A 121896-nucleotide genomic window follows, 5' to 3' on the forward strand; every position below is an offset into this window, starting at 1 on the left:
TCTTTAAGAGGGCCTTATGTCTTCCCTGCCCAGCCTGGAGGGCATGGTCTGTGCCCAGGCCTGGGGTCCCAGCCTTGTGCTTGCTGCCCCCTCTGTGGGCTGGGAACCCCTATTGGGGACTGCAGAATCACAGGTCCTGCTGCCAAGGTGCCTCTAGCCAGGCACCTGCATCCATGTCACACACGCGCACACACACACACACACACACACACACACACACCAGATTCCTACAGTCACACAGGCACAAACTCACAAAGACACATACATACCCAGACACACTAAGATACCGACCCCTCTCCTCCAGAAGGAGGGGTTATATAAATGCCATAATCACACAGACACAGGATCACCCAGAGATGCTGGCACACACCCTTAGTCCACAGACACACAAGCACACACACAGCCCCAGAGAGAACCCCACACAGACCTCCCCACAGCCATCCCACAGAGTGACACCAGTAACACTCCAGTCACACACAAAGATCCTCACCCTCACATCGACACCCTCCCTAGAGATGCAGACATACGCTGACCCACAGAGACACAACCAGACACGGTTATGCGAACTCCCAGCATCACCTGCTGAGCCCAGTTATGCATACACACAAGGCCACACAAAGTCACACAATGACACACAGTCTTACAGACCTTTTGAGCATACACAGATGCTCTCAAAATCATCCATAGATGTGGCACACACAAAGTCACACAAAGACATACAGATGGCATACACAGGGACACACAGATACACAAGAGCAGCCCTGATCACACACAGTTAGTTAGATCACACACTGACACTCAGAGACATACACAGGCACCCCCAGATCACACATGGAGACGCTCAGGCCGGCCCTCAGCTGCATACAAGGTCCCGTAGACACACACTCACACGTGCCCCAGCAGCGCAGCCCCTACCAGGCGAGGACAAGCAGGCAGCAGGGCTTCCGGTGGCAAGCGCTCATCTGGAGGCAAGGAAAGAGCTGGGGAAACATTTCATTTGCAGCCGGCTGGAGACCCACCCCACCCGTCCTGGAAACCTGGCCCTGGCTCCTGAATGGGGCCTCTGTATGCTGCCACCGCCCAGCCGACCAGGGTGTGGGTACTGGGAGGGGGGGGGGGCCAGCCACACCATGTCCCTGGCCAAGCATCAGGGGCCACCCAGCCACCCAGTTCCTGGGCCACACCAGGGCCCAGGCTGGATTCCTTCAGACTGGAGGAGCCCACTTCACCCTCATCCCCTCCACATCCAGAGGCCACTTCCCAAAGCCAGCCTGCAAAGGGAAGTCAGAGGAACCAGGCAGGGCCCCAGCTGGCCCTGGATCTCCAAGTGTCCCCTGTCTCAGGCCCACATATGTCCCCAGGCCAGGCAGCTGCCAGTCCCACGCCACAGGGCCACTCACTGCGGCACCAAGGTGAGGCACCACAGGATGTGCCCGTACCTCTGTGTGTGTGACAGTGTAGCCGGGCCCCCTGTGCTGCCTAGGGGTGGGGGTGGGGCCACCATAGGCCCTTGCCTCAGGTCATCACACACTCACTGTCACACACAGTGTCACCGTCACACCTTCCATCACCCAGCCACACACAGCCGCCACTGTCTCATCGTCAGCCACACTGTCACACCTTCAACCAGCAACACTGCCTGTCACACCCTCAGCCCGCGCTGTCGCCCACAGAAATACCGTCACAGCCTCAATGATGCTGGTCACACATGCCTTCAACCACACCGTCTCCCACCTCGTCACACTGACCCTGACACGCTGCCCCCCACCCTGTGTCAGCATCACGTTGACCAGCAGGGGCGCACTTGCATACTCTGTCCGGGTGGGTGCCCCTGCAGCTGTGCTAGCCACGTGGCCACACAGAGTCACTGCCCTGCTCGGTCACAAGGAGGGGAAGCCAGTCTGATCACTTCGGCCCCAGGGTGTGGCACGCGGCTGCCCCCGGAGCAATGTTTGAACCCAACCAGTTACTCCAATAACTTGACAACACACCCTGATTGTCATGGAGCAGGTCACCAGAAGGTACAGGCCACTCACTTTGGAATTGCTTACAGGTATTCTTACAGCCACTCTCCTCTACCCACTGCAGTTGGAGCCTGGGAGCAGGGGGCTAATGGACACGCAGCTGTAGGCGGTGGGTGCCAGCCCCCCACCTTATGAATATTCATCGGCTGGGGCTCTCCTGAAACCTGTGAGGAGTCAGAGGTCCCAGGCAGCTGGGCACCCCCCCTTCCATGCCAGGAGGCCCTCAGGTGAGGGGGGGCTCAGCCGAGCCCCAGCAGTTCTTGGAACCCACACCCAATTATACACGTGAACACATATAAGTTTGTGAAGCTGGACCCCTAGACACATAAACAAGCATCACACAAACTCACAACCACACCCCACAACAGGGCCATCCACCATCACACACACATGTGCATGTGCACGCACACACACACTTGGCATACAAACACAGGCACACAGACTATCACATGAATGCACAAACACATAATCACGCCCACACCACAGACACTTGCACCATACACACACACACACCAGGCATACAGACATGGACACACACTGTCACATGAATTCATAAGCACACACTCACACCCAACCCACAGACACCCACCACACACACACACACACACACACTCCAGGCATGCAAACACAAGGGCACACTGTCACAAGACTGCTATCACACCCAAACTACACAGACACCATCACACATAGGTATGAAAACACACACACAGATACACAGGATCTCACTCTGCCCACCCTGACGTTTTACAGAAGGGGAAACTGAGGCACTGAGTGGCTGAAGTCCCCTTAAAGTAGGATGGCCCCTCCTGACTCCAGGCAGAGGCTACCTCCGGGCGCCCCCTGCTGGCCCGGCCCCTTCACGAGAGCGCGGTACGGGCACGCGCCTGACGTAACCATGGCATCCTCTTGGCACGAGCGGCCCGCGCGCAGGGAGGGCGGGGCGGGCGCGTTGCCATGGCGCCGGCGGGCCGCGTGAATGGGGCATTGTTCGCCCCGGCGCCCGGGCCGGGCTGTCCCGGACCCACCCGGACCCACTCGAGCCGGCAGAGACTGGGAGAGACAGAGATGGGGAGAGACAGAAACAGAGCTGTAGATGGGGAAAGACACTTAGAAGCCGAGTGAGAGACAGAGATGGAGAAAGAGATGGGAGAGACCTGCAAGAGAAACGCACAGATAAGGAAGGGCAGAGGGAACGGGCAAAGGAAGGCAGAGCCGGAGATCGAGACGGAAGATGAAGGGCTCGAGTGGGAGACAGGACCAGTCGCCGGTACCCATGGAGCACATTCTGCCCGGCAACCAGGGCACGTAGACAAAGTCGGAGATGCTAAGAGGTGGGAAGAGACAGAGAGATCCAGAGAGGACGAGGGTCAGAGATAGGGAAGGAATGAAGGAAATACTTTGAGCGAGTCTGGTCCCACCCACCTGGGTCCCCTCTCTACTCCCCTTTGGACCACAGGCCTTCCCTGGTCAGACCCTCTCAGAAGGCACACCTCTGTTCTACATGTCTTCACACTCCAACCGACAAGACATCATTGCCACAGGGACCAAGTCAGGGACACTGCCCCAGATGCTCCGAGACACCCTCATGGGCACAGTGACACCCACAGATATACACACAGACTCCCAGTGACCCAATCATGGTCCCAGCCAGACACACCCGTATGACAGAGGATAGTACCCCACACTGCCAGAATGACACTCAGAGTTACAGATGTAGCCCCATCAATGTACATCACATGAGAACCCTGCCAGTCTCAGTAACACCTGACCACACACCACCACGCAGGCTCACATGCCATGGGATCACTGTCTGGGATGCGCCCACACCAGACACACAGCGCACCCTCACATATGCACTCATTGACGCCTTCACAGACACACATGCCTTATCAAGGCACACATCTCTTCTCAATCTGACCCCCTGACTGGGTGCCCTGTCCCCTGGTCCAGACTGCTATCAGTGGGAATGCTGGGTCCCGATCTCCATGCTTGAGAGACTTGGTCACCAGGTAAGATTGGGGGTGGGGGGGAAGGAGGTGAAGCCTGTCCCTGTACACCCTCAAGGGCTGGGTCCATCTGGGCCAGGGTGGTCCCCTAACTCCTGCCTGGGTCAGCTTGGCCCAAGTCTGAGCCAAGGGTGTCCCCTGGTGGCCATGTATATTCTCTGCACCCATCAGGTTGGGGTGGGAGGTGGTGTGGACTAAAGGGAGCCCACTGGCCCTGTCCAAATAGAAGGGCAAAGAGGACAGGCCAGACAGGACAGGCCAGACTCAACACACAGAACTCAGAGATGGGAAATCAGGCTCCAGAAGCAGGAACTTAGATCCAGAATTCATAGCCTGGAATCCACACTCCGGAATTCAAAACCAGATCTCAGAATCAAATCTGAATCTAGATTCCCAAATACCAAGATCTAGAATCCAGATCCAAGAACTCAGGACTCAGAATCTAAAGTCCAGGTCCATGGGACTTCCCTGGTGGCTCAGTGGTAAAAAGTCCGCCTGCCAGTGCAGGAGACACAGGTTTGATCCCCAATCCGGGAAGATCCCCTATACCACAGGGCAACTACACGCGTCCGCCACAACTACTGAGCCTGTGCTCTGGAGCCCGGGAGCTACAACTGCTGAGGCCACATGCCCTAGAGCCCATGCTCCACAACAAGAGAAGCCACTTCTGTGAGAAGCCCGCAAACCGCAGCTAGAGGGTGGCCCCTCTCTCCGCAACTAGAGAAAAGCCTGTGCAGCGATGAAGACTCAGCACAGCTAGAAATAATACATAGATAGATAAAACCACTTTTAAAAATTAAAAACTAAAAGTCCAGGTCCAAGGGTCCACAATCTAGAATCCGGAAATCTAGATCCTGTCCTCCAGAATCTAGAGTCAAGGGCCCAGTGGGAAATTACCTGGCAGACCAGTGGTTGGGATGTGGTGATCTCCCTGCCAGGGCCCTGGGATCAGTCCCTGGTTGGGGAACTAAAATCACATAATCCGCCAAAAACCAACAAAAAAAGAGAATAATCGAGGACCCAGAATCCAGATCCAAGAACACAGGGCGTCCCTTGGAGCCAGCTCCCTGCCTTCTTCAATCCCCCACACTAGAGCATTGGCAGCAGGGGCTTTGAGGACAGGAACACACTGAAGGGGCAGGAGAGGAGCGCTGTGGCGACCACACAGAGCGTCTCCCAGCTGCTGCCCCTGTGCATTTTCAAACATGCACACACACCACTTCAATAGGATCTTCTACACAGACCCACATGCCCAGACATGTGGCCTCTGACCATCAGGTGTACAGCGCCACACACCCTCAGCTATACATGCACAACCACACACACACACCATAACACACATTACATCACACATTCACCCTGACTCACACCATCACCCAGAGACACCCAGAACTGCCACACACTCCTGCCGGTACCTGAACACACACCCATCTGTGTACCTACACGATCTTAGTGCTGCCCCCAAGCCCTGTCCAACCCCCTAAGCTCAGACACACAACCACCACACACAGAGACACACAAAAAGCCAGGACTCCCAGCCCTGCACACAGATACACTCACAGAATTGTGGAGGCTGGCATGCACACACACACACACACACACACACACACATACACACAAACTCTCCCAGGCACAGAGAAGCCTGTGCCTTGGCAGCCATGCAGCCCCTGGGAACAGGACCCCCGGGACAGGGCTCACCGTGCACCCCCGTGCCCACCCCAGCCCTCCCCCGCCTGGCCGGCTGGCGGGCTTTAATACAGATGCCAAACTCATAATTGTAACTGAGGGTGACAGGGTCACCTTGAGCCCCAGATGCTCGCGCGGTGACAGATGGCGTTGGCAAACCTGATTATCGGCCCCCGTGCCAGCGCCTGTGGCACCTGCATCCCCCGCCCCTCCCCACTCCCCCAGCACTCATTACCCACCCATTACTGGGCCTGGGGGGTGGGGGTGGGGGCCGGCTGGCATTGCCCAGGAGGGGGCAGGGACTCCAGGGGCCCCCCCGGCACCAAGGTTCCCAGCTGGCTCCCCGGCTGGCAGGAGGTGGGCACAGCTGAAGCAGGGCAGGGAGGGGGAAACAGCCACCTCGTGCCTGCCAGAGGGAGGGGTGCTCACAGTGCCAGGGCCAAGCTGCCCACTCGGACCCTGCTTGGGGTTGGCACAGAACCCTGGAGGGAGGAGGGAGAGCATGCCCCTCTCTGTGGGCCTCGAGTGACCCTCCCCCCACTCAGGGCCCTTGGAGCAGGGCCTTGGGAGCTGCCCGCCTGGCCTGTTCCCACCCCCCTGTGCAGGCCTGTGGGGTCAGAGGTCATAGGCTCCCACGCCCCACAGGCCCATCTGTTTCCTCGGGTCCCCTCCTCCTGCTCCCCTCACCTAGGGCCTTCCTTCCTGAGGCAGGAAGAGGGCTGAGAGGGGCCTGGCCGGCCCCCCACCCCGCGCTCCAGGGGGCATTTGGAGGGAACCCCGACAGCGCCACATGTCCCCGCGTCTGTGCCAGACGGGTCCATCTGCTAGGGCCCTGGTTCCAGCCGCCCAAATCCAGGCTGCCCTCATCCGCTGCAGAGCCTGCGCCCAGCTGAGGAAGGGGCACCCCAGATGCCCACGCTCTAGTCCGGGGCCACCCATTCCCAGGAAACCTGACTGGAGGGACACACACACACATACACACACATATCTACACACACATACCATCTACACACACATCTACATAGACACTACACACACACCACACATGTACACACACCATCTACACACACATCTACACATCCAAATCTATCTACACACAAAGACACACATCTACACACATGTATCTACACACATCTACACACACTCGTATCTACACACACATACACACAGATCTACACACACATATGTGTGTTTAGTTGCTAAGTCTTGTCCGATTCTTTTGCAACCCCATGGACTGTAAGCTACCAGGCTCCTCTGTCCATGGGATTTTCCAGGCAAGAGTACTAGAGTGTGTTGCCGTTTCCTTCTCCAGGGGAATCTTCCCCACTCAGGGATTAAACCCACATCCCCTGCATTGGCAGGCGGATTCTTCACCGCTCAGCTACCAGGGAAGCCCCCCCCACACACATATACACACACACAACTAGATTCAGTCAACCTTTCTGGTTCCTGTAGATGCCACACTGAGCATGAAGCTGCATGGAGACTCGGGGTTGGCGGGGAATGGCAGGAGGGGCAGCTGGGGGCAGATGGGTCCTGTCTCTGACTCAGGGAGCCCAGGTTTCCCCCAGAAGCTCCATCTGTCTCCTGGCCTTGGTTTCTCGGGAACCCTAGGACCGGGTCAGCTCTGTGCCTCCCAGTCTGGGCTAGGCCATCTGTCCTCCCTGCAGCTGGGAGTATCTCTGACTCATTCTATGAGAGGAGGTCCAGCTCAGTGATTTAAAACAGGAACCACCAGGCCTTGGGTTTGAATGCTGCCTCTGCCACATACTGCTGTGTGACTCTGAGGAAGTGATTTTGTCTCTTGGGGCCTCGGTTTCCTTTTCCATAAAATGAGACGCTACTGGGACTCCTCTGGTGGCCCAGCGGTTAAGACACTGCACCTCCACTGCAGGGAGTGTGAGTTCAATACCTGGTCAGAGAACTAATATCCTAAAAGTAGCCTAAAAGTAAAGAAAAAGAAATAAAAGGATGCTACTAACCCCAATATCATGGGGCTACTCTGAGGATGCCATGAGTTGTGAAAGTAGTGAAAATGTTAGCCACTCAGTCGTGTCCAGCTCTTTGTGACTCCATGTACTCTAGCCCACCAGCCTCCTCTGTTCATAGAATTCTCCAGGCAAAAATACTGGAGTGAGTAGCCATTCTCTTCTCCAGGGGATCTTCCCGACCCAAGGATTGGACCCAGGTCTCCTGCATTACAGGCAGATTCTTTGCCATCTGAGGCACAAGTTAGTGCCTGTCAAACACTTAAGAGCAGGGCCTGGCAAACAGTGACCGCTCAATAAATGTTTTCTTTGACCCCCACAGCTGGGGCTGGGCCTGGCGTCCCCAAGAGCAGGGAGGACTCTGGACATCCGACTGGCTGCCTCTGCATCCCTGGTTGCTGGACCCAGTGTGCATGGTCCAGGCCAGCGCCTCTCTCAGCCTGTCTTCCTGCATCTCTCCAAGGTGCGTCTATCTGTGATGCTCAGCTCATGCCTTTGGGCTGCACTGATACTTCTCATCCCAGGTGGCGCTAGTGACAAAGAACCTGCCTGTTTCACTTGGACTTTCCACTTTCATGCATTGGAGAAGGAAATGGCAACCCATTCCAGTGTTCTTGCCTGGAGAATCCCAGGGACGGGGGAGCCTGGTGGGCTGCCGTCTATGGGGTCGCACAGAGTCGGACACGACTGACGCGACTTAGCACGCATGCACAACACCCCTGAACTAGCACAGTGGATGTCTTCACCTGCTGCCTGGAGGATGGGCTACTGGCTCACCATGGGTGCCAAGTGCTTGCGAGCAGCACACAGCTGTTGGAGAGAATAAGCAGGGCAGATGCCAAGGTAGGGATATAGAAGGAGCAACAGTAGCCAGACAGAGGTGATTGCGAAGGTGGACAGCCATGCAGCCCCGCCCAGAGAGTGTCGGGGGCCGGAGGCAGAGAGATAAGTCAAGAGCAGTGGAGTCTGGAGCCAGGGACTCCATCCTACCTTACCTGGGTTGAATATTGACTCTGGCATCTGCTGGCTGGGTGAGTTGGGGCAACTTACTCAACCTCTCTGGGCTGCAGTTTCCTCACCTGCAAAATCATCAACGTTCAACTGGGCAGGGGGGAACTGCTCTAGGCCTTTCAAAACAGAGAATTAATGCAGATCAGGGCTGTTTTCCAAAAGCAGGAGATGATGAGGCGGCCTGAGGACTGGCACTTGTAGGAAACTGCTGCCGCCTCTGGGGTGAGGGACAGTGGGAAGGGTGGTATTCCAGGATCCCTGGGTAGGCGAGGTGGATTAAACAGAAAACCCTTAGCTCACTGCCTGATACATAGTTGGTACTCAATAAATGCTAGTTCTTCCTGTGAGCCTTTCCAACTTAGTGGATCCAGAACTTGCTTCCAGAACATGGTCCTTCTCTGCTTAACCCTTGCACCCCACCATCCCCTCTGCCCACCTCTGTATCTCTGCAACCCTTCCCCGCTCTCTCTGCCCCAGCCACCTGGGCCTCCTCACTGTTCTTTTTTTTTTTTTTTTAATATTTATTTGGCTGCACCAGATCTTAGTTGTGGCATGTGGATCTCAGGTATGACATGTATTAACAGGATCTAGCCCCCTGTCCAGGGATCAAACCCGGGCCACCTGCACTGGGGGCACAGAGTCTCAGCCACTGGACCACCAGGGAATCCCCTCTTTTCTGTTCTTTTAACTGAAGTATGTGTGTGTGTGTGCTCAGTCGCTTCAGTTGTGTCTGACTGTTTGCAACCCCACAGACTGTAGCCCGCCAGGCTCCTTTGTTCATGGGATTCTCCAGGCAAGAATACTGGAGTGGGTTGCCAAGCAGTCCTCCAGGAGATCTTCCTGACCCAGAGACCCAACCCATGTCTCTATGTCTCCTGCGTTGCAGGCAGGTTCTCAAGCACTGGTGCCACCTGGGAAGCCCCTAATTGAAGTAGAGTTGTTATACAGTGTTGTGCTAATTTCTGCTCTACAGCAAAGTGACTCAGTTATACATATATACACATTCTTTTGTATATTCTTTTCTATTATGGTTTATTCCAGGAGATTGGATATTCCTGTGCTATACAGCAGGACCTTGTTGTCTATCCATTCTAAGTGTAACAATTTGCGTCTAGTAATCCGAGTTGGACACGACTGAGCAACTTCACTTTCACTTTTCACTTTCCTGCACTGGAGAAGGAAATGGCAGCCCACTCCAGTGTTCTTGCCTGGAGAATCCCAGGGACGGGGTAGCCTGGTGGGCTGCTGTCTATGGGGTCACACAGAGTTGGACACGACTGAAGCGATTTAGCAGCAGCAGCAGTAATCCCAAACTCCCACTCTGCCCCTCCCTAACCCCTTTCCCCACTGGCAGCCACAATTTGGTTCCCTGTGTCTGTGACTCTGTTTCTGGTTTGTAGATAGGTTCATTTGTGCTGTATTTTAGATTCCACACTTTCTCTTTCTGACTTCACTCACTTAGAATGATAATCTCTAGTTGCATCCATTGCGTTATTTCGTTCCTTTTTACGGCTGAGTAGTACTCCATTGTATAGAGGTACCATGTCTTTATCCACTTATCTGTTGACGGACATTTAGGCGGTTTCCATGTCTTGGCCATTGTGAATGGTGCTGCTGCAGGCATAGGAGTGCACGCATCTTTTTGAATTCGTTTGGTTTGGGTCCAGGCCCAGGAGTGGGCCTGCTGGATCACACGGTAGTTCTGCTCCTTGCTGTTCTTTCAGCGTACCAAACTTGTGCATGTGTGCGTGCTATGTCGCTTCAGTCATGTCCAACTATTTGTGGCCCTACGGACTGCAGCCCACTGGGTTTCTCTGTTCATAGGATTCTCCATGCAAGAATACTGGAATGGGTTGCCATGCCCTTCTCCAGGGGATATTCCCAACCCAGGGACCAAACCTGACTCTCTTACATCTTGGCAGGCGGATTCTTTACCACTAGCGCCACCTGGAAACCCCACAGCAAACTTATGCCTGCCTCCAAACCGTTGCCTCTGCCGTGCCCTCTACCTGGATCTCTCTCCCATCCATCCTTCCCAGAGCTCATTCCAACTCACGCTTCCCCCCTCAGAAGCACATCCAAGACAAATTTCACCCTCCTGATGGCCTCTCTTGGCACTCTCATCTCTCTTAAAGATTTATTGTTACGTCTCTTTAGGGGATGGCTAATGTTCCTCTCTCTCCCAGCATATCTACCTCCTGAAAACAGAGACTCTCTCCCTCTTGCTTACATCTATAGCCCCAGGCGGTGCATCGTAACAAAATCGAACACCGAACCCTAACACTCTGCCCAGCCCATGCTACTCACCTTTGAGGAACTCACTCCTTCCCACCATGCTGCGAGGCTGGAAGCATTATTATCCCCATTTACAGATGAGGACACTGAGGCTCAAAGAAGTCCTTTGCTTGCCTGAGTCTATACAGCTGCTGAGGGGACTGCTTTGCTTGCCTGAGTCTACACAGCTGCTGAGGGGCCTGCTAGCCCTTAGGGCATCCTTGTGTGCCCCTGGGAGAGCTGCAGCTCTGGGAGAGGGTACACAGCTGGATCCCAGGCCAAGGGTCCCCTCCACTGGGTGCCGTATGGGACAATGGAGATGGCTGGTCCAGAGCTGGGGGATCACCACTGAGTTGCCTGGATTCAGTGAAGGTTTGCTGAATGGATAGCAGGCCAAGGGGTCTTGGGACACGCTGGTAGGCATGGTCCTCCCAAACTAGAGAAAGAAACGGCAACCCACTCCAGTATTCTTGCCTGGAAAATCCCATTGCCTAGATGGAAGCCTGGCAGGCTACAGTCCGTAGGGTTGCAAGAGTTGGGCACTGCCTAGCCGGAAGCCTGGCAGGCTACAGTCCGTAGGGTTGCAAGAGTTGGGCACAACTTAATGACTAAACCACCACCAGGCATGGTCCCAGACAGTTTGCATGAGTTCTCAACTATCTTTTTTAAAAATATTTATTTATTTGGTTGGGCCAGGTCTTCATTGCGGCATGTAGACCTTTTTTTAGTTGCAGCCCACAAACTCTTAGTTGTGGTATGTGGGATCTAGTTCCCTGACCAGGGATCAAACCTGGGCCCTCCGCACTGGGAGTGCAGAGTCCTAGCCACTGCACCACCAAAGAAGTCTCAGTTCTCAATTATTATTAACTGTCTTTTGCAAAGGTGGGAACTGAGGCACAAAGGAAAGCCAATTTGCTCTGGGTCACACAAAATTCAGCAGCTAAGACAGAAGTTGAGCTGAAGTACACCTAGCTTCAAAGCTTGGGCCATAAATGACACTTGGTAGGAATTACCAGAACCTTTATGGAGCACCAACTGAATGCAGCTGACAGTGCTCCCTGTACCCTCTTGTTCAGGCTGCCCAATAGCCCTTAGAAGGCAAGTACTACTATTACTTATTCATTTATCCAACAAACACTGTGTGCCTGGCTCTGCTGTGCTAGAGCAGGGATGGGGCTACAGAAGTGATAAAGGCAGGACTTCCCTGATGGTTCAGTGGCTGAGACTCCATGCTGCCAATGCAGAGGGCCCTGGGATCGATCCCCGGTCAGGGAACTAGACACCACATGCCACGACTAAAAAATCCTTCATGCCCTCTGGCCACGAGAGGGAAAAACAGACTCAGGGGACAGGCTGGCCATAAGCAGAAGCTGGAGCCAAGATGGTGGCAATTGCACTGGCCCAGGTGGGAGAGAAAACTAAAGATTAGAGACATTCAGCTGAAGCATGCAAGGCTGACCCCAGTCTGTCTGTTGCCACTGCCTATCAGGACTGAGACCCAGCCCTCTCCTCCTCCTACCTGTACACTTGCTTGCGTGAGGGGCCAAGCCTTGCATAGCTCTGAGGCCACTTCCCGTGGATCCAGTGGAGGAGACACAGTGGCAGCCACATCCTGCTCATGCTGCAGCCTGCCTGTCCCTAGCTACCCAGTTTGGTGCAGTCCAAGAAGGTCTTCTAGCTGCCAAGGGCAAAGGGGGGCACTGGGAAGGCTGAGGCCCCTTGACCCAGAGATGGGGTCTGATTGGCAGCAGCCCTGGACTGAGCTGGAAGATCTTGGGGTCCAGGCTTCCCCAGACCTACGGGCAGCCAGGCCCCGCTGAGCTGGCTGAGGATCATGGGTCTGTCTGTTGGTCAGTCTGGGACCGGGTTCAGGGCCTTAGGCAGCCATCCCTGCTGTCTGGTAATTGGAATCTGGGGTCTCCAGATCCATTTTTTTCTTTTTCTGGCCCTTTTTCAAGGCTTCCAGGATCTGTGCAAGGATCTGTGAGCAAATCGGAGTTTGATCTGCAGGGATCAAACTCAGGCATAGCAGTGAAAGCACCAAGTCCTAACCACCAGCCCACCAGGGGAGTCCTTCCAGGGCCACTTTGAATGATTTGCCCCCGACCTGGGCAGCCTGGGAGGCACCTCTGCAAACCTACAATGGGGAGAAGAGTAAGACCCCTACCTGCTGGGTTCTCACGCCTCCCCCTAGCCTGGCAGGGAATCTGGGGACTGGGCTGGGAGTGTGTAGGCTGTGGAGACCAAGAAGGTTCGGTGTAGAAACAGGGGTTCAAGACACAATGCTGAACTCCCTAAGGGGCTCATTTACCATTGGGGCCCCATTCATCCTTTAGCAAACTCAGACTTTGCAGTTGGGCTTCTTGGGCTTCACTTTTTTTTTTTTTGCAAAACACCTCAAATTTTACTCATGGTACAAAAGTATTTAATAAGCGCTATGTTGGTATAGAAAAACACACAGCCTGTAGCTCATCCTTTAAAACCAGAACAGCCGAGTGAAAAGTCGGTCGAGATTCTTAGTTTTACTTGAAAAATAAAAACAAACAAAAAACTAAGGTACATATTGGCAATTGAACAACTACAAGTTTTCTTCCTAGAGACGTGACATCCATGTTTTCTGGTCAGTGATATTTCTATCAAACACTGTACCAAACACAATGTGCATAACATCGTTAATTGGCTGTACCCCAAGACAAAATGATTTTGGTGTTAAAAAAATATTATTTAATAAAAAAAAAAAAAAAGACAATATACTGAATCTAAGCAGACAGATGACCAGTAAAGTGGTTTGCTATCTCCTGCCTGTGCTGAGCTAGACCATGGAACACAATCTTGGTAGTGTCACTGTGTTGGGTTTTTCTAAAGCTTTTTAGTTTTTTTAACTTAAAAAAATTTATTTTTGGCTGTGCTGGGTCTTTGCTGCTGGGCAGGCTCCTCTCTAGCTGCGGGGGGCAGGGGTCACTCCAGCTGTGGTGCACAGGCTTCTCACTGTGGTGGCTTCTCTTGTTGGGGAGCATGGGCTCTGGAGGACACGGCCTCAGTAGTGGTGGCACACGGGCTTAGTTGCTCCGAGACATGTGGGATCTTCCAGGATCAGGGATGGAACCCGTGTCTCCTGCATAGGCAGGCAGATTCTTTACCACTGAGCCACCGAGGAAGAACTTGGACTTCACTCCTGACATTGAAACTTCCTGACTGTGCAATCTCAAGTCCCTGAAGCTCTCTGGGCCTCAGTTTCCTCTTCTGTAATATGGGGATAACAACAGTCCCTACCTGGGGGAATTCCCTGAAGGTCCAGAGGTTAGGACTCTTGTGTTCTCACTAGCATGGCGGGGGTTCAATCCCTGGTTGGGGAACTAAGATTCTGCAAGCTGGGTGCTGTGGCCAAAACACAAGACAAAAGAAAAAGTCAGTCTCTACTTAGCAGGCTTGTTCTGAAGGCTGGAGATAATTCATATAAGGAGCTTCAAGCAGAGGTTGGTACATGGTAGTACCATGAGTAAGCTATGATGAACACATTGTTGGTTTTTTTTTTTTTTTTTTCCTTTAGCACAAATTAGAGGCCCAGAATGATTCTGAGCCCTGGGGTTGCAGAGGGACAATATGGAAAATGCGTCTTCACTGGCACAGGCTTTTTTTTTTTTTACGTTTATTTATTTGGCTGCAGCAGGTTCTATTTGCAGCATTTGGGATCTAGTTCCCTGACGAGGGATCAAACTCATGCCCTCTGCACTGAGAGCTCAGAAACTTAACCACTGGACCACCAGGGAAGTTCCTGGCACAGACTTTAAATTGAACTACAGCAAACAGGCAACACAGGATAAATAAGATGATTTCCGAGTCTTAACTGTTGAAGAGTGAAAGTGAAAGTTGCTCAGTTGTGAATGACTGTACAGTCCATGGAATTCTCCAGGCCAAAATACTCCAGTGGGTAGCTGTTCCCTTCTCCAGGGGATCTTCCCAACCCAGGGATAGAACCCAGGTCTCCCACATTGCAGGCGGATTTCACCAGCTGAGCCACAAGGGAAGACCCTTAACTGTTAGGAAGAGACTAAAATGGGATGTGCCTCAGAGGGGTCGGGGCCCCCAGGGTGGTCAGGGGAGGTCCCCTTGTGGAGGTGGCATTTTTGCAGAGACCCTAGGTGGGAATAACAGTGGGGAGTGGTGGTTGGAGTGCTCGAGACAGATAAACGATCGGCCGCGTCGTGTTAGTCTTTGGGACCCCGGGGTCGCCTGGCCCTGGCATCTGCTCGCACCCAGGTGAGGAGCTGCAGCCAGGGGGCCATGAGAAGCGGCCGAGCCGGTCCTCCCTGCGACTGTGATGGGGTGCGCTTGCCCTCTGGCGGCAACTCTCGGCATTGTATGCCGTCCGTGCCCTGGACGCCGGCCTCATAGCTCCCCACGTGAAGGTGCACGGGTACCTCCCACTTACCCTTCTACATCCGATCCCCTGAGTGAGCCCCACTCTGCGATCTTCCCTTCCGTTGCCCTCTAGACCGAGCTGATGGCAGCTGCGACCTGCCAGATACTAAGGCTCCAAACTTGGGAGCATCTTTAACCTCTCTCTGACTCCACTCCTTCCTCAATTTGGTATGACGGCAGGTCCCATCCACTTCAGAATCTGTCCAGAATTCGCCCACTTCTCACTGCCTCCTCTGTCCCGCGCCTGGACATGGTCTCCATCACCTCCCACCTGAACTTGAGCAGTCCCTCCGCCCTGGGACCCCAGCTCCCACCTCCTTCCTCCCCCAAATCTGTTCCCCATACAGCCCCCAGAGAGCGCCTGTGAGGACCTGAGGCGGGGCACGCCCTTCCTCTGCTCCTCCTGGTTCAGGGATCCCATCTCACTCAGGAACAGCAAAAAATTCTCCCTGCAGCCCTTCAGGCCTCGCCCTGTCTGCTCCCATCACCTCCCCACACACCCCGAACCCCCACTCCCCACCCCCCATCTCCTACCCTCACCCCATCCCCCACACCCATCTCTCCACACTCTCTCCCCGTTTTCTCACTGCCTCCAGTCACGCGGTGCCGCTCAGTCATGTCTGACTCTTTGCAACCTGGCAGGCTCTTCTGTCCATGGGATTCTACAGGCAAGGATACTGAAATGGGTTGCCATGCCCTCCTCCAGGGGATCTTCCCGACCTAGGAACAGAATCTTGTCTCTTGAGTCTCCTGAAGTGCAGGTGGATTCTTTACGGCACTCCGGACCTCTTTACTATTCTCTAGACTCACCAGGCATAAATCCCATAATCCCATAATCCCACACAGCTGTACAGAGCTGCAACACTCTTCAAAGTTTCAACATGGAAAGAAAGCATTAAAAAAAAATGACGTTAGGAAAATTTCACAAGGTGCTAACCTTTTGAGGAAGGACGTTAATTTACAGGTATTTGCACAGTGAAAAGAGCAGCAGGATTTTCCTGTTGGGGATGGGCATGTAAATAGGCTTGATGAGATGCGGGGCTTCATTTTAGAGTTTAAAAATTCAATGCAAAAAAATGCAAAGACAAAGATAGACAAATACATACACGAAAGCAATGAATACCTTTGTTCTGCCCCTTGTGTTTTTGTTTTGCTTTGCTTTTTTTTTTTTCCTGGCTGCACAGTGCCCCATGAGTAATCTCAGCTCCCCAACCAGGGATTGACCCCCTGTCCCTGCAGTAGAAGCTCAGAGCCTTAACCGCTGGACAGCCAGGTAGTCCTGCCCCTTGTTTTTTAAATGAAGTATTGATATTTTGGGCATTCAAACAAGTATAGATAAAAATAGATAAAATACATTATAGATATAGATAAATATATGGTAATATGTATATAGTATAGGTAATATAAAAATAGAATATATAGGGACGCCCCTGGTGGTCCAGGGGTTTCCCTAGTGGCTCCATGGTAAACAACTCACCTGCCAATGCAGGAGACTCCGGCTCAGGCCCTGGCTCCCAGGTTGGGAAAATCCCCTGGAGAAGGAAATGGCCACCTACTCCAGTACTCTTGCCTGGGAAATCCCATGGACAGAGGTGCCTTGCCAGGCTACAGTCCACGGGGTCACAAAGAGTCAGATGTGACTTATCGACTAAACAACAACAACAGTTGGTGGTCCAGTGGCTAAGACTCCTAGTTTCCAAGACAGGGGGGCTGAGTTTGATTCCTGATCAGGGAACTAAATCCCAGCAGCCACTACTGAAAGATCCCTCATGCCTCAAGGAAGATCAAAGATCCCGTGTGGGGCAGCTAAGACCCAGTGCAGCCAAGTAAATACCTTATATATGGGGGGAGGGGAGAGAAAGAGATAAAAATACACCACTGTACTCATTACCCTGTACTCATTCGTTGGATCACAGAAAAAGCTAGGGAAGTAAAAATATATATATATTTCTGCCTCATTCACGACGCTAACCTTTGACTGTGTGGATCACAACAAAACTGGAAAATTCTTAAAGAGATGGGAATACCAGACCACCTTACCTGTCTCCTGAGAAATCTGTATGCAGGTTAAGAAGCAACAGTCAGAACCTTACATGGAACAACTGATTAGCTCAAAATCGGGAAAGGAATATGTCAAGGCTGTATATTGTCACTCTGCTTATTTAACTTATATGCAGAGTACATCATGCAAAATGCCAAATGCCAGGCTGGATGACTCACAACCTGGAATCAAGATTGTTGGGAGAAGTATCAATAACCTCAGATATGCAGATGACACCACCTTAGTGGCAGAAACGGAAGAGGAACTAAAGAGCCTCTTGATGAGGGTGAAAGAGGAGAGTGAAAAAGCTGGCTTAAAACTCAACATTCAAAAACTAAGATCATGACATTCAGTCCCATCACTTCATGGCAAATAGATGGGGGAAAAGTGGAAACAGTGACAGATTTTATTTTCTTGGGCTCCAAAAGCACTGCAGATGGTGACTACAGCCACAAAATTTAAAAAAAAAACAAAAAAACACTTGCTTCTTGGAAGAAAAGCTATGACAAACTTACACAGCATATTAAAAAGCAGACACATCACCTTGCTGACAAAGATCTGTGTAGTCAGAGCTATGGTTTCTCCAGTAGTCATGGATGGATGTAAGTTGGACCGTAAAGAAGGCTGAGCACCAAAGAATGGATGCTTTCAAACTGTGGTGCTGGGGAAGACTCTTGAGAGTCCCTTGGACAGGAAGGAGATCAAACCAGTCAGTCCAAAAGGAAATCAACCCTGAATATTCAGGACTGATGCTGAAGCTGAAGCTCCAATACGTTGGCCACCTGTTTTGAAGAGCTCACTTAGTGGAAAAGATCCCAGTGTTGGGAAAGGTTGAAGGCAGGAGGAGAAGGGGGAGACAGAGGATGATAAGACGGTTGGAATGGCATCACCAACTCAATAAACATGAATTCGAGCAAACTCCAGGAGACAGTGAAGGACAGGGAAAGCTGACATGCTGCAGTTCATGGGGTCACAAAGCGTGACTTAGTGACTGAACAACTCATCACCCCAATTAAGAAATGAAAGGTTACAAATATGAGAGAAACTGGCTTTACACTTGTCCTTAAACCTTGAATTTGCCAATTTTAATCCCCAGGACTGGTATTCACAGTTTTACTATGTACCTGTCCATTCAGAAAAGATACATAAGATTGTTTTGTATAAAACAATATATACGGTATCTTAATGTATCCTTTTAACCTTCATTTGTCCTCCCCTTCATGTGCCTTCATTTTCACTGCTTAAGAGTATTTCACTGCACATACATACTCCCCAATTTTTTTCTCCATTATCCATTTTTTTAACCATCACAAACCATCTTGCAAAGAATATTCTCAAAAGTGGTTCTTCTGCGCCGGGCTTTTTGCACTTACTCTATCTGCAAGTTTGCTCCTTATCAGTGGTTCAAGCTCCTGGCTGCATGTTAGAGACACTTGTCCAGACTGTGCTGCAAATCAGTTACTATACTGGATTCCCAGCTTACAACTCAGCATGCATGTGTGTGTTCAGTCGTGTCTGACTCTTTGAGACCCCATGGACTGTAGCCTGCCAGGCTCCTCTGTCCTTGGAATTTTCCAGGCAAGGATACTGGAGTGGGTTGCCATTTCCTCCTCCAGGGGATCTTCCCAAACTAGGGATCAACTCCCGTGTCTCTTGCATCTCCTGCATTGGCAGGCAGATTCTTTATCACTAGCACCACCTGGGAAGCCCCTGGTCCCGATTTCCTGGTCTGGTAGCAAATCAGCTCAGAAATCCACACCTGTCTGCCTATCAGCCCCATTCCAGGAACTTTCTTCCTGCTTCATCTCCACTGTAATTATTTGTATGTCTCACCCACAAGGCTGAGGTGTTTGAGGTCAGGGACTGACCCTACTTCATTTTGTACGTCTTCAAAGTTCCAAGGGCTTCCCAGGCAGCGCTAGTGGTAAAGAACCCACCTGCCAATGCAGGAGACACGGGTTCCATCCTTGGGATGGGAAGATCTTGGGATGGGAAGATCTCCTGGAGGAGGAAATGGCTACCCATTTCCACTATTCTTGCCTGGAAAATTCCATGGACACAGGAACCTGGCAGGCAGTCCATGGGGTCAGAGAGTCAGATACAAGTTCCAAGAAGCCAGGGAGGTGTCTGCTGAGTCAAAACCTGAATAACAAGGAATAGCCTACCATGGGGGCTTCCTTACTAGCTCAGACAGTAAAGTATTTGCCTGTAATGCAGGAGACCCGAGTTTTGATCCCTGGGTTGGGAAGATTCCCTGGAGAAGGAAATGGCAACCCACTCCAGTATTCTTGTATGGAGAATTTCATAGAGAAAGGAGGCTGGCAGGCTACAGTCCATGGGGTCTCAAAGAGTCAGATATGACTGAGCGACTAACACACACCATGGGACTTCCCTGGTGGTCCAGTGGTTAAGACACCACACTTCCCCTGCAGGGGACTCAGGTTCAATCATCAGGGAACTAAGAACCTGCATGCCTCAAGGCATGACCAAAAAACAGAAGAAAAAAAAAGAGCCCACCAGGTGTAGATCCTGGGAGACAGTTCTAAGCTTGGCAGCAGGAAAAGTAATGCAAATACCTGAGGCCAGTGCAGTCAGAGACCACTCTGGTACCCCTAATGGGCACTTCTACCTCCTAATGCCCCTTCTACCTCCGAATGGGTCTTCCTGCTTCTCTACATTTTCCTCCATCACTGTTTTTTCTCTTCAGAAGCCAGAGGAGAATCATAAGTCATACTCATTACTGCTCTGCTCAGAGACCTCCTGTCCTTTGGAATAAAACCTCCCCATTGTCCTGGGAATAAAACCAGAAACTCTTGCCCTGGCTTATATGTCCTGCATGGCTGGCCACTACCTAACACTATTCACTTCACCTCCTCCTTCAATCCACTTCATTCACTGGACTTCAGCCACGCTGGTTACCTGTCCCTCAGCAAACCTTGGGGACAGACTTGTTTGAGCACCTCAAAGAAAGTTCCCTGAGTGGGCACATGGGGACACAGTAAGGGCAGTTTACTGAAGCACCATTTCTCCAGTCAAGAAAAATTGGAAACAAATGTCCATCAAAACAGCATGACCGAAAAATTATAGTTTATTCATACTATGGACAATATCGAGCAGATACTTTATTTCATTTTTTAAATTATTTTCTCCATGTGGCATGTGTTCTTAGTTCCTTGACCAGGCATTGAACTTGTGCACCCTGCAGTGAAAGCATAGAGTCCTAATCACTGGGCCACTGGGGAAGTTCTTGAGCAGACTTTTTTTCCCAACCTATTTTAAAAATCACTAAACACAGTAAGAAATACATTTTATATTATGAACCAGAGGTAGCAGACTGTAGTTTCCAAAAAGGCTTCAATAATATGCCCTGGGACTTCCCTGGTAGCCCAGTGGTTAAGAATCTGCCTTGCAATGCAGGGAATGTGGGTTTGGCCCCTGGTCAGGGCAGTAAGATCCCATATGCCATGAACCAACTAAGCCTGAGCATCACAACTACTGAGTTTGAGTGCCACAGTGAATGACGCTGAATGATACAATGAATATCCCACATGGTACAACTAAGGCCAGATGCAGCCAAATACAATAAATAAATAAATACTTGAAAAAATATGTCCTATCCTACATGTTCTACGTACAATCCTTTGTATGCAATTGTGACAATGTGACCCTGAGACTTGTCTGAGTGAAGAGGTCTCTGAACCTACCCTTGAACCTAGACAATGTTGGTGACTGGTGGGACCAACAGAGAGACCACTGGTGGCTGTTCCAGCCAATACCTCAGCTGAATATCCAGCCAGAAGCCACTGTAAGTCATGAATGAATAAAGATGCTTTCTGATGATTCTAGCTGCCAGGTGTTAAGTCACTCAGCTTTCAATTAGTCCCCTTGGGGCTGCAGACAGCATAGAACAGAGACAACCATCCCCACTGTGTCCTGCACCACTGGGGCAGGGCAAATTCCTGATCTACACAATCAATAAGCATAACAAAATAGTTGTTTGGGGAAGATTTGTTACCACTGATGACAACTGCATCGCCAGTATACATACATACATGCATATGTGACAGAAACAAATGGTTTACCAAATAATACTTACCGTTAGTACATGTGATACAACCTGACATTTTAATTTTCTGTATTTTTCATTAATAATAACTGCTATTATACCCATGTCCACAGGAACATTATTCACAATAGACAAAAGGCAGAAGCAGCCCAAATGCCTGTCGGTGGATGAACAGAAAAATACACGGTGGTGAATATCTGCAATGAAATACTACTCAGCCTTAAAAAAGAAGTAAATTCTGACCCTTGAGGACATTATGCTCAGGGAAATAAGCCAGTCACAAAAGGACAAATACCGTATGATTCCACTTACGTGAAGTCCCAAGAGTAGTCACATTCACAGAGACAGAAATTAGAATGTGGATTATTACCAGGAGCTGAGGGAAGTGGAGAATGGAGAGTGAGTTAGTTGCTTAATGGGGAAAGAGTTTCTGTTTTAGGAGATGACAAACTCCTGGAAATGGATGGTGGTAATGGCTGCACAACAATGTGAATGTGCTTAATACCACTGGATGGTAGTGGACCCTAAAATGGTTACGAGAATTTCCTTACTGATCCAACGGTTAAGAGTCCACCTGTCAATGCAGGGGACACAGGTTCAATGCCTAGTCTGGGAAGATCCCACATGCCATAAGGCCACCAAGCCTTTGTGCTACAACTACTGAGCCCGCATGCCCCAGAACTGGTGCTCTGCACAAGAGAAGCCACCACAATGAGAAGCCCAAGCACCCAGCGAGAGAGTAGCCCCAGCTAGCCACAGCTAGAGAAAGCCATCAAGCAGCAACAAAGAAGCAGCATAGCCAAAAAAAGTTACAACAGTAAGTTTTATGTATGTTACGTCATTTTAAAAAATAGATAATTTTTAAAAATTAAATGAAGTTTTCTATGAATCATTCTTCCCTTAACTGTAAACCTAGAGAAAAATGCTGGTTGGAACCCAGTTCCCTGACTTCCCGAATCAATAATGGGCCCTGTGACCCACACAGTGAAAAACACAGCTACTGCTGCTGCTAAGTCGCTTCAGTCGTGTCCGATTCTGTGCGATCCCATAGATGGCAGCCCACCAGGCTCCCCCATCCCTGGGATTCTCCAGGCAAGAATACTGGAGTGGGTTGCCATTTCCTTCTCCAATGCGTGAAACTAAAGTCGCTCAGTTGTGTCCGACTTGTAGCGACCCCATGGACTGCAGCCCACCAGGCTCCTCTGCCCATGGGGTTTTTTACAGGCAAGAAGAGTACTGGAGTGGGGTGCCATTGCCTTCTCTAGAAAAGCACAGCTACACAGTAGAAATCTACCTGGATCCACTTGGAGATATCTGGAAACCAAGAGGCTGATGGAAAAAAGTTGCAAACTAATACATTCAGGATACCACTTATGTAAACTGTTTAAAATATATTGATGCATTAATATTGTTCTCACACACTCTAGATAAGTAATGAATGCATAAAGACTGGTCTTGGAAGAATAAGCTGATTTCAAAGTAACTGTTAGTCCTGAGAAGGGTGATGGGTGCAGGGGATAAAGGGTGGAGGGAAGCCTGGCATCTGTAGGCAGAGGCCTTACAGTCACTGGAAACTTTTGTAATAGGGCTCATTTTATTTAAAGAAATTTAAAAACACACACACACACCCTGAAGCAAGGGAGCCAAAGCATGAGTATTTGTTAAACCTGGGTGATGACACAATGACTGTAATCTCTGTCCTTGTGAAATAAATAACCCATTAGCACTGTAAATAAGAAAGTATAGGGACTTCCCTGGTGGTCCAGTGGTTAAGCCCTTGCCTTCCAGTGCAGAGGTTGTGGGTTTGATCCCTCATCAGTCAGGGGGTTAAGATCCCACATGCCTCGGGGGCCAAAAAACCAAAAATACAAAAAGAAGCAATATTGTTAACAAATTCAATAAAAATTCAAAAAAAGAATGTATAAACCAACTCTAGGATACATAAGAAACTAACACAAGTGATGGTGGAAGGGCTCCAAGGAAGCAGAGGATGAGAGACAGGTGGGAGTAGGACTTCTCACTGAAATCCTTTTTGTTGCCTGTATTTTCATTTTTCTAAATTGCAAAATATAATAAAGCTACAGGAAAGTGTACAACCCACACATATACAATTATATCCAACTGAAGGAATAATTATAACTCAGGCATCACTAAAGCCCGGATCAAGAAATAACACTGAGTACAGTCCACTTAGAGAAAAGCTAACAGAATGGGAATGCCCAGCTCAGTAATCTGTTACGAAGCAAACCCCTCCCACAGCTGCCTCCTGACCACCACCCAGCTGCCTCCTTCTCCCCACCAGAGGTGTGCCATCCTGACTTCCAGAATGGTCACTGTTTGGCTTTTCTTTATCTTTTACCTCTTAAAGAGTGCATCCATAATAACACTAGGATTTTTCAACTTTATATGAAAAGGACAATTTGTGTAAACTTTGTTTCTGTTGTTGAGTTGCTAAGTCATGGCAGACTAAAAGAGCCCTTGGACTGTAGCCTGCCAGGCTCCTCTGTCCATGGGGTTCCCCAGGCAAGAATACTAGAGTGGGTTGCCATGCCCTCCTCCAGGGGAGCTTCCTGACCCAGGGATTGAACCCGAGTCTCTTGCCTTGGCAGGTGAATTCTTTACCACTGAGCCACCGGGGAAGGCCTCACACGATCACAAACATTCCTTTCTGAAAAAGAATCATTTGGGCCCCACTTCCTTTGGTGCATAAGATGTTGATGAGAATCATCCACAAGGCAGCGAGCAGCTGTGAATGGTGTGCGGTATTCTGTTGGCTGAAACATCAACCTTCAGGGATCCACTCGACTGCAGACGGACTCAGGTGCGAACTGTTTTCAGCTTGAGATTAATATATGTGAAATAGATAGTACTGCTATGAACTATGAACATTCTTGTCCAGGCTCCCTGGGCAAATGGCATTTTTAAAAATACTAAAATATACATAACATAAAATTTACATTTTAACCATTTTCAAGTGTACTGCTCAGTGGCATTAACCACATTCACAGCATTGTGAAACCGCCATCACCACCCATCCCAGAACTTTTTCATCATCCCAAACAGAAATTCTATACCTATTGAGCACCTATACTCAATACAGTGTATATCCACTGTACCTATTGAGCAATAACTCCCATTCCCCAGTCCCCTGCCCCTCCCAGGCACGCTCCTACTTGCTGACTCTATGAATCTGACTCCTTTAGGGACCTCATGTAAGTGAAGTCATATAACTTATGTCCTTTTCTGATGGCTCACTATAATGGCTTTCAATTTCATCCATGCTGTAGCATGGGTCAGAATTTCCTTCCTTTTTAAGGTGGAAATCCTTTTTCAAAAATAGTATTTAGTTTCTACACCAGGATTGAACGTTTTAAACATTTTAACATACAAAAACTTAGAAGGCATAAAGTAACTATTTACAATATGATGTAAAGTAAAATTTCTATATAAATACAGTAAATAATATTTACATTCAAATTCAAGTGTTTTAGACAGAAATGTTACTGTTAGTCCCTCAGTCATGTCCAACTCTTTGCAACCCCATAGACTGTAGCCCACCAGGCTCCTCTGTCCATGGAATTCTCCAGGCAAGAATAATACTAGAATGGGTAGCCATTCTCCTCTCTAGGGTATCTTCCCCACCCAGGGATCAAACCCAGGTCTCCTGCATTGCAGGCAGATTGTTTACCATCTGAGCCACCAGGGAAGGCCCACAAAATGTAAACATTTAAATAAATGTTAAGGAAAGTTTTAAGTAATTATTCAAAATTAAAATTTAAATAAATATATTAAAATCAAATGAAAAAGCATCATATAAATAGTTAATGTTATGAACAATGTTTAAATAAGTGTTTATATAAAATTTAAATATTTAGGACTTCCGCGGTGGTGCTCTGAGTAAGAAATTGTCTGCCAACACGGGACACGGTTTGTTCCCTGGTCCCGAAGATTCCACACGCTGAAGGGCAACTGAGTCCCTGGGCCACAAGTACTGAGCCAGCGTGCAGCAACTACGGAAGTCCATGGACCTAGAAAATAGCCAGGGGTTGCTTTCCCCTTGGTTCAGCGGGTAAAGAATCTTCCTGTAATGCACGAGACATAGAAGACACTGGTTCGATCCCTGGGTCAGGAAGATCCCCTGGAGGAGGAAATGGCAATCCCCTCCAATATTACTGCCTGGATTTAAAAAAAAATTAAATATGTTGCATAGATTTAAAAGTTAAAATATAAAATCATACGTAGATTGAACTTAAAACGAAAATATTTCAGTGTTTTAAATATTTAAATGATCGTTTAAATTTAAAACACTTAAATGTTAATATTTAGAATAAATGCTATTTTAACATAAAATTAAATCTTAAATATGAACAAAAAACTAAGAAAAAATTTAAATGCGATTTTAATAAATTAACTCCTACAGGAAAATTTATAATTATACTTGAAGATGTGTAAAAAATAAGACTACTCCCCTCCTCTCCCTGCGCGGAACTGAGGCAGCCAGGAAGCTCCTTGCCTCCTCCCGGCCCCCAGCGGACCTCAAGCGCAGGCAGCGCCTTGGCCAGCCCGGCCTGCTCGCGAGGACCTCGCACGGCCAAGATGGCTGCGCCCATGCGGCAGACTCGCAACCTCCTCGGAAGGGTGACGACCCTGGGCCCAGGCTCCCGCGGCTACCGAGCGCCGCCGCCTCCGCGCCGCTCACGGGACCCCTGGTGGCCCGACCCGGATGACCCACTGACCCCGCGCTGGCAGCTGGGGCCGCGCTACGCAGCTAAGCAGTTCGCGCGGCATGGCGCCGCCTCCGGTGTTGACCCCGGTTGTCTGTGGCCGTCGCGGGAGCAGCTGCTCGAGCTGGAGGCTGAGGAGCGAGAATGGTACCCGAGCCTGGCGGTCATGCAGGAATCGCTGCGGGTGCAGCAGCTGGCGGAAGAGCAGAAGCGACAAGCCAGGTGCGTGTGTGCGGTCGGGCGGGAGCGGGACTGCGGGCCGACAGTGAATTGTGCATCAACAGTGCTTACTCCATCGGGCGGTTTATCGCCGGTTTTGCATGCAGTATTTACGTGCACGCTCACCTGGATGTGAAAAGACTTCTGGCTAAGTTCATTCAGTCATCGGGCAACAAATCTTTACCTAGCGCCTACTATGCGCAAGGCCATGTCCCAGGTGCTGAGGGCATAGTGGGGAACAAAATGAGTTTCAGATGGTGACCCAGAGTCATTAGGAAGATAAAATTGGGTGGAGCCTGCAGGCCTGAGGGCGACTTCGCCTTGGTAGGCCCCAGGCTTCTCTGAGAACTTGACATTTAAAATGTTCAAGCAGAGACCTGTTGGGCTTCCCTTGTGGCTCAGCTGGTAAAGAATCCACCTGCAATGCGGGAGACTTAGGTTCGATCCCTGGGTTGGGAAGATACCCTGGAGAATGAAAAGGCTACCCACTCCAATATTCTGGCCTGGAGAATTCCATGGACCGGATAGTCCGTGGGGTCACAAAGAGTTGGACATGACTGAGCAACTTAAGAGAGAGATGAATGATCAGCGGTAGCCATAGAAAGATCTTAGGGAGAGTGTTCTTGGTAAAGGGAACAGCCGGTGCAGAGGCCCTGAGGTCGGTATATGCTTTATGAAACAGCCTGGACATTAGTGTGGCTGGGGAGGTGTGAGAGGTGATGGAGCATGGGATCAAGGGTACAGATCAGACTTGGGAGGCAGGTCTGAAGGATTTAGAGGTAAGAGTGGAGGCAAGAGCGAAGATATTGATTGTGCCAATTACTGAAGAGAGGGGGCAGTGAAGGCAGGCGAGTGTGTTCCTGGTGTTTACTGTTCTTGTCCTCACAGCAGCTCTAAGAGGAAGAGGGAATCACCCTTATTTGAGAGATAGGAAACTGAGGCCAGAGAGGGTGAAGTCACTTGTCCAATCGCCCAGTGAACGAACAGAGCTGGGAAGTGAACCTATGTCAAGTAAACCCTGTTATCCCAGCTGGCTGACCCTACCTACCATGGGGCTTTCAGTTTCATGTTTCTAATCCTTAAAATGAACAGTGACTCATACCTACCACCTATTGGAGGGAAAGGTCCGATTCATTTCTTGCCTCCACTCCTGTATCAAGAAGTGGGCCTGGCATAGAGTGGGTACTCATTGATGTCTGTAGGATGAAGGAATGTGCTATGGGAATAACACGTGGCACTTGGATGGCTCAGGAGACAGCTCAGGGAAATGCTGGGTTGACTTGGGGTCTGCTCCTAGAGTGACTGGGGCTTACTCAAGGTTAAATACATATTTATTTCCCTGGCGGTTCAGATGGTAAAGAATCTGCAATGCAGGAGACTGGGGTTTGATCCCTGGGTTGGGAAGATCCCCTGGAGAAGAAAATAGCTACTCACTCCAGTATTCTTGCCTGGAGAATTCCATGGATAGAGGAGCCTGGCAGCTAGTCCATGGAGTCTCAAAGAGTCAGACACAACTGAGTGGCTAACACTGTCACGTTCACACTAGTTCCTCTCTCCTGCCTCTTGCTTCACTTCTCAAGGGCTTTTCTTGACAGTTTTAATGACCACCATAAGCCTTCTCAATCTTTCAACTTGAAATATAGGGGAGCTGAAAGAGGCAGGCGCTGGGCAGAGGCTTGGGGCTGGGAGGTGGGTGGATGGGTACTGCTCTGGCTGGGTGGGGCTGCCCTCACCAACCACCCTCCTGCACCGGCAGGGAGCAGCTCATTGAAGAGTGCATGGCCAAGATGCCACAGATGATTGAGAACTGGCGGCGGCAGCAGCAGGCACGCAGGGAGAAGGCACAAGCAGACAAGGAGCGGAGGGCCCGGCTGCAGGCGGAGGCCCAGGAGCGCCTGGGATACCACGTGGACCCGAGGAGTGCCCGCTTCCAGGAGCTGCTGCAGGACTTGGAGAAGCAGCATCGCAAGCGCCTCAAGGAGGAGAAACAAAGAAAGAAGAAGGAGGCACGAGCTGCTGCGATGGCCGCTGCTGCGGCCCAGGATCCAGCAGACTCTGAAACACCCGACTCCTGAGCTGGGTTCTTTCCCAATAAAACTTGCCCCACCCCTGAAGAGCTCTGTCCTCTCTTATCACACCCCTCCCTGGGCACATGGGTTCCTTCTCCAACACCTGGAGCCAGGGAATCCCCTACCCTTCCCTGGCTCTGCTCACTCAGGGGATTCAAGACCATGCTGACCAACTCTGGGGCTTCAGGGGGAAAAAAGGGGGGGCACAATGGGGAAATAATGGAGGAGCAGATGGCAGAGGAGAAGAAGGCTTCTGTTTACCAACATTAATCTCCAGTAATTAGCCAATTACCAGGGGGGAAGTGTAGCCAAAACAGACTGTGGTGATGATGGGGGGGTGGAAAGAGCAGCAGCCCTTCCAAGGCTGGGGCCCACTGCCTGGGAATAACACAGCTTGGTGGTGGGGGCGGGGTACACTAGGAGCCACAATCTGCAGAGGCAGACAGACCCCTCTGCCCCTTTCATGGCATTCCCTCATCTCCTGTGCCCAACTAGCCCCTAGACCCAGACCAGCTGGAGTGGGAAGCCCCAGTAGGGATGAACCACAGGACTGGCTTTTAAAACTTTATTCACTTCAAAACCTTTATCAGAGACAACAGTTCTCTTCTGGGGTGGGGGGCTTGCCTCAAACTCCAGAGCGACTCTGATGTTTCCCCTTCCCCAAGCAGGACAAACCAGAGCTCCCCCCCGCAGCAAAGGGATGCAGGATGGAAGCCTAGGCCAGACCACAGAGGAGTCCTTGGGCCTCTTGAGCATTCACCCCAGATGGAAAGATGTGAGACACTCCTATGGAGGATCAAAAGTTTGGAGCTCCAGCTTCCCCTCACCCTGGAGGAGGGCGGGGGAGGTCTCGGGGGCTCTCTGGGGAGGTGGGGAAGCAAGCAGCCGCCTCTCCATCTGGCTGCAGGGAGCTGGGACACAGGCCAAGAGGGGCCCATCTGTCACCTCCAGTTCTGCCAGCTCCTTAGAGCAGGCTGGGCTGGGCTGGGGGATGGGGAGGGGGGACAGCTGTCTGGCCCAGGTCTTTTCAGGCCAAGATGGGAATGAGGGACCACTTTAGGAGAGTGGGAAGTTGGGTCGGAGTTTCTTTTAGTTTTTGATTTTTTTTTTCCACTTCTTAAATAAACATGAATATATATATATATTTTTTTCTTTTATAAAACTTTTGTGGAGAGGGGGTGGGAGGGTGGGGAGGAGGGGGCGGTGGGCAGCCTGGCCTCCCAGCATCACTCATCATCAAAGTTCTGACTCAGGAGGAAGTTGGCAGCCAAGTTCTCGTTTTTTTCACAAGCGAAGTAGGCCTGGATCACCAGGCTCTCTGGGAAGCCCAGGGCCTTCAACTGTGGGAAGACGGGCAGGTATAAGCAAGAGGTGAGGGCCCTGCCCACCCACGAGGTCACAGTCCTCTTAGCCAGGCCTCTTACCCTCTCTATAGCTTCTTTCTCTTGCGGCGTCACCTGGATGTAGTTCATCTGCGGGGCCTCCTCACCTATGGCGCCCACCTCGCCCTCCACGTCTGAGACGTCCACCAGCTCCCCGGGGGGTTCATTCAACATCTGGATGAACTGCTCCTGATGCCGGCTGATTTGCTGTGGGAGACAGAGGAGGGAAGGGTGACCCACAGCCTTTGTCCCCCCTCCCCCAGGTCCCTATGACAGCCCTTTTCACTCACTCAGCAAACAATTACAGGGTACCTACTCTGGCCAGCCACACAGTGGTGGACACCGGCCCTGTCCTAGAGAAGCTAATGTTCCAGGATGGGGAGATAGGCCTTACGCATGCAAATAAGTTGGCTATATTTACAGTGTAAATACTGACCCTGCCATACATCAGAGTAGACAGACCTTGGGCTGGGAAAGACACTTTAAGCCAGGAGGGAGGGGCCTGTGATCCACAGGATGGAGAAGAAAGTTTCCTTCCACACAGAGCCAACAGCAAGTGCAAAGGCCCAGGGATGGGAGTGTATTTGGAAAACTCCAGAAACAAAAAAAAATCCATATGGCAAAACTATAAACAAGAAAGGGAAGGAGGAAGCAAAAAATGAGATCAGAGGAGGCGGCAAGGTCTAAACCGCTTTCTTCTAGTGCCTTCTGGCATGAGACACCACAGTGGTGAGAATCAACTAGAAAAAGACATCTGTGTACTTTTTAAAAAGGTGAATTCATCTGGGTGTTACATATCTGGGGGGTTTTGATATGCCCCTATTTTTATGTACATTTGACAATTTTCACATCAAAGGAAAAAGCGCTTTTTCAGGAATCTGGATTCTGGTGGAGAATAACCACAGGAAAAGTGCCGAAGCAGAAGCCTGGATAGTGGCCCCCTGGGGACCCAGTAGAAGATGAGGTGGCAGCCACAGAGATGGAGTGCAGGGCTGAGCTGAGTGTTCTGCAGGCAGAGCAAACAGGACAGGTGGGGGATAAGCCCAGCAGGCCCCCAGTGCCTGGGGCTCAAGCAAGCCCAGGTTGGTCCTGGCAGGGTTAGGGAAGGCTGGGGAGAATCTGTTCTGGTCTTGGATATGTAGAAAGCATTTTCATGGAGGTACCAAGTCAGTCATGGAGAACATGGCATCCAGAGGGTCCAGGCTGATCATACAAATTTAAGGGGGGAGGGGGTTCCCTGGTGGCTCAGATAGTAAAGAACCTGCCTGCAATACAGGAAACCCAGGTCCAATCCCTGGATCGGGAAGATTCCCTGGAGAAGGGCATGGTAACCCACTCCAGTATTCTTGCTGAGAGAATTCCGTGGACAGAGGAGGCTGGCGGGCTACGGTCCATAGGACTGCAGAGTCGGACATAACTGAGTGACTCACACACACATACACAGATTAAAGGCCCCAGGATTGACAGCAGATAAAGAATGAAGATGCACAGCCCGGGCCCTCCAGCATCTGGAGGAGGTGAGCAGCAGGCAGCACAGGAGACTGAAACGTCCGGGGTAGAAGCAGCAGATGCCTGAATCAGGAGAGGCAAGCTTCACAGAGGACCCAGAGGACCCTGTCACACTCACGGGTCATTGCTCCTCTGCCTCAGAACCTTCAAGGGCAGGATGGAGCTTTGCTGAGCTTGGTGGTCTCAGAACCAACTAGGGCACAGTAGTCCTGCAACTCTAGGGGCGTTTATGAAGCAACAGCTAAATGTGGAGCCAAGTCAGAGTGCAGGCCCCAGAGGCTGGAGGCAGACACGCACTCCACCAGTTGCCAGGCTGCTCCAAACCTCTGGTGCCTCCCTCTGCAGGAGTGACAACAGCACCTACACCTCACAGGTGGTTGGGAGCATCATGTGAAACCATGAGGTCATCAAGCCACAGGGACCAGCAGGTGACTATCGTGTCAGTCGTGCCTTCCAAGCTCAGACTCCCCTGCCCACCATGCTTGGCTGGGCTCTCTCTGGGGGCTGTGGTACCCACAGGCAAGGGAGATGGGGCCTGCACCGACTCCCTCTGCCCCCAGGCCTGTACCTGTAAGAGCTGGGGGTTCTCCTGGCCCAGCTGCTGGAGCAGGGCTGGCAGCAGCGCAGGGTTCTGCTGAATCACCTGCCGCATGTTCTGGAACTGAGGCTGGTCTCGCAGAAATTCCAAGGGGTTCTCTCCTGCTGGCAGGAGAAAGGGGTGTGGTCAGACACCACCCTGGGCTCCCAGAAGTACGGGGTGGGTGGGATGAGTCAGGTGTCACAACAGCAGGCACACACCTCCCAATCACTCACCTGCTTCTGTGGATGGCTGCTCTGAAACTTGGCTCTCCTGGACAGAACCGTGTTCTGGCTCGGGGCTCCCAGGAATTCCCTGTCAGGTGTCCTTTTTAGTTCCAAGCACAGACTGCCCACTGCCGCCCCTCCTGCATACTCAGCCCTGGTGGGAGACACAGGAGGCCTCCGCTCTGCCCTCCCAGGCCCACCCCACCGCTCTTGTCCCGGCTCCTGCAGGAGTTCTTTCCTGGCTAGAATCCTAACCCAAAGGTTTTGGGGGACAGATTTTGACCACCCTTCAGAGCACCGAAGTCCACATGCTCCCTTGAGAACCCCCCGGGAGGCAGCAGCCCCACCTCACCGTGAGTAGATACTCCACGGCTCGGTGGGGGTTGTTGTAGCTGGCTCTCAGGGCGGCCACGACCCGCTCTCGCTCGTAGCCCATGGACATGATCTCCGTCAGCATTGTCTCATATTCAGAGCCCGTCACTGTGGAGGGAGCAGCAAAGGCTGGGTCACCGAGGAGAAGGAAGGGCAGCTTCCCGGCCCTCCCATGCCCACAGGAGGCCAGCCGATGCCTGGGGCATCCAGCCATTTTCAATTGGGGGACCACCCACCCACCTAGCGTGGAGGCCGCGTCTTCCTCTCGCCCGCTGCTACCTGAAGAGGGAACAGAGCTGCAAATTCAAGAGAGAGAAATCGGACCCTGGCTTCTGGCGGCTTGCCCTCCCCCCAGGTGTGTGGAACCATGACAGTGGGCACTGAAAGGGGCAGGGAAGACAGGGCCCAAACTGGGGCTGCGGCTCCTTGCCTTACCCTGACACAGACTCCGGGGACGTCGTGGGGGCAGATTCCTCCGATGGGCTTTTGTCTTCTCTGGCAGTAGGTGGGGGGTGGGACATGCCTGAGGCAGGGGCTGACGGGAAGGATGTGGAAGACTCCGGGGTGGCAGTGGGTGAGGCCTCTGAAGGTACTGAGGTGCCTGGGCTGGTTTTGGCCTATGACACCCAGAAAAAGGGAGCAGGGATCAGTTCCCCTATCTAGCCCCGACAACCCTCCACAGCTCCGCCCCGCCCTGTCCATGGCTAATCTCTCTTCGGCACAGGCTGTTTGCCAGTTCCCCAGCCAATCCACCCACCCTCCGAACCAGCAGACATCACCCACCTTGGTCACCATGACGACCACGAAGTTCTTCTCGTCAATGCGATAGTCCCTGATGGGGACATCGTCACTCAGGATCTTGCCAGCATAGATGAGTTTCTGTCCAGCCACGGGGAAAGCATCACGACCCTTCTCAGCTTCTATCTTCTCCTTTAGCACCTTCACCTGGAGGAAGGGGTAGATGATCATTGCAAACCCCCCGATTCTCTCTTCTAGTTTGGGGGCAGGCTGCAAGCCCTGATGGCCGAATTGCTAAGCTTCGTAATCAAGCACACTAGACCATTCTACTATTCAACGACATCTTTACTGAACACTGAATGTGTGCCAGGTGCAGTTTTAGGCAGACGACAGAGCACAAAGACTCAACACGTGTCCCTGTTCTCGTAGAGGACACTCACGTGGGAGAATAAAAAAACGAATACATATTTCAAATGATGTAAACATGATGAAATGCAATTCAAAATAAAGGGGAGACCTAAGGTTGCTGACAGTGGTGTTTACTGAGAGAATCTTAAGTTGATAGTGCTATTAATGTATACGTCACAGGTTTAAAGCCTTGTAGTAACTGAGTGGAATAGGTACTATGAGCCTCATTTTGTATTGTTTAAAAGTTACTTACTTATTTGGCTGCATAGGATCTTAGTTTTGGCATTTGGGATCTAGTTCCCTAACCAGGGATTGAACCCAGGCCCCCTGTATTGAAAGTGCAGTCTCAGCCACTGCACCAGGAAGCAAGCTCCATATCCTTATTTTATATTTGAGAAAAATAGAGGCACAGAGATTACCTAACTTGCCCAAACAGCTGGACTGGTCAAAATAATCTGAGTTTGTTTCCTTTTTACAAAAAATGAACTTCAATATCTCCCTCATAGGGGAAATTGTGCAAAAAGTGCCAAATACACGTTTTTTAGGTCCTAAGTCACTTTCCGGTCAAAAACACAGCATCATCTTTAGACCGTGGGCTCTCGAGACTTGAGGCAAATCCGAATTGAAATCAGCTCCGCCACGCCTTGCTGTATGCATATGCGACTATAGCAAAGTTCTTCAAGCTCAAAGTTTCCACATCTGTTAAGTGAGGACACGCAAGAGTGCCCAAATGACAAGCCTACTTTGCAGTTAGTAAAACATCATGAAAACGCTCAGCGACTGGTGAAAAACAAACACGGACCACTGAAACTCAGACCGTTTATTATCATTATCATCATAGTTGCTGTCATCACCCGGCATCTCCTGATCACTACTCCCAGATTTGGCCACCAAGGTCCTGAGGCAAAGCCTACAAAAGTGGGAACTCGGAGGACCCATTCCAGAGAAAGCAGCCCGGCCGGCAATCTGAGCCTGCGGATCCCGCGCCCCGCGAGGGCGCTGACATTGGAGCCAGGACCTGGCGGGAGCCCCGGAGGTGGGGCTTCGCCTGGAGATCGACCCAAGAGCGCCTCCCGAGCCACCAGGGGCAGAGCCGGGGACCATCAGGGTATCTGGGAAAGTCAGGCCTGTAGGGAGAATGGGCAGGGCGCGACCCTGCGCCGTCTTCCCCGCCTCTGTCGTCGGGATCCCGGCCTCCCCGCCCCCACCCCACCCGCTGCACCCGTCGCTCCCGCTCCGGAGCTCCGGCCTGGCTCGCACCGTCTCATCAGGCTCCATGCGGATCTTGAAGGTCTGCTGCTGCAGTGTTTTGAGCGTGATCGTGACGGCCATGGTGGGACCCGAGCGACACGGAGGCCCCGGAATCCTCACACGACATGCAACTCACGCCGCCGCCATCTTAGCGCCCAGCCGCGCCGCACGCCGACAGCTTCCGGGGCAGGCTGTGCGCGCGCCGACCACCACAACACGTGACATGAGCGCGCCCCCTTGGCCATCGCGAGCATGCGCACGAGCGCGGCCTCGAGCAAAGCATGCGCAGACTAAATTCTATTCCGTGAGGGGAGGGGTACTTCTTGCTCTACCATCGAGTGGCTTCTTGCGAGTGACGCCATGCCCGTTAGCGGTGACGTCATAGGCCACAAAATGGCTCCGAGACCCCCAGTTTCACGCCTATGAGTTTGTTGACGTTTAACAAGCAATGTACTTGCTAAATTTTCATTTCTTCCACAAAATCTTAATGTCCTTTTGCTCGTTCCAAATGAGCCTTACTCTGGTCTGGCCACCTGACAGGAAGCCTATCAAGCCCTGAAAGAACTAGAAAGGATACTTGAAAGGTCACCAACAGTTAAACACGGAAATTGACCACGGACGTGGGGACACAATGCCATTCTGTGCCCTCATTAATCCCTAAAGGAAGTGCTGGATTTTCAGAATGAATCTTAACAGCTCCCTCCCTCTCTGCTGCTCCTCCCCTGATCACTTTTCACCCAACTATCTCCATCTGACTCCATCAAATACTCCATCTGAGTACTTGAGGAAGATGTAACGTTCAAGGTACACTAAACACAAAATTCTCTCCTTAAAACTTTCCCCGGATATGCCAATTCTGGAGGCCTCCCAGAAGGGTGGGGCTAGGCCCATGGAACAAAGAGTAGAAAGGTTGGTTAGCCAAAGCTGAAGGTGCTTTGGCAAACAGGATGGAGGTGATGTACTTGTCTTCCATTTAGTGGGTGGACTTTCCACCCTACCCCCATCCTGAACTGACCATTACCTGCCAGCTAACCAGCTCTTCTTACCATTCACATCTGAGAAAACACCAGGCCGTGGCCTGCCGCCTCACTCCTTACCCAGCTATTACCAGGTCCTGTAGCTGGTCAGCTTTCACAAGCCTAGGTCAGACTGGGGTGAGGAATTCTTTCTTCCCTCTCCTGCAGTTAGACATCAGTTCCCAACCACCTGCTGGACATTAATGGCAGCCTTGTGGGGCACAACAAAGTGGGCCTATGCCAATCTTACAGGCCCACAGGCTCTTCTGACACTTTCACTCCCTCCCTTGGGGCCACCTCTTTCCCTTCAAGAGTTCAAACCCTGACTTGGCCAGTGAAGGCCATTGGGGTAGATCACATCTCTGAATCTATTTCCCTGACTATAAAAGGAATTAATAGCTTTTAACACTGGCTAGTAGTCAGAAAATGTGTTTAAAGCTAATTAGATGTGTAGTCTTGCTCCTTTACCAGCAACAGATGTGTCTGTGGTTCAATGTGAAAGAGTTCACATGAATTGGTGGCTAAGGTGTGGGTTCAAACCCCACCTTTTCCTAAATCTGTCTTGAACTCAACTGATACTAGAATGAAAACTCACCAGTTTGATGAAAGGACTCCACGAGCTAATAAATGGAGTGTATTTATAATGGCACTGGAAATGGTTACTCTTTCTCATTCACCTGAGGTTCTGGATAAACAAGGGCTCCTGTAACCTTATGGGGACATTCAGCCAACAATTCTAGTGGCTAAAAAGCAAATCTCACTAAACAATTACCTCTCCCAGGAGACACAGGAGGAAGACACAAAACTTAATTTAATAGAAATTTTGTTTGTAGTTCTTACATTCTCAGCATGAGCTGAGCTAGAACCCGCTGCCCCACTCAGAAGTGGCCCAGTCCTGGGGGCAGGGAGAAAGGGGAAGGGATCAGAGCTAAGGCCTTAGGAGCCCCATTCTTCCTCAGTGCTGGAGGGCTGGGGATGCCACCCTCTTCTCCTCCCCCACCCTCTGGGATCCAGGAAGAATAGATGGAATTTGGGGCCCGGGTCTTCTCCACACCACATCCCACCCTGAGTCCCCAAGCTGGAAGGGAACTTAGGGATCTGGCGTGAAGGGGACAGAAGAAAGCAAAGATGTCAATCAAAACAGATGAAGGCCAGGGGGGAGGGCTTTAGAGAATCAGAGACAAAATGCCAGTAAAAAAAAAAAGTTTAAAAAAGGGGGGGAGGGGGGAGACAAAAACAAAATCCACCCCAAATTGGAACCCGCCTGGAAAAAAATGAAAGTTCTCCAGTCTCATAGAGACATTATTTGGCGCAGCCGGCTCTGCGGCAGGAGCGCTCAGGCCTCAGTCCAGCCCTGGAAGCGGAGGTGGCCCCTACAGCTCATCCTTGGCCTGGCCAGCGGCAGCATCTTCTTCCTCCTCCTCTTCCTTCTCATCTTCATCCTCCTCATCCTCATCCTTGTCCTCGTCATCATCTTTGTCTGCCTCTTCCTCCTCCTTGCCTTTCTTCTCCTCCTCCTCCTCGTGTAGCCTCTGCTCTTCATCCTGCTTGTCCTTCATTTGCTTTTCTGCTGCCTGTGTACAAACCACACACACCCCCCTCAGGCCTAGACTCTCCTGCCAGCCCTGCCCACCCCCAAACCCAGGCTGGACCTTGGTCTCACCTTTGTAACACCCCATGTCTCGTTGCCAAACTCCTCAGCATACGCTTCATCATTGGTGATAAGGAAGTTGTCAAAGATGGTGCCAGATTTGACCTGTATAGGGCCAGAATGGGTGGTCAGAAGGGATACCTGTTGGCCTTGGCCTTGAAAAGGTCTCCTGCCCATGCTCACATAACCACTACACAATACTACAGTCTAACATTGCAGTTGAAAAATAGGCTGCCTAGATTCAAACCTCAGCTCTGCCATTTACTATATATGATCTTGAGCTGGTGACTTCATCTCTTTGCACCTCAGTATCTTCATCTATAAAATGAGATCTCATTCTCTTCTTCAAACTATCTTTCTAGTACATTCTATGTGCCAAGCAGCATACTAGATGCAGAAAGTACATTGACAAACAGGACAAAAATTCGGTCCTTGTGAAGCTAAGTTCTAATGGGGTTATCTACCTGCCTTTCTAGGCTGTTGGATGCAATTAAGTGAGTTACTTCCCACAAAAATACTTGGAAGTAGTACCTGGAACATATTAAGTACAAGCCAAAGCAGGTGCTGTTAAGACCCCGTAATGACAAACCAGGAATTTCTTAAAAGAAGGGGGGGGGGGCACCATTTTGGAGTCTGCCCGCCCTTGTCCCCTTTTCTCCTGGGTTGACCCTGAGCACCTGAGGTCCCCTAGGGAGCCGCCTCTTCCCTCCATGTCTCACCTGCCAAAGATCCAAGCCTAGAACAGCAAAGTTTTCATAGGCGTAGATGTTGCTATCAGGGGAATACTCAGGGTTGTCAATCTCTGGATGGATCCAAACGCCCTTGTACTCTGGGTTGTCGATCTGCCTGGGCTTCCACTCCCCCTGCAGAAGTAAACTGATGGGTGAGCGAAGATCATTGCCTTCCCCATTGTGCACCACCCTCCTCAGAGTGCCAGACTCACCTTGTACTCTGGGTTCTGAATAACAGGTGGTTCCCACTCTCCGTCCATCTCTTCATCCCAATCCTCAGGTTTCTTAGCATCAGGGTCAGGAATGTGCTCAGGCTTGTCCCAATCCTGAGGATACATTAGGAGGTCAGAATAGGAGCAGCTGTCCTCCACACGCTCCATGGTGGGGAGCCCCTGCCCAAGCACCAACCTCAGGCTTGGAGTCTGTGGGGTCATCGATCTTGGCACGATCATCCCAGTCTTCAGGCTTAGCGGCATCAGGATCCTTTATCTTCTTGGGGGGCAAGAAATCCCAGTCGTCCTCCAAGGAGCCTGACTCCACCTGGCTGTTATCAATCTTCACCTCATACGTATTATCAGGCCGCACAATCAGCGTGTACAGGTGGGTGAATTCATCGTCCTAAAGAGAATGAAAGATGAGTGGCCCCGCCCACCAGCCTGGGCTCAAAGCCTCCCCTCACAGCCATTTGTCACCACCCCCAAGGCACACCTTGCAGCGAATATCCTTGTTGATCAGCACATTCTTGCCCTTGTAGTTGAAGATGACATGAACCTTCTTGGTGCCGGGTCCACAGATGTCCGGGCCTTGGTGAGAAGCAGATCTGGTCAGAACTACAGTCTGTCCACCATTACAAGCCCCTGCCCACCCCATTACAAAAAGACAACTTGGTTCTTAAACTCAGGACTGTCAAGCTGAAAAAACAAAATTCAGACCTTCTCTCTAAGGAACTGGGGGAGGACACTTAAAAAAAAAACACACATCAGTACTCCAGAACTCAGAATCTTCACTTGCACAACTAGGAACGAGGAAATGCCTATATAGTAAAACTGCACGAATTAGTGTTAAGTCGATGATAAAAATGCAGTAAGTCGTTCCTAACTATTCCCTCACCTTCCCTATCAAAGAAATGTCTAAAGCATATAAGTGTTTTCTATGCTCTCAAGACCACCGTTCATGGGCGATAAAGAACTCCCCGGGTTTCAAACTCCCTCTTAAGTGACCAGAAATCAGCACCAGGGTGGAGTCCCCTCACCAAACATGATGTTGTATTCGGAGTCCCCGTGCATGTCTGTCTGATCCAAACCAGCTGGAAACAGCTTCACATAGCCGCCCCCACAGTCGATGTTCTGCTCGTGTTTCACCGTGAACTGCACCACCAGCGTCTGACCCTTGTTGCTGAAAGGCTCAAATCTCGCCGACAGAGCGTAGAACCGGGCATCCTGGCTAGTCTGCAGGCCTACCGAGAGACTATAGTCAGATCAGGGCTCAGCACCAACCCCCCGGGGAACCCTAACGATGTAAAATACAGACCAGTCCTCCTTCCTTCACCTCCCCTACTCCTAGGGATACCCAAACTCTGTCCTCCGGGATCTGAATACCCACTCCTAAGTTCTTACCTTTATCTTTCTCCTGGTCACCATAGAACTTGCCGGAACTGAGAACGAATTTGCCAAAATCCGGTTTGTGTTTGGATTCGATCCAGCGCTCGGTCCACCCGTCTAGAGGATCAAAGAGGCAGGTAAGCGCGGCGGTGCTGATCAACTCCCCACCAAACATCTACCAAGAGCCACAAACTGCTGGGAGCAAGGAAAGAGATTCCCCCCCTCCCCCAGACCGTCCCCACCCCAACCTCTAGTTTGACATCTCTGGTGACTTAAAAGATCCTCGGGCAAACCCTAACTCCCGCTTCGGAAAGCCGCTGCTCCCTCCACGCTCCCCAGGGACGCCGAAGGAAGGCTCGCCTTCGGCTCCAGTCCCTGAAGGAAACCGTGTTGGCCCTCTGAGCAGTAATTACAAGCGACACGCAGATATGGGCCGGGGGGCCAGCCGCGTCGTTAGGACGATCTCGAGCGGGACTAGCCGTTACCTCCGTCCAGAAACTGCTCCTTGAAGTAAACGGTGGGATCAGCGGCGGCCAGGCCGAGAAGGCCGAGCAGCAGCGGCACGGGTAGCAGCATGGCGGGCCGAGGGGGCGGTGGCGCGCGGGCCCTTTAAGTCACTCGTCCGGCAGCAGCTCTGCAGTGGGGACGGACGCCGCCGCCGGCCGTGCCTTTTTATACCCCGCCTGCTCTCAAACCAGCCTGGTCCGGCCTCTTGGTCCGCCTCCCTCACTTTATCATTGGTCTGTGGCCATAGCCCTGCCTTTCCATTGGACCCTTCTAGGCTCAGCACGTTAGGCTGTGCCTCGGAACGCTGGGTTCCCAGATGGCCGATTTCTATTGGCCGCACCACTGGCCAATGAAGGTCGACCACGCGTTGTGGGGGACGCCCACCGGTGAAGTCGGGGGGGGCCTCGAGCCCCTCAGTGCAGGTCATGTGACCAGACCTCGGCCCAGCCCCGCCCTCCCCTGCGCGCGGCGTTCGGGATCTAGGCGTTTAAAGAACACGCGCGAGCTGTGGTGCTGCGTGAAACTAGGGTCCAGCTCCATTCTAGACTCCACTCAAGGGTTGCGTGGGCAAGGTTTTCCTAGCGTCTTTCTACTCTGAGTTTGGGGAACCCCACCATTCCCACCTTGTCTTTTCCTTCCCACTCCTCTTCCCGTCCTCCACCCGCCTCCCTGCCCAACCCCGCCTTCCTCCCTCCCACACCTCCCTCCCCCGGGATGGGGCAGAGGGCACCGAGCCCTGGGGCTTCACTTCCTCCCAGCGCCGGAGCCCTGCAGGCCTGGGGGAAGAGTGCCTGTTCTCCGTACGGCCCGCGTAGTGACCTGGCAGCCTGTCAGACTGCTTCTGTGTGAGCTGGGGCAAGTCATTCAGCCTCTTTGAAATCACAGGATCTCTTGAAAGGCCAGGAGGAGCGACCCCGGCCAGCTGCTGTCCGGCGGAAATGCTTTTCAAGCTTTTAGGGATTTTCTGGGACAGAGGGAAGGACCCTTACGGCTCAAAAGATGTGACGATAGGTTGTGTTCCTCTCTTTGCAGCCTGTCCTTTACCTCCCTCCCATCCCCGCCCCCCAGCCGGTAAATGAAAGGGGTCGCCGACTTGTGGTCTCCCGCAAACGGCCTGGTTTTGCAATTAAACGGCTGAATATGAGCGGGCAGGGGGTTCCGTTGGGGAGGAGAAAAAAAAAAGAGACAGATGGTGAGGAAGATAATGTCCAAGAGAGGTGGGCAGGACCCCTGAGACTAGAGCCTTTTGAGGCCACAGGCACATGACCGGCAGTGACTGGCACCAGCTCCATACCCCTAGGCTGCAGGAAGGAGGAAGGAGAACGGGGACTTTCCCAAACTGAGCAAATAGGCTCTGGACTTGGGAAGTAGGAATAAACTGGCGAAGGCGGGGGGTGGGGGTGTTGGGGGGGTGGGGGGGGGAGCGGATTCTGCAAAAGAGTGGGGAGGGGGTACTTCCCCTCCAGTGGTGGGGACTCGGAAAGGGAGGTGTGACGAGTTTTGATGAAGTTGGGGTTCTACTTCTCCAAAACAGTATGGCGTATAACCTAAAGTATTCTTCAGTGATGAAGCCCCCACCCACCAACTCTGGGATGACCACGCTAGGCTTTGCACTGATGTTCCTCCCACCTTCCCTCTCTCCCACCATGTGTCATGGACACAGGGGCTTGGTGCTTCCTTCTGGACAGTAGAATCTGTGCCTGTCCTGTTCACCTCACCATTCCACAGTGTCTCCTATAGCACGAGGCACAGAACAAGCTTAAAACCTACTTGATATTAAAAAAAAAAAGTACCTGATATGTCACAGAAGGAAGGGACAAAGGACTCTTGCTAGAATTAAAAAAGCAAAAATAGAGAAAGTGCTTTTTTGGAGGGCAGTACAGAGTCTTCATATCTGTGCAGAGGCCGGGGGGAGGCTTCTCAAGTTGTGAGCAGGGGCTACTCTCTAGTTGTGGTGGGCAGGCTTCTCCTTGTGCTGGCTTCTCTTGTTGCAGAGCAGGGGCTCTAGGGTGCAAGGGCTTAGTTTTAGTTGCTCTGCAGTATGTGGAATCGTCCCAAACCAGGAGTTGAACCCTGGTCCCTCAACATTGACAGGTGAATTCTTTTTTATTTTTATTTTTTACTGAAGGATAATTGCTTTGCAGAATTTTGTTGTCGTCTGTCAAACCTCAACATGAATCAGCCATAAGTGAAAGCGAAAGAAAGTAAAGTCGCTCAGTCGTGTCCGACTCTTTGCGACCCCGTGGACTGTAGCCTACCAGGCTTCTCTGTCCATGGGATTGTCCAGGCAAGAATACTGGAGTGGGTTACCGTTTCCTTCCTTCTCCAGGGGAATCTTCCCGACCTAGGGATCGAACCTGGGTCTCCCGCATTGGAGTCAGATGCTTTAACCTCTTAGCCACCAGGGAATCAGCCATAGGAATACATATATCCCCTCCCTTTTGAACCGCCCTCCCATCTCCCTCCCCATCCCACCCCTCTAGGTTGATACAGAGTCCCTGTTTGAGTTTCCTGAGCCATACAGCAAATTCCTGTTGGTTATCTATTTTACATATGGTAATGTAAGTTTCCATGTTACTCTTTCCATACATCTTACCCTCTCCCCATGTCCATAAGTGTATTCTCTATGTCTGTTTCTCCATTGCTGCTCTGTAAATAAATTCTTCAGTACCATTTTTCTATATTCTGTATATGTGTGTTAGAATACGATATTTATCTTTCTCTTTCTGACTCACTTCACTCTGTATAATAGGTTCTAGGTTCATCCACCTCATCAGAACTGACTCAGATGCATTCTTTTTATGGCTGAGTAATATTCCATTGGGTATATGTACCACAACTTCTTTATCCATTCATCTGTCGATGGACATCTCGGTTGTTTCCATGTTCTAGCTATTGTAAATAATGCTGCAATGAACAATGGGATACATGTGTCTTTTTCAACCCTAGTTTCCCCAGGTTATATGCCTTAGGAATGGAACTGCTGGGTCATATGGCGGTTTTATTTCTGATTTTTTAAGGAATCTCCATACTGTCTTCCATAGTGGCTGTATCAATTTACTTACATTCCCTCCAACAGTACAGAGCGTTCCCTTTTCTCCACATCCTTTCCAGCATTTATTGTTTGTAGGCTTTTTGATGATGGCCATTCTGACTGGTGTGAGATGATATTGCGTAGTTTTGATAGTTTTGATTTGCATTTTTCTAATAATGAGCAATATTGAGCATCTTCGTGTGATTGTTATTATGTCTTCTTTGGAGAAATGTCTATTTAGATCTTTTCCCCAGTTTTTGATTGGGGCGTTTGTTTTTCTGGTATTGAGTTGGCAGGTGAATTCTTAACCACTGGACCACCAGGGAAGTCCTGGGGGAAGTGCTTTGAAACTAAGATGAGACTTTGAGGAATGCATTCTGAATTTTTGTCAGGACCTCACTATACGTCCAGAATCGGGGGTATTAGTAACCCCATTTTCCAGGCTCAAGTAACAATTATGATGGCTGAATGAGTAAATAGGGCTTCCCAGGTGGCCCAGTGGTGAAGAATTCACCTGTCAGTGCTGGAGATGGGAAGATCTCCTGCAGAAGGAAATGGCAACCCAGTACAGTATTCTTACCTGGAAAATTCCATGGACAGAGGAGCCGGGTGGGCTCCATGGCCGGGGAGGGGGGTCACAAAAAGTTGGACACAACTGAGCCACTAAACAACAAATGAATAAATGCATGCTGCTTAGACTAGCACCTGACTCAGAGTTCACACTCAATACCAGCAAATACTGCATTAAGTACTATTGTACCTAATTCTCAGTTACCTGGGCTCATATCATTTCCATCCAAGGGAGGAAACAGGCACAGAAAGATGAAGTGATTTTGCTGGGTGACAAAAATGGCAGATCTGGGATTAGACTCTACTTGTGCTGCCTAATGGAGTCTCCACTATTGACTATAGCCACGTGTGACTATTGCCTTTTGAAATGTAGCTGCTCTTAACTGAGATGAGCTGTAAGTGTAAAATATACATCAGAATTTAAAGACTTAATATGAAAAAAAGAATGTAAAATATTTCACTAGTATTAAATATTGAAATGAAAATTTGGACATCTCAAGTTCTGTAACTTCCTCAAATTAATACCACCCCCTTTAATTTTGTATTTAAAGTTTTTATTTATTTTTGGCTGTGCTAGGTCTACCTTGTGGCACACAGGCTTTCTCTGGTTTCAACAAGCAGGGGCTACTGTCTAGTTACAGCACCTGGGCTTCTTGTTGAAGTGGCTTCTCTGGCTCAGTAGTTGTGGTACACTGGCTCCAGGGCACATGAGCTTCATTGTGCAGCGCAAAGGATTTAGCTGCTCTTCAGCATGCAGAATATTCCTAACCACTGGACTACCAGGGAAGTCCTGACCCCTTTTGTTTTAAACATCGATAATTAGAAAGGGTAAAATTATATTTGTATCTCAAATTACATTTCTTTGTTTTGGCCAGGCCCGAGGCATGCCAACCAGGAATCAAACCCATGCATTCTGCAGTGGAATTGTGGAGTTCTAACCACTGGAACAGAAGAGGCAATGGCAACCCACTCCAGTACTCTTGCCTGGAAAATCCCATGGACAGAGGAGCCTGGTAGGCTGCAGTCCATGGGGTCGCTAACAGTCACACACAACTGAGCGACTTCACTTTCAGTTTTCACTTTCATGCATTGGAGAAGGAAATGGCAACCCACTCCGGTGTTCTTGCCTGGAGAATCCCAGGGACGGCAGAGCCTGGTGGGCTGCCGTCTATGGGGTCGCACAGAATCGGACACGACTGAAGCAACTTAGCAGCAGCAGCAGCAACCACTGGAAAGTGAAGGGTCTGACTTTTTGCGACCATGTGGACTGTACCTCGCTAGGTTCCTGTCCATAGAATTGTCCAGGCAAGAATACTGGAGTGGTTGCCATTTCCTTCTCCAGGGGCTGTTTCTGATCCAGGAATTGAATCCAGATTTCCTGCATTGCAGACAGATTCTTTACTGTTTGAGCCACCAGGTCAGACTCCCTAGCCATTGGACCACCAGGGAATTCCCAGTATCTTGAATTGCTGATCTGCACTACAAATGATTTTCCCTGACTTTGAACTTCTCAGAGTAGGGGTGTGGGGGAGGGAGGGCAGGCTCTGGAGCGTTTATGATTTCTGACACTATCTCCAGCAATTCCTTGCAGAACCCTTGCGCAAAGCGTATCACCCAGCTTCAGTTTTCAGCAGTGAAATGTAGATTATATCGGTATGTACAGCACACAGTTTGCAGGAGAGTGAAATAAAGACCCCTGAAGCTCGTAGCACTGGCCCGGGGACGGGAGAATGACCATACAAGTTAGCAGCTACTTTGACAATAGCTAGTCTTCTCCCTATTTTTATAGGGTTGGTCCCTCCCCAGTTTCCCTTTGAAAATTTGAAAGTAGTTTACATCAGCAGTTTGACTATGTCTGGAGTCCACCACCCAGAGCCCTCCTGTGGAGTAAGAAAGAATTCTTCCAAGGGCGGACTGTCTCAGGCAGAGAGAGAGAGAAGTCCAAGGTCACACAGCCCACTACAGGTGGAGCTGTGTGAAGTTTAAAACTGCTGTGAGTCTGCCTTTGAGGGTATTAATTTGACCTCTCTGGTGAACCAGACACCACTAGGGGGTCCCTAACCCCTCTGAAGTGCTTGTGACACGTTCAAAATGGCGGCACCCCGAGCCCTGCAACATTGTCCGCCACATTCAAGATGGCGACGCAAGCGCGCCCCACCCCCCAATCCTCGGGGCCGATTCCGGTTCCGGTGGTTCTGGTAGCCGGCAGGGACACGCGGAGCGCACTGGGAGCAACCATGGCGGATGGTCCGGTGGCGGAGGTGCTGCTGCGGCGGCTGGAGGCGGCCGATGGCGGCCTGGACAGCGCGGAACTGGCGACCGAGCTGGGCGTGGAGCACCAGACTGTGGTGGGCGCCGTGAAGAGCCTGCAGGCGCTGGGTCAGGTGAGCCGGGCGAGTGATACTGGGCTTCCTCGCTTTTGCATCTGCAATTCTTTCGCCAGGAGGGCTCTGACTCCTCACCAGATTCTCTCAGTCCTGGTTAGGGGTGATTGTATCCGTGTCCAGTCCAGAGTGCGCAGGCGGGGAGTCAGGAAAGAGTGAAGACCCAGGCACGCGGACGCTCTCATGCAGTAAATGTCCATTGATTAATTTTGAGTGGGTGGGGAGGAGGATGGGGGACGAGAAAGACGCAACCGCTGCCTTCGCGCAGGTTGCGATGTGATGGATATACTCAAGTGACCAGAGTGATGGAGGAAGCACAGGGGTGCTTCAGAGGTGTTAACTGCCACAGCCTTGAGGATCAGGGAGAGCATCCCAAAGATGACAGATGAATCCGGTTTCTGCACTGAGTAAGAAAGCCATGGCACTTTAGGGATCAGTGGGGTGGGAGTGGGGGACAGGTGGTGAGAGAGACGCAGCAGAGCCAGATTTTGCAAGGCCTTCTAGGTCTTTATTTCACAGGGGTTACTAGGGGCCGTGGCAGGAGCTGGAATCAGTCAGATGTGCTTACTGCCTACATCCATCTTGGCGGGGGCAGGATGGGAGGCAAAGGGACAAGGGCAGAAACTGGCATAGCCCTAAACTAGAGGGTAGCTGGACTGGAGAAGGGGTTCAGGTGAAGGAATGAAATTGGGTTCATGGCAAGGTAGGGAGAGCCAGAACGAAGCCCGGCCTTCTGACTTGGACAAGTCAAGGGTGATGGATCCAGAAGGAGAGGATGCTGATGGACTCCTGGGCCACCCAGCAGCCTGGATCCATGAAGCTAGGACTCAGAAAACATAGCTGGACTGTTTTTTCATCAAAATCATATAATGTGCCCTTTCTGGCCTCAGCTCTTTTCTGACTGAGTCAGGTCTTAGTTGCTGCATGTGGAATCTTTCCTCGTGGCCTCCGGACTCTCTGGTTGTAGCCCTTGAGCTTACTTGTTTTGAGACATACGGGATCTTAGTTCTCCGACCAGGGATTGAATTTCAGGGATTGAATCTGTGGTCCCTGCACTGCAAGGCAGATTCTTAATCACTGGAGCACCAGGGAAGTCCCTGACCTAAGCTTTATTTTTCATTCAATCTTTGACGGAACCTTAGATTTACATAAGAGTAAGGGGATATGTGGAGACAGAAATAGTAACCCATCCAGTATTCTTGCCTGGAAATGCCATGGACAGAGGAGCCTGGCGGGCTAAGTCCATGTGGTCGCAAAAGAGTCGGACACAACTTAGTGACTGAACAAACAAACAAGGCGATACGTAAGATGTAACTCTTATTTATTCCCAGGTTGAAGATGGGACAACTTATAAGCATTGGTCAGAATCTTAATCAGTGTCACCAGAAGGAACAGGCAAACCTGAATTAGTAATTAGGCACCCAGGCTGTAGAGCCTGAGGTTGTCAGTGCAAAAAGGGAGTGAAGCTATGGTGTGTGGGATGACAGTACCTTGATTGATGTGAAACTGACATTTGTGTAGGCTACAGAGGATTAAGTAGTGGCAGTTTAATGTGGTTCGTTGTAAGAATGATATTAATTGGTAGTAGTAGTTAGGTTTCTATGGCGCTTGCAGCATACTAAGTGTTCTGCATCCTTTCTTTGTTTTTGTTTGTTTGTTTGTTTGGCCCCAGTGGGCGGCATGCGGGATCTTAGTTCCTGGATTAGGGATTGAATTTGTGCCCCCTTCAGTGGGAGCTTGAACTCTTAACCACTGGACTGCCAGGGAAGTCCTCTGCACCTTTTCTGTTTAGTTACACCTCAGAACAACTCTCTGAGCTAAAGCCCACCACACCTTTTTCTCACGTATAAGAAATTTTGCTCAGGGAGGTTAAGCCGTTTTCAGCAAGGTCAAACAGTAGGTGAGGAGCAGACCTAGAAATTAGAATGACATGGGAGCTTAGGGTTTCTGTGTATAATGTGGATCCCTGGGGGTTTTCTCTGACATCTGAGTACTGAGATGCAAACACATAAATCATTTCATCTAAGACTTTAAAAATCTTTCCAGGGTTCAAAAGTGGTGGTCCAGTGGCTAAGACTCCATGCTCCCAGTTCAGGGCACCTGGGTTCGATCCCTGGTCAAGGACCTAGGTCCCACATGCTGAAACTAAAAGATGCCACATACCACAAGGAACGACTTCCCAGGTGGTACTGGTGGTAAAGAACCCACCTGCCAATGCAGGAGACACAGGAGAGGCAGGTTTGATCCCTGGCTTGGGAAAATCCCCTGGAGGAGGAAATGACAACCCACTCCAGTATTCTTGCCTGGAGAATCCCATTGACAGAGGAGCCTGGTGGCCTACTGTCTGTGGGGTCACAAAGAATTGGCACACACACATGCAGCAAGAAAATGCTGCGTGCAGCAACTAAGACCCAGCACAGTTGAATAAACAAGTACTTTTTTTTTTTTTTTTAAGTGATGGAATTTGTTCTTTTTCAGGCAGGTAATGCCCTTAGTACTCTACCCTGCTCTCAGACGTGTGAATTATTTTTGTCATTATCCTCATGTCACAAAAGATCAACCAAGAGTCAGCAAGGGCAGATCACTTTGCTCGGGAGTGGTACAGCTGGGATGCGAAGCTGCTTTCAGAGGCCGTGCACCCCTAGTGCTGTGGCAAGGGGGTACCTGGATCTGAGCCCTGTCCCTGCCATGCCCCCCTATTTTTCTACAGATCATCGAGACTGAGCTGCGCTCCACTAAGCGCTGGGAGCTCACCACTGAGGGTGAGGAGATTGCCCAGGAGGGCAGCCACGAGGCCCGGGTGTTTCGCAGCATCCCCCCAGAGGGCCTGCCCCAGAGTGAGCTCATGGTAGGAGCCTGAGGGGGCTGGGGCCTCAGGAGCTGTGTTGGGGTGACGGCAGCCCTCGTGCCGTGCCCCCCTCACTGCAGCCTTGTTCCCCCAGCGACTGCCCAGTGGCAAGGTGGGCTTCAGCAAGGCAATGTCCAACAAGTGGATCCGGGTGGACAAGAGTGCTGCTGACGGGCCCCGGGTGTTCCGAGTGGTGAGTCCCTGCTGGAGGGCGGTGGGCCAGGTGGTCGGGCAGGTGGGCCCCTGGCCCTCAGGGTCTCTCACACCCACCCCTGTGGCAGGTGGACAGCGTGGAGGATGAGGTGCAGCGCCGGCTCCAGCTGGTCCGGGGTGGGCAGGCTGAGAAGCTGGGAGAAAAGGAGCGGAGTGAGCTCCGGAAGCGGAAGCTGCTGACTGAAGTGTGAGTGGGTGCCACCCCCAGGCTCACACCTGGGTCACTTGCCTGGCCCTGGAGTTGGGGAGGGGACAGGGAGGCGTTCTGCCCATACTGGGTCGGTGTGCTATTGGGCTCCTCCGCATCCCCCTTTACACTGGAGTGGTCAAGTGCACTTGCCACACTCATGCCTCGACAGGGCCTTTACCTGTGCTCTGCTTCTGCCCAGAAAGATCCTCTCACTGTTCTTCAAGGCAAGTTCTGACATCATATCTCTGTTCACATGTCAGCTTAGAGAGGCCACCACCCTAACACGCTTTCTTCCCTTTGACTTCTATAAAAGTTCCACGCTCCTGGTCTCCAGCCCTTTTGCCCTCCCTGTTTACTTCCTCTACAGTCCTAAGCACTGCCTGAAATTTAAATATTTGTTTATTTACTGGTTTTTGGCTGTGCCCCACAGCATGTGGGATCTCACTTCCCCAACCAAGAGCCAGAGCCATGCCCCCTGCATTGGAAGAATGGAGTCGTAACCACTGGATGGCCAGGGAAGTGCCAGCACTGTCTGGACTTGATTGGGCTCGGGGCTCTGCTGTCACAGGGCTGATGTCTCCTCAAGCAGATGGAGCAGATGGAGCAGTTACAAGAACGCAGACTGGAGTGGGGCTGCCCGGTTCACCTCCCAGCTCTGCCATATGTTAGCTCTGTGATCTTGACTGAGTTACCTGATCTTTCCAGGCCTCTGTTTACGCATATGTGAAGTGGTCTCTTTTCACACATGGTTATGGGATGACTTTATAGAACAGAACCTAGTGTAGAATCAAGCTCTCTAAACTTGATCTGTGGGGGGACTTACCTGGCGGTGCAGTGCTTAAGATTCCCAAGCCTGCAGTGCCGGAGGCATGGGTTTGATCCCTGGTCAGGGAACTTAGATTCCGATGCCATGCAGCAAGGCAAAAAAGTTTTTGTTTTAATTTTTCATTTTTAAAAAGGGCTTCCCTGGTGGCTCAGCTGGTAAAAAATCTGCCTGCAGTGTGGGAGACCTGGGTTCGATCCCAGGGTTATAGGAAGATTCCCCTGGAGAAGGAAATGGCAACCCACTCCAGTACTCTTGTGTGGAAAATCCCATGGACTGAGGAGCCTGGTAGGCTACAGTCCATGGGGTTGCAAAGAGTCGGACATGACTGAGCGACTTCACCTTCCCTGGTGGTCTTTACTTAAGAATCCATGCTTCCACTGTAGGGGGCATGAATTCCATCCCCGGTTGGGTAACTAAGATACCCCATGCCACACGGTACAGCCAGAAAATTAATAAATAGGCTCATTTGACCTATTATTATCACTCATAGCTTTATGGTTAGTGCCTTGAACAGGCCCTGGCACACAGTAGGGTCTCAATAAGTGTTTGTTGAATGAGTACGTGCATGAACATAGGGAGGTAGGTGGGGCTAAACAAGGGTTTCAGGAGACGGTAAGTGTTGGAGAAAATGGCAGCAGAGTTGCTTGGCAGGTGAAGTGGGGGTCAGCATCAGTTGGGGGGTCAAGGGAAACAAAGGAGGTAACAGTGATGTCCCCTGGCCTCAGGACCCTGAAGACTTACTGGGTGAGCAAAGGTAGTGCCTTCAGCACCAGCATCTCCAAGCAGGAAACAGAGCTGAGCCCAGAGATGATCTCCAGGTAGGGGGCAGCCCCAGGGTTGGGGACTGGTTGGGGGAGGGTGGTAGGCAGCCCCCGCCATGCCCACGTACCCTGCACCGTGCCCCTCCATAGCGGCTCCTGGCGGGACCGGCCCTTCAAACCCTACAATTTCTCGGCCCACGGCGTCCTCCCCGACAGCGGCCACCTGCACCCGCTGCTCAAGGTCCGCTCCCAGTTCCGGCAGATCTTCCTGGAGATGGGGTGAGCACGGGCCCAGGGGCGGGGCTAGCCCAGGCCCGGGGCACAGGCAGGGCAGTCAGGCTGCGTCTCCCACCAGGTTCACCGAGATGCCGACTGACAACTACATTGAGAGCTCTTTCTGGAACTTCGACGCACTCTTCCAGCCCCAGCAGCACCCGGCACGCGACCAGCATGACACCTTCTTCCTGCGAGGTGGGTGCACCCTGCTGCCCCATGCCACCCGAGGGGCCAGGCCTGGGCAGAGCCTTTCGGGGTAACCTACCATCTTACAGGATAAACTCCATCCTTCTCAGGGTGGCCAGCAAAGCCTGTGTGAGCTACTGTCGTCAGCTTCTGTGATCTTCCACCTCCCGTCCTCTCACCTCAGGGTCTTTGCTGTGCGTTCTGCCGAGAAGTGTCTGCCGAGATGCTCACATGTCATCTCAGAGGGGCCCCCGCCGACATGCCCTTGTCCCCCCAAGTCCCTTTTCTTTTCTTGGCTGCACCAGGTTTTTTTTTTAATTACTCATTTGGCTGTGTTGGGGCTTAGTTGTGACATGTGGGATCTTCAGTTTTTTTGCAGCATGTTGGATCTAGTTCCCTGACCTGGGATTGAACCCAGGCCCCCTGCACTGGAAGCACAAAGTCTTAGCCACTGGACCACCTGGGAAATCCCTGCATCAGGTCTTAGTTGCAGCACATGGGATCTTCATTGTGGCATGCAGGATATAGTTCCCTGACCAGGGATCGAACCCGGGCCTCCTACATTAGGAGTGTGGAGTCCTAACTACTGGACCACCAGGGAAGTTCCCCTCCCCAGCCAAGCTCTAAAAATCTTCTCACTGCTAGTCTTCAAGTTTAGTTTCCATTTCTTTCTTCCACAGTCCTCAGTGTTCTCTAAATTGCGTGACTTTTCAGAATAGTCATTGTCTCCACACCACCAGGCGAGCAGACAAGGCTGTTGTGTGCCTGTTATCCAGCCAGGAGCAAAATGTCATTATCATCGTCACGGCATCCAGAACTTACCAAGGACATCCATAGTGGCCCAGTGGTTAAAGTTTCCAGACTTCCATTGCAGGGGGTGTGGGTTCAATCCCTGGTCAGGGAAGTTGCAACAGCCAGAAAAACTATCCAAAACGAAACTTACTGGGCTGCCACTCGCCTAATCTGCCTACCAACTACAGGAAGTAGACTGTCAGCCCCTTTTGCAGATGAGGAAGTAGGCCCAGAGAGGAGACATCACTTGCCCAGGGTCACAGCTTGTAAGAGGTGGAGCTGGGAATGGATGTGTGCCTTTTTGGGTATAATAAAATTGTATTTCAGGAAGGGAATTGTAAGAACTTGCATACTCGTGCCATAGGGTCACTGAGCTCCTGTGACTTCTCTGTTAAACCTCTGGATCACAGCCACAAATGAGACAGAAGTCCTTGCCCTGAGACCCTCATGTCTCGTTGGGCAAGATGTACCTTAAATCCTGAGTAAGGAAATGGCAGTCTACTCCAGTGTTCTTGCCTGGAAAATCCCATGGACAGCCTGTGGGGTTAAGAAAAGAATCAGACGTGACTTAGTGACTAAACAACAACAAGCTGTAAACATGGCGATGCAAGATGGCAGTAAATGAGACGGAGGAGCTGACATTGTGTTGGGGGTGTACATGGTCAATTTAAAAACTGCTAGGATTTGGACTTCTTTGGAAGTCTGTTGGTTAAGACTTTGTACACTGTGCAGGGGGCATGAGTTCAATCCCTGGTAGAGGAACTAAGATCGCATATGTTGTACAGCATAACCAAAAATTGTTTTTTAAAGTCTGCTTAAGCAAACAGAAGGAGGTGAGGGAGGAGGCTACATCTGTGGAAGGAAAGTTCCAGGCAAAGGGAATGGCCAGTGCAAAGGCCCTGAGGCTGGCACATGCCCGGTGTGCTTACAGATTGGCAGGGAAGCCCTGTGGCTCGAAGAAGTGATCAGTTAGGAGTGGGAGGAGGGAATTCTCTGGTGGTTCAGTGGTTCGCACTCCATGCTTTCACTGCCATGGACATGGGTTCAATACCCGAGTTGGAGAACTAAGTTCCCACAAGCCCTGCAGCATAGCCAGAAAAAAGGGAGGCAGCAGGACCGGGGAAGGTTCTGGTAGAGGAGGGGTGTGAGTGACTGCCTCAGGTGTTCCCAGGTGCCCTCCAGCAGTTACAGAGGGCAAGCGAGGGAGCTGCCTAAGTCACTGTCTGTGTTCCTTGTGGTGGCTCTTTGAGTAATGCTCATTATTTATTTATTTGGCTGCGCCAGGTTTTAACTGTGGCATGTAGGATTTTTAGTTGCGGCAGGTGGGATTTAGTTCCCTGACCAGGAGTCAAACCCAGGCCCCCTGTGCATTGGGAACTCGGAATCTTAACCATTGGACCACCAAAGGAAGTCCCAAGAAATGCTCCTTGACTGACCAGATGTTGCTCTGTCCTGCCCAGATCCAGCCCAGGCCCAGCAACTCCCAATGGACTATGTCCACCGCGTGAAGCGGACCCACTCTCAGGGCGGCTATGGCTCACAGGGGTAAGTGAGGACCAGGACTTTGGGTGAGTGAGGACCAGGACTTTGGGTGGGGAAGAGGCTGGGGACCGAGAGCTGCATCATGGACTTCCTTGCATGTCCCCCTGAAGGTACAAATACAACTGGAAACTGGACGAGGCTCGGAAAAACCTGCTGCGCACACACACCACAGCAGCCAGCGCCCGTGCCCTCTACCGCCTGGCCCAGAAGGTGTGGCCAGGCTCCGGCAGCATTGGAGGGAGGGGCTGGGCTGTCATACTGACCTCCTCACCCATGCCCGGGCCTGGCCTGCCTGTCACCCCCAGAAGCCCTTCACTCCGGCCAAATACTTCTCCATCGATCGAGTGTTCCGGAATGAGACCCTGGATGCCACTCACCTGGCCGAGTTCCACCAGATTGAGGGCGTCGTGGCTGACCACGGCCTCACGCTGGGCCACCTCATGGGTGTCCTGCGGGAGTTCTTCACTAAGCTGGGTGAGCAGGCGGGCCAGAGTGGACAGTGTTGGTGGGTAACAGGAAGACGCCTTGGTCATCAGCCCGATTCTCCCCCCAACTGTTTGCCTGCCTCCCCACCAGGTATCACCCAGCTGCGTTTCAAGCCGGCTTACAACCCCTACACCGAGCCCAGCATGGAAATATTCAGCTACCACCAAGGTCAGGTGGAACCCAGTACTGGGGCAGGGAGGGAGGTCTCAGGCTGCCCACAGCTCAGCCCCGCTTCCTGTTCCTGAGGACCCCACCTCCTGAGCTCATTGCCATGCCCAGTATCACCCACGCAAGCCGCCCCATCGTTTTCCTGCCTCCACAGGTCTGAAGAAGTGGGTGGAGGTCGGAAACTCTGGGATCTTCCGCCCTGAGATGTTGCTGCCCATGGGGCTCCCTGAGAATGTGTCGGTCATTGCCTGGGGTCTCTCGTTGGAACGGTGAGTACCCAACCCATGTAGGGTGTTGGCTGCCTCACTCCGGTGGCTTGTCAGGCAAGGGGGCCTGTAGACTTGCAGCCCCCTCCATTGATTCATTCATTTGAGAAATCCTTAGTGAGCACCTGCTGTATGCCCATTCTGTGCTGTGATTATAACACACATCTCTGCTGTATGAAGCTGGGGTGCTAATGGACCAAGGAGGATGAGAATTGATAAGATAAATAAGTACATTCAACAAACCAAGCTTAGAGTATGTCCAAAAGCAGTGTCATGGGGCTTCCCTGGTGGCTCAGTGGTAACGAATCCGCCTGCCAGTGCCAGAGATATGGGAGACTCAGATTCAATCCCTGGGTCAGGACGATCCCCTGGAGAAGGAAGTGGCAACGCACTCCAGTATTCTTGCCTGGGAAATCTCACGGGTAGAGGAGCCCGGCGGGCTACAGTCCATGGGGTCACAAAAGGGTCGAACCTGATTGAGCAACCAATCACAACCTCAGAAGTAATGTTTGAGCAGAAACACAGCAGGGAGAGCTAAGATGTCAGGGAGGGCCTCGGAGGAGGTGACATCTGAGCAACGAATGGAGGTGGCTGAATTGGTAAGCTATAAAGATATCTGAGGAAGGATGGTCCAGGCAGAGGGAATAACCAGTGCAAAGGCTCTGAGGCTGGAGCAGGCCTGCTGTATATGGAGAACATTGAGGAGGCCATTGTGACTGGTGGGAGGAGGGAGTGAGTGAAGGGGGAGAGTGGGAAGAGATAGGGGTGAGGGAGGTGACAGGGCAGATGGTGTGGGGCCTTTTGAGCCCAAGGGAGGGCTGGGGCTTTTACTTCTGGGAAGGTAGCAAGAGAGGTTGTGATCAGAAGAGAGCATGACCTGACCTTGTATTAAACCCTGTCCCCGCCCCCCTCCAAGCCCGACGATGATCAAATATGGCATCAACAATATCCGGGAGCTGGTGGGCCACAAGGTGAACCTTCAGATGGTGTACGACAGTCCCCTGTGCCGCCTGGACGCTGAACGGGGGCCCCCTTCGACTCAAGAGGCTGTGTGACATGAGCTGCCCCCCATAGGCCACCTTCCCCAAGACCTTGCTGCCCCCTTGCATCCCTGCCGGTGACCCCCTTGTATTTACGAGGCCTCTGTGAGGCCCATCCCCCTGCCCCAGTATCTCCTCTTCCTGACCAGCCCCAGGGTCCTGGGGTCAGGGGAGTGGATAGCAGGTTCATTCTGTTGTCCACCTGTGAGGGTGGGCCTTGGGGAGCCCTGCAGGCCAGCTGTTGGCTAATAAAGTGGGCACATGCCCTCATCTGGTGCCTTTCCTTAGGGGTGGAAGGTGCTGGAGCCCCGGGTGTAAGACATGATGAGTTGGAGGTCTTGGATCTTGGGGACCTCCTTGGCCAGCCTGAGCCATATCCCTGTCAGGGAAGACTGGCTCCATCAAGCATTCACCAGTTTGCTTCCTGGTGCCAGGTCTCTTCTAGGTGAAGGGAATAACCCCTACCCGCTGTGGAAGCGGGGGAGGCCAGGGAGGTGTTGGGTCCCTGGGAGCCAGGATTCCCACCAATTGGGAGTCAGGCATTGGTGGGATGGGGTGGATAGCCTTATTTATTTATTTTTGGCTGTGCTGGGTCTTCATTGTGGCCTGAGGGTTTAGTTGCCCCAGGGCATGTAGGATCCCTGACCAGGGATTGAACCTAGGTCCCCTGCATTGGAAGGCAGATTCTTAACCACTAGACCACAAGGGAAGTCCCAAGGTGAGCCTTTAAAACTGCTTTTTTTTGTTATTGTTAAAGAGCAGTTTAGTTTTAGGTTCATAGCAAAATTAAGTGACAGATACAGAGATTTCTCAAACTCCCTGCGTTGATGCATCATAATCACCCACGGTCCATAGTTGACATTTTGGTTGACTCCCCATGTTGTATGTGGCTTTGGATAAATGTATGACGACATGTGGGCTTCCCTGGTGGCTTATCGGTAAAGAATCCATTTTCTTGCCAATGCAGGAATGCAGGTTCAATCCTTGGGTCGGGAAGATCCCCTGGAGGAGGAAATGGCAACCCACTCCAGTATTCTTGCCTGGAGAAATCTGCAGAGGAGCCTTGCAGGCTACAGTCCAGAGGGTCACAGGGTCAGACACGATAGTGACTGAGCACAAACGCGTGATGACCTATATTATATCCTAATGTTTCATAAATTTCACTGCCCTAAAAGTCCCCTGTGCTACACGAATTCATCCCTTTGTCCTCCCCCTAAAAAGCTACTCTTAAAAAATCTTACAAGGATTTCAAATGAGCCCAGAATAGAAACATGAGTGAATAGGATAAAGTTCCAGGAGCCTACCACTCACACTGACTAGTGAGCACACCTGTTTCTCTGAAAATATTTCAAAGCAAACCCCAGGACTTCCTGGTGGTCCAGGGGTTAAGACTTAAAGCTTCCAGTGCAGGAGGTGCAGGTTAGATCCCTAGTTAGGGAACTAAGATCCTATGTGCAACTAGGCCTGGAAATCCCAGCAATCTCGTCACCCACCCCAGAGCAGTGCACTTTGGCAAACATGGGTGGTTTTTTTATGTAACCATGAGGTCACTTTTATGCCCAGTGCAGTTAGCAGTCAGCTGGGTTCTTTTTGGTCTCAGGGCCTGTGGGCACCAGTCTTAAAAGGGCTCCTCACTCAAATCTTTTATTTCAAAGAAAATAATCCAATCATACAGAAAAATATTTCTTCATTCAATAAAGGTGCATCTCTTTAAGTGCCAGCAGTGGGCAAAGTTGTTTCAGGTCCCTGCCTTTAAGAGCTGACACTTACCTGTGGATGAACAGATAAATATAGAAATAGAGGGAAAAGTAGAAGCCATGTAAAAAGTAAAGGTTAGTGAGGATGAAACATATATAATACAAAGCATAATAAACACCCAAGAATCTACCCCTAGTTCTTTTGAATCTGAACGGATATTTGCACTGGATCTTTCACTTAGATGTCTGTGACTAATGTTTTGAAGACCCTTATGAGCTTGTCCTAGTTTCTTTTGCCCCCCCACCTCACTAAGATTGCCCCCTCCTGAATCTTGTATTTATCACTCTCTTTGCTTTTAAACTTTTGCTATTTACATGTTACTTTAACAAGACATGGTTTCATTTTGCATGTTTTCAAAAAAGTTACACAAACTGTGCACCATAAAAATCATCCTGCACCTTCCTTGTTGCCTGTTTTGTTTTCTTAATTTTTGGCTGCGTGCAGGATGTTAGTTCCCCAACCAGGGGTCAAACCCATGTCCCCTGAAGTGGAAGCTCAGAGTCTCAGCCACCCGACCACCAGGGAAGTCCCTGTGTTGCCTCTGTCTTGATTTGGTCCTTGTGTTTGTGTGCATGTGTGTGTGCATGTTTAGAAGTTAAGCCTGAGATTTTTCTCCATAGATAATCCTGGAATCTTCAAATCTGATGCTGCAGGAAGATGGAACATCTTGTAGCTAGCTCTGCTACAAGATACTAATGTTAGCTACTGTTCATTAAACTCTGAATGTGTTCCTGATGTCTACCCCTGAAACCCTTACAAATAGTCTCATGTTTTAGATTTTATCACCTTGGTAGTAGACAAAGATGAGTTGTGAGTGAGTGGCAGTTTAATGATCACCCCTGTTATTGGTAAGAGACAGCCCAGATTCAAACCCCTCGGGTTCTCCAGAACATAGGTGTAAAGGGGTTGTGCTCTAGTGTGTGTGGCCAGGGACAGAGTCCTGAACAGAAGGGCTGAGCACGTGTGTGTGTTTGGGGGTGGGGGGCGATTCCAGTTGTCTTCCCCTCGTGGACACTTTGACATAAACACAGAAATGAAAGGAGGGGTAGAAGCCATGTAAAAAGTGAGGGTGAAACATATGATACAAAGCATAAGAAACACCCATCTCCTCTCCAATCGGGACAAAGTCCCAAACCTTGACCTTGACTCAGCCCATCCCCTACCAAACTCTTTATCCTTCACCCACTGCTTTCGCCAATCCTGCTCTCCCCACCAGACCCAACTGCTCCTCAAACACACTGAGCTTGCTCAGACCTCCGGGCCTTTGCACACACCGTTTCGAATCTGTCTCCCTCCCGCCGCCCCCTTTATTTTTTCTGCCTTACTGAGTTCCAAGAAGTCTTTGTAGATACTGGATACAAGTTCTTAAATATTTTCTCCTCGTGTGCCAATAATGACTACTGTTGTCACTATTCAATATTCTTATTACTATTATCATTGAAGGGTATGGGCTCAAGGGTAAGGACCAGCGACGCCATTTCAAGGAGCTTCTGGTTTTGGAGCGCTGATAACTGATTCAAGGTGGTAATTACATCAGCTTTTTTCAGCAAGGGCAGTAGGTCGTAATCAAATGACAGCAAAAGTCAGAATTTTTTATTGGCAAGATTTCTCTGGGCTGGGCACATGAAAAATGAACTGAAACATAAGAATGAACACAGTACAAGGTATTCGGCCGCTCACCTTGTGCCCTGGTGCCTCCTCACACATGCGCACACGCGAGCACAGAAACCGGCTCCTCCAGGCTGCGCAGCCTGCGCGCGCAGCGCCTGGACAGCCCAACCGACACTTAACGGCCGCCCCTGCCGCGCTGCGCGCGCAAGTTCGCGTCGCTACGCATGCGTGGGGGCGGAGCGTTCCGGGGGCGGAGCCAGCGTGTGCGCAGAGGGCACGAACAAGAAGGCGGGAAAAGACGAAATGGAGCGACAGGGAGTACGCTGCGCTTGTTTCCTTCGCGCGGGCGACGGGCTGACGGGCAGGGAACGGCAGCGATCTTGGGCTTCCCCGACGAACCCGAGACCGGCCGCTTGTCTCCTGCCATCCAAGCCGCTCCTCGCCCGGCTGGGGCCCGATTTCCTGACTGACCTCCCTGGCTCTGACTAACCGACTGTGTGACTGACGCGCTGACAGCCCTGGCCAGAAGGACCTACTTCCACCCATGGCGCATGGCAGGAGTAGGGTAGAGAAAGACTCAGACACCCACGCACCGCACCCGTTTCTCTTCTTTTTGTCCTACTTCTTCTCTCTCCTCGAAGGACTCGAGCCGATTCATACACCAATTAGGAGCCCAGGCACCCTAGCACCCCAGCTGGAGACCCAGGCCTCACCCCGTCCCCTCCAGGTCTCCCCACCTCACTCCTCCTGTCCAGGCACAGGGTCCCCCCAGTCCACGCCCCCGTCCTCGTGGTGCCCATCCCAGCCCTGCCCATCTCTCCTGCAGGTCCGCAACATGCCGCAGCAGCACACAGAGGTGCTCAGGGTTGAAGGGGAGGGAGGAGGGGGACTTGACCATTTCCTGCCTTCCCTTCCTCCCTCCTTTGACTTCTCAAGCGCTAGCTGTGCTCACAGGTGGACATGCCCCACGTAGAGTTCAAGGACCAGGAGCCACAGCTGCAGGGAGAGAACCAGGAACAGCAGCAGGGTGAGGAGACCCGCGATGAGGAGGCTTGTCAAGGGCCAGCTAGGTGAGGAAGAACCCGGTCCATCGGACCCAAACAGACCCTGAGTCCCTCATTTACCCATTTCTTTCTCCAGACCCTTCCAGTGTCTGCTCTTGGTGCATTTGTTTCACATACTCATCCACAATCTCCCATGTGCCTGGGATGGAAACACTGGAGACACAGTGATGCCAAAATCTTGGCTCTCTGTGCACTGATGCTGAACAGAAATACAGAGAGTTATGGAGGAGAAAGAGTGGCTTTATTTCTTTGCCAGACAAAGAGGGAACACAGTAGATTAGCACCTCAAGAACTCTGCCCCCCTCCTTGGGAAAGGTCTTATAGATAGGGTTCTGGTCAGGGTAGGTGATAAGGATCAATGTAATCACAGGCTTTCATTGTTCTGAGGGGTTGATGGTGAGGGAAGTAGGAGTCAGCATCAACCTTCAAGTCCAGCTGGTCTGGGGTCTACCTGTTTGTGGGCAGCCTACCATCATTAATCATCAGCTTCTCCCACCTGGAAGGGGTGTCAGTATCTGCAGAAATATTGTGTTATCTCCTGGTGGGGAAATAGGACTTTGCCCTAAGGCTACTTTTGACTGTTTCTCCCAGTTCTCCCATCCCTTCCTTTCCCTAACAACTGTTTGAATCAGCCCATTGGAACTAAGGGAAGCATGCAGTCTGAGTGAATGTTGTTTCCTGTAATCAAAGAAACGGGGGCCACAGAAAGGTCTTAAGCCCAGGAGCCCCACAGGGCCCTGCATGGTATCAATAGCATTGAGCTGACATTCTAGGAGAAAGTCTATAAACTCAGGAATATATGGTAGTCAGGGATACTGAGTGTTCTGGGGGAAAAATAGGGAGAGTGGCCAGTTTAGATCAGAGGGTCAGGGAAGACTTCACGGAGGAGATGATAAGAGAACCATGAGGGTAGGGAGGACTACATTCCAAGCCAAGAAACAGCAGCTGCAAAGGCCCCAAGGGAGGACTGTGCTGGAGCAAGCATGGGTAAGAGGGAAATAATAGATACAGTTAGACAGGTGATGGGACTTTGGGTGATAGTTACCCATGAAAAGAAGTGGAATTAGAGCGATAGGAATTGACTACTGCAGGGTGAGGCGCTTTTTTTTTTGGCAGGGGGGAATGGGCTGTGACATGTGGGATCTTAGTTCCCTGACCAGGGATGGGACCTGTGCCCCCTACAATGGGAGCATGGAGTCTTAACCACTGGACCACCAGGGAAGTTCCAGGATTATTGTTAATAAAGTTTTATTAGGACAGGGCTGCTTCTCCAGAAGCAACCCAGACCATATGGCCTGCAAAGTGGAAAAGTGTTCCTGTCTGGCCCTTTTTAGAAATATAGTCCATTGGGCTTCCCTGTAGCTCAATGGTAAAGAGTCTGCCTGCAATCCAGGTAGACCTGGGGCCTGGGGTTCAATTCCTGGGTCAGGAAGGTCCCCTGGAGAAGGAAATGGCAACCCAGTACAGTATTTTTGCTTGGAGAATCCCATGGATAGAGGAACCTGGCAGGCTACAGTCTATGGGGTCACAAGAGTTGGACATGACTTAGTGACTAAACCACCATAGTCCGTTGTCACAGGCTGGATTGAAAGCAAGGAGGCCAGTGATAAGGCAACTGGAATAATTTAGGTGCAAAATGACTGTGACTTGACCTAGGGTAGATCCATGGAGGTGATGAGAAGTAGTCAAATTTTGGCTAGATTTAAGAAGATAAAACTAACAGAAACTGTGATGTTGGAGCAAGAGAAGGAACAGTGTTACAGATTACTTTAAAAAGACATTCTTGTCTTGCACATTTATTCACCAGATATTTATCAAGGGTCTCCTTTACCCAAACCCTGTTTTAGATGCTGAGGATACAATAGTGAACAAATCAGAATTCCTGCTCTCTTGCAGCTGACTTCTTTTCACCTATTGAAGGACATCTGGGTTGCTTTTAAGTTTCAGCAATTATGCTTCCAAGTTTTATCAATTTAGTTGTTTATATAGTTACAGTAAACATTCGTGTGCAGGTTTTGTGTAGATGTAAATTTTCAACGCCTTTGGGTAAATACTAAGGATCACAATTGCTAGATCATACGGTAAGAGTATTTTTAGTTTTGAAAGAAACTGCCAAAATGTCTTCCAAAGTGGCTGAACCATTCTGCATTTCTGTTTTCAATGAATGAGTGTTCCTGCTCTACATCCTCACCAGCATTTGGTGTTGTCAGTGTTTTAGGTTTCCCCCATTCTAACAGGCAATGGTGGTATCATTGTTATGTTGATTTGAAACTTCATTATGAAGTATGAAGTTGAACATCTTTCCATATGTTTATTTGACATCTGCACATCTTTTGGTATGGTGTCCAGATCTTTTGACTGTTTTTTAAATTCGATGTTTCTTTTCTTTTTTTTAATTTGGATTTTTTTTTTTTTGCTGAGTTTCATGAGTTCTTTGAATATTTTGGATGTCAGGCCTTTATCAGATTTGCAGGGGTTTTTTTTTTTTAGTCTTTTTTTTTGTCTTTAAAAAATAATTTTATTTATTTATTTAGGCTATGCTGGGTCTTCTTTGCTATGTGGGCTTTTCTCTAGTTGTGGTGATCAGGCTTCTCATTGTGGTGACTTCTCTTGTGGAGCATGAGCTTGAGGGCACACAGACTTCAGTAGTTGCAGCATGTGGGCTCAGTAGTTGTGGTGTACAGGCTTAGTTGCCCCAAGGCATGTGGAATCTTCCCAGACCAGGGATCAAACCTATGTCTCCTGCGCTGGCAGGCAATTCTTTACCACTGAGCCACCAGGGAAGCGCCAGGTTTGTGTTCTGTAAAGATTTGTCCCAGTCTGTGATGGGTCTTTTCATTCTCTTAATGGTGTCTTTTATAGAGTAGAAGGTTTAAATTTTAATGAAGTCCTATTTACCAATTCTTTCTTTTGATATTGTATCTAAGAAGTCACCACCCACCCCAAAGCCACTTATATTTTCCCCTATGATGTCTTCTAGGAGTTTTATAGCTTTGTGTTTTACATTTCAGTTCAGTTCAGTCACTCAGTTGTGTCCGACTCTTGCAGCACGCCAGGCTTCCCTGTTCATCACCAACTCCCAGAGTTTGCTCAGACTCATGTCCATCGAGTCGGTGATGCCACCCAACCATCTCATCCTCTGTCGTCCCCTTCTCCTCCCGCCTTCAATCTTTCCCAGCATCAGGGTCTTTTCAAATGAGTCAGTTCTTCACATCAGGTGGCCAAAGTATTGGAGTTTCAGCTTCAGCATCAGTCCTTCCAATGAATATTCAGGACTGATCTCCTTTAGGATGGAATGGTTGGATCTCCTTGCAGTCCAAGGAACCCTCAAGAGTCTTCTCCAACACCACAGTTCAAAAGCATCAATTCTTCGGCGCTCAGCTTTCTTTATAGCCTAACTCTCACATCTGTACATGACTACTGGAAAAACCATAACTTTGACTAGATGGACATTTGTTGGCAAAGTAATGTCTCTGCTTTTGAATATGCTGTCTAGGTTGGTCATAGCTTTTCTTCCAAGGAGTAAGTGTCTTACTTTCACGGCTACGATCACCATCTACAGTGATTTTGGAGCCCAAAAAAATAAAGTCTGTCACTGTTTCCATTGTTTCCCCATCTATTTGTCATGAAGTGATGGGACCAGATGCCATGATCTTAGTTTCCTGAATGTTGAGTTTTAAGTCAACTTTTTCAGTCTCCTTTTTCACTTTCATCAAGAGACTCTTTAGTTCTTCTTTGCCATAGTTTTACATTTAGGGCTATGATATCCATTTTGAGAAAATTTTTGTGAAATGTGCAAGATCTGTGTCTAAGTTCACTTTTTTTGCATGTGGATGTCTAATTGTTACAACTCCTTTTGTTGAAAAGATTCTCCTCTCTCCACTGAATTTTCTTTGTTCCTTTGTCAAAGATAAGTTGACTACATGTGTATGGGTCTATTTCTGGGCTCTATTCTGTTCCACTGGCCTATTTTATATTCTTTCACTGGTATCACATCAAGTAGCATCAGTCCTGCCAATTTCATTCTTCTTCAATATTGTGTTGACTATGCTGGGTCTATTGGCAAGCTGACTTTCTAACAGTCATGACCAACCTAGACAGCTTATTAAAAGAAGAAAAGCTGTGACCAACCTAGACAGCATATTAAAAAGAGACATCACCTTGCTGACAAAGATCCGTGTAGTCAGAGCTATGGTTTTTCCTGTAGTCATGTATGGATGTGAGAGTTGGACCACAAAGAAGGCTGAGCACCAAAGAATTGATGCTTTCAAACTGTGGTGCTGGAGAAGACTCTTGAGAGTCCCTTGGACAGAAAGGAGATCAAACTAGTCAGTCCTAAAGGAGATCAGTCCTGAATATTCATTGGAAGGACTGATGCTGAAGCTGAAACTCCAATACTTTGGCCAGCTGATGTGAAGAACTGACTCATTGGAAAAGACCCTGATGTTGGGAAAGATTGAAGGCAAGAGGAGAAGGGGATGACAGAGGATGAGATGGTTGGATGGCATCACCGACTCGATGGACATGAGTTTGAGCAAGCTCCAGCAGTTGGTGATGGACAGGGAAGCCTGGCATGCTGCAGTCCATGAGGTTGCAAAGAGTCGGACACGACTGAGCAACTGAACTGAATTTTCTAAAAGATAAGATAATTTTTTTTAACATTATTTCAGTTGGTGGCAAGTGCTGTAAAGAAACAAAACCGAGAAGGAGCAACTAGAGTGACAGGGAGTTTGGAATAGTTGATCTCTAAGGAGGTCACATAAGGAGGAGTCAGCCAGGAGGCGTCCAGAGGCCCAAACATTCCAAGCAGAGGGAGCTGCAAGTCTGAGGCAGGGGCAGGGAAGGCCAGTGTGTCAGGCTTCATGATTGGTGGTAGTGATACCCTGGTTACATTGGACAGACAGGCTCATTCATTCTCAGTGCTTCCATCTGATAAGAAAGGCATGTATTGAACAGGCACCGACATGAAAGAGGTCAAGTTGCTGGGAAAACGTATCCTCTGTAATCATGCATGTGTGTGCTCATTCAGTCATATCTGACTGTTTGTGACCCCATGGACTGTAGCCCATCAGGCTCCTCTGTCCATGGGATTCTCCAGGCAATTATACTGGAGTGGGTTGCCATGTTCTCCTCCAAGAGATCTTCCCAAAACATGGATTGAACCTGCATCTCCTATGTCTCCTGTATTGGCAGGTAGGTTCTTTACCACTAGTGCCACCTGGCAAGCCCACGTCCTTCCTAGTCCCTGGCAACAATTCTACTTTCTGTCTCTACAATTTGCCTCTGCTGGATATTTCATATAAATGAAATCATACAATTGTGTGATCCTTTGTGACTGGCTTCTTCCACTGAGCATAATGTCTTCAGGGTTCATCCATGTTGTAACATATATCAGAACTTCATTCCTCTATATAGCTGAATAATATTCTAAACTATGGATGTACCACGTTTTATTTATCCATTCATCAGCTGTTGGAAATTTAGATTGTTTCTGCTCTTTGGTTCTTGTGAGTAAGGCTGCTGTGAACATCCGTGTACAAGTTTTTGCTTCTGTTAGGTAGATACCAAGGTGGGAAATGGCTGAAATCAGAGAGTGGCATGCTCAGGTTCCTGTTATAAAAAGACACCAGCTGTTCTGTGAAGAATGGGTGGGAAGGGGTGGGAGTGGACCTGGGAGATAGGTGGGAGGCTTCTGCAGGATGTCTAGCAGGGCAGATGGAGAGAAGATGCAGGGGGGCATTCATTTATTGAGGCATGAGAAAAAGGATGAGCTGATGAGGTCTCCCAGCTGCGGTGTGCTAGAGCCTGGAGCTGGCTCCTACCAGCAGGAGCCAGTTCTACACATCTCTTCCCAACCTGGCATTTAGCGACTTCATGTTGGTAGCTTGAAATTGGCTATAGTGGGAGTCTGTGTACCATGGAAATAGGCAAATACTACAAATCAAGGTTTCCCCTGCCACCTCTTCCTCCACCCCTAGGGAGCCAGTTGCTAAATGCTTACCAGCACAGAAAGGGCTGCCCACTTTCTGGCTCGAGATGGTTTGGTTTCTAACTGGCAGAGGCATAAGTTACATTCTGCCCTTGCTGAGTTCGAGGTGGCCAGAGACATACACAATCTTGGAATCAAGATTGCCGGGAGAAATATCAATAACCTCAGATATGCAGATGACACCACGCTTGTGGCAGAAAGCAAAGAAGAACTAAAGAGCCTCTTGATAAAAGTGAAAGAGGAGAGTCAAAAAGTTGGTTTAAAACTCAACATTCAGAAAACTAAGGTCTTGGCATCCAGTCCCATCAGTTCATGACAAATAGATGGAGAATCAATGGAAACAGTGAGAGACATTATCTTTTTGGGCTCCAAGATCACTGCAGATGGTGACTGCAGCCAAGAAATTAAGACACTTGCTCCTTGGAAGAAAAGCTATGACCAACCTAGATAGCATATTCAAAAGCAGAGATATTAACATTACTTTGCCAACAAAGGTCCATTTAGTCAAAGTTAATGGTTTTTCCAATAGTCATGTATGGAAGTGAGAGTTGAACTATAAAGAAAGCTGAGCGCTGAAGAATTGATGCTTTTGAACTATGGTGTTGGAGAAGACTCTTGAGAGTTCCTTGGACTGCAAGGAGATCCAACCATTCCATCCTAAAGGAGATCAGTTCTGAATATTCATTGGAAGGACTGATGCTAAAGGTGAAACTCCAATACTTTGGCCACCTGATGTGAAGAACTGACTCATTTGGAAAGACCCTGATGCTGGGAAAGATTGAAAGCTGGAGGAGAAGGGGACAGAGGATGAGATGGTTGGATGGGATCACCGACTCTATGGACATGAGTTTGAGCAAGCTCTGGGAGTTGATGATGGACAGGGAAGCCTGGCGTGCTGCAGTCCGAAGGGTCATAGAGGTGGACATGACTGAGCGACTGAACTAAACTGAGAGACATAATCATGAATAAGTCCAGGACAGGGTTGGACTTTCTGACTGAGCAGTCGGTCAGAGTGCTCAGGATGGGTGGGGCCAGGGGCCAGAGAGATGGCGCTGTGGGAGCCACTGTTTCCGTGAAGGAGCTCACCTGGGAATAGAATGAGGCTCAGGACAGAGCTGCTGAGGACTGTAGGCAGAAACCCAGCTTTCTCTTGCCTCCCAGGGGCCTCAGTTGTAAAACAGCACAGGGTGGAATGGTTTCCAAGTGTGTGCTATTTATTGGAGACCAGAAAAAAAGAGAACTAAAGTAGTTTGTTTGATAACACCTTCCTGCAAATAGTATATTTAGATGGTGATCTAAGTGGTGAGGAGACACAGACAATTGCAAATCATTGAGAGACTTTGAGGAGTTCTAAAAGAGCTTTGGGTCGAGAAACATGGATTAGAACCAACGCAAGGGCCAGTTAACAGATCCCTTAGCAGACTGTCAGTGACATGATTAAAATGTGAACACATTTCACGAGAGATGAGCAGAGGGTGAAAGGAGTGGGCTCTGCAGCTTCAATTCAAACCTTCCCCTTTCCTGGCTGTACTTCAGCAAAACATCATTTTGCCCAGGCGCCAGAGATGCTGTTGTGTTCTTCCTTGAATGTTTGATTAGCTCGCCTCCCCTCCCGGGACCACCGCCTGCGGTGGTAGTAAGTGGCTGGCGAATTGTTTACTTGTGTATCTGTTAGTGGCCCGCGGAGGAAGGGCCCCCACCAGCGGGGGGCTCTGGCTCTCACGCCTGCCAATCACAGCTTTACCTGGAGCGAACAGATGGTCTCTTTGCTTAGACCCATTTCCTCCACCATTCCTGGGCCTCCTGCCAACCTGGGCCCTGCTCGGAAACTAGGTTCTAATCCTCGAAGCTGAATTAGGGACTCCTTGGGACAGACCATCATAGATGAGCATAGGGATGTATTCACAACCCCCACCCCGGCCCCCCACTGCCCCACCCTGAGCACAGGCAGCCTGCTCTGTTGGGCCCACTTCCAGTCCCTGGCCTCCATCCAGGGTTGGGCAACAGAAGCAGGCCTGAGAACCAGGGAAGCCAGTGGAGAGGACACGGTGTGTTTTGTTTATTAAAGTTAATTGGTGAATGCAGGCCCAGGGAAGCCTATGATTCATTAGCATCCTGATTAATATGCAGCTGCTGAGTATTAAGAAAAATGAAATGGAAAGGAATAAAACCCCAAAGGGGAGGTTGGGGAAAATCAAGATGCTCTCTGCAGACATCTGATGCAGGCCTTTGTCCCACCACGAAATTTGAATGAGCCGATTTCAAGTGATTTTTCACCATTTGTGTAGCTGCCATGGAGACCGGTTCCAGCTCCATCCCTTGAGCCTGAGAAAGGAGCGACTTTGGAGAGTTAGCAGCTCAAGCAGGTTGTGAGCAATGACACAAAAAAGAAACACCTGGTTCTCTCACTGATTTTCATTTCAGAGCCCTTATACAGTGGGGACAGCAAAGCAACTGTGGGTACAAAGTGGCTTAAGAGCAAGAATGTTACATCCATCTCAGATGGTAATTCTTTGATTTAGGTGTTCAGGGAACAGTGGTGATGCCTCTGGAATGAATACAATGCACCCTCTGCCCAGAGTGCCTAGGGCGCCTGGAGGGAATCCAGCGTACAGACTGGCAGTGTTGTGATTAGTAAGCGATGGTGAGGTAGGGGTGCTCTGAATGCTGTCTCATGAAGTTGACAGAAAAGAAAAGTCATTTCAAGCAAAGGCTAATGGATTTGGTGAAATTGTGGAAGGTTCCAAATTGCTGGGAGTGGAGGGTGAAAAGAGAAGATGGAGGCCTTTCCACAGCCCTGGAAAGCCTTGTGTGCTGTACTAGGGAATTTACGTGATCCTGCAGCTGGTGGGGGGGTCTTGAAGGCTGTGGAGCAGAAGTGGGATGTCTGATTGTGATTTAAAGGGCCCTAAGGCCCAGGTGGGAACAGTAGGTATGGGGTTGCGAATGGTTGGTGGGGAAGAAATGATAGATTTGGGAGAAATTAGGAGGTGAAAATGAAAGGATTTTGTGACAGGATTCTTTTCAACTTAGTTTATTTTAGGTTGTGCTGGGTCTTTGTTGCTTCACGCAGGCTTTCTCTAGTTGTGGAGAGCAGAGGCTACTCTTCATATGGTGCTTGGCCTTCTCTTGTGTTGGAGCATGGGCTCTAGGTGAGCAGACTTAGTAGTTGTGGCCCTGGGGCTTTGTTACCCCAGGGCAGGAGGGATCTTCCTGAACCAGGGATCAAACCCTTGTCCCCTGCATAGGCAGGCAGATTCTTAGGCACTGGAGCACCAGGCTAGTCTGATTTTATGATGGGATTTGTTTCTGTTGGGTTTGGTTTTTTTTTAAATCTTTTTGTTTTTAAGAAATTTTATTTATTTATTTATGGCTGCACTGGGTCTTTGGTGCCTCACGCAGGGTGTCTCTAGTTGCAGTGAGCAAGGGCTACTGTTCATGTGGCGCTGTGGCTTCTCTTGTTGTGGATCACAGGCTCTAAGGTACGTGGGCTTCAGTAGTCGAGGCGCAGGAGCTTAGTCGCCCCATGGCGTGTGAGATCTTCCAGAACCAGGGGTCGAATTCGTCTCCCCTGCATTGGCAGATTCTTAACCACCTGACCACCAGAGAAGTCTGATTTTGTGAGGGGATTTGGAAGGACAGATAGAAGCCAGGCTCCAGGGTGGCTGCCAAGTTTCTGGCTTGGATACCAGGTGACTTTTGGTGTTCTTCAATGACAGGAGGAGGGTGGACAACTTTGAGTTGGTGTGCAAATTTAGAGGAGTTTGAAATGCCTCTGGGACAGCCAAGTGCAGAGGGCCTAGGGGTAGTCAGGTACCTTACTGGGAGCTCAGAGGAGAGGTGTGGGTTGGGGGTAAGTGTGGGAAACATGGGAGCGTGGATGGTAATGAAAGCCCTTCCTAATCACTCATTCATTTATTCAGTGCACTTTTATTATTCTTCCCATGAGAGGCAGGTCAAGAGGACAGCGAAACCTTTTTTTACAGGAATGCCCAGGGAGCCTTTAGTTGGTCTTTGTTTTCTATCAATAAGGTTTTGCTATAAAATATCTGCCTTGATCAGAGGCACACCTTCTCTTGTGTGCCGGAACACAGAGCATCTGTGACAGATGCTCTGAACGCGAGCGTATGGCTCTGCAGGCAGATGAACTTGCATGCTTTGTGTAAAGCCAGAATAGGGAGGACTAGATCAGTGTCCTTCATTCATTCGTTTGTTAACAGTGGAGGACTCAAAATGTGCTGGATGCTGGGAACGCAGAGATAAATGGGGAGATAAGAGCGGCATCAGGGACAAGCGCACAGTGGTAGAGATAGGCAGGAGGTCATAGGCGGCGCTTCAAAAGAGGCATCGGGGGCTTCCCTGGTACCTCAGTGGTTAAGAATCCACCTGCCAATTCAGGGGACACAGGTTCAATCCCTGGTCCAGGAAGATCCCACGTGTCAGGGAACAACTCAGCCCATGTGCCACAGCTACTGAGCCCATGTACCGCAAGTGTTGAAGCCCGAGTGCCTAGAGCTTGTGCTCTGCAATAAGAGAAGCCACCACAGTGGGAAACCCACACACCACAACTAGAGAGTAGCCCCTGCTCATTGCAACTAGAGAAAGTCTACATGCAGCAGCAAAGACCCAGCACAGCCAAAAATAAAATAAATAAAATTTAAAAACAAAAGAGGTAGTAGCCGAGGCTAGGTCTCACTGTCAGAGAGCAAGTGCAAAGGCCCAAGGGCAAAAAACCCATCTGGTAAGGAGAACATGAGAACCAGGACACAGCCAGGGTCTCAGGCCTGAGGACTTGTGTGTCAATGAGAGCCTGGCCACCCTGGCTGTCATGCACTCAAGTTTCCCTGTGGTTGTATCCTGAGCCAGAAGAAAGAGCTCAAGCAGTTGGAGAAAAGCCAAGAAAAATATTTGTACGGAGGAAGCATCCAAAAATGAAGATGTGTTTTTCTCAGTAGCTGTGCCTGGCTTGCACTCATGGCTTTACGGTTGTGTGTGAACTGGTATGTGGAAGAGCTGCTGTGTTGGCACCTCTGAGTCTCAGCCACTCAGAGCTGGAAGCACCTCAGGGTGAGGAGGAAAATGAGAACTTCGGGGAAAGCAGGGCCCGGGCCGGGGGTCAGGCCAGCTGGGTGCCACACCCAGCTCTGCACAGACTAGGGATCCTGACAAAGTGACACAGTTGTGCCGAGCCTGTGTCCTCAGCGATGAGGTAAAGATGATGGAGACAGACCCCAAAGTCTGGTTGTGAAGGTGTAGCAAGATGAAGCGGGTAGCTTAGCATGGTGCAGGGCAGATTAAAAAATGGCCAAAAAAAAAAAGCATCTTACCTTAAACCCGTTATCTTTCTTTAAAAAAAACAATTTATTTATTTTTTGGCTGTGGTGGGTCTTCATTGCTGCATGAAGCCTTTCTCTAGTTGCAGTGAGTAGGGGCTACTCTGGTTGTGCTGTGTGGGCTTCCCCATTGCAGTGGCTTTTATAGCAGAGCACCGGCTCTAGGGTGCACGGGCCTCTGTAGTTGCAGCTCTTGGACTCTAGAGCACAAGCTCAATAGTTGTGGCCCTCAGGCTTAGTTGTTTGACAACATATGTGATCAAACTGGTGTTCCCCAGCATTGCCAAACTGATTCTTAATTACTGGGCCACCAGGGAAGCCCTTTAAACATTTTATCTTAATTTAAAACACCAATGGATCTGTTGATCAGATCACAACTTTTTTTTTTTGCATAAACCTCATTCATATGCATTACTCACAATTTCCACTTTTGTGTTTTTATTTATTTTACCATCTTTTCTTTTAACTGTGCCGGGTGTTAGTTGTGGCTCTCAGGATCTTTTGTTGCAGTATATAGGGTCTATCAATATTTCCCTGACCAGGGATCAAACCCAGCAATGCAACCATTGGGAGCACCGAGTCTTAAACACTGGGCCACCAGGGAAGTCCCCCACTTTTGTTTTTCTAAAGCAGAGCAAAAACTTACAGGTCTTGACAAAGCAGTCTGTATGCAAAATACTTCTAAATTTTTATGCTCTTGGCCCTAATATACCGTTGTTTGCCCACACTTGATTTAATAGTTATATTTTATTAGGTTCACCTTTGTTCATTCTATTTAGGTTTTTTAGACAGCTGACCTTTTTTCACCATTTCACTAACTATGCATTTAGTCAAATTGCATAATTATAGTCACATGTACAGTACTACTTCCTAAGTGACGCTAGTGGTAAAGAACTTGCCTGCCAATGCAAGAGATATAGAGACAGGGGTTGGATCCCTGGAAGATCCCCTGGAGAAGGGCCTGGCAACCTACTCCAGTATTCTTGCCTGGAGAATCCCACGGACAGAGGAGCCTGACAGGCTACAGTCCATGGGTCGCGAAGAGTCAGACGTGACTGAAGTGACTTAGCACACACAGTGTGGAACAAACTCTTCTGGGGGTATTTTTTTTAATTTTTATTTTTTATTAAAAAATTATTTTTGGCTACGCTGGGTGTCAGTTGCTGTGCACAGGCTTTCTCTAATTGTGGAGAGGGAGGGCTGCCTTCTAGCTGTGGTTCGAGGACTTCTTACTATGGTGGCTTCTCTTGTTGTGGAGCTCAGGCTCTAGGGTGCGTGGGCTTCAGTCGTTGTGTGCACAGGCTCTAGAGCCCAGGCTCAGTAGTTGTGGTGCACAGACTTGGAATGTGGTGCACAGAACGTGGAATCCTCTCAGAGCAGGGATTGAACCCGTGTCCCCCCTGCATTGGCAGGCAGACTCTTAAGCTGTCCCTTCCCCTCAGAGGCAGGGGAGGGGAAGGGGTGTGGATGAAATAAACAAGTGTCACCAACAGGAAACACAAGATGCACGTTCTCCTCCCACCGCAGAGCTAATTCAGATCAGCCACTCTCAGGAAAGTTTGGTGCTGATCTCAAGTTTCCTATGCTTTCAGAAGTCAGGTTTCTAGCCCCTCTGTCGCCACCTCCAGTGCCAACCGCCAGCTGATGATGCTGGAAGGAAAGTCAGGATCCTGCTTTTCCTCTCTGGACTCGAGCATTGACATCCTGAAGAAGAGGGCCCAGGAGCTGATCGAAAACATCAACGAGAGCAGGCAGAAGGACCATGCCCTCATGACCAACTTCAGAGACAGCCTCAAGATCAAGGTACTGATTCCCCCCACGTACTGCAGAAGCCCAGGGGAAGGGAGGGGGTGCTCCTTCTGTGAAACATAAAGCGGGAGGCGATGAGCTGCTCTTAGGTTCCCCACGTGTTCTAGACAGTTTGTGTATGGTGACTCATTTCACCCTTAGAGCAGTCCTGCAGAGAAGAGCTTGGACCCGTATTGCAGACGGGTAAAGTAAGGTTTGGAAATCATTTGCCTGAGTGAGAGAGCCAGGATGAGAAGCCAAGGTTCACCTGTATCACAGACTAGCCCCTTCCGTCATGCTAGGCTAATGGCTGTGGCAGGAGGGGACTGAGGCATAACCTGAGTTATCACACCCACTTTTCCTCCAGAAGTCACAGGATTTGGGAAGGTAGAAGCCCCTGAAAATGGCTGAGGCTTACGTCTAACAAAACCAAATGTTATGTTCAGGTCTGTTATTAATAGTTGTCCCCGATGCTTGTTCAGAATGTGTCCTGTAAGTCAGACAACTTGTGAATTCCACACATCATCTCTCAATGACAGTCTGACTTCCTCCCTCAGCCACATTCCTACCTACCTAGTACATAGCAAATTTAGAGAAAAATATAACATAGCAGAAAACAAAAGATAAACATATTCAGATGATACCATCACCCAGAGGCCACTGTTCTAGATACTTTTCTCCTAACCTGGCTGAGCTTATATACATAATTTTGCACCTTTCTTTTTAAAAAGAAAAATGATCTGGGATAAGTTTACACTAATACATATATATAAGCAATATATAATTATATATGTAATATATGATTATAATATATAATTTAATATAATTATAATTTATATATAAATTATAAAATTTATAATTATATAAAATATAATAGTTATTTATAATTATAATTAAAATACACAATTATATAATTATAAATTATATAATATATGTAATATATAATAATACATATATGTAATATATATATATGTAAAGTCACATTCTTCTACTTTATTTGACCTAAACTTTTACTGTCCCTTGAATCATGTTTTTAATCACTCTTTGGAGGTGAATAAAGTTGAAAATATTTCTCATTAAAAAAAAAAAGAAAAGAAAAATTTAACATATAGACCTTTTCACCTCCAGTCACCAGAGTTGTTTTTACCACTTTTATAAGAGAAACTGCAGAAATCTTAAAGAGCCAGTCAGAACGAATGTCTCGTGACGCTTCTTGTTTGATTTTCTAAGAGCACCTCTTATTCTTTCAAAGGTTTCAGACCTGACAGAGAAGCTCGAGGAGAGGATGTATCAGATTTATAATCACCACAACAAGATCATCCAGGAAAAGCTCCAAGAGTTTACCCAAAAGATGGCAAAGATCAGTCACCTGGAAACAGAGCTCAAACAAGTGTGCCACACCGTGGAGACCGTGTACAAAGACCTGTGTGTCCAGCCTGAGGTATGAGAGTTGTAGGGGCTAAGATGAAAGCAAATGTCAGCAGGGACTTCCCTGGCTGCCCAGTGGTTAAGACTCCATGATCCCAATGCAGGGGGCACGGGTTCAATCTCTGGTGGGGGAACTAAGATCCCACATGCCATGAGGTATGGCCAGAAAAAAAAAATTTTTTTCTAAGTAAATATCAACAGAGAGCAAGGATTTTAGCGTCACCTGGCCCTAAACCCCACAGGAGCCACTGTTTGTGCAAAGGCCCTGGTGCTCTGGCCATCCTACTCATGGCCCCATGCTCCCGTTACGTGGTGTGTCTGAGCTGAGAAGCCAGACTGCTGTTTCCTACAATGTGTGTCAGCTCTGTGGTGGGTGACAAAAAGGACAAAGTCCCCTATGCCCTCAGCCCCGAGCCCTGGCAGTGCCCACCTGCGTTCATTTATAACAGCCAACCCCAAGACTCTGACATGGCCCAGATCACTTCTGGGCTGGGGAAATCCCTGCTGGGTCCCAGCGTGCTTCACAGCCCTTTCACATGTTTCTTTCTCCTGTTACTGGTTACCAGAAAATGTGATCCAACACGGCGGGGTCAGACATGCATACTCTTTATTATGCTCTCTCTTTACCCCTCATTCTGCTCCAGCGTCCAGCGTAAGGCACTTGCCCCCAGATGGGAGGGTCAGAGGGCGTAGAGTGGATGCTTGCCATGTGGATGGAGCAGTTCACTTAGACACTGGTGGGTCTCACAGGTTGCTTCCATGTCACTCTCCTCCTCTCTCCCTGCTCCCCTGTCGAGGAGCTTCTGTTCCAAGGCAGGTAGAGTCCATGCCCGTCCACGGTCAAAACTGGATTGAGACACTCAGTACAGAAAGTCCCATTTTCTCTTTAAGGAACACATTTGAATAACTTCAAAAGGGAAATTTTGATATTTAAAAATCAGTGTCTTTCACTTCCCACCAGAAGACCTGGCTCCATCTGCCACCTTTTCAACTAAGCTCCAAGCCCTGTGTCTCCCTGGAGAGGGATTTGGTGCCATCTGGGCTCCCAGGTGAAGTGGGTTCACTTGCCGGCCACAAACGCCTGGATCCCTGTGATAGCCCTTCCGAGGATCAGAGCGTGGATGTCATGAGTACCTGGACAAATAAATGCAGAGTCAGTTTGCAGTCTTAACAGCTCACAATTTCCCTTTATTTTTTTTTAAATTTTACTTATTTATTTTGGATGTGCCACATGGCATGTGGGATCTTAGTTCCCCAACAGGGATCTTAATTCCCTGACTGTGTCCCTTGCAGTGGAAGTGCAGAGTCCTAACCACTGGCCCACCAGGGAAATCCCCCACAAATTCCTTTTAAAGTCAATCTTCGTGTCCCCCCACAGGCTACTACTCTGGAAGAACAGATTCACAAAGATGGCGAATGCTGACAGCTACCAGGAGAGTCACTCTTAGTGACAGCCACCAAGGAAGGCCACCGTTTGGGCCACGCTGAGAAAATTGTTTTTCAGAGTTCTGCAATGCTTCTTTGGCAAAAACAAGCAAACAAAACCCAACCGATGCTCTTTGTGCCAGGCCTCAAAGCACAGCAAGTCCAGCCCCCACCACGGGCCCAGCTTTGGTACTCTCCCAGATTCACCCCACCCCAACCCCACACAGTTGATTAAATGTTTGATTTTCAACCCAGCCATGCTTTCTTCCTGCAGAGGTGGAAAGAGCTAATGAGCTCTGTGGGAAATGGATCAGGCCCTTTCTTACCCACAGGAGGGACAGGAAAGCAAACATCAGACAATTAATTGCCTGTCCCAGCTGATCCCTGCCACCCCTCATCCTGGAGCCACTGCCCCAAGCCACGCATGCCACATCCCACCGGACATCCACGAAGGGAACACTCTACAGCCCTCCATGTTCTCATCTGTTCTTCCTTAGCTTCCCAAGGCAGAAACCAGAGATTATGCCCTCCCTTTTATGGAGCAAAATAATTCTCTTTTCTTCCTAAAGTGCAAATCTGATCCCACCCCTCCCCTGCATAAAACCATCTGGAGGTCCCCTCAGCTTGTCCTCAGGGTCCGTCATGCCTGTAGAATCCCCTCCCCCTCCCCTTTGCTGTCTGGAACGCCCCACCCAGACAGCACTGGACGCTACTTCCGTCTCTGCCCAGGGAACTCCTACACCTCCCTCAAGGCTTAATATGGTTCCACTTTCTCCCTCAGAGACTGAGTCTTGTTACATTCAGCTCCCTCTAGTCTGTGTGGCTCACACTAGAGTTATATATCGCTCCTCTTTTTTTGGCCACACCTTGGCTTGTGGGATCGTAGTTCCCCAGCCAAGGACTAAACCCAAGCCATCGCAGTGGAAGCGCCAAGTCCTAACCACGGGACCATCAGGGAAGTCCCCACACCTTTTTTCTTTTTAATTATCTTTTTCTATGTCTGTCTTCCTACGACGCAAGGGGTTCTGGGCCCCTCGGGAGTCACAGCCAGTTACCAGGTGCAAATACCACAGCCTGCCAGTGATTCACCGTTTCTCTCTTTCTCACATAAAATGGAGTGCCGATTCCTGTGTGTAGCTGCACACTCACCTCCTTGAATTCGCCAGCCCACTGGGTGTTGTGCCCCATCTGGGGACGCCCGAGGAAGCCGTAAGCAGGCTTGGGAACATCCCTCCTCAAGCATAACGGGGAAAAGGACTGGGAGCATGTACTTCCATGGTCCCCGTGGGCCACTCCAGATGCGGGACCGAGGGTGGGACTTGCCCACGTCATGCTGCCAACTGGTGCCACACAGCTGACAGCAGGAGTTGAGCCTGCTGCCCCCGCCCCTCCTTGCTGTCCCCTTCCCCAAATGCGAGGCCACTGTGAAGCCCCCCTACACCCCCCAGGAATCCAGCCCCCACCTTCATAGGTGTTCACAGACTCCAGGTTCATGACATGCCGGATCACGTGATACTCATCAGAAATCCCATTCCCCCCCAGCATGTCTCGGGCCTGGCGAGCGATATCCAGGGCCTTCCCACAGTTATTCCTCTTCAGCAAAGAGACCATTTCCGGGGCGGCCCTGGAAGCAACACAGACATCACAAACACTGGGTTACAGAGAGCTGACCCTGCTCTGGGCACCCAGGCATCCCTACCCCCCCGGGCAAAGCCAGCCAGGGAGGAGGGTTACATCACAGCAGCAGACATGGCTCCCAGTGAGGGAGAGGTAGGCAGGGCGGGGTCCCCAGGGGCCACCAGGCAGGAAGGTCCTCTCTCTCTCCAGGCCCAACCACCACCATGCCTGGAAGAGGCACTGGGTCCCGTCACAGCTGCCTGCCCCTTCCCACACGCAGAGCCCCTACTTGTCTTGATCCTTCAAGCGGCCGAGCTGCAGGCAGGCATGAAGGCCCAATGTGATCTCGGTGAGCATGTCCGCCAGCTTTTTCTGAATCAGTTGGTTCTTGGCCAGTGGGACACCAAACTGGATCCTATGCAGGCAAGGTCAAGGCAAATCTTACAGGGTGGAGAGCACTCCCCAGACCCATCTCAGGGCCTTTCCAGGCTGCCCCAGAGTGAGCTGTGTGCCCACTCAGCTCACTCTGGCCCTGCTGTTGACTGAGCCCCTCACTGCTCAGAAGGACTTCCTCGGCCAGTTCACAGAGCAGGGAACTTAGGTCTGGTGGCTGGGCGCCAAGGGTGGAGGGGTAAGTGATGGAGCCTGAGCCTCCCACCCCACACCCTTGGGAGTTGTCATGGTAGCCCCCACACACCTGTCCAGAGTGTACTGCCGGGCTGTGTGCAAACAGAACTCAGCGGCTCCAAGCACACCCCACGTGATGCCATAGCGGGCGTTGTTTAGGCAGCCGAAGGGACCCTGTAGGGTTAAGACAGGGCCTCAGCCCCACCAAGAGATGAGAGAACCTGTACAGAGCTAACTTGTAAGTGCCCCCTCCCCAGACACCCCTGATATGCAGTCAGTGTAAACCAGGGAGACTCAGGACGACTGGTGAAGTCACGCATGGCCTTGGCATCAAAGCCAGCAATGCACATAGGGTTTCGCTTCTTGCCTACTCACTCTTGGTTTTCATACAGTCCTCCCCAGTCCAAGATCTGGACGGGAGGCGCAGATCTAGGGTCTGAGGTAAGGAGACAGGAAGATGCACATGCAAGCAGAATTAAGCTCGTTCAGGCCCCTGTGCGTCCCAGGCCAAGCCAGCTTGAGTGAGATGGCCACCAAAATGGGGCAGTTTTGGGTTTCCCTTGTGGCTCAGTGGTAAAGAATCCACCTGCCAATGCAGGAGACACAGGTGTGATCTCTGGTCCAGGAAGAGCCCACATTCCACAGAGCAACAAGCCAGTGCACAACTATTGAGCCTGTGCTCTAGAACTCGGGAACCACAGCTACAGAAGTTTACACACCGCAACTAGAGTAGCCCCCGCTCACTGCAACTAGACAAAAGTCCATGCAGCAGTGAACACCCAGCACAGCTAAAAATTAAAAAGGAGAGGGGGGCAGTTTCAGCACACATCAGTGAGCCAGGCAGAGCCTCTCCAAGTCACTACTGTTTGGGCTCCATGGGTATCTCTTCCCTAGCTGGGTCCCTAGCAAGGGGCCTGCCCAAGAAAAGAGAAGCAGCAGGTGACTTGATATCAGTTCCCAAGGTGGCTGCTGCTTACCGCCAGACCAGACACCCCGGGCAGCACATTCTCCTCTGGCACCTCCACATCATCCATAATAATCATCCCTGTGGATGATGCCCGCAGAGAGAACTTGCCCTCAATCCTGGGGGTTGAGAGGCCCCGCATCCCCTTCTCCAGCAGGAAGCCCCGAATGCAGCTATCCTCACACCGAGCCCATACTATCAGCAAGTCGGCCACAGGCGAGTTGGTGATCCTGGAGGTGGGACAGGCAGTGAGGGGTCTGGCCATCACCCACTGCCCCTGCCCACCTGCCTGAGGACTCCAGGCTCCCGCCTCACCAGGTCTTGGACCCGTTGAGGATGTAGCTCCTGCTGGATGGGTTGTGGCGGGCTCTGGTCTCCATGCCGCTAGGGTCACTCCCGTGGTTGGGCTCCGTGAGCCCAAAGCAGCCCAGCAGCTCCCCCTTGGCTGCAGGCATGAGACGAGATCATGAGGCTGCTGGTCCCCCATCCAATCCCTCTACTGAAAACTGCGGGCCTTTCCACTGAGCCAGGCCAAGGCAGACCTGGCCCTGTCTCACGGCACTCCCAGGAGGTGGGGGGAACAGATATTTCACCCAGGTCATAGTCACAATGCCATAATGGGGGGAGGTCTAAACAGGAGTCGGGAAGGGGTTGGCTAAACTGTTTTGAAGGGCATTGAAAAGGAGTTAAGCAGGAAGAGGTATGCAGAAGAGCAGTCCTGGCAGTGAGACCAGGATGTGCAAAAGTCCAGGGGTACAGCTGCCAAGCCACTGAGTGAGTCTAACTGCAAAGGAGCAGTCAAGGGGGTAGTCAGAGATGAGCTGGAAAGGTCAGCAGAGGCCTGCCCACGTGGGGTCTTGTGGATCCAGTTGGGAAGTTAAGACTTTAAACTTTGGGCTGCAATGGGGAGCAGAGAAAGCAAATCACAGGGGATATGATGGTGGTGAGAAAGGGGCAGAGTCAAGAGAAACCTAGGAGAATCAGATGTGGGGTGGGGTCCAGGATCTGGCAGGGGGCCTGAGGGGCCATTGGCAATACCTTTAGGGTGAGAACACAAGGCAGGTCTGAGGGACAGCCCTGGCCCTGAGTTTCAGATCATTGGGACCATCTTCTGTCCACCAGGCTCCCCAGGCAGCTACTCACCCAGCCGGGGCAGGTACTTCTGCTTTTGCTCCTCGCTGCCATATGCATAGATAGGGTGCATGACAAGGGAAGACTGGACACTCATTGCTGACCTGTAGCCGCTGTCCACTCGCTCCAGCTCACGGGCCAGGAGCCCATAGGCCACCGATGAGACTCCAGCACAGCTATACCCTGGGTGGGGGGGGTGCGGGCCAGGGATGGGTAGGGGGTGGGGGGAGGGGAGAGAAATAAAATAATGTGGAACAAAGCCCTGCCCATTTGAGACCAGTGATTCCTGTTGCCCAAGAGACAGAGCCCCATAGGAGCACCCAAGGAGAAGGCACCAAGCTGGCTCTAGCTTGAGGGTTTATTAATTTTATCCCCACAGCCGCTTCAGACAGAGATATAACAGCCTCTCTTTGCAGATTGGGAAACTAGGCTCAGGGAAAGAAAGAGCCTTTTCAAGACACAGTGGAGGGCTGCAGAGTATGGAGAGAAATGTGTCCTTACCTTGGATGGTGGGGCCCAGCATACCGAGCTCCCCCATCTCTGAGATGATCTCCCGGTGAAAAACTGCAAAGGGATAGATGTCCCAACTTCAGGCCCAGCCTTGGCCCTCCGGAGCACTAGCCCAGAGCCAGAGGTGCTCTAAGGCCCAGCTAGAGCAGGCAGAGCTGGTGTGCATGATGGAGCGTGCAGGTTCAGGTGGCCGTGGGAGCTCCAGAGTGCCCACCCGCCTGCCTGAGCACCTTCGTTGCGATTGGCCAGCAGGATGCGGGGCATGAGGCGCTCCTGGCAGTAGGTGCGGAAGGTATCCCTGATGAGGATCTCATCTGCTGTCAGCTGCTCCTCCAGCAACAGTGGGTCCCTCCAGTCAAACTCAGGCCGTGAAGCTGGGCGGGGTTGGAGGGAGTGGGACTCTACTCAGCCCTGTCCACCCGACCACCACGCCCTCCTCTCCCCCAGAATCCTCAGCCCCACCCCTCAACCCTCAACTAATGTCGGCTGCAAACAGGACTGGCAAAGTGGGCTTTCTCGGGAAACTCACTGCCTCAGCGCCTCTGACCCTGGCACGGCCCTGCCTCCCCTCCTGGGCAGCTCTTGGATTCTGGGGCAGAACCCATCGGGGACAGACAGACAGTTGGACGAGGGGACTGTTGGACGAGGGGCACAACCAGGGGTCCTTACGCTTGGCCGATCGACTCTGGGTCTTCTCGCCTTTCTCTGCAAACATAGGACGGGAAAAATCACCCCGAGTTCCCGACCCTCAAGTTTCTCCCTCCCCATTCCACCCCAGGTCCAGCACTGACCGGTCTGCGCTGTCGCCGAACTCCATGAACGAAAGACTTGTAGGCCGGGTCCGCGGTTCAGTAGCCGCGCGTAGACGCCTCTCAGGGCCATATGCTCAGCGAGAGGGCAAGCAGAACAATCACAGCCGACCTGGAGAATTGGAGGCGTCTGAGCAGAGCGGCTCCCACCAAGTGCCCTGGCCCTTTGCACCCTTCGCCCCTCTCGCGAATCCTCACCTGGAGCCTCCGGGTTCACTGCACAGGCCACAGTGCCGTAGAACGAGACTTTTGACCTCCGGTGGGGATGGGCGGGGCAGAGGCTAAATGGGGCTTGTCATTGGTTCGTCCTAGGACCCTGCTCTTTCACGGCTCTGCCTTTTAAAGGGGCTACGGCAGCCTTGCAGGTGAACGCGGCGCGCCTAGCGGAGATACCTTAACCCCCTTTAAGGAGCGGAGTACCGGTAAGGGGGAGGAGGGCGAGCGGGTCAATCCGATTGGTCCGCTGTACTTCTGCTCTGATTGGCCCTAGGAGGGGGCTCGGCCCACTCTTGGTTGGTCAGTTGTAGGGGGCGAGTGCAGAGAGATTCTGGAGTTAAAAGAGGCAGCTGAGGCTCGAGAAAATGAGTACTAGAAATCACGAGCCCAGATCTCGAGGTCTCCTTTAATGGGGTTCTGTAAGAGGAGGTGGGCTCAGGTGGACGATCTCAGCCCAAACAGTTTGCCAGTTTGTCCCAGGAAGCTTGCTAACCAAGTTACTGTATGTGCGTGCGTGCGTGCTAAGTCGCTTCAGTTGTGTCCGACTCTGTGAGACCCTATGGACTGTAGCCCCCCAGGCTTCTTTGTCCATGGGGAATCTCCAGGCAAGAACACTGGAGTGGGTTGCTATGCCCTCCTCCAGGAATCTTCTCAACCCAGGGATCGAACCCGCGTCTCTTTGACTCCTGCATTGGCAGGTTGGTTCTTTACCAGTAGCGCCACCTGGGAAGCCCTACTATGTGTGATTTCCCATGCTTTGTGATTCTGTGCGGTTGATTGAGCCTATGTGACTATGTATCTGTATGTGAGTGGAGCTGACTGTTTCTGTGACGTTGTGGGGCTGTTGACTATGGGCAGTTGTGTGTCTGTGACTGTGCCTGTGTGGCTGAATGACTTTGAGGTTTCTTGTCTAATTGTAAGCTTGTGTAATAGTATTCTGTGTAATCACGTGTCTGTGTGGTACTATGTGCATGACTGTTTTGATGGCTTTCTTTGTGGCTGTTATCTTTGTGAGAATGTGACTGGATATTTGTGTGTGTGCATGTGGGATTGTCTATATGTATATGTGTCAGTGTGATTTTGTCCATGTGTTGTGTGTGTTTGTGAGCTTGAGTGTCTGCCTGAGTGAGTGGCTATGCTTACCTAGATCACTTTTATGAGCATACATGTGGTGTGCTTTTGCATCTGGATGCATCGTGCTTGACCGTCTCTGACTGAAAGCTACTCACCTACTATGACCTGACCATTTTCCAGCTGTGGAAAGTGTGGTCCGGAAAGCAGAATGGTCTTGCTTAAGATAAAAATAGCCCAAGTGCAGGGGCTTCCCTGATGGCTTAGTGGTAAAGAGTGCACCTGCCAATGCAGGAGACACAGGTTCCATCTCTGGTCCAGGAAGACCCCACATGCCACAGAACAACTAGGCCCTGCACGCGCCACAGCTATTGAGCTTGTGCTCTAGAGTCCAGGGAACCACAACTACCAAGCATATACGCAGCAGCTACTGAAGCCAGCACCCTCTAGAACCCGTGCTCCTCAACAGGAGAGGCTGCCACAATGAGAAGCCTACACACCACAACAAAGAAGAGCCCCACTCGCCGCAACTGGAGAAAAGCCCCCACAGCAATGAAAACCCAGCACAGCCACAAGTAAATACATAAAATTATATTTTTATTTTATCTTTTTATTTTCAAAGCAGCAGTGAAAAAGGCAGAGGGGGATAGAGAGGAGAAGGAAGTGCTCAGTTGTGTCTGACTCTTTGTGATCCCTATGGACTGTGGCCCACCAGGCTCCTCTGTCCATGAAATTTTCCAGGCAAGAATACTGGAGTGGGTTGCTATTTCCTATTCCATAAAATTATATTTTTTAAAAATGGACCAGGTGCAAAACAAGGACCAAGCCTGGGATCCGGTCTTCCTGCTTCCCAGGACAGGCTCTTCCCTGCCCACCCAGGAACACCCCTTCCTACGTGTCTGTGTGTAGAATGCTGTGTCTCACACATTTTCTCTGACTCTGATGGGAGTAACTGAGACTATGTCTGAATCTGATCACTAGCCTGTATATCCCCAAGGGGCTTGGGTGTATCTGGGCCCTTCTGGCTTCTAATATCCATGATTTGAACCCTCCTCCCCACTCAGTAGGGAGTAAATCACCACCTTGAAATGTCTGGTATTCTGCATAGCTCTTATTCTTTTGGACACCCCCCTCCACCTGGAGCCAGTGGCCTCCCTCCTTCTGTCCTGTCATTTCACCAGTACGCCCTGCTCTGGAGTCATTGTGAGTGCTGGAGTTCTCTGACGCACAGGGGATGTAAAGGCTGATGACAGCATGCACACTAGGAAGCCCAAATCTACCCTTAGGCCTTGTCACCCTCGGAAGTCTGTCATCTGTACTGGCAGCATACTCCCAGAGGCCTGGCCTCCCAGCCACACACCCCCCAACTCCCACCCTGGCCCCTCACCCTTTTGCCTCGCCTTCCAGAGCCAAACATGCCTGTTAGTCCTTATCCTAAATCAAGGAGATGTCTCCTCAAGAGAGATTGCTCTCCTCTCCAGGAAACTGCTCCAGGAAACCACTCTAATTTCAACCATTTTGTTTGAATAAAATGAAATTCACATAACATAAAATGAATTTTTTTTTTTTTTTTGCAGCTGTGCCACATAGCTTGCAGAGTCTTTGTTCCCTAACCAGGCATTGAACCAGGGTCACAGCAGTGAAAGTGCCAAGTCCTAACGACTGGAGCCAGGGAGTTCTCTAAAAGGAACCATTTAAAGTGTACAATTCAGACTTCCTTGGTGGGCCAATGGTTAAGAATCCACCTGTCAATGTTGGGGTCAAGGGTTCACTTCCTGGTCCAGGAAGATCCCACATGCCATAGAGCAATTAAGCCCGTGCACCGCTGCTACTGAGCCCGCATGCTTTACAGCTTGTGCTCTGCAACAAGAGAAGCCACTGCAATGAGAAACCCATGCACCAAACGTAGAGAGCAGCCCCCACTTGCTGAAACTAACAAAAAGCCTGAGTGCAGCAAGGAAGACCCAGAGCAGTCAAAAAAAAAAAAGTGCACAATTCAGTGGCTTTTAGTATGTTCATTGTGTTGTGCAACCACCACCTTTATACAGTTCCAGAACCCTTCCATCACCCCCAAAAGGAGACCTTGTACCCATTAAGCAGTCACTCCCCACTTCCTCCTCCCCCCAGCCCTTGGCAACCACTAATCTGTCTCTATGGATATGCTTACTCTGGATATTTCATATAAGTGGAATCACATAACGTGACCTCTCTTAACTGGCTTCTTTAACATAGTGTGCTTTTGAGGATCATCCATCTTGTAACATGTATTAGCATTTTATTACTTTTCTGGCTGAATAATATTCCATCGCACAGATGGGCCACTTTTTGTTTATCCATCTACTCATTAATGGACATTTGGGTTGTTTCCACCTTTTGGTGGTTGTAACTAATGCTACTGTGAACACTACTGTACAATTATTTGTTCATGAGTGCGTGGGACGTTGCTTCAGTCGTGTCTGACTCTGTGTGACTCTGTGAACTATAACCTGTGAGGCGCCTCTGTCCATGGGGTTCTCCAGAATACTGGAGCAGGTTGCCATGGAGTCCTCCAGGGAGTCTTCCCAACCCAGGGATCAAACCTACATCTCTTATGTCTCCTACATTGGCAGGTGAGTTCTTTGCCACTAGCACCACCTGGGAAGCCCACTTGTTTCAGTTCAGTTCAGTTCAGTCGTTCAGTCGTGTCCGACTCTTTTCGACCCCATGAATCGCAGCAGGCCAGGCCTCCCTGTCCATCACCAACTCCCGGAGTTCACTCAAACTCATGTCCATTGAGTCGGTGATGCCATCCAGCCATCTCATCCTCTGTCGTCCCCTTCTCCTCCTGCCCCCAATCCCTCCCAGCATCAGGGTCTTTTCCATTGAGTCAACTCTTCTCATGAGGTGGCCAAAGTACTGGAGTTTCAGCTTCAGCATCAGTCCTTCCAATGAACACCCAGGACTGATTTCCTTTAGGAATTTGTGTCATTATACAATTGCATAATGTCTGTGTGCGACTGTGACATCACCTGGAATCCCTGGGCACCATGGTGGAAGTCTCTGTTGCAGAACCTAGATCTCTCCCCACTGTAAGGTAGAAAGTGAAAGTTGCTCAGTCCCGTCTGATTCTTTGCAACCCCATGGACTATACAGTCCATGGAATTCTCCAGGCCAGAATACTGGAGTGGGTAGCTTTTCCCTTCTCCAGGGGATCTTCCTAACCCAGGGATCAAACCCAGGTCTCCCACGTTGCAGGAAGATTTTTCACCAGCTGAGCCACAGGGGAAGCAGTAATTGGGTCACCTCCCAATCAAGTACTTCCTATGGCCTGATGCAACAGTCCCATCCCCCCCAGGCGAGTAGGTGGCCTCCTCGTCCCAAACCCCCCCTCCCCATCTACAGCAGTTGTAGTTGCTCCAGCCTCAGCCTCCCCATTCCCCCTGCAAGTTGCCTGGGGTGGGGTGCGGGGCTGTCCATGGTAAACAGTGACCACTGATTGGCAGGGGCCTCTCCTGCCACTGGGCTCAGACCTGGGGAGCTCACAACCCAGGAAATTAAAAACCAAGTTAATCCCCAGCCCCTGGCCCTCCCACTCACCGGGGACAGAGCCTTGGCTGTTCTGGGCCCCCACCTGATAGCAGCCTCCAACGTCTGGGGAGTCTGATAATGCTTGACTTGGCAGGGAGTTCATGCCAAGTCCCGCCATCAGCATGGTAGCTGCTGTTTATGGGGAAGGGGAGAGCTGCAAGGCCCTGGTCAGGGGCAAGGGGGTCTTGAAGCTCCTTCCTAGAATCCCCATTGTGCCCATCACCTCTTCTCCAGGAAGGTAGCTGAGAACAGGCCTCCAAGTTTCTCCTTCTTTGGGAACACATTGCCTCACTCTGCCCAACCCCTGAACCCCCGTCTCCTGAACCCCTATCCCCTGAACCCTTAGACTCTGAACATCTGATTGGCTTCAGATACACGGTCAGTCTTCAAGACTCAGCCCTGAACAGGCCTGGGTGAAGTCTGTTCCCCAGAAACGGTGACCCCCGCCTTCGCCTGGCCCTTATCAGGGGCTGCAGCCAATCAGCTGAGGGCAGAGAGGAGCCCTCCAAGGGGCCATCAGAGCCTCAGAGCCCACGAGGCCGCCAAGGGAGAGGAGGCCTGAGCCCCAGGGTGGGCACCAGCCAGCCATGGCTGCAGCGGAGACCGCCTTGCCCTCCATCAGCACGCTGACCGCCCTGGGCCCCTTCTCGGACACACAAGAAGACATCCTCAAGGTGGGGTCAGGTGGGGGTCTACATGGGCCGGCAGGGGTTCTGGGTCCTGGCCACAGAACTGGGGGGCCAGGTCTGCATCTTGCCCTAGAATTCACATCTTGCCCTGCTCAGGACCGGGAGTCCTCAGTGCAGGCCAGGAGTCTGAACTTGGTCTAAGGTCCTATTTCTGTCATGGAAGACTGAGGCTGGGAACAGAACACAGGGATCTAGGCTCAGTGAGACACCCCCAGATATAAGAGGGAAACGACAGCTGTGGCAAGGGGACACCCAGGAATTAATCGTGTTAGGGGGCCTGGAAGGGGAGGAAGATTCTTGGGGGAAACTGAGGCAAGGCTGAGCCTCCCCTAGCCTTCCATTCTTGGTTCTGCCAACCCTTCCCCCATGCCTGAGCGTGGCAGGAGACTCTAGATAATAGAAGCCTTATCTCCTGTCTCCAGCCTGACCCGATAGACGGTCTCTGGAGCTGGGGGGGCTGAGGGGGGGAGACGGACAAGTGTGAGGGAGTGGGACAAACTGGCATGACAGAGAAGCAAACAAGACCCCTTTACGGAGCCTCTGGCCAGCGTGCCCCCATCAGGGCATCCGGCCCCCACCGTCTATGGGCAGGATACCTTGGTGTCCGCTGAAGCTCCATGTTACCGGCTCCTTCCCCCAGTGGTGGCGCTCTGAAGACGTGCAGGACTTGGGCCCGGGCCCCCCCGACCATACTGGACCACCCCTCCACGTGAGGCCTGAGCTGGAGAACGCACCTGGGGAGGACGAAGATGATGACAGGGACGCAGCTACCCCCTGGGACCTGGATCTCCTCTTCACCAACTTCCCGTGCTCAGAGCCCGGCGGTGCGCCCCAGACCTGCGCGCCTCAGGCTTGCGCTCTGGCGCCGGGAGAGGGTTCCGGAGCGCAATTCCCACCGCCGCCCGAGACTCTGGGCGCGTATGCGGGCGGCCCGGGGCTGGTGGCTGGGCTCTTGGGCCCCGAGGAGCACCTGGGCTGGGCGCGCCCGGCCCCACGAACCCCGGCTCCCGATACCTTCGTGGGCCCATCCCTGATCCCGACCCCCGAGCCCAAAGCCCTGCCCTTGCAGCCGTTGTACCCGGGACCCGGCGCGGGTTCCTCCGGCAGCTACTTCCCGAGGACCGGGCTTTCCGTGCCTGCAGCGCCGGGCGCCCCCTACGGGCTGCTGTCCGGGTACCCCGCGCTGTACCCGATGCCGCAGTACCAAGGGCATTTCCAGCTCTTCCGCGGGCTCCAGGCGCCGGCACCTGGCCCCGCCTCGCCCCACTCCTTCCTGAGTTGTCTAGGGCCCGGGACGACGGGTGCAGGACTCGGGGGGACTACAGGAGACCCAGGAGGGACCGCGGAGGCCGCGCCATCCAAGCGCAGCCGGCGATCTTGGGCACGCAAGAGGCAGGCTGCGCACACGTGCACGCACCCGGGATGCGGCAAGAGCTACACCAAGAGCTCGCACCTGAAGGCGCATCTACGCACGCACACAGGTGAGGGGGCGGGCCCCGGTGCAGGGGCTGGGCGGGCTGGGCGGGGCCTTGGGAGCTGGGAGCTGTCGAGGAGCTAGAAACTGGAGCAAGGGGAAGGGCTAAAGCAAAGTCGAAGCAAAGGGCTACGCCGAGGGAGCTGGGATGCTTGGAACTTCTGGAGTCTGCCGAAGAGCAAAGGGGAAGGCGGGTGGGGACAGAGAGAACTCGGAAAACATTTCAGGAAACCAACGGCTAAGACCTGGACCAAGGAAGTGCCGAAAAGCAGAGAGCCCGGCAAGCTGTGTAGGGGCGGGGCTAGAGGAGGGGCCGCGGGCGAGAAAGCCGGAATACCAAGGACAGGGCCAAAGACGCAGGGTTCAGGTTTGGGGCAAGTGGGAGTAAGGGGTTCAGGGGCCGCCGTGCTCAGACGTGTCCGACTCTTTGCCACCCAATGGACTGTACTCTCTGCCGTGGGCGGGGGGGGGGGGGGGGAATCTCCCAGATCCAGGGATCGAACTCGCCTTTCCTGCGTCTCCTGCATCCGCAGGCGGATTCTTTACCACTGCGCCGCCTGGGGCTCGGTTGGTAAAGAATCTGCCTGCAGTGCAGGAGACCCGGGTTCGATCCCTGGCTCGGGAAGATACCCTGGAGAAAGAAATGACAACCCACTCCAATACTCCTGCCTGGAGAATTCCATGGACAGAGGAGCTGGGCAAGCTACAGTCCAGGGGACCGCAAAGACAAATAGTGTGCGACTTACTCACTTTTCATCTGGAAAGCCATTCAGGGGCCGTAGCCAGGAATATAAAGAGGGAGTGGCTTAGCCAGACTGTAGGGGGCGTGCTGGAGCTCAGGAGGTTTAGTTTGAGGGGCCCAGAGGCAGAGGCAGTTCCTGGAGTCTGAAGATAAATAGCTTGGAAACAGAGGAGGGTGGGCACAGGAGGAAAAGCTGGGGACCCAAGGAGCCAAAGAAGGGCTGGGACATGGAATAGAGGGCCAGGAGGAGGAGGAAGGAGGCCTGTGCCTAGGGGGATGGGGCCACGTGTACAGACATATCCAGGAACGTAGGGAGGAGGGGCCAAGTCTAGCTGAGGGAAAAAAGTAATTACCCGGGACAGGGTGTGGAACACGAATTGGATTTCGGGGCTCAAGGATCAAGGCCAACAACAGGATTGAAGAGCAGCTGGAGGGTCCCCTGGTACAGTAAAGAGCCTGGAACACAGGGAGCAGTGCCAAAGGACAAAAACTGGGAGGGCATTAGTACGCTGGGGCAGGACGTGAGGACACAGGAAGCAGGGCCAGCCGCATAGACAGCGCGACTTGTGCCCGGAAAATGAAAAGGAGCCTGGTGCCAGCAGGTACAGAAGAGGTCCAGAGGTCGCAGATGTCGGTTCTGGGTGTAGATTCAGGCCGTCCCCGAGAGTGAAAGACTTCTTAAATTTCACGATCTGGGCGCCTCACCGGCCTCACCCTAGGCGCCAGTGGTAAAGAACCTGCCTACCAATGCAGGAGACATAAGAGACTCGGGTTCAATCCCTGGGTGGGGAAGACTCCCTGGAGGAGGGCATGGCAACCCACTCCACTATTCTTGCCTGGAGTATCCCATGGACAGAGGAACCTGGCAGGCTCCATGGGGTCGCAAAGAGCCCGACACAACTGAAGCGACTTAGCATGCACGCAGTCCCGGCCTAGGCTAGGAGGGAAGACCCTGGGACCAGGTATGGTGGACAGTGGTGTTCAAGGCTTCCTCATCTCCGCAGGGGAGAAGCCGTACGCCTGCACGTGGGACGGCTGTGGCTGGCGGTTTGCGCGCTCCGACGAGCTGACCCGTCACTACCGAAAACACACAGGACAGCGCCCCTTCCGCTGCCAGCTCTGTTCGCGTGCATTTTCGCGCTCTGATCATCTGGCCTTGCACATGAAGCGTCATCTTTGAGCCCCGCCTCTGGCACTTGGACCTTCCTGGGGACTGGGGTTGGAACAAGAGTGGATCCACGCAGGGTGGTTTTCCCTCGGATGAATCCTCATCTGGACTCTAGGCCCCACAGATCCAGCAAAAGATCAAGGACTGGCCCATAGATGCACCTGGGAGAGCCTCCAACATAAGTTCCCACAGGTCCTCAGCCACAGACAGCCACGATCATGTAGACCCAGCAAGACAGACCTCTAAATAAACGGACTCAAATGGATGCCCAGATACTTCTGACAAAGAGACAGACTCTCAGAGAGCTGGACCATCAAACCAGCTCACAGGTGACCCTAGACAGTGAGTGGGTGAGGCATCCCAGAGACCCTGATTCTAGAAGGCTTCACACTGTGACACCTGAAACTCCACATAGAGGCTGGCATTGCTGTGAATGGTTATGGGTCCTGTAAAAATGCCCCTCCCAGATAAAACTTGTGTTGGCCTGAATTTGTGGATTTTGGCTGTGGTAGTTGGGAAGAAGCTGTAACCCCAGAACTGATATTGGGGGGCCATACACACGACTTAGCGATTGAACAACACACATTTACACACTCATCTCCTAAGACTGGGCAACCTTCCTTGGGCACTGACTGCCTTGCAGCCCCTCTCCTTCCCCCACCCCAAGGTCAGGCTATATTGTCCTTGCTTCCTGCCTTGAAGCCCAGGAACATTCACAGGGGCCTTCTTTTCTACTTAAGAATCTTCTTCCTCCACCAAGCATCCTAAGGGAATTCCCTGGTCGTCCGGTGGTTAGGACTCTGGACTTCCATTGCAGGGAGCACGGGTTCGATCTCTGGGGAACTAAGATCCCATATGCCCTGTGGAGTGGCCAAAATAAATACATAATTTTTTATTTTTTTTAAAAGGAATCTTCAGCTCGGTCCCAGAGCCCCAGCATCCTTCACCCTACCATGATCCAAAGTGACCCCTTGGCTAGCTCTTGTACGGTGGCGGAGTGGGGGTGGGGGGACATGCAGAATGAAAACGAGGAGGACCAACAGCACAAGCTCCCTCTAAAGGAGCAAGTCACAAGAGGTGGACCTCAGGCTGTAAGGCAGGAAAGGATAAAGTCCAAAATTGCCTCTGACGGGTAAACTGGGGAAAGAGTGCCGTTAAATAGAAGAGTGTTCATTGGGATTAGCCAGGAATGGGGCTTCTCTGGTGGCTTAGATGGTAAAGAATTCGCCTGCAATGCGGGAAACCTGGATTCAATCCTGGGGTTCCATCCCTGGAGGAGGACATGGCAACCCACTCCAGTATTCTTGCCTGGAGAATCCCCATGGACAGAGGAGCCTGGCGGACTACACTACAGGGAGTCTCAAAGAATCGTACACAACTGAGCGACGAAGCACACACAGCCTGAATTGAAAGAGACGGAGGCAGGGCCTAGCAGAAGGACGTGAGCTGTGGTTGGCCAGGAGCAGAGTCGGAGGCGGGCGCTGGAAACCGCTTAGCCTTGAGAGGGCGTGTCTGGGCCGAGCCAGAGGGTGGAGCCTATCAGAGACCAGTCGGCCGGAAGCAGGGGGAGGCCCCAGGCTAGCCGGATCCGGGGCGGACTCAGATGGGTGTGACGGCCAGAAAAAAAGTCCAGCCCCTGGGAGGATCCTGGACTGCCTTTTTAAATCTCTGCTTCTCACCTCGCGGGCGGGGTCTCCATCCTCTTGATGTGTGGAGTTGGGTTCCCAGGCGGATTTGGGGAAGTGAAAGTCACCAGGGGCCGGGCCTGTCTCAGCTCGTGACCCCGCGCCTCGCCCTCTCGAGACAAATTTCTAGACCCCAGCTCGATGGCCACGCTGAGCTCGCTGCTATTGACCGCGCTGCTCTGGGTCCCTGTAGGAACCCTGACGTGCTACGGGGACTCGGGGAAGCCTGTGGACTGGTGAGTGCGCGGGCGCCCACTATTCCTCAGAGCCGCAGTGGGGCTTGCTGCACTCCTAGGAGAAAACAGGTGCCTTCCCGTCTTCCTCCATTCTGTCCGTCCCCCAACCTATAGGTTCGTCGTTTACAAGCTGCCGGCCCACACAGGGTCGGGAGATGCGACGCAGAACGGGCTGCGGTACAAGTACTTTGACGAATACTCAGAGGACTGGCGCGACGGCGTGGGGTTCATCAGTAGCACCACCGGCGCCGTGGGCCGCAGCCTGCTGCCGCTGTACCGAAACAACAGCCAGGTGATGACGCCTCCGGCCGAACCTGGGGTGGGACTCTAGGGTGGGCCTGACCTGAGGGAACCTTCACGTTGTCCCTGTCCATCTTCCCCAGCTCGCCTTTGTGCTCTACAATGACCAACCGCCTAAATCCCGCGAGTCTAAGGACTCTTCCAGTCGTGGGCACACGAAAGGTGAGGCCACGTTGGGAGCTGGGGGAGGGTTCTGGTTTCCCTATGCGTCTTCTTCAGCTAATTCCTGACCTGCCTGTGTCTGAGGGTGAGCTGCTCTGGCAGGCCCTGGATATGTTTCCCTATCTTAAATCAACTTGGTCCTTCTTCTGAACTATAAGAACTGATGGCTGTGGAAACTGAGCTCAGCAGTGGTCCTGACACTCACTGCCCACTGCCCACTGGTCCTGCAGTCCGGGCCCCCTAGAGTGAGAGTGTTCCTGGTTGCACATGTGCTTGTTGTGATGTCTCAAGCAGTCCCCTCCCCCCATCAACTCCAATTTCTGGTTCAGGTGTGCTGCTCCTGGACCAAGAAGGGGGCTTCTGGTTGATCCACAGCGTTCCGAACTTCCCTCCACATGCCTCCTCTGCTGCGTACAGCTGGCCTCCTGGTGCCCAAAAATATGGGCAGACCCTGATCTGTGTATCTTTTCCTCTCACCCAGTTTCTGGGTATCAGTGAGTAAAGACAGGGAGACAGGGTGAGTGAGTCCCTGATTCCCAGATCAGAATCTTAGAACAGTCCCTCATTTTCTTCTCCTCTTGCCCTCCAGGCAAACAGCTGACCTATACCTACCCGCTGGTGTATGACCACAGGCTGGAAGGGGACTTCGCCCAGAAATTCCCCTACCTGGAGGAGGTAGTCAAGGGCCATCACGTTCGCCAGGGACCGTGGAACAGCAGTGTAACACTCACATCAAAGAAAGGAGCCACATTCCAGAGCTTTGCCAAATTTGGAAACTTTGGAGATGGTGAGGCCTGAGGTTGATGATTGGAGAACTCTTTCTCTGCAGAGGGACTGTCTGGTGGCTATGGGCAGGTCCTGGGTAGGGACTGGGACACATCTGAGTCATAATCACATGCAAGGTAAACAACCAACATACCTGTGTTCAAGTATTGGTTTCTGGCTGTGTGATACATGATTTAATCAGGGTTTCAACTTACCTGTCTGAAAAATGGGAATAGTAATGGTATCTGCTTGAAAGGGCTGCTGTGTGCAAAGTGATACATATAAAGCATTTAGTAAGGGCTATTACTCTTAATGTTATAATCCTCCAGATGGCCAGGAACTGACAACTGAGGAAACAGCTCAGAGAGGGGTAGTGGCCTAGGGAATCCCTAGCATTGATCCTGACCCTGTCCATGCCCTCCTTCCATCTTCTGCAGACCTGTACTCTGGCTGGCTGGCGGAAGCCCTTGGCAGTACCCTGCAGGTCCAATTCTGGCAGAGATCTTCCGGTATCCTGCCCTCCAACTGCTCCAGGGCCCAGCATGTATTTGACGTGACTCAGACAGCCTTCCCTGGGCCAGCTGGGCCAGCCTTCAATGCCACAGAAGACCATTCCAAGTGGTGTGTAACCCCAAAAGGGCCCTGGGCCTGTGTGGGTGACATGAATCGGAACCAAAGAGAGGAGCACCGGGGTGGGGGCACTCTGTGTGCCCAGATGCTCTGGAAGGCCTTCAAGCCTCTGGTGAAGGCCTGGGAGCCCTGTGAAAACAAGAGCAGGGCCTTCTCTCTAGGAAGCCCAGCAGGACATATAAGAGCTAAGGTTCAGGGGCCAGTGTGGACGTGAGTTTGAATCTATTTTGTCCCTTCCTATTTGTATGGCCTTAATCATGTGCCTTAATCTGTGACTCATCTGTACAGTGGGAATCATAGTAATACAAAGAAATTGGTAAATGAGACTGTTATTCTTTCTTCAGCTGGGCACTGAGACTCTGAACAGCATTGCAATTGCTCAGGGTCTGGGGGCAGCTGGCACATAGGTGAGACTCAGAATAGGACCCCAAGTAAGGGTCCACCCAAGACCTACCTCCTTTATGGTAACTAGGACTGGAGGAAGTTTCACCCCTTAACAAGCACACAGGCAAGGGGGTGGAAACAGGATGTCCTGCCTCACTAGGGGAGGAGGGGCGAGCTCCAGAAAGCTCACACAGCAGGGGCGCACTTTATTTATATGTGTACATATGTATACAGGCGGCTGTACAGCACGGGGCCAGCGGCTCCCACTGCTATGGGCCTGGGGGCATGGGGCAGGGCGCCCCTTTTTTGGTCGGGCCTACTGAGGGCACAGCTTCAGCAGGGCACCGAGAAGTTGGCCCCACCTCAGGCTTGGTGGTCGGGCCCGGCAGGGAAGCAGGTGGGGCTGGGGGCCCGGCACTGCTGGGCACATTTTTTGTTGGGGCTTGGGAGGGGGTCTGGGGGTCTGGTGAGAGCTTGGGAGAGGCAGGTTTGGAACGAGGCCCGCTCAGCGTGGTCCGCTCCTCTACCACCTCCAGCACCCAGCGCTCCCGGCCCCGGAGGGCCTCAGGTTGGGGAGGCGCCAGGGGTGCAGATTCGGCCAATGCCTTGGAGTCCGCACTCGGGGTATGCACACTTGGGGGCTGAGACACCTCGGCTTTCGCCCCGGGCCGTACGGGCTCTACGACAATGGGCACCGGGGGCGTGCCTGCTTCGCCGGAACTGCTGCGCCGGCCGGTCTCGTGTTCCTGCACCGGGCTCAGGGCGGACTTGGCCACGGCCCTGGCCGTCCCGCCCGTACCGTCTTCGGTCTGCACGCTCTGGTGTCGCGCGCCGCTGGCGTCCCGCTCCAGGGTCCGACCCCCAGGGGTCGTCGCGCGGGGCGGGGTGCAGGCCTCGGCGCCACCCGGGGACTCTTTCTCCTTACTTGATGCCAGCGGCCTGGGGGCGCCCTCGGGCAGCAGCGGGTCCGCGCCCAGGCTCAAGGGCGACTCCTGGCGGCCCAGGCGGCGGACGGCGACCTGCCGGGGTGCACCGGGACCCTCGATAGGGGGTGTCTCGCCGTCCGACTCTGCGAGGCTATGCAGCGCTAGCTCGCCGTGGAAGTCCTTGCGGAAATCCGGGTGGCCCACCTCGAGGCTATGTTTGCGCAGCGCGCCCTTCTTGTCGGCGCCCAGTGAGGCTCCCAGCTTCTCCGCCGACTGCACCCGTTTGAGGAGTGGGGAGCGCGGGGGCTCGGCACTCTTCGGGCGCGGGCGCACCACCGGCGGCGACGAGTGCAGCTTGGCCGGGAAGCTCTGCGTGGTGTGAGAGCTGCCCACCGTGTGGCCCGGCAGCGGCGGCGGCGAAGCCTGTGTCGGGGACGGCGTGTGCGCCAGCGGCGACAGCGGGATGTTGCCCGCCGACTTGCAGCGCGCAGAGCGGTACTGGCGGTGCAGCTTCGGCGACAGGCCGTGCAGCGTGCTGGGCCGGATGTGGTGCGACGCTGACGACGCCGGCGAGTTGGGCGTGCTCGAGGCGGGCGAGCTACTCTGGGAGGAGGCGCCTGCGGGCGGGCGAGAGAGAGCAAAGAACTGGGTGGGCGCCGCCAGGGCACTGCCCCGCCCGCACATGCCGCCCGCCCCGCGCAGGCGCAGGGTCTACCTAGGTAGGCGGAGTCGGGAGTGGAGCGGTAGCTGTGGGTGGGCGAGCGCGCCGGCAGGCCGTGCGTGGGAGAGCCGGGCAAGCTGTCGCTGGACGACAGCGAGCGGTTCAACGACGACAGCGAGCGGCTAGTGTGCAGCAAGTTCGACTGCTTCGTGATCTTGCGGAAGAGGGAGCTGCGCTTCTTGCTAGAGGACAAGGAGGGAAGCAGTTTCCCTGGACCAGACTCTAGAGCTCCCGGCTCTTCCCACTTCAGGGCCACAAGGCACCTCCTGGAACCACCCACCCAATCTGGACCCTCCCTCTTGAAAAACAATACTGTTGGAGACTGGAGACTTCCTTTATGGCTGTCCCACTTGGCCCCTCCCACCTGGCCTACCGATTGCTTGTTGACCACTCACAGTCCAAGCTAGAAACATCCTTCCAAACAGAACCAACCTATTCTGGCCCCATCCACCTTTCTAGCCACCCCCTCTTGAGCTAAACCCACCTATCAGGGCAGGAAGAATTTCACTGGCCTCAGCCTGACGCATCTCACTCCAATCCCCACTCACTCTTTGTCCAGGCCAAACCCGCTGATCAAAACAGAAAACTCTCCACCCACCTCTCCTAATTCTGCATTATTTGTAAGGGAAGAAATTATTTCTACTGGCCTGGTATGCTCCTCCCAGGTAGAAGTCTCTTCTCCTGGCCCCTCCCAGTCTCTTAAATGCATCCAGCAAAGCAGGGTCATCTCTTGGATGGTGCCCTCTTGGTCCGTATCCGCTGGCTCTGCTCTACTCCGAGTTCTGGAGCTTGGTACATCTTCTTTTCCCAACTCCTCCCACTTTCTCAGCCCCTCCTTCTCTGTCCTCTCATTATTGCTCTTCACTCGGTGGCCCCTAGGTGGCGCGAGTGGTAAAGAACCCGCCTGCCAATGCAGGAGACGTGAGACTGGAGTTCTCTTATGTCTTCCTGATCCCTGGGTCGGGAAGATCCCCTGGAGAAGGGCATGGCAACCAACTCCAGTATTCTTGCCTGGAGAATCCCATGGACAGAAGAGCCTGGCGGGCTACAATCCATAGGGTCCCAAAGAGTCAGACAAGACTGAAGCGACCTAGCACACACGCACAGTGGCCCCGGCCACCTTTCCTGTGCACAACTTCCATTCCTGTGAATATGCCTTCTCCTGTCCTCTCCTATACCTATCCCACATAAGCCCTGGCCATTGCTCAAAAACTGGAATACTCCAGAGGGCCTGCTGTTTATAGCCCCGCCCACTGCACTCGGCCCCACCCACCTCTCCTGACCCTCCTTGGCAGAGGGCCTCTTGTTCCTCCGAGCCATTTTGGCCTTGTAGCTGCTGCGCCGTGCAGGGCCGATACGGATGGAGGTATTTTCGAAGGGCGTTGTGGTAACGGCCACTTTATTGCCACTCTGGGGTTAGAAAGGGTGAAAGTTCCCTGCTGGAGGCTGTTCTGGCAACTCCAGCTCCCCGGGACCTCCCTCACCCTTCACTCCCTTCCACTCCCCCGACAGTTCGCTTTTCCCCCATAGACTCACCTTAAGGATCAGCTCAACGACCTCAGGATGTACCATGCCATGCACCGGCTCTCCGTTCACGTGGGTGATGAGGTCCCCGGCACAGAGCCCTGCCTCCTGGGCTGGGCCCCCCTCCTCCACGTGCTGGGGACAGGGAACCCCACAGGGGCAGGATTAACAGGATTGGTAACAAGGAAGTCTCCCTAAGCTTCTGTTCCAGACACCTAACTCTGTAGGCACAGTAATTAATCATAACACTGAGCGAAACAACAATCATTCTCGCCAGTTTACAAATGAAGAAACAGAATCAGACAGGAAAGTGATGGGGTGCGGGGTGTCACAGAGGAGTCTCATTCAGGCTGCCTAGTTCCAGAGTTTGAGCTGTCCCTCATCCCTTTGAGTGAGGAGGTGGCGGGGAGGGTGTGGAACTCTCTCCACCCCCACCGTAGAATACAGGCTCATCCATGACTGCTCACCCAAACAATGTGGTGTACACTGTAGACATCTGAGTCACCCATGTAGACGCGGATGGCACGCAGTGTGAAGCCATACTTCTTGCCCGAGCGTTGGATGGTGATGGGGGAGCGAAGCCCACTGACAGCCGGCGAGTAGTCCCGGCTGGGTGAGGAGTCCCGTGAGGATGGGTTGGAGGAGAGAGATCGCGGGGACATGGGGCTAGCCAAAGGTGAGCTCCCATGTGGGTCCACTGCAGACACAGACCCATGGTCAGAGGTCAGGGCGGACAGACACAGCTCTACCCGTGTCTGCTCCTCCCTCCTCCCAAGTGAAAGTCCCAGGGCTCCCATTGGCCCATCCCAGAGCAAATCACGGCGGACCGGGAAAACGCACCAATGGGGGCAGCCCATCCCCTGCCAGGTTGGACCCAGCGTCACCTGCAGGGATCATGACAGACAAGGCAGTGGCCGAGGCTGACTTGATGACTTTGCCCCCGGTTCGAGAAGGCCGCTTCTCTACCGCGGGATCTCCTGATAGCTGCTGGTGCCGCGCTCGGCGCAGAACCAGGTCATTGGTGGCTCTGGGGCCTGATGTGTCCCCATCCTTAGAGGGTGGGCAGAGGTCGCCTGGGCGGTCAGCTGCAACATAGCAGGTGGGTTAGGGGGTCAGTCCAAGGGCATAAGTCCTCTTAAATGGTGTTCCCTCTGCATGCAATTCTCTTCCCACCTCTCTCCCTTGCTGGATTGTGAATTTCATAAGAGCAGGTACCCTATACATCTGGAACAGCTCCTGACACAGAGAAGTGCTTAAACACATTTGTTGACTGACTGAGCATGGAATAGGGGTCATTCTCATGTTGATGAGAATCCCAGGTTGGAGTGTGGAGAGTACAGGAGAATTTGCATAAGCAGTAACCAAGCTCACTGAACGCTCATATATGGCCCCTGGGGAACTGGGGAAGGCGGCAGGAGGGGGCACTTACTAGCCTCCGAGTCCCCGGTGCTAGGGGTGCCATCCCCTGGAGGTGTCTCTTTGGCGGCCCGCGCATCCAGGGAGCCTGGGGGATCGGAGCTGGGCCGGGGAGGCCTGCGCAGCCGAGCCTCGTCCTCTTCCTCTTGCGGGGTGCTGAAGCGGCTGGGCTCCAGCAGCGCCGAGAAACGGCGGCGGGCGCCCAACGGGGGACTGGCCTCCCCCTCCAAGAAGCTGGCCTCAGATGCCGAGAAGCGCTTGCTGCGCAAAGGGGGCGTTGTCAGAGGAGTTACTCCCCTCCGGGCCCCGTCCCCAAACCCAGCTCTGCCCTTGCTCACATCTCCGGGGAGCCCCCTCTCCAGGTCTTGTCGCGCAGGGTCAGGCCACCCAGGCCCTCCCGCTTGCTGGCCACCTTCTCCTCTGGGCCCTTGGCGCTCGGCTCCCTCTTGCTGGTCCCCGCTGCCGCCACGGGGGTCTTGGGCTCGTGCTGCGACAGCTGCTCCATACTGCTGTACACCTGCAAGCGGTAGTGGAGGGAAGTCCAGCCCCAGGTTCTGCCTTCCCTCCTGAACCAGTAAACTTCCCGCCACTGTTGTTTAGTCGCTCAGTCGTGTCCAAGTATTTGCGACCCCATGGACTGCAGCACGCTAGGCTTCCCTGTCTCCTGGAGTTTGTTCAGACTCATGTTCATTGAGTCGATGATGCCAACCAACCATCTCATTCTCCACCTCGCTACTGGAGCCTGCCAAACTAAGCTCCATCCTAGTAAAGCTGGGTCCTGCCCATTCCTGGACCGAGCCCGACCACCCACAATTCTTCAGTTCTGGCCCCACCCCCACGAAATAAGGCTCTGACATATTCTAGATCCCGCCCTGCCCAAGCCGTAAAGAATCTCACCTCTCCAAGTCTCATCCAGTTATGCGTACCCTCTCCCAAGCTACGTCGTGCACCCCCCTACACTGTTATGTGTGCTCAGTCGTGTCCGACTCTTTGTGACCCCCGCCTCATGCTGTTCCTCAAAATGAAATAGTGCCCAGCCTCGCCACGGCCTAGCTCTGCCCTCGCTGCTCAATCTCTCCATTCCCAGGTCCTGACCCCGCCTGGTCCAGATTAGCCCGCTCCTCCTGTCGGTCATTTCCATACTGTTCAGGTTCCCGTTAGATTCCACTCAATGCCGAAGGCGTCCTCCCTGGTAGCTCAGACAGTAAAGCGTCTGCTTACAATGCGGGAGACCAGGAGATCCGGAAGATCTCCTGGAGAAGAAACCCACTCCAGTATTCTTGCCTGGAAAATCCCATGGGCGGAGGAACGTGGAAGGCTACAGTCCATGGGGTCGCAAAGAGTCGGACACGACTGAGCGACTTCACTCACTTTAATGCCAAAGGCCACTTCCAAGACTATGCTGCTTCCCCCCACCCCACCCCCTCTGCCACTAGCCTCATCGCTCAGATCCTCACTCCCTCTGTAAATTTCTCTAGTCTGAGACTTTAGGTCTGTGTGCCTGCTCCCCACAGCCTCCTGAGGCCCTGCCCACTTCAAGCCCACCTCCATTCCCTCCCTCAACAGCTGCCCCGCCCTCCCCCGGACTCACCCCATCCCTACCCCCTCGGTTTGTCCCACCTTGCTGAAGCGCGGGGAGCAGGAGGAGAACTGACGGATCTCCACAGGCTCCTCCTCCGTGGTGTCATCCTCATCGTAGGAGTTCACGTGGTGATACCTGTCTGAGCGGGCTGGGGTGGAGGTGTGGATAGTGACCGCGGGCACGTCCACTCCTCAAATCACAACCCCACGAAAGTCAGGTCTAGGTCCTACAAGCCTGGCCACGCACGCCCCTTCTAACTAGTAACTGATTCAGACCCCGCCCCCACGCTGAGTCCCAGTCCCACTTTCTCCAAGGCTACATGTAGCCCCGCCTCCATAAAGCCACACCCCCAGACTCCACCTAAGGTGCTCCCCACCCTGGTTCTGCCTCCGCCAGCCAGAGCTCTTGCCTTGTTCTGGGTCCTAGCACCGCCTGGTAATCCAGGCTCACTTTCAATTTTAGAATTTACTCCGGTCCAGGCTCCATCCCTAGGAGAAGGCAATGGCACCCCACTGCAGTACTCTCGCCTGGAAAACCCATGGACGGAGGAGCCTGGTAGGCTGCAGTCCATGAGGTTGCTAAGAGTCGGACGGACTGAGCGACTTCACTTTGACTTTTCACTTTCATGCATTTGAGAAGGAAATGGCAACCCACTACAGTATTCTTGCCTGGAGAACCCCAGAGACGGGGGAGCCTGGCGGGCTACCGTCTATGGGGTCGCACAGAGTCGGACACGACTGAAGCGACTTAGCAGCAGCAGCAGGCTCCATTCCTACCCCAGCCTTCTTTCTTCTCTGAGCCCCGCCCCTCTGCTAAGCCACGCCCCCGGCACAACCTCAGCCCACTTCTCTGTTCTAGCGGGCTAGAACTGGGTTCCAGCCCAGGCCATACCCAAGGGCCCCCTCAAAGGATTCCACCCGCTGTCCCCGCTCACTGTCGAAGTAGCTGGTGTCGTCTTCGGACTCCAGATGGGGGATGAACTCGGCCTTCTGCCTCAGCAATCCTGTCCAGTCCAGGTCTCGAAAGAAACTGTGTTGCTTCACCTCAAAGGCACCGCCTGGGGAGGAAGGAGGGGCTGGACCAGGGCAGGAATTTAAGCGACAGCTATGGCTGGCTCAGGCTTCACTGGTGACTCAGACTGTAAAGAATCTGCCTGCAATGCAGGAGACCCAGGTTCAATCCCTGGATAGAGAAGATCTCCTGGAGAAGGGCATAGCTGCCCGCTCCAGTATTCTTGCCTGGAGAATTCCATGAACAGAGGAGCCTGATGGGCCACAGTCCATGGGGTCGCAAAGAGTCGGACACGACTGCACAGCTGACACTTAAGGCTAGCCCAGTAGCCCAGCACACCCATTTTCCCACCCAGGGACACAGCGCTGGAAGCCCTGCTACGGACAACAGACACCACTACCCACCCAGTCCTGGCTCAACTCATATTCTCTGCACAGCAGAACCCCCCTACCTGCACCTAGACGGATCAAGGGATTAGTCTGCAGGAGGCTGGATATCAGGTGCTGGGCATCCGTGGGTAGGGCCTCCTCCCCTTCGGGCCACAGGATGTCGTCTGCAGAGCAAGGTGTGGGGTAGGGTTCGCCTTTAGGTCCACGAGGCCTTGGGCCCTCCCTCGTTTCCGTGCCCCCTGCCTGCCCACCGCGGAGGCACGCACCACTGATGACCTGTCCAAAGAGCTCTTCGGGAGTGTCTCCAAAGAAGGGCACACAGCCCACCAGGAACTCGTAGAGAATGATGCCCATGGCCCACCAGTCCACCGGCTTGCCGTATCCCTGACGCAGGATGACCTCAGGTGCGATGTACTCTGGGGTCCCACACACCTAGGGGCAGGCGGTCAGCCCATGCCCTGGCCACAGAAGGGGCCTCCTGGGGGAGCAGTGCCCCCCCATGCCAGGCCCAGGGCCCACATAGTCCTGCCGGGTCACTCCACCCGTGGTGACCCCCACTCCCGCACACACACCTGTTTGTCCAGGAACTCCCGGGCGTCCTTCTCGATGTGGCCTTCATAGAGGTTGGTGGTGAGGCTCATGAGCCCCATCTTTGAGAGGCCAAAATCTGTGAGTTTGATGTGCCCCATGGAGGTGATAAGGAGGCTGCAGAAGCAAACCGGGGTCTTAGAGGTGAGGACGGTCCTCCTCACTCCTGGCCTTTCTGTGCCAGGGCTCCCCCAACCCCCGAGGGACAGGGAAGGAGTGGTGGCAAAGGTCAAGGCTCACTTGTCAGGCTTGAGGTCGCGGTGCACGATGCCGTAGTTATGCAAGTACTCCAGCGCCAGCACTGTCTCAGCAAAGTACATGCGAGCCATCTCCACAGGCAGTGCCCCAATGTTCTTCAGCAGGGTGGCGCAGTCCCCCCCTGGGAGTGAAGGAATGGGATGCATGTGAAGAGGGAGGCAACCCTGGCCCAGAGCTGAGCACTCAGCAGGCAGCAGAGCACCAAGTTCTCTTCTCACATGGCCCCCATTTTACAGCTAAGGAAAACAGGCTCAGACAGGGGCCTCCCTCTCCCAGCTTCTGCTGGGAGTGCCCTCTGCCCGGCTTCTCTTGTTTTCTTAGCCATCCTCCAAAGTTAGCACAATCAGTTGATTTTAGACAGAAGGGACTGCTTTACATCCAACCTCAGAGAGAGGTTGGGTCAGGCAGGGAGTTGATGGGGGAGGTAAAGTTTGGTTGGGACTGAAGCTGCCTGCTTATGAACTGACTCTGGGAGAATGGACCCTAGTTTGCAGTCTGAACTTTGAGGGTCTGAGGTTTTAAAATATAAATGACTTTGCCCCACCGGATTTAGTGTCAGCAGCATTCATATTTTCGTCTCCCTCAGCTTCCATTTCTCCTTTTTCTCACAAGGGTCAGATTTCCTTCCAGGTTTAGCTGCTGGATCAGCATGTAACCCAAGTTCGGTCAATGACTTTTCCCTTTTTTCACAAAGATTGCTAAGCTCATAGGATGTAAACTGGGACCTGTTGGATGGTAACCTCACTATATCAAGGCCTGTTTCATTTTATTTATGTTTTGGCCATGCCATGTGGCTTGTGAGATCTTAGTTCCCCCGGCAGGCACAAAGCCCATGCTGCTTGCAGCAGAAGTGTGGAGTCCTAACCTCGGACCATCAGGGAATTCCCTATCAAGCCCTGTTTAGGGGGACATCCACACGTGGGAGAACAGACCCAAGAGATGGAGAGATTACTAATGACATAACTTGAGCACCTAGATAAAGCCATTCCTGAAGTTGCTTGTTTTTCTTGTTTATTGTATATCTATACAGTTTTATTGTATGTTTTATTGTATGTCTATTCCCTCCGTGAGGGAAAGGTGTATCTGTCCAGGTCTCTACTATGTCACCAGAAAAGCGTGTGACATGAAGGAGATGATGAAGGGATATCTGTTGAGTGACTTAATGGTCAATTAAGACTTGGAGGTGGCACAGCTATAGCCCTGTGAGATCATGTGTGTAACCATAGTACTTCTGTGTTTGGAAGATGGATGGATGAATATTTGGGATGGTTAGATAAACAGATGAAAAACATATATATTGGTGATTGGATGCTTGGATGGATGGTAAAGGGATGGATAAACTGATGCATTAATTGTGAGTAAGTAGATGGAGTTAGACTGCTAACTAGATAAAATGAGATAGCTGCTAGAGTGGAGGTTTGGATGAATGAATACAAATAAGAATAGTAAATAGATGGATGGAAAGAGGGATGGATGGATGACAGATTAATAAATGGGTAAATAGATATTGGTGGATAGCTGGATGTTAAGTAGGTAGGTGAACAAACAGATGGATGAATGAATGCCTAGATTTAGAAAAAGAGGGATGGATGGAAAACAGATGTACAACACAGTGAATGCTGATATAATTGCGTTAATAATAATGTGCAGTATTTGTTCTTCAATTGTAACCAATGTGTTACAAGATGTAAACAGCAGAGGAAACAGAGCAGGAGGGGAGTGAACACCTGGGAACTCTCTGAGCTTTCCAGCCACTTTTTCTATAAACCTAAAACTGCTCTAAAAAATGAAGTCTATTACTTTTTTTTAATAGATGTGGGGGCTTCCCTGGTGGTCCAGTGGTTAGGAGTCTGCCTGCCAATGCAGGGGACACGGGTTCAATCCTTGGTCTGGGAAAATCCCACATGCCATGGGGCAACTAAGCTGGTGTTCCACAACTACTGAGTCAGTGCTCGAGAGACCTCAAGCTGAAACTGCTGAAGCCCAAATGCCACCACTGAAGGCCTAGTGCCTACAGCCCGTGCTCCAGAGAAGAGGCCCTGAATGAGGAGCCAAAGCACCGCCATGAAGAGCAGTCCCCACTTGCCCCAACCAGAGCAAGCCCACAGCCACAAGGACCAGCACAGTGAAAACCAGGCAAGCCTTTAAAAATAAATGTGATATAATATTGTAAATCAACTACACTTGAATAAAATAAATAAAGCTGTAATGTATAAACAGATACATGCATGGACAAATAGATAGGTAATTGGATGGATAGATGGAGAGATGGCATGTAGGTATATGGATGGAAAAGTGGAAGGATTAGCAAATGAACAGATGAAGGGAAGGAGGATAGATGGATGGATAATGGAATGGATGTACCCATACTGAGAGAAATTAAAACAGATAAATCGGGCTTCCCTGGTGGTCCAGTGGTTAAAAATTCGCCTGCCAACGCAGGGGATGCGTGTTTGATCCCTGCCGGGAAGATCCCACATGGCACAGAACCACTAAGCTGGTGTGCCGTTAACTACTGAGCCTAAGCGCTCTGGAGTCTGTGCCGCAAAAAGAGAAGCCACCCCAGTGAGAAGCTCATGCCCTGCAACTGGAGAGTAGTCCCTGCTTGCTACAACTAGAGAAAACCCACACTCAGCAATGCAGAACCAGCCCAGCCACAAATGAGCAAAAATTTCAAAAAGAAAACAGATAAATCAATAGATGACTGGGTAGAAATACACAGACGGAATGTTTGAACAATGGCTGGATGAATAAATGGGTGGATAAACTAAACACACAGGTGGATAGCCAACATGGTGACTGGGGTTTGGGCAGGCTACCCCTAGCGGCCATACCCTCATCTTCCCCACAGCCCTGCAGGCACCCACACCTTCCACATATTCCATGACCATGCAGAGGTGGCGCCGGGTCTCGAACGAGCAGAACATCCCGACCACAAAGGGGTTCTCGGCAAACGTAAGGATGTCGCGCTCCACGAAGGCCTGCTGGATTTGGTTGCGCAGGATCAGGTTCTGCTTGTTGATCTTCTTCATCGCGAATCGCTGCCTGGTTTCCCGGTGCCGCACCAGGTAGACGGCGCTGCAGGGGGAGAGAGCGAGGACCGGCCGTCACCTCCGAGACACCCGGCCTCCGCCGCCCTCCCCCCGCCAGAGCCCCGGGTGGCTCACCCGTAGGCACCATTGCTTATGAGCTTTATGGTCTCAAAGTCATTCTCTCCAGGCGGTTTCTTAGCCTTGGTGCTGCGGCCCTGCAGAGGAAAGATGGAGACCATGGCATCATCATCACCATCATGAGACTGAGACTCTTGGTATTCCACTTAACACATGGGGAATTTGAGGCACAAAGTCGGTGAATGAGTCCTTCATCCAAGTGCCACAATGAGGGAGTAACAAAGTCAGAACTTAAACCCAAGACTGGCTGACAGTGAAGTCATATAACAAACTTCTCTTCATTAGGAAAGAAACCTACAAAATGGCTAATCATCCTAATATGTAAAGAGCTCCCAGAAATCAACAATAACATTAACAACTGAAGAGAAACAGTATGCAAGATACGTAAACTAGACTTAGAGCTGTTAACCATGTGAAAAAATGTTGAACATCACAAATACTGACAGATAGGCAAGCTAAAACTACTCCAAGATACCATTTTTCACACAGTAGATTGGCAGAAAAAATAATCCAAAAGCCTGGCACACTCTGTGGGTTAAGCTGTGCAGAAACAGATACTTCTATACCTTGCTGTTGGGAGTATAAATTGGTACTGCTGCTGCTGCTAAGTCGCTTCAGTCGTGTCCAACTCTGTGCGACCCCATAGACGGCAGCCCACCAGGGTCCCCCGTCTCTGGGATTCTCCAGGCAAGAATACTGGAGTGGGTTGCCATTTCCCTCCAATGGATGAAAGTGAAAAGTGAAAGTGAAGTCGCTCACTTGTGTCTGACTCTTAGCGACCCCCTGGACTGCAGCCTACCAGGCTCTTCCATCCATGGGATTTTCCAGGCAAGAGTACTGGAGTGGGGTAAATTGGTACAGTCTCAATTAAAGGTACTTGGTGTATATCAGAATTACAAATGCATGGTTCCTTTAATCCAGCAATTTTCACTTTAAAAAAGTTTTTTTACACTTTTGAATTCATGCTATAGATATGCTTTCACATGTGAAAAATGACACACAGGTGCAGGGGCTGGAACGGGGAGCTCTGCTTCCGGTGGCAGGGTCTGGGGAGGGGGCGCAGGTGCCATGTCAGGCCGCAAAAGTGGCAAGAAGAAGCAGCCCAAGAAGAAGCCAAGGAGATGGAGGAGGAAGATAAGGCATTCAGGCAGAAGCAGAAGGAAGAGCAGAAGAAACTTGAGGAGCTAAAAGCAAAGGCTGCAAGGAAAGGCCCCCTGGCTACCGGTGGAACTAAGAAATCTGGCAAAAAGTAAGCTGTTCCTTGTGCCTGAGGCAACGATGACCCTTAGCTCCATTCCTGTTTAAACACCTGGATTCCCTGCCATAATATCTATTGCCACCTATAGCTAGAATGAAGTGTTGCCTTGGAACCTATTGTACATTTAAGAATAAATTTTTGTAAAAAAAAAATGACAGACACATATTTTCTTACTCATTATAAGACTGGAAATAATCCATACATAGGAAATTGGTTAAATAAAATATGAGGAGATATAATATAAAGGAATATTTTATTACTATTTTGTTCTTGTTTTTGGCCATACTGTGTGGCACACAGGATCTTAGTTCCTGAACCAGGGATTGAACCCATGCTCCCTGCGGTGGAAGCAGTGTTAACCACTGGACTGCCAGGGAAGTCCTTTACCACTGTTTTTTCTTTCTTTTTTTTTAATGAAAAATATTTCTGTACACTTATTCAGAAAGTTCTCCAAAGTATTTTATTAAATGGGGGGGAAAACAAGGAGCAATATTTACTGTATGATTTTATGAAAAAAGAGGGGCAAAATATATTTGAGGCAGTATGGGTATAGGGGACAAGAGTGGGTATAAGATTTTCTGCTGTATACCATTTTTGAAAATAATTTTTATTTTTTGTAGGGACAAGAGATTTATTACATTAACAGTTCACAAAAAGATCTGTGAAGTTTAAAAATATTGAACTTCTCTGTTCCTTAGAATGTAGCCCAAAAAAGTTTGATAGAAACATTGGCAGAACTACAAAAAGAAGTTACTCAAGACAAACTTAACACATCTCTCTCAGAAACTATCAAATCAATATGGCAAAAAAAGAAAAATGAATAGGAAGATGGAAGATTTGAATCACTCAATTAACAAGTTTGGTCGAATGGCATTACAAAGGAGCCTACAAACAACAATTAAAGATAAATATCTTTTTAGAGTTTTAGACTTTTGAGTGATGTCATTCCATTACCTATTCAAAAAATTAAATGGCATATAATGGTATAATGAGATTTTTTAAAATACAGGACAGATATGTGTGTATGTATGTGAATTCATAGACATAATCTGAAACAAAGGACACAAACCCAAATGCTTTCAGGGACCAGGCATACCAGGTGACAGTCGGGTGACTGGGGTGTAGGTAACCCCATATCATAGGCCAGCCCACATTCAATGCCAGCTGGTTCCATCACAGTGTTGTTAGAACTTTTGATTTTTTTTTAAAAGGCACAAACCCAGATTTTAATTTTAATCTTCAGACTTCTATATTTTGTTTCACACTTTTGAAAACACATGTATGGCCATTATGGTGGGTAACCTCCACCAGACATGTGGAACATCTACCAAAGTGTGGTTGGCCTGTGGGTGGAATTAAGTAATTTTCTGTGTGAGTTGTTAACACACAGAGACACTCAACCCATTCAAAAGTCCATACAGATTTCTTCAAGAAATTAAATATAGAGTTACCATGTGACCCAGAAATTCCACTCCTAGGTATATACCTAAAAGAACTGAGACAGTTGTTCAAACAAATACTTGTACACAAATATTCATAGCAGCACTATTCACACAATAGCTAACAGATGTGGACCTAAAGGTCCATCAGTGAACAATGGATAAGCAAAACATGGCATATATTATTCAGCCACGAAAAGGAACGAAGCAAAGATTCATCCATAGCATGGGTAAGCCTTGAAAACATTATGCCAGGCACCAAAGGCCACAGAGTGAATAATTCCATTTATATGAAATATCCAGACCCAGCAAATCCATAGAGACAGAAAGATCTGGAAAGCAGATCAGTGGTTGCCAGGGGCTGTGGGGGAGGGAGGGGACAGAGAGAAACTGCTTCATGGGTACAAGGTTTCCTTTTGGTATGATGAAAATGTTTTGGGGCTAGATAGTGGAAATGGCCTCACAATAATAACAATGAATTGTTCATTTAAAACTTGTTTAAATGTATATTTTATGTTATGTGTATTTAATCATGAAAAGAAAACTGCCTGTGGAGGAAGAGCTATTATTAACCCATTTTACAGGTGGGGAAACTGAGGCTCAGAGCTGGGATCAAGAGATTCACTCAGCCTGAGGGCAAAGAGGCAGGCGGCAAGCCCTGACCAGCAGGGCCGGACCAGCACATTGCCCATGGGGCCTCCGGTCCTCACCTCAGAAAGGTCGTCCTGCTCAGGCGTGTTAGAGCCGCCGCTGTCTTGCTCCTCCAGGTGCACCACATCTAGGAGGGGAACGGGAGTGAGTCAAGGCCTGGGTCCCAGTCAGCTCACCCAGAGCCCCCCGCACAGACCAGTCAGCACCTGGAAAGGGGTCACGGGTGAGGCCCAGCTGGCGGATGATGTAGCGGGGGATGTCTGTCTTGACAAGGTGGCCCTCCTTAGCATGGCCCTCAGCCGCCTCCAGCAAGTGGTAGAACTCCTCGGGGTTGAATTCCTAAGGCAAGGCAGGGTGAGTTCGGGGTGACCTCCAAGGGGCCCTAGCCAGCCCCCAACCCCAGCACCTCCTCCCCTGCCCATGCCCAGCCCCCTCACCAGGCATTCCAGCAGCCTGGCTGGACGTGAGATGATAATAAGCAGCTTCTTCACCAGCTGAGTGACGAAGGCCACCTCTAAGCTCTCGGAACGCTCATAGGCCTGGGATGTGGGCATAGTGCGGGTGGGGTTCACAGGCGCCTTTCCTGGCCAGGCTCCTCTTCCATCCCCACAGGAAAGGACAGTACTGCTGCTACTGTCCCATATCACAGGTGAGAAAACTCGGGCCACATGGTAAAAATCAGCATTATTGTTGCTACAGCAAACATGGCCCTAAAATGTTCAGTCATTCAATCTATCTTCAAAGCAATTCTACAATCCAGGCCAAGTTAAAAATCCCTCTGCCTAGCATCCTCTCTCCTCGGATCTCTCCACGGCTCCCTACTTCTCCTCTTTTAAGTCTCTGCTCAGCTATCAACTCCTCGTGGAGGCTTGCCCTGACCCCCTCCAATGCTAGGACCCTCAGTCACCATTTCTCTACGCTCATGTTCTTGTTTTCTATCGACAGGCCATATATTACTTTATCCATCATGACCATCAAAGTCAATACTACAACCATCGATTGAATCCAGCTGGGTTCCAGCAGTGAGCTCGGCGAGTTCTAACCACCGGACTGCCAGGGAAGTCTCAGTAAAATTTAAATAAGGACAGGATCCCAGAGGGCTAAGCCAAGCCATACTGGAAACTGAATCAAAAGAAAAACTGTAGGGACTTCCCCAGTGGGCCCAGCTTCAATCCCTGGTTGGGGAACTAAGATCTCTCAAGCTGTGTGGTACAGCCAGAAAAAAAAAAAAAGGAAAAAGTGGGGCAATCTTTATGTGTTTTTATGTTTTTCAAATGATTAATGGTTTTAATAAAAATACTATTGATCAGCTTGTTTCCATTAAAACCAGGAAAGTAAAATTATAGAAAATTTTGGTTTAATTATAAAATATTTAAACTTAACATTAAGTTTTAACATATTTTCTTTTCAATTTATTCAATCATTAATGTTCTAAAGGGGAAAAAAAAAATCACCTGCTTCATCCTACTCTCAGTAGGATGTCACCCAAGAAGGCAGCATTTGAGTAAAGAGCTGACAGAGGTGAGCAAAGTTAAATTCCTGCTTCCTGGGGGTGGGGTAGGGATAAATTGGGAGACTGGTACTGATGTGCTTTCTGTATACTGAGTCACTTCAGTCGTGTCCAACTCTCTGCAACCCTGTGAACTGTAGCCCACCAGGATCCTCTGTCCATGGGATTCTCCAGCCAAGAATGTTGGAATGGGTTGGCATGCCCTTCTCCACGGGATCCTCCCAACCCAGGGATAGAACTCAAGTCTCATGTCTGTTGCATCGGCAAGCAGGTTCTTTACCACTAGCGCTACCGGGGAAACCCCATATATAAAAGATAACTAATAAGAACCTACTGTATAGTACAGGGAACTCTACTCAATATTCTGTAATGACCTATATGGGAAAAGAATCTAAGAGTGTATATATGTATATGTATAACGCATTCAACTTGCTGTACACCTGAAACTAACACAACGTTGTAAATCAACTAGACTCCAATAAAAATTAATTAAAACAGTGGGGAAAAAAATGAAAGAAACTTTGTTTGGCCGCGCCACGCTGCCTGTGAGATCTTAATTCCGCGACCAGGGATCGAACCTGTGTCCCCTGCATTGGAAGCAGAATCTTAACCACTGGACCGCCAGAGAAGTTTCAAGAAACTTAAATTATTAATAGTACTGTCAATATCACCATGTGATATTGTGAAAAATCGTGGTATAACAATATAGTGATTTTGATAAAGGCAAAAGGTGCATTTTGTGGGGAAAAAAAAAAATAATTCCTACTTCCTCCATCAGATCTAGGGTCGGGATTCAGTCTTTCTCCTCCACGCTTCAGTCCTCGGCTCCACACCATCCACTTGGCACATGTTAGGCGCCCCGTGAATGGATGTGGCATGAAGGAAAGGATAGGGACATTGGGCCAGATTTGGGGGTTCGGAGCCCGACGTGGGGTTGGCCCCTCGGGGTACTCACGTCCTGTAGCAGCTTCTCCAGGTTTTCCTGCAGTTCGTAGAAGTAGACGGTGGTAATGAGGCCGTCGCGGGACTTGGTCAGGCAGTCTCGAGCCAGCTCGATGATCTGGTGGTGGATGAAGCTGAGAACGCCGTCGGCCAGCGGCAACACGCTGTCAGGTTCGTAGGCGCGGGCGAAGTCGCGCAGCTTCTCTTCCATCTGCGCGGTGGCCTGCGGGAGGGAGGGAGGCAAGCCGGGGATGCCCGCGCGGGGCTCGGCCCGGAGGTTGTTTCTGCCAAGAGCCTGCACGCCGCGACCTCGGCCACCAGGGGGCGCGCGGAGCTAAGGTGAGCGAGGGCTCCGGCCGCCCCGCTTCCCTGCGGCCGCCCCCGGCCCCGCCTCACCTTCGGGAACCTCTCCTTGTAGACATGGTTCATCATCACGATTTCGTTGTCGTAGGAGGAGGGGGATCGCCCGGGACTGCGGAGAAAGAAGCCCATTGCGTCCAGCCCCTTCCCTCCCAAACTGCAGACAAGCGTCTCGCAGGGCACCAGCCTCGAGACCCACCAGGTTGTTCATGGAGGGGGAGGCAGACCCACCTGAGACTCCGCGAGCGAGGCCGCACGGCAGGAGAGCGGCGGCCGCCATCCTCGTCTGTGATGCTCTCGGTGCTGCCGAAGTGTTTGGAGAGGAAATGGAGCTCATCCACGGTGGGCTGGTAGGGCAGCTGGTGCAGACGCTCCTGGGAGGAGCAGGAAGACTGGGGGGAGGGGCAGGGCCGGGGTCAGGTCACCACGGTCCCCCCACAGCTCGGAACCCTGGCCTGGGGCTCCCGCGGCTGGCGGGCCACTGAGCAAGGCCAGAATCTGGACCTGGCTTATGATCCTCGGATCCCAAGGCTCAGCTTGGGATTCCTGGCGACAGACAGGGGAGCAGGGACACAGACAGGAGTGTGGCCCGACAGAGCCTGTGAAAACCCAAGTCAAGTCACACACGCCTCCTCTGTTCAGAACTCTCCATGGCTCCCACCTTACCCCTGATGAATGCCTAAGCCCTCTCCATAGCCCACAAGGTCTTGCAAGATCTAACCCTGTCTGCCACCACCTCCTCCCACTCTCGCCACCCCGCCCCCCACCCCCCACACACACAGCCAACCTGCTCTGCTCCAGCGGCACAGGCCTCCTTGATGGTCTTTGAACAAGCAAGGCACAGTCCTGCTTCCAGGCCTTTGCACTGACTGTTCCCTCTGTCTCTCCCACATCTACTATGGATCCCTCCTCCAAGTCTTTGCTTTAAAGTCACATTTTAGGCATCCTCCTCTGACCACACCCATCATTCTCTCTCGTTTCCCCACCTCCCTTCTTGCTGACTTCTTGTCTCCTGACTTACTACTGTGTATCTTATGACTTATTTGTTATTACTTTCGGCTCCTCCAGAGCAGGAACTTGGTTCTGCTTAGTCCGGGGTCTGGGCATGGCATGCAGTTGGGGCAATCACAGACCCAGACATCAGTGGAGAAACACAAGGACAGACACCTGATTCTGCTGGCAGAATAATATATTTCCACATGACATCACTCACTTTCCTGCTTAAAACTCCCCATCCCATCATTACCTATTAAAATAATCTTCTCAGCGCATGACATAATCTATGACATGCGTGCCTATGTGCTAGGTCGCTTCAGTTGTGTCTGACTCTTTGTGACTGTATGGACTGTAGCCCACCTGGCTCCTCTGTCTTTGGGATTCTCCAGGCAAGAATACTGGAGTGGGTTGCTGTGCCCTCCTCCAGGGGATCTTCCTGTCCCAGGGATGAATTGCATCTCCAACACCGCAGGCAGATTCTTTATTGCCAAGCCACCGGGGAAGCCCAATATTTGACATTCAGAATCATAATTTCAAATATTAATAGTTCAGACTAAAAAACCTTTCTCTGGCTTCCCACCACATTTAGAATAAAATCCACCTTGCCACCCTGGCTAAGAAGCCACAGCATGAGTGTTGCTGCCTGTGTCACCTCCAACCCAAAGCTCCATTCACACAGGCTATTTTCAACTTCCCCAGTGTGTGAAGTTCTCTGTTGCCGCCAAGAGTTTGCACATGCTGTTCCCCCTTCCTGGAACACTCTTCCCTCCGTTCTTCCATCTGCCAAACCCCTGCTGATACTTTGTCTTGGCCTCAATGCCACCTCTTCCAGGAAACCTTCCTTGACCCTCCCTCCAGCGTAGTCAGGTGCCTCCCCTGTGCTGTCCTCACCTTGCCTTATGCTACCCTCATCACAGCTCTGCCCACTCCAGCATCCCAAGTTGTGAATGCCATCTTACATATCTGACTCCTCCCATGAGGGCTCTGTGAATCTTTGGGCCCTGGTCCAGCTTGTAGAGCCCCACCTGCCACATGAAAGTCATGTGAGAAATGTCTGCTGAGCATCATATCAATGTATAGACAAGCGAACCAGAGAGACAGGTCTGAAAGGAGGCAGATGGAGAGAGAGACTTTGCGTATTGCGGTGGATGAGCAAATGGTTCCAGGTGAAGGATGTGGCCTGGCCCTAGCCAGCTGCAGACACTTGGCCAAGTGGCTTAACACGTGAGCCTTAATGTCATTTATCTGTAAACTGAGTCCACAGTGAGTAGGATCCCCAAAAAGATACACTGAAGGTGGAGAAGAGGACCTTGGAAGAGAGTTGGAACATGAAGAGATGGACAGGGGACACCTTTGGAAAACTAGAGAAACCCAAAGCTCTTACTAAAGCCAGTCCAGTGGGCCCTCTGCAGCTCCCACCCACTGGCCCCGCCTGCCACACTCACCGAGACAGTGGAGCTGGGTGTGTTGGTGCCATAGCCAGACGAAGGGAGTGAAGCCAGAGACCAACGGCGTCCGTCCGCCCTGGAAACCAGCCAACTTGCTCAGAGGCTGCCAGGCCCCATCAGTACCCCCACGCCTCAAGGTGTGAGGGAAGCCTCTGACCATGGCCAGGGTTGGGGGGGTGGGAGGATACATCTATGCTCTGAGATCCCTGAAGGCCCTCAGGGTTAAGGAGGTAAAGAAGAAATCTACCAGCCAGGCACCCGGGACCTGGAGCAAAGATCAGTCTCCTCTGCTCCTTCCCATGACCCTCATCCTCAAGCCAAACAAGCCCCCAAAGTAAAAAGTCCACTCAAGAAAATCATCCCAGAGGGACCCCAAAAGATGACCCCTAGAGGATTCCCTCTGAGAAAATTCTCAGAGGAAGATCATTTGAGTCTTCTCAGAGAAGACAGTTCCCTTCCTCATAAGCACGTACACACTGACACAGGACCCCATAGACACGATCACTCTTGTGGCCACATCCAATCCTGTACTAGTACGGTTGAGTTCACACACTGAAAGTCACACACATTCACACCACATGGCTCTTCAGCACAGATACTCACAGGCATTCACGAGCTTGTGCATGTGTGTGTGTGTGCTCTAAGTCAGCCCCATGGGCGGTAGCCCGCCAGGCTCCTCTGTCCATGGGACTCTCCAGGCAAGAATACTGGAGTGGGTTGCCATTCTCTTCTCCAGGGGATCTTCCAGACCCAGGGATTGAATCTGGGTCTCCTGCATTGCAGGCAGACCTTTTACCATCTGAGCCACCAGGGCAGCCCCTCGCTGTCCCGTTTGTGGACCCAAATATCCCACATTTCCAGGCTAACACACGGTCACACATGCAAAATGTGACATATACTCACAAAGACACAAACAGAAAGACCTGGTACTCACACTCTGACATCTACAGACACACTCCCCCACACACTCTAGTCTGTCACATTAACATGACACACATTGAAGACACCCTCACGCACTCAGTCACACATTCAAATTCTCACAGAGCTACACACTCATTCACACTCCCACACAAATTACACATTCACATGGAGTCACGCATGGAGGTACATGTTTCCTCAGCTATTCACACACACATTTACAACCCGACCAGTACACAGTCACACACGTTCACTCTCACACCCATGGATCCATGTGCAGGCGTGGGCTGCCTCATGTATTCATGACCTCACAAACACACACACATCCACATAAGCACACAGATGGCACCTTCACAGGGACACACACTCCCATGCACTGGACTCCTCTCCTCAGGCAGTGTCCTGGCTCAGCTCACCCTCCATGAAGGTGACCACATCCAGTCCAATATTGGAACCCTTTTCTGACTCCCCATTGCCCTCAGCTGAATTCCATGGTCGACGGGAAACCCCCACCCTCCCAAAGGAGCCACCCTTTGTCCCCACAGTCTCCTGTGACTCCCCCCCCACCACAACTGTCACCAGCCTTTGCAGTGATCTGTGTTGCCTGCCCAAACTCAACTCCGAGGGTACAGAAGGGATGCGGTTCACCCCATACCCAGTTCCCAGAACACAGTAGCTGTTCAGACGTTTTTAGAATGAATAAATTTCGATGAAAAAAAGATCTGCAAAACACCCTGGTGAATCCTAAACGTTTCCCCCTCAAAAATCAAAGATTCTCTCTTCCTCTCCCGATTTTGCCAAAGCCCCTCAGAAAATTCATCTCAGGGACACTCCAGAAACCCACAGGACCTCCGGAGGGAAATCTGAGATTCCTCCTCTTGGGTCTTCGGGGGCAATCCCCTAGGCGCCCTCCCCCACATCATGGACCTAGTCGTTCGATGGGTAGCAAGCAGTCTGAGCTTGCGCACTTCATCCCTGCTACCCTGTCCTGTTACTATGGGAACGCCTGGCCTGGAGAGCCAGGCTTGGGAGACTAAGACCCCGGGACCATAGCGCAAGCGCTTTCGCTCCGCGGCAATGGAAGCCCCACCCCTTCCCCATTCCGACCAGGCGACTGGCCCCGCCTTCTTGTGGTCCCGCCCCTAATGCTGGGCGCCTTTTCCCGCCAGGACTTTGGGGGCACTCTGCCGGTCCCTCAGGCTCTGACTCAGAGGCAGTGATGAGGGGAACAGATGGTGGCCCAGACGGTGGCTGGGGAGGGTATGGCCAGGGTTCTGGGGCCCTGGGGAGAGGGACTCACCTTCGGGAAGAGGCAAAGGAGAAATGGGCTGGGGTGTTGGGGGAGAAGTTGCGGGGGCTGTCCAGGGGGCTGCTACCTGTAGCAGAAAGAGGGGGATCTTCAGGCCTGGCGTGGGAGGCAATCCCATCAGACCTCCTGATCCTCAAAGCGGGTTCCAAACAGCAGCTTGTCTCCTCTCTAGTCCAATCTCAGCCGTGATGTGTGGGCCACTTCCCTTAGCTGTGGCCCCTCCCCCCAAAATGTTTCGGCTACCAAGTCAGCCCAGCCCCTCCCCGGGTCGATCCCGCCTTTTTCTGGGGAGCCCCGCCCCTTAAGGATGGCTCCTCCTTTCTGCCCCATCCCCTTTCCAAACAAGCTCCTCCTGGGCCTCCGCACACAAACGCCCGTCCCTTTGCGGAACCGCCGAGCCCACACAGGATGGCCCCGCCCCTTGTCCAGTACAGGTCCTGTGTCCAGACTCTGGGCCACCCTTTCTGTGGGTGGACACACTCCTCTCCTATGGCCCCGCCTCTGCTAGTCTGGCCGCAAACCCATCACCTGTCTTACCCAGGTGTCCTGGCAGAGGGGAGTGGGGTCGCGGCAGCGTGGGCGAAGTGCTGGTCAGGATGAGGCTTTTCCGGTTACTGGTGCGGCAGCTGCAGGGAAGGCGAGGCAGGGAGCCGGACCCGGCCGTAGCCCAGTGAGTTTGAGGGTTCAACCCATCACCTTCCCATCTCAGATCCCTCCCACCTGTCTCCCAACCAAGCGGGTGCTCGAATGTGCCCCCAAAGGACTGCTAAGAGGAGGAGGCAGTCGGGGACTGTGTATGGGAGAGAATGCACATGTGATGTGTTGTTGGTGCAAGCCTCCTGGTGTGGACGGATCACGTGTGACCATGTATGGGGTGACAGTCATGTCCACGCGATGCCAATGGAGATTCTCGTGTCTCCGTGTCTTTGGGTCTTTGTGTGACATGTGCTGTGTGGATCCAGGTGTGGCACCGGCTGTGTGAGTTCAGCCCTGGGACCACTCGAGTGTGACATCATGTGTGACAGTCCTTGAGTTTATCTTGTGTGACGTGACCTGTGGCTTTGTGTGTCTGTCTGGCAGTCTGTCTAGCCACTTGTCCGTGACTAGATGTGCCACTGCGGGCTGTAAGTGTGCCTCATGCATGATTTCTGCTGCGTCTATACTTCTGTGTAGCAGTCTGAGTCTGTATGAGACACTGTCCTTGTGTCCGAGCGTGATACTCACCATGTGTGGCCATGTATGGCATCTATATGTGTGCGATACATCATATACCTCTATATGTGTGTGAGGTTAACATCCTGCGACACTGGGCATGTCTGAGCATGCCACCGTGTGTGACACAGATGAAAATGTGTGAAAACCTGTGGCACTGTGTGTGTCTCCGACTCTCTGGGTCATTGTGGCATCTGTGTGGCACAGCATGTGACATGCTTAGGTGATATTGTATGTTGTGACATTGCACAGATGTCATTGCCACATATGTGTCTCTGTGCATCTCAGATGGCACAGTGATGTGTGTGTGTATCACCACACAAGTGACATCTTCCTGGGTGTACGCTGCACTGTGCCTGCAGATGTACTTGTCTGCGTGATTTTGGGAGTGTCCCTGTGTGTCTGTGCATGCCTCTGACCTATGGCCACTGTATGGCTGGGAACTCGCGGCGACTCCCGGGTGTATCTGGGACACTAGGGCTGTTGTGTGTGTATGTGTGTGTGACATCATGTCCTGCGTGACGCTGTGTGTCACTATTTTTCATATGAGGCTGTGTTCTTTGGGAGGGGAGGTTGGGCTATAATAAAAGCCCCCCCCCCCTTTCATTCTGCACCTCAGGATCCCAGCTTCCAAAGAGGGACCCTTCAGCCCCTCCACTCCCTTCACCCCCCGCCCAGAGCAGTGACTGAGCATATTTGCGCGGCCAGAGCACGCGGCATGGCGGTGGGGGGAGGCCAGGCTGGGGCTATTGTTCTGAGGGTGCTAAGCCCCCCACCCTCCCCTTCTTCCCCTACTTTCGCCCTCCGGCTGCGGGAGCCCGCAGCACCAGCAGACAAAGGCGCGGCAATCCCCCACCAGGCGCAGCCCCCTCCCCCCGCGGCGGTCCTTTCTAGCGTGCAGTCCCCCCCCAGTCTCGGCCCACACTGCCCCCCATTTAGCCTCAACCCTGGCAGGAAGGCTCAGCGCGGGCACCTCTGGCGCAGCTGGACCGGGTGCAGCATCCCGGGCCCCGCCCTGCAGCAGCAGCAGGAGGGCGGCTTTGGGGGAAGGGCCGGGTCAGGGTCTGAGGGATCGGGGGTCTACCTCTTGGTCCGGCGGAACATACTGCCGCCAGGGAAGGAGGGCATCGAAAAATTGGAAAGCGCGATCCAGAGAGAGTCAGACATGACCCGGCGGCGGCGACATGGTGGCAGGTGCGGCAGCGGCAGCGGCGGCGCGGGGAGCGAGCGCGCGGGGCGGAGGCTGGAGCCGCAGCGGGCAGGGGAGGGCGGGGGAGGGGAAAGGCCTGCGGCTGCCGCCCGCCAGGAGGGGGCGCTGCTGGGCACCAGCGCGCCTGGCCCCGCCCGCGCGCGCGCGCCTGGCACCCCGACCCGAGCTGGAGAAAGGGCCATCAGCCCCGCGCATCTCTCCCCCAGGGCTCACCTGCTGCTTTTCCGGGGCAGGGGCAAATCTTTCTGGAAGGCAAAGGAGCAAAAGGATAGAGGTCAGCGAGGACCGACACCCACTGCCCAAAAGCCCTGTCAGCCCCTTGGAGGGATAGAAGTCGGGTGGGACAGGTCTTTCATCAGCATCGTCACCAGCACCTCGGCCTTGGGTTGAGGGATGGGATCCTGGGCAAAAAGTGCCAGGGTGACTCCTCTCCTGACCCCGAGAGACCAGCGCAGGAGCCCCATATAGGACTCCTGAGTTGGCGTCTCAATATGTGTTTGTGCAAATGAAACAGGAGTCGTTATCTGAAAAACATTTCTTGAGCACCTACTGTATGGCAGACCCTGGAGCTAGGCACTGGGGACACAGCAGTACATGAGACAAATGAAAATTTCTGCCCTTTGGGGACCAGTATTTAAAGGAGAGAAGTAGACAACATTAATGTAGAAGTGAATGGAAATAATTTTAGACAGAAATAAATGTTATGAATAAAATTAAGCAAGGTGGAATTTCCCTGGTGTTCCAGTGGCTAAGACTCCACCCTCCCAATGCAGGGGGCCCAGGTTTGATCCCTGGCCAGAGAGAACTAGATCCCATGTTCCATAACCAAGACCCGGTGCAGCCAAATAAAATAATTTTTATTTTATTTTTTTAGTTAAGCAAGGTGATGTGATGGGAAATGGCTAGGAGGGGAACATGAGGGCCAGAGGGCTGCTTTGTAGAGGTGACTTTTAAGTTGGTTGCTGAAAAAATAAGTCAGTCACGGGAGGATCTGTGGAGAGACCATTCCAAGTAGAGGCAGTTGCAAAGCCCTCGAGGCAGGAATAAACTTGGCATGCTCAAGCAGGAAAGGTTGAATGACTGGATGAATGGATGACCCCTCCACATCTCAGTAGCTCTACCCCACTCTCAACCAGATTCACAGAGTTGGGGTGGGGGTCATTAGCAGGGCTCAAAACTGAGATCTGACATGGAATCAGGGGGCTTCCCTGGTGGTCAGGCGGTTAAGGCTCCAGGCTTCCACTGCAGGAGATATGGGTTTAATCCCCGGTCGGGGAACTAAGATCCCACATGCCATGTGGTGACAAAAAAAAAAGGGAGGGGGAAATCAGGTGATGGCTGGGTAGTCTTTTTCAGTAATGGCAGTGATAAACATGATAACCATGGGTAGGTTTTAGCTCTGTCCACATTAGAAGACATTTGCATTCTGTTTGTCAAGCACACAGGAAGCCACCACTGGGACCAGAAATTAGAGATCTGGACCCTTTTCTGAGAGCACTGAAGAACAGAAGGGAGAAGCAACATCGTCTTCCAGCCAGTTCTGTGTCCACAGGCTATGGTGAATAGAAGGGACTGGGTAGGGCTGCAAGTAGAAAGATTCAGATGAGGGTTTCAAAACCTCTTTAGTGGGGTCTCCAGCCAGGGATCTGCCTGGTGGCACAGACAGTAAAGAATCTGCCCACAGTGTGGGAGACCTGGTTTTGATCCCTGGGTCGGGAAGATACCCTGGAGAAGGGCACAGCAACCCACTCCAGTATTCCTGCCTGGAGAATCCCATAGACAGAGGAGTCTGGCGGGCTACAGTCCATAGGTCTCAAGGTGTCGAATGCAACT

The 121896-nt window shown here is 51.6% G+C and overlaps 9 protein-coding genes and 1 non-coding gene across 12 annotated transcripts; 5 read left to right on the forward strand and 5 right to left on the reverse strand.

The window, feature by feature from the left end:
• The first annotated feature begins 26111 nt into the window (after positions 1-26111).
• Positions 26112-28575, forward strand: GADD45GIP1 (GADD45G interacting protein 1). Its single transcript, XM_052643445.1, has 2 exons — positions 26112-26464; positions 28218-28575. Exons 1-2 carry the CDS (start codon positions 26115-26117, stop codon positions 28534-28536), a joined length of 669 nt encoding a protein of 222 aa, XP_052499405.1. The 5' UTR covers positions 26112-26114; the 3' UTR covers positions 28537-28575.
• Positions 28576-29081: 506 nt separating this feature from the next.
• RAD23A (RAD23 homolog A, nucleotide excision repair protein) lies at positions 29082-35183 on the reverse strand. Of its 2 annotated transcripts, none has more exons than XM_052643444.1 (9): positions 35004-35183; positions 33381-33542; positions 33033-33214; positions 32838-32893; positions 32578-32705; positions 32235-32313; positions 31990-32120; positions 29955-30119; positions 29082-29870 (listed from the first exon to the last, which is right to left on the reverse strand). In XM_052643444.1, exons 1-9 carry the CDS (start codon positions 35073-35075, stop codon positions 29757-29759), a joined length of 1089 nt encoding a protein of 362 aa, XP_052499404.1. In that variant the 5' UTR covers positions 35076-35183; the 3' UTR covers positions 29082-29756. The 2 variants fall into 2 exon arrangements, with proteins under 2 accessions (XP_052499404.1, XP_052499403.1); XM_052643443.1 differs by having other exon boundaries at positions 31990-32123.
• A 1618-nt stretch (positions 35184-36801) lies between these two features.
• On the reverse strand, positions 36802-40627 carry CALR (calreticulin). Its single transcript, XM_052643442.1, has 9 exons — positions 40479-40627; positions 40009-40110; positions 39645-39848; positions 39101-39195; positions 38801-39010; positions 38605-38718; positions 38381-38524; positions 37674-37766; positions 36802-37584 (listed from the first exon to the last, which is right to left on the reverse strand). The coding sequence occupies exons 1-9, from the start codon at positions 40567-40569 to the stop codon at positions 37384-37386; spliced, it is 1254 nt and encodes a 417-aa protein (XP_052499402.1). The 5' UTR covers positions 40570-40627; the 3' UTR covers positions 36802-37383.
• Positions 40628-46239: 5612 nt separating this feature from the next.
• On the forward strand, positions 46240-58261 carry FARSA (phenylalanyl-tRNA synthetase subunit alpha). The gene is made up of 13 exons (XM_052643441.1): positions 46240-46488; positions 49199-49336; positions 49431-49529; positions 49618-49736; positions 51291-51383; positions 51477-51605; positions 51682-51797; positions 54041-54125; positions 54233-54332; positions 54428-54596; positions 54699-54776; positions 54931-55045; positions 55959-58261. The coding sequence occupies exons 1-13, from the start codon at positions 46240-46242 to the stop codon at positions 56095-56097; spliced, it is 1629 nt and encodes a 542-aa protein (XP_052499401.1). The 3' UTR covers positions 56098-58261.
• On the reverse strand, positions 52317-52389 carry TRNAR-CCU (transfer RNA arginine (anticodon CCU)). Its single transcript has one exon. It is a non-coding gene; the product is annotated as a tRNA-Arg (tRNA).
• A 1493-nt stretch (positions 58262-59754) lies between the features above and the next one.
• Positions 59755-76583, forward strand: SYCE2 (synaptonemal complex central element protein 2). Its single transcript, XM_052643188.1, has 5 exons — positions 59755-59769; positions 60406-60521; positions 73466-73640; positions 74878-75066; positions 76432-76583. Exons 1-5 carry the CDS (start codon positions 59755-59757, stop codon positions 76474-76476), a joined length of 540 nt encoding a protein of 179 aa, XP_052499148.1. The 3' UTR covers positions 76477-76583.
• GCDH (glutaryl-CoA dehydrogenase) lies at positions 75644-82384 on the reverse strand. The gene is made up of 12 exons (XM_052643187.1): positions 82335-82384; positions 82119-82248; positions 81997-82032; positions 81558-81701; positions 81319-81381; positions 80830-81000; positions 80002-80131; positions 79700-79916; positions 78793-78896; positions 78385-78510; positions 77942-78102; positions 75644-76187 (listed from the first exon to the last, which is right to left on the reverse strand). Exons 2-12 carry the CDS (start codon positions 82207-82209, stop codon positions 76114-76116), a joined length of 1317 nt encoding a protein of 438 aa, XP_052499147.1. The 5' UTR covers positions 82210-82248; positions 82335-82384; the 3' UTR covers positions 75644-76113.
• Positions 82385-87577: 5193 nt separating this feature from the next.
• On the forward strand, positions 87578-91075 carry KLF1 (KLF transcription factor 1). Its single transcript, XM_052644354.1, has 3 exons — positions 87578-87664; positions 88320-89160; positions 90900-91075. The coding sequence occupies exons 1-3, from the start codon at positions 87578-87580 to the stop codon at positions 91073-91075; spliced, it is 1104 nt and encodes a 367-aa protein (XP_052500314.1).
• A 1603-nt stretch (positions 91076-92678) lies between these two features.
• Positions 92679-95165, forward strand: DNASE2 (deoxyribonuclease 2, lysosomal). 2 transcript variants are annotated; one of them, XM_052643963.1, is made up of 6 exons: positions 92679-92984; positions 93099-93276; positions 93368-93446; positions 93776-93940; positions 94036-94233; positions 94649-95165. In XM_052643963.1, the coding sequence occupies exons 1-6, from the start codon at positions 92890-92892 to the stop codon at positions 95053-95055; spliced, it is 1122 nt and encodes a 373-aa protein (XP_052499923.1). In that variant the 5' UTR covers positions 92679-92889; the 3' UTR covers positions 95056-95165. The 2 variants fall into 2 exon arrangements, with proteins under 2 accessions (XP_052499923.1, XP_052499924.1); XM_052643964.1 differs by lacking the exon at positions 93776-93940.
• Positions 95166-95494: 329 nt separating this feature from the next.
• On the reverse strand, positions 95495-120020 carry MAST1 (microtubule associated serine/threonine kinase 1). Its single transcript, XM_052644300.1, has 26 exons — positions 119938-120020; positions 118179-118267; positions 117633-117708; positions 115412-115490; positions 113202-113362; positions 113007-113082; positions 112624-112833; positions 110596-110697; positions 110365-110497; positions 110218-110285; positions 106808-106887; positions 106510-106718; positions 103623-103761; positions 103367-103499; positions 103061-103226; positions 102857-102958; positions 102329-102451; positions 101433-101542; positions 100151-100329; positions 99826-100073; positions 99281-99481; positions 98864-99093; positions 98409-98531; positions 98146-98282; positions 96867-97054; positions 95495-96768 (listed from the first exon to the last, which is right to left on the reverse strand). The coding sequence occupies exons 1-26, from the start codon at positions 120018-120020 to the stop codon at positions 95495-95497; spliced, it is 4719 nt and encodes a 1572-aa protein (XP_052500260.1).
• Between the last annotated feature and the right edge of the window lie 1876 nt (positions 120021-121896).

The sequence above is a fragment of the Budorcas taxicolor genome, chromosome 7 (genome assembly GCF_023091745.1).
Source record: "Budorcas taxicolor isolate Tak-1 chromosome 7, Takin1.1, whole genome shotgun sequence".
Lineage (NCBI taxonomy): Eukaryota > Metazoa > Chordata > Mammalia > Artiodactyla > Bovidae > Budorcas > Budorcas taxicolor.

Excerpts from the sequence above, each read along its gene's own strand:
- FARSA (XM_052643441.1), top strand. The coding sequence starts at position 46,240 with ATGGCGACGCAAGCGCGCCCCACCCCCCAATCCTCGGGGCCGATTCCG. Across the intron at positions 51,798-54,040 it reads TGACACCTTCTTCCTGCGAG|ATCCAGCCCAGGCCCAGCAA; the intron begins GTGGGTGCACCC and ends TGTCCTGCCCAG. Across the intron at positions 54,777-54,930 it reads AATATTCAGCTACCACCAAG|GTCTGAAGAAGTGGGTGGAG; the intron begins GTCAGGTGGAAC and ends CTGCCTCCACAG.
- CALR (XM_052643442.1), bottom strand. The coding sequence starts at position 40,569 with ATGCTGCTACCCGTGCCGCTGCTGCTCGGCCTTCTCGGCCTGGCCGCC. Across the intron at positions 40,111-40,478 it reads GGAGCAGTTTCTGGACGGAG|ACGGGTGGACCGAGCGCTGG; the intron begins GTAACGGCTAGT and ends TTGATCCTCTAG. Across the intron at positions 38,719-38,800 it reads CCACAGACTCCAAGCCTGAG|GATTGGGACAAGCCTGAGCA; the intron begins GTTGGTGCTTGG and ends ATGTATCCTCAG.
- SYCE2 (XM_052643188.1), top strand. Across the intron at positions 73,641-74,877 it reads GAGACAGCCTCAAGATCAAG|GTTTCAGACCTGACAGAGAA; the intron begins GTACTGATTCCC and ends ATTCTTTCAAAG. Across the intron at positions 75,067-76,431 it reads ACCTGTGTGTCCAGCCTGAG|GCTACTACTCTGGAAGAACA; the intron begins GTATGAGAGTTG and ends GTCCCCCCACAG.
- GADD45GIP1 (XM_052643445.1), top strand. The coding sequence starts at position 26,115 with ATGGCTGCGCCCATGCGGCAGACTCGCAACCTCCTCGGAAGGGTGACG. Across the intron at positions 26,465-28,217 it reads GAGCAGAAGCGACAAGCCAG|GGAGCAGCTCATTGAAGAGT; the intron begins GTGCGTGTGTGC and ends CTGCACCGGCAG.
- GCDH (XM_052643187.1), bottom strand. The coding sequence starts at position 82,209 with ATGGCCCTGAGAGGCGTCTACGCGCGGCTACTGAACCGCGGACCCGGC. Across the intron at positions 81,382-81,557 it reads GCTGGCCAATCGCAACGAAG|TTTTTCACCGGGAGATCATC; the intron begins GTGCTCAGGCAG and ends ATCCCTTTGCAG. Across the intron at positions 79,917-80,001 it reads CTCAACGGGTCCAAGACCTG|GATCACCAACTCGCCTGTGG; the intron begins GTGAGGCGGGAG and ends TCCCACCTCCAG.
- KLF1 (XM_052644354.1), top strand. The coding sequence starts at position 87,578 with ATGGCTGCAGCGGAGACCGCCTTGCCCTCCATCAGCACGCTGACCGCC. Across the intron at positions 87,665-88,319 it reads CACAAGAAGACATCCTCAAG|TGGTGGCGCTCTGAAGACGT; the intron begins GTGGGGTCAGGT and ends TCCTTCCCCCAG. Across the intron at positions 89,161-90,899 it reads GCATCTACGCACGCACACAG|GGGAGAAGCCGTACGCCTGC; the intron begins GTGAGGGGGCGG and ends TCATCTCCGCAG.
- RAD23A (XM_052643443.1), bottom strand. The coding sequence starts at position 35,075 with ATGGCCGTCACGATCACGCTCAAAACACTGCAGCAGCAGACCTTCAAG. Across the intron at positions 32,314-32,577 it reads CCGTGGAGTATCTACTCACG|GGAATTCCTGGGAGCCCCGA; the intron begins GTGAGGTGGGGC and ends GACACCTGACAG. Across the intron at positions 32,124-32,234 it reads GCAGCCATCCACAGAAGCAG|CAGGAGAGAACCCCTTGGAA; the intron begins GTGAGTGATTGG and ends TTCTCCTGCCAG.
- MAST1 (XM_052644300.1), bottom strand. The coding sequence starts at position 120,020 with ATGTCTGACTCTCTCTGGATCGCGCTTTCCAATTTTTCGATGCCCTCC. Across the intron at positions 102,959-103,060 it reads CTTTGGACAGGTCATCAGTG|ACGACATCCTGTGGCCCGAA; the intron begins GTGCGTGCCTCC and ends CTTGCTCTGCAG. Across the intron at positions 98,283-98,408 it reads TCGTTGAGCTGATCCTTAAG|AGTGGCAATAAAGTGGCCGT; the intron begins GTGAGTCTATGG and ends TTCTAACCCCAG.
- DNASE2 (XM_052643963.1), top strand. The coding sequence starts at position 92,890 with ATGGCCACGCTGAGCTCGCTGCTATTGACCGCGCTGCTCTGGGTCCCT. Across the intron at positions 93,277-93,367 it reads TGTACCGAAACAACAGCCAG|CTCGCCTTTGTGCTCTACAA; the intron begins GTGATGACGCCT and ends CATCTTCCCCAG. Across the intron at positions 94,234-94,648 it reads ATTTGGAAACTTTGGAGATG|ACCTGTACTCTGGCTGGCTG; the intron begins GTGAGGCCTGAG and ends CATCTTCTGCAG.